The sequence below is a fragment of the Hesperophylax consimilis genome, chromosome 16, assembly GCF_061612785.1.
Source record: "Hesperophylax consimilis isolate HC1 chromosome 16, BYU_Hcon_1.0, whole genome shotgun sequence".
Taxonomy (NCBI): Eukaryota; Metazoa; Arthropoda; class Insecta; order Trichoptera; family Limnephilidae; genus Hesperophylax; species Hesperophylax consimilis.
Window position 1 is genome coordinate 34,110,207 of NC_142851.1, and position 105,605 is coordinate 34,215,811.

Here is a 105,605-nt window from a genome sequence, read left to right on the forward strand (position 1 = left end):
TTACCAACACACTTGCCATACGTAACACAAAATGGTTTGCTACGTTTGATGACGAGCACAAGTGCCCGGATTCATGGGGGTAGGTTTTTCTAGGTCTTGGCGGCGGATACATTTGCCCGCCTACTGCGTAGCGTGCCAGATCGGGAGAGACGGACTCTCTCGAAGGATGACATATATTATTATTTTTTGTATTCTGTTCAGGCAGATAATAAACAGGACTGTGCTTAACTGGGAGGTCATTTGAGATTAATACTATTTATAGTTTATTAGAGAAATTCAGATACATTTTGCACACAGTGAACATACTTGGAATATGTGTAAAAGTCATTAATAATTCCGGCATTTATTTTAATAATATATTTTTATGCTCCTTAATGAGTGTGTTTAGGAGATGAAAAGTAAATTCTATGTTGGACGGTACAACAGTAGATACAAGGATTTGATTAGACTTTATCTACCTAAATATGTTTTCTATGTGTTAAAATAGAATAAACAAAAACACTTGAAATAGACCACAGGGGTACGATTTTTGAACAAAAATTCCGAAAATTATTTAAATTTGTACACAGCAGAACAGATGTTCTAGAATAGCGTAGCATGCCAAGAGGAATGGTGCTATTGAATAAACTTTTTTCTAAATTACTAGGTATATTTAATTGCTCTTTAAGTAACCTGAAAACTTTTTTTATATAGGTACCTACTATGTTAATGTTATATCTCTGCCTTTACTTGCAGATTTAGTGTGTTGGGAACTCTTGATTAAGTAAAAGGTTCTTTACAAAAATATCGTGTATTTACGTTACAATAAATATAAGTCTGGATTTTACTATACTGTTCATTACCCGAGGGTTGGTAATTCTCTGTTTCTGCAAGCTTGAAGTCTGACAAGGATACCCCACAGGCAATTGCTACACTCTAGCGACATCTGTCGGACTCTGGAGTAAGCTTTCTGACTGGTGCCATCTATCGCTTGAATACCAAACTTTTTACCATACATCACAGTTAAGAATATTAAAATAAGAAATATTGTGTCCATAGACTTTAAATAGTTTAACGCCCATTTATTTATAGGTGGCCAGTAATGCGGCTCAATTAGCAGCCTGGCAGAAATATAAAATGAGGAAGGTTTTCCAGTTGCAAAGGCAACACTACTTCCGTCGAACGAGCAATATAGAAGACAAATATAGCGAACTACTAGTTACGTAAATTTGTGATTGAATTATCAATAAACAGTTATATACAGACTATTGTTTGACATTTTCCTGCATAATAAGATACCAAGTGTTACAATCAATAATTATTTTGTGGCAAGAAAAAAATTATAAAAAAACTACTGCAAAATTAACAAAAAATATTTATGGCGTTTATTTTTTTAAAGGGAAATACGATAGAGTGAGATAAACTCGAGGCAGACCCAGAAAGATGACAAGAACAAGAAAATCATTCATAAAATTAAGTTTTCAATTCTTGACAATTATATCATTTCCACCTTTTTATGTGAATACCACTCAAAAGTCCCAACTGCTCACAACCGTTTGGAGCAAGTGAGTAAATGCTGTTGCCCCCAATTGGGATATGTTGTGAGGCTGAAGCTAGTGGGAAAAGGAAGGAGATGGTAAAGAGGAAAGTGCGGAAGTACTTACCTATTCGGATCTGGTCACCAAATACGATAATAATTCACAACCTCAACTACAAACCATTCATACACGCATGGAGAAAAATCAGTATTACTGATTTATTAAAATCCGGTTAATAACGGGATTGCTAATGTATCGGAACACGTCTTCACGCAACTGTATTTATTTGCTCTGATAATATGATAAAATATAATGATTTTAATGAACACGTGTTCCAACATCGTGATAATACATTCGTGTTATACTTAAAGGTTATCAGGAAACTTACCAATTCATTCGTTAAGGGGCTGCAATCTCGTTTTTAACTGGATTAATAATAATTCGAAGAGATTATTAATAAATTAGCAATATTTAATATTAGTATTTTTTCTCCGTATCACCCAGGGAACACTTCAGCTAGTATATAATACGTGATAAAAAAAACCTCTCTTGGTACTCGTGCGAGGTCTAAAGGTGCAAAAAGCAGGACGCACATTTTTATTTATTCCTGGGAACATTACGTCATAGGCGTATTTTATATGCTGGCTCGAGTTCCCCTTCATTACCTGTTCATTATTTTATACTTCCGTGCAGAATTTAATGCGCCCGACCCGAGCCGAGTGAGGAAGTACTTGCCAAGGCATTTTTGCATCCCCTATTTGAATGACGATGAGAATAATTATCATATTTAAAGCAGTCGTCAGTTTTACCCGATTTTTTTTACTTTTCGTGCTGGTTCGGCAAGGGACATTTTAAAAGAAGGAAGATTGACACAAATTTCGTTTATTTATCATTCAAATTGTCAAAAAATGGAGTAATTGTAACATTGTACTGCAAAACTACAATAATATGTGACAAAAGTATTTATTTATTATCGCTCGTTTTAGGGGCTTTTACATACGAATAGTCACAATTATACAGTATTTTACAATTGAGGCGGGTTTTGGAACAGTCACCTCGGGAACCATTTATTGGATCTCTGCCATATGTCAGGTCACCCCAAGTGGTGGTTTACCGGGTGAAGTGTGTTCAGAATGCGCCTACCCACCAGATGCGTGGTGTGCCAGATCGGGAGAGACTGGTTTGGGTCTGGTCTCTCGCTGCGAATCCGGAGGTTGCAGGCTCAAATCTCGGAGTGCCGTATTTGGTAACGGTGATCTGAACAACCAGGTACTTCTCCACCTTCCTTTCCCCTATCTTCTTCTCCTCCCCACTATCTTCAGCCTCACAAAATTCCCCATTGAAGATGACATATTCTCAATGCCTGTAGACTGTTGAGAGCAGTTGGGACTCTTGAACGGTATTAAGGGGAACGGCTGCAATAAAATTTTCTGTTAACTCTACTAATATGATTATATAAAAATAAAGGTGATTTGAAAAAAATCATGGTCCTAAATTAAAATCACAAACGACCGATTTACGTTATAACACAAATTTGTTGGGTATAAATTAAATTTTCCACAAAAAAAAACGCCGTTTTTACGAATTTTTAATTTTAATTTTATTTATCATTATATGAACTCTGTAAATTATTTTGTTAATAATAACAATTAACTCGCAAAAGAATTCCATAAGTTGTCTCTAAAATCACGCTAATTGATTCTTTTAATGGCCTCTATTTCAATATTTAAAATACAAATAAATAAAATAGCACACTAGTAATTTCTCTACTAGAAAATCGTTAAACATTTAGATCAAAAAAATAATTTTTCAGTTTACTTGGGTTATTATGACCTCTAATCCTATTGAGTAAAAAGACCACGCAGCCGTTCCTCAAGCCCCTGCATACCGAATTTCTACCAATTTATAACAAGTTTCTCTTTAAGTTTTTAAGCAAAAAAATATATATATGTTGTTTTTAACATAATATCTATAAATTTGTTATTCCGAAACGTTAATTACATGAAATTAATGCGACAAAAAAAAATCGCAAAATAAGCTGCGAAAATTTTTAAAAACACGTTTTGTTATGTCAAAGGCATGAAAAATTCACAGTGTGTCTTTAAATGCAACTAAAGCATTTGTCGAGAGATTTTTTCTCTATTTCAAACGAGTCGTGTTTTATTAAATATTTTCACCATTTTTGCTTAATTATTATCGTTTTTTTTTAAATTAGCGCACTCCCTTTAACGTTGGTATTTACACATATCTCCCTTTCAAACCATCTTTGGATGCTTACTACGGGGCCTTAAACAACATAAACAAGAAGATAGTGGAGTACAGTTTAGGAATTATAATTTTGATAATTTTTATTTATATATTTATGTCTATTCTTGAATACACATTTTACAAATGATTACAGTGGTTTACAGTTATCATTTGTACAGAAAAAAATACAAGGTACAAAAAAATAAAGGAAATAGGTTGATAAAGGTAAAACTGTGTGTGGGTGATATTGTATGTTACGTGAACACCTCACTAGGAAAACCTGTGCTGAGGTGTTAACGTGTTTGTGATTAAGTGTCAGGTATTTATGTGTTGTGGTAGAAAGTTAATTTTTTTTTCACAGACATAATATATTCGAATATGAAAACACACATTTCTATGTGAGTGTATGTATTTTTGGATAATTCTTGAAAAACGTGTATAATATTTAATTTTACTTATTATGTTTGGTATGTAATTATAATTATCTAATTGTACTATGCAGTTTTATTCTGAGACTGAAAGAAAATTGCACACATAGCCTTAAAAACAAGAAGAAAAAGATTGTCTTGAAGATTTTGAAAACACCACCCCATTCCCTTATCCCACCCCTAAAATCGGTATTTTGATACTTATTGATGAAATTTTACGTACCTGACATTCAAAATAAGAAGAAAATTACTTCTTACATCCGATTTCAAAAAACTCTACACGAAGCACGGGCAACGCCGTAGACTTTAGCTAGTATTAGATAAATAAATTTTATGCAACATTTGAATGTATTACAAAATAAAACTCTTCCATATTTCACACATTAATTTCAATACTACAAAATGATGGCAACATGTTTAGCAATATAATACATATAAAGGGATTACTACAGCTCGTATAAATCAGAGATGGGTAGATCCAAACTTTCCCGGTTGCCAAGGGAACGCCTTTTAGGTAATTCCCCGAATTTAGGGATCAAAATACTTCCCTTTGGCGGGGTGGGTGTTGCCAGGGTAGCCCCCCTCTAGGGCAAAACGGTTTAGCCTCGTCAAACATACCGGGCCCTACCTGACTGCTGGCTGTTTGGTATTTAATTATATAAACTTTATTTGATTGCGACTCGGGTGGGTCTATTTGTAACGGTGCAGTCAAACAAATGCAGCAATCGATGGAACAGAATGTATTAATTGAATGTGATAAACGAATCAATTCTTCTAGACTTAAAAGCCTTTGACAACGTTGATCGTAGAACCCTTTTAAAGATACTTTCCAACGCTTAAATTAAAAGTAAGTCTCACATGCTACTTCAAAACTACATACTAAATCGTCAACAATGCACTAAAATTGGAGAATGCTTGAGTAATTTTGGTCTTGTTAAACATGATGTCCCACAAGGAAGTGTTTTAAGACCTCTACTCTTTCTAGTATATATAAAAATTATTATTAGATGGATATTCCTGGTAAAATATTATCGTTTGCTGACAATTCTGCAATAACAGTTCAGGAAGAACATGGGATGACGCAACCAATAATATTGTCAAAAATCGTTTAGGTAGAAACCTTTATTAACTCCTCAAGTTTTATTAACTCCTTTTTAATTTTTGTTTTTTCTTTATGAAATTTAAAAAAAAAACAGTTTATTACTAAACAAGTTCTGGTGCGTTATTATTATTACGCGTGACAGCAGTTTCGCCCTCCGAAGGCATTATCAAACTGATTGATATTGGTGTAATACACTTCAGATTGAACGCACTTTAATACAATGCTTAATACTTAAACCAAAGAAATGTTATGAAAATCTACTATTAATATACAGGGTGTATCGGCACGTACCCGACAAACTTTAACCAGCTATTCCTTAGCATATTTGGAGTAAAAAATCTTATGTGCACTTTGCTGTCCGGTAACGTTTTTTTTTAATAAAAAATTTATCATTCATATTTTCACCACATGTCACCACTGTTTTATACTTTGTCAAAGTTTGAAAACCCATCTGGCAAATATTTTATTCGAATTCCGTTGAATAATGCACGTGTGTACCTACCTATATTGGCGCACACTTACTATTACAACGAAATGGCACGGCACCATTCGTCTCATTTTTAACTATTATTATTTAGTGTGTGCGAAAGAGCGAAGACGCTTTTTGACATACTTGCTTATAACAGCTGTTGAATACGAAACGCAATGCCAATGACAGTGATGTAGTGTGGAAATTTTATTTTTTTTTGTTTTTAATTGAAAAAAAATGCTACCGGACAGCAAAGTGCCCATAACATTTTTTACTCCAAATGCGCTAAGGAATAGCTGGTTAAAGTTTGTCGGGTTAGTGCCGATACACCCTGTATAATATAACCCACGCACAAGCTTTGCCTTTGTGGGATTTTTTGTATTTTTATTTCATATCAAATAACGCCGTATCAAAATTTTCAGTAAAAATGTTAAAAAATGCTTTTATCAACTTAAACTTAGTTTTCACATTAGCTCCACACAGGAGGCCCTAAAGAGAATTATTTTCCTCGGGGCCTCCTGTGTCGTCTTGAGGAGGGCCTTTTAAGGAAATAAAAGAGAGGAGGTTCTGGGACGAAAAATGAATGAGGGTAGTGTTGGAATATCAGGATACAGGAGTGACGTACGAATACTACAAATCTAACCCTTCGTCTGCGGTGAGAGAGTCCGGTTGGAGAGCTTAAAGGTGACCCTTTAAGCTCTGAGACCCTCAACAGGCCTCTCACGATCCGGCCCACCACGTATCCGCCACCAAGACTTGAATAAAACAACACCGCACAACCCCTGTTACGTCACACTTCGGGAGACCTATGGCAAGGTGAAATAATATATATAGCGCCGTTTTCGGGAGAATATCACCTCAAGGGCATTTAAGTATGTATTATATATACAAAATCATAAATACATATATACTTAAGCGCCCTTGAGGTGATATTCTCATGAAAACGGCGCTATACAAATAATCGAATCATTATTATAGACAAGTTTGAAACAGAGCAAAATCTCTCGACAAATGCCAAGTTGCATTTAAAGTACACTAAAATTTTTTTTTTATACCTCTTTTTAACTCTTGACAGGCCAAGATGCCAAACAAAACGTCTGTAACCAAGTGGGTTTTCCGACGACCCCATGCAATTTTCTGTCTTATGGGCTTTTAAACTATAGAAATCGCAATTATTCAGTCAATTGTTAATGGTAACTTATGTATTTGCCTAGAAATACGTAAAATACTAAAAAGATGTCAAGTATTTAAGCTAATATAAGTAGGATAGTAATTTTGGGTACTGCCTATTCCCCCACTTGGCTGCGGGATAGTTAAATAAAAGAACATTAATTGTTTTCAATAATTTTCGGGCACACTTTGCGATTGTGTTTATATCGAGGTAATTTCATATAATTACAATTTCGGCTCTACAAATTTATAGATATTGTCTTAAAAATATTATTATACATATATTAGAACTTAAAAACATAAAGTGTTCAAGAGAAGTATGTTACAAATCGGTAGAAATTCAGAATGCGGGGACTAAATTCATTGGTTGATAAATGCATGTAATGTAAAAGGTAGTTACTGTTAATTACACAGTTAACTTTAATAGCAAAAATGTGTTCATGTCGTTAGCACGATGACATGAATATAAAATGTGCCACTCTTTCGAAAGCACCCGTTGGAGCAGTGAGAGCTTTCGACTGGAATACTTGAAATATTGTATACATCATTGTCGTAATTGGAAAGGATACATCGTGGAAATATTATATTATATTATAGGATTTGTGTTCAAATGTTTCGCGTGTAAAGGGTGATCCACTCACATTTAATATTAATACCGTCAATCAAGGGAAATATCACCCCATATCATCGCGCTTGACAAAACCATGAAACTCGTAGTTCTGTAAACAGTAGACAGAGCGTCCAAAAACCTTCTTATTTCATAAATTGAAATCATTTTTTTAAGATTTGTATTTCGGTACTTAAATACCTATCTGCTTATGTTATAAATCACATATTTTATGTAAGTTAGTACTTAAATACCTACCTGCTTTATTATAAATCACATATTTTATGTAAGTTGGTACTTAAATACCCACCTGCTTAGTTATAAATCACATATTTCATGTAAATTGGTACTTAAATACCTACCTGCTTAGATATAAATCACATATTTTATGAAACTTTATTATAAATGACATATTTTATGTAACTTAATTATAAATGACATATTTTATGTAACCTGATAATAAATCTCATATTTTATGTACCTAACTTAATTATAAATCACATATTTTAGGTAATCTTTTCGCAAATTAAAAAATTATTCCAAATATAATAATCTGAAGGACAATTATTTTTCATGACTTTTTTTAGTCAGGTATAGATACATAGGTACCATAAAATGTGTTTATATACACGAAAATTTGCTGATGTTGTATCTACATTACATGAAGTTAGTAATAGGTACGCAGATGTGGAGGATTTATTTAACTGCACGGAAGGAACAAGAAGGCTATAATATCATATCTTTTAAATTAATATTAATTTAACCTACGTCTACTTATACTTATATAATATGATATTATGTACTTGCATCTCCTTCTAGAGCTTGTATTAATTTTATACTTTCTGTCGTCATTTTACGTAAACGTATGCGAAAGACAATATTTGAATTAGTATTGAATAAGATAATACTAATAAATCTAAGCGAAACATGAAACAGAACAAGACACAGAAAACTAAAAAGATAACGGTCTCAACTGGGAATCGAACCCAGGATCTCTGTCTTTCCGGGACAACCTCATAACCGATATAAAAAAGTTAAAAGAACAGTTTTTCCAATAAAAAAAAAAGTGGGTGTGTCAAGCCTACGCAAGACAGAAGTGAAACTTCTAGTATTCCTCTCTCTCTATTTTCATTTCATCATCTCTATTTTCTCTCTTAGGTTAGTTTGAAAATTAGAGGTTAAATAATTCAACGACGAAGCATGGATTTGCTTTTTCTAATATTTTCTTATAGATGAATGACGTTCGATTAATGTATAGTTCCAAAAATTTTCAATTTATTCACAAGTATACAATATTACATAAATAACAATATTACAATTAAAAATTACAAAGAAATTACAATGACAATTTACCAATCATGTGCCATTTTCATTGTCAATTTCATGAATATCATTTCCTAATGTCGTGATAATTGGGTTATGGTAACTAAAGTGCGAGATATATACATGAGCACTTAAATCCTTAATGAATCGTGCAAAAACTGCATCGATTGTTGTCCCGTGTCGGGAGAGAACGTTCGTGAGCGGCTCCCCCACCTCAACAAGCGCATATGGTGAGAGAGGGACAGTGAACGGTGAGCGGTGGTGGGGGTACCCGCATTTTCGTGTCGATCCTGACTCGGTTTTACTCCGTCCCCGAAAATTCATTACGCGCCTAAAGAAGTTTCACTTCAAAAAAATCTTTTTAATTGGAGTCGTTTTGCTGCCGATACTCGGAATTGATCCCACAACCTCTCAGATCTAGACTAGATGCTCTCGGCTCTGTCATGGTGGTTGCTTCCTTTTTCTTCTCAACGTTCCACAATGAGGACAGTTGGGAATCTTGTCACATATCAAAAATAAATCGATCCGTATTCCAGGTGAGTAAACCATCTCGTACCAATCTCTGCAAAGAACAACAATATTTCCTTTGATACCATTTGAACCCACAATTTATTTCGGCTTAGTTCCCCCAGACTCCTAATAAAAATGCTTTGCTTAGGCGGGCTGGAGTGACAGCTTAATCCCATCACGTCATCGTGTGTTGCCAGTCAACAAAAAAGATTAATTCCAAACAATAAAGTGGCAACACTACGGTTAGATACCAAAGGGGAGGGATATTCAATAACATGCGATTAGCGGCGCATCGCAAATCGACGGTTTGTTTTTCAAGTGGGGATTAACCTGGCGTTACCACCCTCCCTCATTATTAATACCTTTTCTCTAATAAGTAGGAGAATAGACAATAAGTATTACAGGTAGGTACCTACTTACCGAATGAGTTTAAACGGAGCTTTGCGTTTCACATGGCAACATTCGCCTCCTTCTAATTTAAGTAAATTATCTATGAATGTTTACGCAACGGTGAAAGCATTTTAGTGAAAAGCAAACATGAAAATTTTGGGTTTAAGACCAAAATGCCAAAACAAACTGAATTTGATGGCAAATATCTGGTATGGATGAGAGATAAATGATAATGGCCTATGGTTATAAACAATAGGCCATTAAAGAATCCGGTTTTAATTATTTTGGTGGAATCTTTTTTTTACATTAACCCCACACAAGAGGCTCTGAGGAAAATAATTTCCCTCAGAGCCTATGTCATCTTTTGGGATGCTGCGCGGAGGGTCTTTTTTAAGGAAACGAAGTTCTGGGAAAGAAAAATTATGAGGATTGGGTAGGAGTCTAGGGATCAGTGTATACAGGAGTGGCGGACATATTAATATATCCCTCCCATTGATAGGCTGATACTGTCTGGAGAGGTTAATGGTTTCACCAAACCAGCCTTAGAGTTGTCTTTGAGTTAATATCAATTACCTACTACTACCTTACTATTACTACCCTGCCTACTATAGAAATATGATGAAATCATTATACATTTCAAGGTTATTACTTTTTAGTAAAAGGAAAAGATTTAAAAAATCATTTTGATGGGCTTAAATTTAAATTACAAACAACTGATTTACGATAGAACACAAAACTTCGACAAAAAAACTGATTTTTAACCATGTTGTATTGTTTATTTATGTTAATACTGTAGGATTTTAAACTATGTTGTATTATTTATTTATGTTAATACTGTAGGATTTTTAACTATGTTGTATTATTTATTTTTGTTAATACTGTAGGATTTTAAACTATGTTGTGTTATTTATTTTTGTTAATACTGTAGGATTTTTAACTACGTTGTATTATTTATTTATGTAAATACTGTAGAATTTTAAACTATGTTGTATTATTTATTTTTGTTTATACTGTACGATTTTTAACTGCATTGTTTTATTTATTCACGTTAATACTGTAGGTTTGACGAGATTATTTTTTTTAATAATTCATACAAAACACCCGTAAAAGAATAAGTTTTTTTTTAAAACTTAATCAATAATACATATAGACTTTTAAAAATAACTGGTTTGGTCGAGGATTTAACCTTCTTTCCCAAGGACCGAAGTTAACCGCGTTACCGACTTGGCCTTTTGTAGAACCGACATTTATTTCGTATTAAACTGCGTAAATTTCATCCGATTTTAGAGAAATGCGTAGGTATATGTCCACATGTGTACTTGTGATTGACACCAAAAGTTGATAGAATACATTGTCATCGAGCACGAGTCTACCTGCTGAGTGTCAGCTCGATAAAATAATCACGATAACAAAGTAAGATGTTATATAAGTACCTATGTATAATTTATCTGCAATTTCTTGAAATTTCCTAAATTTAAACTCATAATTATCGGCATTGTGCCTCCTCCGTTCTGTCCTCTGTTCCTCCCCTTTGGCACCCCCTCAACCCCCTCAACCCTCTCAACCCCCGATTCCTCCCTTTCGCAACGAGGGGGAGCTGGTAAAATAATAATTATGGGATTTGGATGGAGCAGACACGCGCATGGCTTAGCCAACGATTGTTCTGACTTTGCCCGTGCGTTGCCGGCGCGGGTTATAGCTTAATCACTATTAATTCCATACACTCCTCCTATCACTAAAGGGGAGATCATTATTTCATATTTGACGAGAGAATTCTTCATATAAAACTAATATCATTTACTTTTTTTCTTTTCAAAATTTTTGGTGAACTTTTCTGTATTTTTTTTATTTTGTTAACTAACTACAGGGTTTTCCAATAAGAGGTGTTATTTTAAATAGCCCGTTATTTAGGTAAATGTTACTTTTGAAGCTGTCATTTTTTAACATTTGACAAGTAAAAACTACACCATTAATAAAAATGGAACGATACACGCTTCAACAACGCATTGAAATTATTAAAATTCACTTGAGTGAATCAAATGCAAATCATCTTGAGTAATTAGGCCCATTTCCACCTAGGTGGCTTCGTCGACAAGCAAAATTGTCGCATCTGGGGCTCGGAAAACCCAAGAGTTTTTGTTGAAAAGCCTCTTTATCTTCAACGTGTGACTGTTTTTTGCGGTTTATGGTCCGGCGGAATCATTGGACCTTACTTTTTCGAAAATGAGGCTGGAGCAACAGTTACAGTGAATGGATTGCGCTATCGAGAGATGATTAATGATTTTTTATGGCCGGAATTGGATGGTATTGATCTGCACAACGTTTACTTTCAACAAGATGGCGCTACGTGCCACACAAGCAACGAAACCATTGATCTTTTACGATTGAATATCAAAATAACACCTCTTATTGGAAAACCCTGTACTAACCAACACATCGTTTCGCGCAGGGATTGGCACAGAGGATGGACCGTCAAACAACTCAGTTTCGGCAGACAATCCTTACTTCATTCCCATATTTATGTCAACTCATACATTTATTAAGACCCTCTTTCAAATTATTGGTAATCTCGTTAAATACGCCATTGCAGGCCCTTAACTAAATAGGTTTCCTGATTTTATTAAACATTAATTTATTATCAAAATGTCGGAACACGTGTTCATACAAATCTACTGTCGCAATTCGTCATAATATATTATCAAGGCGAATTTTCATATTTTTAAAAACTCATTAAAAGTTTATCAGTTGGATATCCTTGATATATTAATGTTTGTACAATTCTGTCATAAATAGATTACACACTATTGATAACTCGTGTGCCATGTTAGGTGATGTTTTTAATTTGCCTCTATTGAAATATAAATTTGTACATTTAAAATTTTTTGCAGTGCTTTAATGAGATCACAGCAAAACAGATTTTTTTTATTTATAAATAACTTTGTACGAATGTGTATTCTTTTTTCTTGTTAACTTACAGATAATCTTTTAACTTATTTCTTTTCATATTGTATTATGACTGTCAATATCTTTCATGTATGTAAATGTTAATTCTAAATAAATAAATTTCAAGAGATTCTTCATTATATTGGTAACACTTATTTTTCTCCGTGTATGAGACGATGTATGATTGTGAATGAGGCAAGGAGTGTGTGCCAAGACCGAGTTGTTTGCTGATCTGCGGAACGGCGTGATGGTCAGATATTGTTGATATAAAATATTAAAATATAAATTAGTCGGATATTGCTTACAGCGATAAGCTTGCGTCACATACGTAGTAATGCAATATCATGTTTTTTTGGTTTGAAAATTTTGTCGCCTAGAAATGTTTCAGATGCTTTAATTAAATACTGCGAGTAGAATACATCTTGGCCTTTAAAATAATCGAGCATTTTTTAGATAAGTCTTATTATAAGCCCAGAAAAAAATAATGTATAAGGCCTATGAAAACTGCTTTAAAGTTCAACATCTCCTACTTATGAACCCATTTTCGGTTATAAATTTATTGTATAATGTGGCAAATTAAGTTATTTATAAAATGATCTAAAAAAATTAAATATTTATGCACGAACATCCACAAAATAAAATAAAAGGCACTTTTTGGCCATGTTTTTTTCTTGCATAAATCAAAACAGGCGGATGGTGTTAAGCGGGAATTTAAACCTTATCGCCATCTACGTAAGGGGTGTTATTGATAGCGGCTCAATTTAAAATATTCCACGACGTAGTGCGTCGCCTTAAACGTGACGTTCGTAATATAGATGGCGGTAATTTAATTTTTTTTATTAAAATACGCTTTTTGCAAGTTATGCTTTACAATATTAGGACGACTTATTTGTTTGCGCATATACATACACAATATGAATACGAATAAATAGTTTTTTTCTATATAAAATGACATTTCTTTCGAGAAAGGCATACAAATACCATATAGGATCAAATCATCGGCGCTAGGTAAATTTTTGCGCCCCTTGTCAAGTAAAACCAGTAGACGCCTAATTAGGTGATCACTGTAATCAATTATGTTTGAATGATTTTTATTTTTATAGGTTTTATCAGCGTCTTAGCGCCTTGGAAATTCGATTACCGCCGTAGATTGCAAAGAACGTCACGTTTAACCTTAATTCCTTCCAATGGCTGCATTTTGACAAGGAATTGGGATCTCATAAAATAAATAAAACATTGAACTAGTCAAAATGAAAACAAGAATTAAGTAATCAACACATGTTTTTATTAATTATCGGTGTGATTCCATCACCCTTTGTACCCCCTCAGGGATCGTTCTATTATGATCATTATAATAATTATAAATCCAAGTTCTTAGAAATATATCGTTATACATTTGTTTGCGAAAATCACCGTAATTAGCAGCTTTAAAAAACACACATTCATGGACTCTATCAATAATCGAAAGATTTAATGTGAAATTTACCGGTACGACATTCATATTATTATTATTATTTATTTGTACATATATAGAAACTAATATTTTCATTTTTCTATAAAGTAGGTACTTGAACTTAGATATTAGGTACCTACCTTAGATATTTATTTTACTAAAATCAAATGCCTTTTTGAACGGTAACACTTAACATTTTATAAAAAAAGGTACCGATGTCATGTTGGCTTAAACGTAACGTTTGTTATAACTTAAACATACATAGATGTCGTTAATTTAATTATATTATTATAAAATATTATGAATACATATTTGTATTCGTATAAAACACAATTCTTTACAGAGAGACATACGAGTACAAATACAATATTGAATTGAATCATCGATACAATATTGTATTTGAATGTCTATCTGGAAAGAATTGAGTTGTTCTACGGATACAACTATATTCATATTGCGTATATATAAAATAATTAAATTAACTCCATCAATGAACGCATAGATTATAACGTACGTTACGTTTACCGTTAACAACTCCAGTAACAAAAAATCAGGTTACAATTGAGTTCTCAGTGGTAAGTTGAATTTATTTTACTCTTTTTGCAAATCTTTTAGAAAACGTTTTATAGAATCCATGATTTTTCTTATATATTCATTCCCAAAAACTATTTAAATTACATTTACTTATGTACAATTTCTACAATTCTGCTTATAAAATAATTAAAAATATTTAAAATCACTGCGGGAACGAGTAAATTTAATACACTGTACGTTACAAACACAACTTATATTAAGATCACCTACAAAATGTATGGTTTTCGATAGATTTTATAAAATTGTCTATTATTCACTAGATTGGATAAATTGGAAACACTGAATTTCTGAAACATTTAAAAAATATATTAAAATAATATAAATATTAATTTTAACGATCGCTGACGACCGCTTTCACAAATAATCACAACTTAGCGAACTCTACAAGGAGAAAACTTACTGATATACATTGCCAATTCATTATAAATCTCTTCAAATTACTCGTAAAACTGTTACAAACGGTACTGCAGGCGCTGAACGAATGAATTGATAGGTTTCATGTTAAAATTTTAGTAAAAAAGGAATTTAATAACGCAACGTCGGAACTCGTGTTCATAAAAATCAGGCAAACACAGGTGCATGAACACGTGTTCCGATATATTCGCAAAGTATTAACATTTTACCAGGAAACGGCCAGCTGTCCCGTTATTAAGAGGTTTTTAATAAAACAGCAATATTCATTTTTCTCCTTGTGACTAACTAACTAACCACCACGCCGGTTCTCCGCGGGGGTAGGCAGAGAGGAAGGACCGCCAAACAACTCGGTCTAAGCACACACTCCTTGCCTCATTCACATTCTTACATCGTCTGATACATACTGTTCTATTATTCTGACTCTCAATATAACCCGACTCAAATATCTGGTTCACTTGTTCGTGTCATGTCTTCCTCGGGCGTCCCCGAGTTCTTTTACCAATCATATTTGCGCCATATATTCTCATTACACTTCTTTCTTCGCTCATTTGCTCTGCGTGCCCAAACCATCTGAGCATCTCTTTCTTAATCTTACACATTACGCTTAAAATCAGCCTTTCATTCTTTACGGATCTCCACATTTCTCACACGATCATACATGGTTTACCTACATATACGCCTCAGGGATCTCATTTCTACAGCATTCAGTTTATTTTCATCCTTCCTCTGCCAGTTCCATGCATCACCGCCCTACATCAAGGTAGGTGCCAGCATTCCATTGTGGACTGCTAGCATTCTCTAAGTAAAAAAATGTCGTTAGCGAAAAACTTAACTAATGATTAGGTAGGTATTCAATTCCATTTCACCAACGTGTTTTATTGTGCGTTTTAATGCAATTTTTTTAACTTGAAAGTGTCGCTACCCGCAAAACTACGTTGACAGTTCTACTCTTAGTGGACGCTTTTAAATTCGAATACATGGATTAAAGTTCACCTCAGTTGCATCGATGTTTTGATGTAGAGTTCGCTCAGTTTGATTGGTGAAAGCGGTCCTAAGTCAAATGCGTTTTTTTGGAAAAATAAAACATTAAATTGAAACAATGTTTTTTTTTTAAATATTGTTTTGATAACATACTGATAATTTTTGACTTCATGGACAACCAACTAACTTACATATATTCTGATAGAGAAGATACATTGCTAATATTAATGTGTTATTATTGCATTTGACATCGTTGAGATATTTTCACACGCATTATTATGTACAGAATTATTAAATTAACGAACTTTGTAAATATTAAATATAACTAACTTACACTAATATTAATATTATCTAAGTACATTTTATACAAAACTCTTAAAAAACATGCCCTACGCGACAAACTTAAGCGATCAAAAATAAATATTGTTTTGAAATAAATTCAAATACCAGAGGAAAATTCTTTTATAAAAATAATCAAATTATTTTCAATACCACTTGAATCAAAATGCTACGAAACAAAATGTATCAATTTTATTTGTCAAAGGACAAAAATATTAACCAATGTGACTTTATTATTTAATAAAAATGAGGTTTGGTTTCATTCGAATACATTATTTAATTTTCATTTAAACTAGGTCCTAAAAATAAATTAATTTTGTACATTTTTCGTTTCACCAAAAATAAAAACATTACAAATAATTATAAAATATTTGTCCTATATAAATGTATTTTACGCAGGTTTCACTAGTTTGTAAAATCAACGAAGAATTCCGTTGAAAAATATTACGGAAATTTATATAAAACAAGAAAGGCGATTTTGAATATTAATGGTTATTCGCACAATTAATAATCTTTCAATTTTTAAAACCCACATATCTAAATGCTGACGTCAAAGATTCCGCAGTCAGTACTGTCGCTAAGTAATCTTCACTGCTTAATATTTTAAAATATTAAACAGTGAAGTTTTTTAGCCTATTATCTACGTATTTAATATGCTTGCGGTAAAATAACACAACAAACAAAACAACATTTGCAATTTGTCGTTGCTCGATGGCACTGACTTGATCACGTGATACTTCAAAATCCGTCGCACGTCAAATCCTGTACTACATTATGTGACGACATCTGATGCAAAATCTTTTGGCGCACTTCAAATTGAACCACTCTTACTTTCTTCATGCTACGTATAAACAGGAAAAAAAACGGCGTGCCGAACCACGAATTATGGGCGTTTCTCTTTGTTTTTTCTCCTGTTTACTCGCTGCCTAAGAGTAAAAAGAACATGTAATTTTTACTGTGAAATCATTAAATGTTGTAAAAAATATAATAATAGTCTGGAATTCCTCATTGATGGGATCTACTCTATAATAAAAATGATAGATTGCTTCGAATAATTAGCATTATATGACACCAACGATACCAAAAAAGATTTATAACAAGTAATTTACAATACTTTGCACTCATTCCAAGATGCAACTGATTAATTATTGTAAACGGTAAATATTTCCTAACAATATGTCTATGCTTATTCTAGTTTATTGATGTTATGGGTCCGTTTGTATTATTTTTCGGCTGCTATGACCATAGACAATGCTTTATTTTGAAATGTTTTTTCGGAAGAATATTACTTTTGCAGGCTTTTAACCTTTGCAGCCCGGCTTCTTTTCCAATCCAATGACAATAATTTAACTGTAGTAATTTTTTACACCAAGCATTATAAAAATGTGATTCAATTTAGTTTTTTTGATAATACCATTGTTGCCTGAAATTAATGCTGTAAATAGCAAGAACTATAAGGAGAAAAGTTACTAATATTGAAAATTGGTTATTTATTAGGAATCTCTAGAAATTATTCGTATTGCGGTGAAAAACGGGATTGCAGGACATTAACTATTGAAATGTTTGTTTCTTAATAAACTTTTAATATAATACGAATCTATTTTCACGATTTCGGAACACGTGTTCATAAAAATCATAATATTTCAGCTACTCCTTATTTTTTTGTGTGAAATTATTCAAGAGTCCCAACCGTCTAGAGCCAGTGAGACTATTGCATCCACAATTGGTCATATTGAGGCTGCAGGTGATGGTGAGGGGAAGGAGATGGAGAAGAGTAAGTTAAGGAAGTATTTGGCTGTTCAGATCTGGTCACCAAACACGGCTAAAGCCATTTAAAGCAACGTTTCAATTCTGAATGTTGATCTTATACCTGGGCGATACTGAGAGTATTTTCCACCCTAGAAATTGTACATTCTCTTATTGTTTATTTTTAGAAATTTTATCAGGAAATAGTCTGCAATCCCGTTTCTAACCGGATTACAAGTTTAAGTTAAATTAAGGAGTAAATTTAATCATTATTATAAGTGTTTTATCATCTTATTTTATTTTGTAACAAATATATATAATGATATCCTCACTGGGATCTCCAATGCTAAGGATTTCATTTAGATAGTATTAAAATTTAGTAGTCATTGTTGAGTTGAGTGGTTTCAGTTTCAGTTCAGTCTGTATTTGGTGTCAGAATATTATCTATTTCTGATCTCCCTATATTGTGTATCCAACTTTTTACTTGAGGTTTAAATGTTAAAATATTGTGTTTTGAATGAGAGTGGGATTTTGTTGTATTTAAACATGAACAGTTAGTTACTGTGAAGTTTAAAAGGATATGTTCAATGTTCCGTATTATTAAATTTTTAATAAGATACATAAATGTTTGAATATAAAAGACCTGCCGATGGAAAACGGATGATGCCAAACTATATAAAATCACAGGGATTCTTCTACACAATAATGGATCCAGTACTTAATTATTATGATCATCATATCGTTTTTTGTCATGTATATTATCGAGTTTTCTGACTCACATAACGTTGTCATTTTTAGTAATATTCTCGTATGCCGCTTTTATGTATATACCGCACGACAGTTCCAACTGCTCACAACCATCTGGAGCCAGTGAGACATTTTGAGGGTATATGAGGCCGATTTATGCCTCATATATTTATGATTTATTTGATTTATGGATGAAAAAAACATCGCCAAAAATCGTGTTGTATTTGATTTTGCGAAGTTCAGGCACAAATATTTAAATCTTGTACGATCATTTTCCTAAGAACTTAGTGTGTCACATTGTACAATAAAACCAAAACAGAAAAGGACTTTGTAATTTTTTTTTCAAATATTAAATAAATAAAATAAAAAAGTAGGCGATTTTTGTTCGAATATATGTCGTTAAAATCATTTGATTATAATGTTATATGTCATGGTTTATCATCTGTATTAAGCATGTCTTAATTTTAATTGCAATTAGCTATCTCTGGCTTTTCATACATGCCTTTTATTCGTTACCAATGAATTTTTAACCGTATAAATTCAGCATCGATGACTCCGAAGCAAAATGAGGTCCCGTTTTCTTCCATTACAATCTGTAGGAATCAAACCCAACCTTTTGTGCGCCGGTCATTCGGAGGAAAATATGTTGATTAGTAACCGGTAACTTATGGTTGTGAGTTTTGACTTATGATTTCCCCCGTCACAACACTACGGGACCACTTAACGAAGATGACTGGCAGATGAAGAGGTGATGCGACTACAATCGTAGATGACACCGTATTCAAATGCTGCTAGAACTGGACACCATTCTCAGAGACTTTGATGGTCATATTCTATATGATGTGGATATTTTAAAGCTAGATGAATGAGAACGGAATGCACAAAATCGTTGTCTTAATTTTGTACAGCATCATTTTTTTACAAAAGTAAGTTTAAGTAGTAAAGTTAAAGGTTAACAGAGATATTTAAAGAAGGGTAAATATAGGGAACTCAAACATTGTCCAAAGAAGCGATGCTAGCGGTCTACAATGGAGTGCTGGAGATAGGAGAAAAATAATAATAACTTATTTATTAAAACCCAGTTAAAATAGGATTGCAGGCCATTTCTTAATAAACTTTTAGTGCTTTTCTAACATATCGGAACACGTGTTCATGCCCTTGCATTTGCCTTAAAGCGATGCACTACGTAGTATTTTAAAATCATGTGTTTTTGGTTTGAAAATTTGGTCACCTAGAAATGTTTTAGATGCTTTAATTAAATACTGCGAGTAGAATATATCTTGGCCTTTGAAATAATCGAGTATTTTTTAGATAAGTCTTTTTATAATAAGCCCAGAAAAAAATAATGTTTAGGACCATGAAAACTGCTTTAAAGTTCAACATTTCCTATTTACGAACCCATTTTCGGTTATGGTTTTATTGTATAATGTGGAAAATTAAGTTTATAAAATGATCGAAAAACATTTAAATATTTGTGCCTGAACATCCACAAAATAAAATAAAAGCCACTTTTTTGCCTTGTTTTTTTCTTGCATAAATAAAAACAGGCGGATGGTGTTCAACGGGAATTTAAGCCTTATCGCCATCTACGTAAGGTGTGTTATTGATAGCGGCTTGATTCAAAATATTACACGACGTAGTGCATCGCCTTAATAATATACAATTACGAAATGCGGAAATATTCGGATTTTACGTATGAATACGTATTCCGGCATCGTATCTTACCAAAAATTAAAATAACACCTATCAATTCATTCGTTAAGGGCATGCAATCCCGTTTTTAACTGGATTACGAGAGATTTCAAGAGATTCTTAATAAATTATGAATATTTTATAACGGTATGTTTTCTCGGTGTACTCTGATGGCAGAAGAAGGATGAAAGTAGACTGAATGCTATAGAAATGAGATCCCTGAGGCATATGTGTGTTAAAATGCTTTGATGAAGATTGAATGAAGCTTTAATGGTTTGGGCATGTAGAGCGAATGAACGAATAGAGTGTAACTATATACTTGAGTATATATGAGACGATGTATGAATGTGAATGAGGCAAGGAGTGTGTGCCAAGACTAAGTTGTTTGGCCGTCAGTCATCTCTGCTTACCCCTGCGGAAACGGCGTGATAGTTAGTCAGTTAATTAGTTAGGTATCTAATTAGTTAGGCTCTCATGGACTGATGCGCGGCATATTTAATACCAATCTTAAATTTGGATTTGGCCAAAATATCAAAACAAAATGAATGATTATTTTTTTTATAAAGATGTGTAGCAAATATCTAATATGGATATGTTCTACTATAGGTATTTATATGTGTATCAAATTATGAAATATAGGAAATTAAAGAACTTCATTTTTCGTGATTTCAGATGCCACTTTGGCAACTATACAGAAGGCCAGAATAGAATAATTTCCCGCAAGGCCTATGTCATTGTTGGGGATGTTGAGTGTAGGTTCTTTTTTAGGAGAGGAGGGAGTGACACGACCTATTCTCATGCAACAAATGCAACCGTGTACAAATGTTGAATGCGCGTTTGGTGTGTATACCGACTATGCACCGGTGCTGAAGGGACCAATGACATTGTAGTTCTTAGTAGCATTTTCCATTGAAATACCGGTATAACAAGGACAGCATTACCATCTAACGCCTATGCTTTAAAGATTGCAATCCATTTATTACGATAGGGAATCTATCCATATAGACTATAGACTCTCGGAACTGAACTCGCTTTAACCTTGTCCGATAACATTAATTTTTACTTAAAATTCTAGCCTCAGTTAATTTAAGATATTTCGCAAATTTAATTATTTAAAATAATACATAGTATATTTGCACGGTCCAGGGTTGAAGATACTCTCAGTATCGCCCCGGTGTAAGACCACCATTCAGGTTAGAAATATTGCTTGAAATGGCTTTAGCCGTGTTTGGAAACTAGATCTGATTAGCCGGGTACTTCGTCAATCTCCTTCCCCTCCCAACTACCTGCAGCCTCAAAATATACCCTACATTGCAATCCCTACATGGCTCCAGACGGTAGGGAGCAGATGGTTCTCTTGTAATAATATTTTTTGCAAATACTGGGTTATCTGACTCACAACCGGAGTGGTGTAATTACATGTTAAAAGCAGCGATTCTTCCGAAAAAACATTTCAACCAGCGACGCAGGGGTACTCAATCGAAGAATACCTCCTCTTTGAACATGGTCTCAGGACATAGCTGGCCGAACTTCTACCAAGCCCTGCCCTGCAGCGGCAGGTAGGCGGAGCATTGTTGCTGGTGCGAGTTGTTGATGAAGTTCCCCTGGTTGCGGTAGGCGGCTGCCATGGCGATGGAGCTGTTGGCCATGAGCGAGTTGTTGCACTGCTGAACCAGCTGCGGGTGCTGCGTGGGGTAGGCGGGCGCGCAGGGCGGCGGCGAGGGCGGCCCGCCCTGGGACCCGGCGCCGCCCCCGCCCCCGCCCGACCCGCCGCCCGAGCACGGCTTGCCGTCCTTCACCAGCACGGGGACTGCCACTCGCCGCGGTGAACTTGAAGACTGGAACAAATATGGCTATTAGATTGTTGGTAGTAATCGACTTACGTGACTGGCAAGCGTATGACTACATACTAAACTTCTCTTACATTGTAAGTTAAATGTTTTTTTTTTATTATATTGAAAATTATCGCATCATATTATGTACGCATTTGAAGATGGTTTCACCACGCTTGTAATCTTCATTACATACAACCCGTTTGCTAAAGACTTAATGACCAGCTCCCGATGATCTTGTATTGTATTTTATCCGATTAAGCGGATTATCTCCCATCCTCACAGCTTCCAGCTGACAGGACCAACACCATCCCGACTGCATTCAAATGAGGGTAGGAAGGTACTTATTTACCAACCGCACATGTATTTAAGGGGTGCGTGGTTTAGTTTGGGGATGATCCCACTTTGATAGATTTTATCTCTTCCCGAACAACTTGCCCCGGGCGTTCATACAAATCGCTTAAAAGGGGATAGCGTCAAATTGAATGCAATTTGATGGGACGCACAAGATTGTATAACCCTCTATGGCAATTTGTCGTCGAGTTTGAAAGGGAAATATTTTATTTATATAATGAGCTTTACAATAAGTTATCTATCTTTTTATATAAAAAAGAATGCCTTTGTCTGTGTCCAATGTAAAAGTGGATGGGTGGACAGTGTAGATTTGATTTTTATACAAATCTACAGTTTTATTTCGAGATTGATGAAATTTTGCACAGTGAGATTGAAGCACACGTGAGATTTCTAAAATCCATCCCCATCCTATTTTCCCATCTCTTAAAGCAACATGTTGATTCTTCTTGATAAAATTTCGCACACTTTATGTTCAAAATAAGTGGAAAATTACTATCTACATATCATTTCCAGAAATTTTGCAAAAAGCCCGGTCATCGTCTAAATATCAATGGGGTTTTGTTGATTTCAATTGTCTCTGTAATTAGGCATGTTCGATGCGTTTTGGGCCTTCTCAGAACTTCAGAAACAAATCCAAAGTATTCGTCCAAAGATCGGAAGAAATTAATGCTATATTTTCTATAATAATTCTTATTACCACATTTTCCTTTTTATTTACGTAATCCTACTTTTGATACAATATTCTTGAATATATATCTATATTTAATGTACCGCATTACCCAATAATATAACACGGTCGTTTATCCTGACAAATTCCCCAGCGATCCCCTTTCACATAATAAAACAAGCTCCCGGTTGTGTAAACATTCCTTTAATATGTTTGTTCCTATATCTCTCGCCTGTCATCTCGTATCCTATACAATAATGCATCGGTGGTAAATCCATAAACGTTCTGTGGGTAGGTACCTACCTACACACTAATATACACGAACCTTATTTTATATTATGTACCTACCGTACTAAACAATCTATAGAGATGATCATTTTATAGAGATTCAAAATTCGAATAAAGAAGTGTTTGAATAGTTAGGTACCCTTCCTTTCTTTTTAAATGCATAGATTTTATATATCTTATGTAATAGTACCTACCTACTTAAAAGCCAATTTTTTTTGTTCAATTCCCGCATATATAATTCTTTGAGAAAGATGGATTATCAATTATAATTAAATACCTAATATTAAGCTTTACCTGATTGTGTTGGTTCTGTTCCGCCATTGCTTTTTCTTTTGCTTGCCTTTTACATTTGTATCTGTGATTCTGGAACCAGATTTTGACCTGAAACAATGAAAATAAATGTTTAAAATTTCAGATTCATAAATGTTTTCAAAATTAATGGTCTTCGCGTAGATTCTTATTCACATTTTATATTGAAATGATTTGTTCTCAATAAAAAAAAATCATAAAATTAAATAATTAAGTTTTTATAGTATTATTGTATATAATTTGTACGTATACAAAGGTGTAACTAAGCATATTTGGAGTAAAAATGTTGCAAAAAAATATCGTCAGACACCTAAATGACATTTCAATTTTTTTGTGTCATAGTAATCGCTTGTTAAAATCTTCAGGTACCTACGTCCTGTTACATGCTGCATATATAATTAAGGATCGGTGTTTTATGATCTACATGGCAAATATGCTTCATTCAAGTTGCTCATTGGCAACAAAACTGTAGACATGTTTTCGACAAATAAAGATGAATGTCTCGGTAAAAAACAAATCGTCTGCCCTATGCCATAGAAACCTTCCCGTCAGTCCGGAGGCGAGCGCGGCAAAACGAAGGACGCTCGAGGAGAGATCCGCATCTATTATTTAAGCATGTTTCTATGGAAAACTCTCATCACGAGTAGTCACCGAGCGAAGGGGGGTCACGCAAAGAAAAACAAACATGGACCGAGGAAATTATTACTCGTCTGCCCGGGAGAGGAGAATGATTGCCTGAGAAGTTGAAACTGCAATTCGTTGGGAATATTTTGGTTGTGATCCCGACTGTCATCGTATTTCAATGAATATGGGGGTAACATTACGAAAAACTAGAAGTTCCTACTCGGCTTCCGCAATAGTTTGAACTCTCTTTTTTCTCATTGAAGGCCAGCTGAAGGCACCGTCGTAGCCCGGACTTTACGCGGAGTTTTTAGAAATCATTAATTCGCCCACCACAGACAATCTTTTTTATAAATAGATAGACTGAAGATTTAAAAAATGTGGAATTATTCATTTTAGCGTTTTGTCTATTTTTTTAAAGACCAGTGGAGTCTCCAAGCTAAAAGATCGGGGAGGAAATGGTATGTGCGATTTGAGAACAAGAGATTTAAAAAATCCAGATGAAAGAGAATAATTGTAAATTGCATAGCGCTAAAGCTTTTTAGAGAGTTTTGCGCTTTCAGTACACGGATTAGTTTAGGAAGCTATTTAAGGCGATGCACTAAGTCATTTAATATTTTGAATCGAGCCGCTATTAATAACACACCTTACGTAGATGGCGATAAGGCTTATATTCCCGCTTAACACCATCCATCTGTTTTGATTTATGCAAGAAAAAAACATGGCCAAAAAGTGCCTTTTATTTTATTTTGTGGATGTTCAGGCACAAATATTAAATTTTTTTTCGATCATTTTATAAATAACTTAATTCGCCACATTATACAATAAAACCATAACCGAAAATGGGTTCGTAAGAAGAGATTTTGAATTTTAAAGCAGTTTTCATAGGCCTTATATATTATTTTTTTCTGGGCTTATAAAAAGACTTATCTTAAAAATACTCGATTATTTCAAAGGCCAAGATGTATTCTACTCGCAGTATTTAATTAAAGCATCTGTAACATTTCTAGGTAACCAAATTTTCAAACCGAAAACACATGATTTTGCATTACTACGTATTGCATCGCTGCTATTTTTAAAATCAACAGAAACAAAACTGAACAAAACGCAGGTACAGTGCGTACACTCTTGAAACCAATTCCTGGAGTACGACACACATCAAGCGACGGAACAATTGGAATATTTTTTTAAATTTCTATATCAGTTTAAAGGTATATAGGTGATCAGTGCATGTAATACACATAATGTTCCCAATGTAAAGCATAAAAGTAGAGTGTAAAATAATCATTTACTGCGTGGTAAAGTTTTGTGAACACCTCACTAGAGAACCTGTGCTGAGGTGTTCGCATGTTTTAGATAAAGTGTTTATTGTATATTAGGTTAGTAGTAGAACTCATTTGCATTACGATAGAGACTACAAAACCACAATCTTGAATAAGAGGGACAACGATATTAATGTTGATTATGTTGTCTAGTTGAAGTTGAATTTTCGCACTTAACATACTTGTTAAGAGCGAAAATTAGGCAATTACCAAATCAATTAAACGTTAATATTGCCAGAGAACGGTACACATATATTAGGTGTGTGCAACTTGAACACGAAGTCCGGGCAATCACACACACTCGTGTTCTCACTTGGTAAATTGAACAAATGAGTGTTTATGTCTTATCCTAGAAGAGCTCGCAGCACGCTAAACGAAGTGCGATTCAAAAAGCCAGCCCGTCAATGGCGCCCTCCACCTCTATGGCAGACTTGTTTAAAACTCTATGGTCTATGGATGACTCTTTGAAAAGGTAAACTTCTATGGCAAACCCTATGGCCGCAGCCGTTTGAAAAAGGAAGGCTCGTTCCGATCCGCGCGGCCAGCGCAAACACATTAAGCCGAGTGGCCGCTGAATCAATGGAGTAATGAGTGCGGGAAGACCACTCCGGTCTCACAAAGCCGCGGAGCCGAGGACACTCTATTAAGAGTCTAACTCCGGCGCGAGGAGGCCCTCCCGGCTTGCTGCGGCGCGCGGGAAACTCGGCCAGGTGACAGCGCGGGAAATGGAACAGTAGTTATGGATCAAATGTTGAACTAGTTTCTACTTAATATTAGTTAGGTACCTAAACATTCACTCCACGAGGTGGTCTCCTACAACGAAATTTCATGTTATTTACAAATGTATCATATTAATTAGACCGTGATGAGTTCGAATCGTGAATTGTACCGCGTGAACCACAGAATATTACACTTCCATTTACCTCAAATTTGTAATTTTCTCCGTAACATCAATATATTGTCACCAATGGTTTATAAGGAATACGAATATTTTATCAACGTTCACTTTGAAAGCCCACAACTTCTTCATTGGAGATATCGAAAAACTAAGTTTACTGTCGTTTGAACTCTTTAATTATAACATAAAATCTTTTTTTAGGAGAGAAAGAGACAACCTCATTGGAATTAACAACAGTAAAGTGCAGCCAGAACTATTGCATGCACATTTTTAGGTTGTACAGACCTTATTGGTAATCTCCAGAAGGTTTCAATTTGGGAGGCGGGTTTGGGTTCCGCCTCCCCGGGAACCTATTATTAGATAACCAACACCTCTATCATATGTCACCCCAAGGGGTTCGCTACGTTTGGTGACTTAGCAGGGGTGCCTGGGTTTGTTTAGATCCTGGCGGCGGATGCGTCTGCTAACCTTCTGCGACCCATCGCGCTGCAGCTATTTTATTTTCTTAAAAAGACCCTCCACACAGCATTCTCAAATATGACATAGGCCCTGAATGAAATTATTTTCCTGTGAAGCTAACGAAAAAAAGGTAATCAAGGTTTTGTAAAAAAAAAACAGTTTTACAGCCCGGTGATGTGGATTAGTACACACCCATTAAAGTAACTACTTACTACAATAAGTACTTGGCAAAAACAATATGGCGTCTTGCATGTTTTGACTGAACTGAATGTGTTATTGCTCGTCATTACATTAATATCCCAGACATAACAAGATGTACTATTTCCTTGATGGATTCTATCGATTTCACTCGTGAGATTGTAAAAATATACTTTATTTAAATTCTATAAAATTAAACCGATTATAATAATTACAATAAGTTTGAAAATCTCCGGGCAACAATAACACCCCATGCCCATCGGGACCGCCCCGCAGCCAGCAAGTTCTGTTAAAATAATATTAGTTCAAGACACCTTTAATCCCAATTCATCGAGGGACGGTTCCCGTGCGCCCCCGTGTTATTCCAACTAAAGCTCCGTCAACACGGTATAAAAGGGCTTTGTCACGCCCGGAGGGATTGACATTTATATTTATGAAAGTTTCTAAATTTCATGTCCGTAGAATCGTTGGGATGATGGACGCTTTTTTAAATGGTTGTTGAAGTTGATCTGCTCAGTTTCAAAAGAGCCTAACGAGGTGCTAAATAAAATCAACAGTTAAATGAAACCTGAAACGTGTCGAACCTTTTTGATTAAACCCTCACATTACGCTATACGCATAACGCATAATTCGGGCGTGGCATATACGTATTATAAGTTGAGGTGTCACACTAGGCAATAATCTTCCTCAGGATAGGGGGACAGATCAACTGGAGAACTGCCGCGGAATATCATTTATTTATATGGGATCCAACACCTTGACAGATGACAGCCGCGTGATAACGGAGTTCCGTAAATTAAGTAAAGTAAGTATAGCGTAATCTGCCACCCCTTTAATAATGGAAAAAAAATAGTTTTGCAAGTTTATTAAGAATCTCTTCAACTCACTGGTAATCCGATTTAAAACGGGATTGCAGGCCTTTAACGAATGAATTACCAGGTTTACTGATAAACTTTTAGTAAATTTCGAAAATATTATCACGATGTCGGAACACGTGCCCCGATTTTGCAATTTTTGAAGAAATAATAAATATCAATCACCGTTTACCAGGAAACCCCGGAACTTTCCATATTCCTTTTCAAATAACTAATTTAACCTTCTCCCGACCTCTTATGCGAATGTGTTGACTATTTTTATTTTTATTTATTTATTTTATTTTTCTTATTTCGTACATTATTTTTTACAATTTATGTTTTCCAGTAATGTAGGCCTCACTGGATGGCTTGCCCGTGCTGAGGCCTTCATTTTATAATATGAAAATATAATCTACATATTATTCAAAGAAAAAATAATACATTTAAAAATAAAATAATACATTTAAAAAGAAAATAATACATTTTAAATTAAAAATACGAAATACATAATAATACATTTAAAAATATAATGAAAATAATCTTGTGTGTTTGTGGGTGATGTGTTTTTATATTGGTTTTGTGTGTTACGTGTAGGTTTTATTTTTATTTTGTGCTATGACATTTTGGTAATATTGTCTTTTTTGTTCTTTAATCCATTTTGTAATTTTGTGTGTGAATTTATTTTTATTTACCTCAATTTTAATTTCAAGTTTTACACTGTTGAAAGCTTTTATAGCATGGTATTGGTAGTGTCTTTGTCCAAAGCTTGAATTTACTGTCGGAGTTTTTATGTTTTCTTTGTACGCTTGTCTAACTGGTCTGTTAGTGTTCTTTTGTGTATGTTGAAATTTATTTTTTTGTCAAAAATGTAGTTAAGTAGTGTTTTAACGTATAATTGGCGTATATCTAGTACGTCACAGCTGTTGAATATTTGGTCTGTATCGGTCAGTCTATGTTTTTTTAGTATTATCTTTAAGATCGTTTTCTGTGCGGTTTCTATGTAATTAATAGCCGAGTTTGTTGCTCCTCCCCAAGCAATAATTCCATATTCTATTATTGATTGACAAAGTGCAAAATATATTGTTTTCAATTGTTTTATTTTATATATGTTTCTTATGTTTAGGAAAATGTGTATTGTTTTGAGAAGTTTATTTATGATTTGTTTGATGTGAGGTATCCATCTAAGGTTATGGTCAATTACGATTCCTAGATACTTTATTTGTTCTGTTTTTTCTAGAGGAGGGCAATCGCAGATGTTGGTGTTTAAACATTCGTGTATTTTTATGGTATTTGTGTTGTTTTTTGGCTGTCCCGTGCTATTTATACTGTATGTTGTGAATTTTGTCTTTGATATGTTAAGTGTAAGTATGTTTGAGTCTAGCCATGTTTTCACTTGCGAGATTCCCAAATTCGCTATGTTATATACATTATTCCAATCCTTAGATTTGAAAAGTAAAACTGTGTCATCAACATAGCTAACTATTTCACCGTCTATTTTCATACTGCAAAGTTCATTTATACAAATAGTAAAAAAAAACGGGCCCTAGTATGCTTCCTTGTGGAACTCCATATGTAATCGGCAGTGGTTTACAAGTATGGTTGTTAATTTTGACTTGTTGAGTTCTGTTAATAATATTTGGCTAATTTATATAGCGCCGTTTTCGTGAGAAATCACCTCAAGGGCGCTGATTTTAATAGTTGAAGTTCCTTGCCTTTGATACCCAAGTTTTCTAATTTTTTAAAAAGTGAATTGTGGCAGATTGAGTCAAAGGCTTTAGCTAAATCTAGATATATCGCTATGCATTTGTACCCTTGATCTAAGTTGCTATGTATATAATCTATTGTACATGCCAAAGCTTTTTTTGTGCTTATTTTGTCTCTAAATCCATATTGGTTATCCGAGATTAATTTGTTTTCTTCTAGGTATTTTATAATTTGGTTTTATAATACTCTTTCGAAAATCTTTGAAAGCGAGTTTAACAGAGTGATTGGTCTATAGTTAGTTATTTCCATTTTGTCTCCCGATTTATAAATGGGGATAACTAGTCCTTTATTAAGAGTACTAGGAAAGCAGGAGTGCGTTATTCTAAGGTTGATTAAGTGTGTTATAGGTTTTAAAATTTCATTTTTTAATATCTTAATGCAATCCGTTGTTATCTCATCTAATCCAGGAGCAATTCGGTTTTTTAATGTGTTTATTATTTTATAAATTTCCTCTTCCGAGGTTGTTTTTATTGTAAATCTGTGTTGTATCGGTTTTTTACTGATATTTGATCTATTTGTTTGTGTTAGTGTGTTTGTGTTATGCAATTTACGGTTCGCTAAAACTTTTCCTATATTTGCGAAGAAGTTAATATAATAATATTATATTAACTATTATAATTAGATATTAAATAATATAATTAATAATATTTAAAATAATTATATTAAATATTCTTAATTATTTTATTACTATAATAATATAACGTATGGAAGCATACGTATATGTATGGTGTCGTGACAAGATTCCGGGCATTTTTAGCGACAACTCCCAGAATTTTTTTTTTATTTAAGAAGTTAAAGATTATACATTTATAAACATTATTTAAGATATGTTTTGACTGCCCAACTAGGAGGATTCCCGTTTTAGGACAGTCAAATTAGGATGAGTATTAACATTTTGATAAGTTGTTTGATAAGTATATTATTAAAATAATAATGAAATAATAGATATATTTGTACTATTAACTGGTGCCTTAGCCTACTAACTTATTTTTTATAAATATGAATAACAAAGAGAAGAAATTGTACGCAATTTTACAGAACTTGTACGAAACCTTGTACTCAAACTTTATTGTGTCATGTTTTTTGTGTTTTTTTTTTATTTATTAAACGCCATAAAAGGCTTTTACAATAATGTGATACATGAGATTATAAGTACACAGTGGTACATAGGCGAATATTAGTATTACATTTAAGAACACAACAATATGTATACAAAACGACATTGAATGTGATACAGCTGAAATTTTCTTAAGGCATAGAATGCTACAATAATACAATTATTATTGTTTATTTAATATACTTATTGTATAATATATATTTTGTCTTACACAGTTATGGGACGGTTGGTTTTTATTTGTAATTTTATTTTTTTATTTTAAAACTATCTCTTGTGAATTGTGTAGGTGCATTATAAATAAAATCTATTATTAAATGTGATAGATATTACGCTTACCTAAAGCAATAAAAATAAATGTTTAAATCGTCTAACACTAACGTATTTATGAATGACTTAGAGTAACCACGTAATCCCCTGTCAAGTTAAACATGCAAAAAATAATTCCCACCGTAAAATTGTAAAATCTGTCACATTGATTTAACAGGTAAAATAACAGTAGACAGGTTGAGATCCGATTAGTGCAAGGATTCCTGTTGACGTCTTGTCACTCTGTTCCTTGGGATGTTTACTTTGTATATCCTTCAGCGCATCCTTGGGGGTCGCCTTTTAAAGTCAAAATGATTTTACCTTAAATTTACTGAGAATACCAATTTTTTCGATGCAGGTGACTTTGTGTTTTTGGGTGGTATTTATTTGGTAATCATATTTTTCGAACTAGGTACACGGAGAAAAATGAGTACCTTATTAAGGGTGGTAATTTTAACAATTCATCAAATTTCAAAGTTGATTTCCAAGTTCTGTGAAGGTTTTATTCATGTTCTATTATTATATCAGTATTGGCCTGTTTCTTCACAAAACTGAAATAATAACGGAACATGGATAGAACTTACACCGAACGTGAAGATCAACTTTGAAATTTGGTGAATTGTTCAAATTCTTTGAAATAACCCGTCCCAAGAATTTTTTTCAAATAATTTTAATCCAGTTAAAAACGTGATTGCAGGCCCTCAATGAAAGAATTAATAGGTGTCCTATTAAAATTTTAGTAAAATATGAATATATTAGGAATTTACAAAAGGTTTATCGGGAAAAGGCCTGCAAACCCGCTTTTAACCGGATTACCAATAATTTGCCTTAAGGCGATGCACTACGTAGTAATTCAAAATCATGTGTTTTTGGTTTGTAAATTTGGTCGCCTAGAAATGTTTCAGATGCTTTAATTAAATACTGCGAGTAGAATACATCTTGGCCTTTGAAATAATCGAGTATTTTTCAGATCTTTTTTTAGGTCTTTTTATATGTCCAGAAAAAAATAATGTTTAGGCCTATGAAAACTGCTTTAAAGTTCAAAATCTCCTACTTACGAATCCATTTTCGGTTATTATTTTATTGTATAATGTGGCAAATTAAGTTATTTATAAAATGATCGAAAAAAAACAAATATTTATGCCTGAACGTCCATAAAATAAAATAAAAGGCACTTTTTGACCATGTTTTTTTCTTGTATAAATCAAAACAGGCCGATGGTGTTAAGCGGGAATTTAAACCTTATCGCCATCTACGTAAGGGTTTTTTATTGATAGCGGCTCAATTTAAAATATTACACGACGTAGTGCATCGCCTTAAATTTTTAATATTGTTATTTTATTTGTCAATGTAATAAAAATTAATGCACGTATAAATACAAAATATTACAGATATTGCTGATCTAGAACACAAAGGAAATGATAAATGGAAAAAAATGTAATGCTCAGATCGAAAAAAATGAGTTTTTATGTTTTCTGTGATTCTGTGATTTACCAGTTTCCCGAGTGTACCTACTACTAGTTTCCAGACACCGTGTATACATAGATGAGAGTTCGTGGGTGGGGTAGCTTTTTTTAATTAAATTCCTCAATTTTATGTCGATATTGATGAAATTTTGCATGTTAATACAAGAGAAAGACAATAACTTCTAAATACCTTTTCACTCCCTTAAAGCAGATTTTTTATACTTCTTTATGAAATTGTAAACACTTAAAATAATTGTCTACATTACTTATTTAGATAAAACTTTGCCAAATGTCCGGGCTACAGCTAACGGCTATCTGTATCAAACACAAATGCAAGGTATTATATTAGTGCGTTACACCTAGAAATGGTTGATAAGAAATACAGCAAGAAAGACACATATGTAGATAGGTCACAATCCAGTTTTGCGTCAATATTTTTTATTACATTTATGTCAATTTTTGCAAGGTTCTTTCTTATAGTCGACACAAACTTCGATAATTTGTCGATTTATATTATTATCATGAACCTGCCAAGCTGGCAATAGTTGCAACAGCCTCTAATATTAATTTAATAACCGAATTATTGCATATTGGTTCAATATTCTCAGCCCCCGCGGAGCACAATCGGCGGAGCGTGTCAGGCCCCGCGGGGCGTCGCCCTAAGGACCGGGCCCCCATCCTGACTGTACTACCTATTGTAGTATTAGCAAGTGGGCCCCAATGAAGCGTGCACGATGCATGGAGGTTGGAAAATGTACTGGTAGTCTGTGAGGCTGCGAGATGTTGATCGCAATCTGTCAACATCTCAGCCACGTAATGAGATTTTATAGGTTATAAGGGTGACTAATGATATTAATGTTCAATTCGAGTTGTTGAATTCATGGCATATTTCATGTTTCCCAACTGCTTCATGAGTCCAAACTGCTTCAAACGAGACTATGGCATCTCCAATTGGGGTAGGTTATGATGCCAAAGGAAGTGGGGAGGGGCAGGAGATGGTGAATATGAAGGTTGTTATTTAGATCTGTTCAAAAAACAAAGCCAAAGCTATTTCAAGCAACGTTTCAATTCGTTTGGTGGTCTTACACCGGAGCGATACTGAAAGTATCTTCCACGCTGTGGTGAAATTAAAACACAAATTAAATTAAATTTACTTGCGCACGCCGGGATTTGACCGGCGACCTCCAGCTTGACTGGGGATTGAACCTTCTTACCCAGAAACTGGAGTCGACAAAGATGGACCTTTAAAACAACAGTAAAATTCAATTTGATATCCTGTGTAATTAAAGTCACCCCCCGATACAAAAGTCGTCCCATGTTACCTGCATAAAATGCATTCGGTAGATCATTCAAATAAATGTTATTTTGACTTGGCTGCCAAACGTCAGAACACAGAACAATCTGTCAAACGACGCGTGACTTTGTGAACTAACCGGGGCCTTAGCGCGGGGGGCTTTTGTGTTCCCCGGGGGCCTTGTCTGGCCCGCAGGCCCTTTGGGGGTCTCGAGTCAGGCCAATGGGGCCCCCCGGCAGGAGCGACACGGGGCCCATTGTTGGCTGCGGTGTCAAACTTCTAGATATTGGCGTGTCTTGCTTTTGGGTGAAAGACGATGCGACACATGACTTGATGAGAAAGTTGAAATTATTGTGTAAGTTTAGTGAAATGAGTAATTTTAGGAATAGGGTGGTTTAATTTAAGGAATCTTGAAATAAATTTAGATTGTAATCAGGAAGAAGAAAATCGTGGGAAAAAATACCGTCACAATAAACATCGATTTTTATCTACTTTCCTTAAATATAATATGCATGTATTATATATACAGAATGCAGCAAAAATACAGTTCAGTTTGGAAGGGCCGGTACATCCCATGTGGTGAGGGGTAGGAACCTGGGAGGGGTCGCATTGTGTCGGGAGTGTCGTGCCGTTTTCAGTCGTTACCATGGTTTGTATACCGCATGAATCGCTCTCAAGAAATTATGAACCGGTTTCATGCGAGGTTAACTTTTTTCAGTAGTGACTTGAGATTTTTGTGGAGCGGTGAATAAACAATATTTACTATTCTCCCGGAAGAAATTTTGTAAATTATGGTGAAAAACCTATCAAAATCCGTTGCGTAGTTTAGAACAACAAAGCGCAAGGATAGCGAATTTATTTTATACTATTTAGAGAGAGTCTATCACGTCCGATATAGCAAATATGGAAGAGATTATTCATATGGGTCCCCATATTTTTTTCTATATGGAGATACGTATGAAAAAGAGCATAATGTAAAACGCCCATTAGATATTTCTTATATGTAACCATGATGATGTTATTCTTCTACGATCTTAGAAACTACGGGTATCTTCTGTTGACATTACATTATGCTAAAAAAAACTACCTGCCGCACAGCATAACAATGCAGCATCCTTTCTTCACATGCCACTCTTCTGCGCACCGAGTTCTGACATGTCCACAGGTGGTACAAATGGCGAACAGTGCCACAATGGCGGCCTTTGAGACTCACCGAATCGCGGTACCTGAATTACCCGATAGAAACGAATGATTATTGGATTTGACCGCCTCATTACGCACGTTGGCTGACCCTCTTGAGAGCAAAGCCGCAGAGATTATTATTATTTCATAATTTTGTTCCCACGGCGGATTACTTACGCTTATGGCGATTTTTCTGAATTGTATTGATTTTGAAAATTTTGACACACCGTGTGTAAGGTAGCCTCCTAATGCGGATGTTGCTGAAAAAATTAAGGTGCATACCTACCAGCCGAATCTGAGCAGTACTTTATTTAAAAAAAAGAATCCACGCTAAATAGTAGCAAGGCTGAGTACCTACCTATCTTTAAAAATAGTACCTACCCGATGAAGAGTAAAGATGAAAATAAAAAGTACCTACCTAGCTTGGGGATGAGAAAAAATACTACTCTTGATAATGGTCAACTACTAATGGTTTCAAAGAAAGCTGTTTCTTGCGAACTTGTATTGCTAAAGAAGATTTTTAGGTCAGAAAGGGACCACTTTGATTAATTTGTGTGATTTCACAGCTAAGTTATTCATTTTAAATAATTTATAGTATATTAGTAAGTTCCAGCGTGGTAGACACTTTCAGTATCGTCTTAGTGAAAGACACCATTCTGAAATAGAAACGTTGCTCGAAATGACTTGAAAGCCGTGTATCATGACCAGATCCGAATAGCCAGGTTCTTCCCACCTTCCTTTTCCCCATTCCTTTCCTCTCCACTCTACGTACAGCTTCTAAACGTACCCCTATTTTGGATGCCATAGTCTCACTGGCTCCAGACAGTCGATTGTGAGGTACTCACATAAAAATAAAAATAAAGTGTCCGCTTCGACGCGACTGTACTATGTAATTCTACCTAATTACCTACGTAATTACTCTAAATAGTGATGAATTTTCTGTTTGCGAAAATGAACTGAACTAGTGTTGAGACGAAGGTAATAACAAATGCTTATTTACATACAATGTAATAACTAATTCCTAAATACATACAGCCAGCAGTAGACAGACAGGATACGGAGAGGAGAGGAGTAAGAGAAGTGGGGAAGTATGATGCTACAGGGAACGGGTGCAGCTGATTTCCAACAGGGAGACTAAAAAATATGATAAAATTACGAATGAACTTCAAATCACATGAAGCAACTGGGTCCCAAAAGGGTCTAATAAATACCATCCTGAAAGCATCCATAATGACGCCATCTAAAGAAATATTCAAGTCTTTTGCATTCCCAAACATTCAACGTATGGTTCAATCCAGCAATTAAAACAAATCAATAACACAGTAGAAAACACTTTCCACAATACAGCAGCTAACCAGAATGACGTTATGAATATACCCATATTTAAAACTGCTTTTGGACAAAGTAACTATTAATACTTGTCCGCTAAGCTCTAAAATTCACTTCCACCGGCAATAAAACGGAAAATGCAAATGATTAACAAAAAAACAAATCAAAACCTGGCTAGAGATAAAAGATGAGGAATTATGCAATATTTTGGGAAAAAAATGTATTATAGTTGCTGAAACAAAAAGTATTTAAATAAAACTTAGTCCGCCTCAACACACGAACCCCCAGTGAGGAGGACTAATAAAAGCATTATACATTATCTTTTTACCTTATAATAATTTCATTATTTTTTAATGTTTTTTATTTGGTACAGTATTTTTTACATTTCAAAGTTTTCCAGTAATGTTGGCCTTACTGGGTGGCTTACCCGTGCTTAAGCCTTCATTTTATAATATGAAAATATAATCTACATAATATATTTAAAGAGAAAATAATACATTTAAAATATTATCTTGTGTGTTTGTGATGTGATGTGTGTTTATATTGATTTTGTGTGTTACGTGTAGGTTTTATTTTTATTTTATGCTTTGAAATTTTGGTAATATTGTCTTTTTTGTTCTTTAATCCATTTTGTAATTTTGAGTGTGAATTTATTTTTATTTTCCTCAATTTTAATTTCAAGTTTTACACTATTGAAAGCTTTTATAGCATGGTATTGGTAGTGTCTTTGTCCAAAGCTTGAATTTACTGTCGGAGTTTTTATGTTTTCTTTGTACGCTTGTCTAACTGGTCTGTTAGTGTTATTTTGTGTATGTTGAAATTTTTTTTGTCAAATATGTAGTTTAGTAGTGTTTTAACGTATAATTGGCGTATATCTAGTACGTCACAGCTGTTGAATATTTGGTCTGTATCAGTCAGTCTATGTTTTTTTAGTATTACCTTTAAGATCGTTTTATGTAAACATAAAATATGTAAATAACAAACTAAAAGTAGAATCAAATGAAATCAGAATACTGTGCATACAATTGTAAAAAAGATAACTATTCCATGTTTGCAGTGTAAAAGCCCCATGAACGTGTGCATAGTAAAACGAAATTAAAATAAAAGGGATATTATTCTAGGGAAAAAATAAAACGCTGGAGCTTTTGATAGTTCTTCGGCAGTATAAACATAAGCATCGTCTAGTGAGGTGAGTTACGAAGGTATATGTTCAATCGGTATATGTATCCAATTGTACCTAATGTCAATGAACGTCCGGGTTGCCAGCAATTAAATTGAACCTTAATTTCTTCAGAAAATGTTGTATTCTTCAGCGCAGAGGATAGTTTGTAAACTTAATGGCATCACCAACATTGTTGATAAATAAAGGGAATAGGAGAGGCCCCAGATTTGATCCCTGTGGATTTATAGAAATATTTTTTTTTGAAAAAGTAAAATTATCAAATCTTTGATCAATGGAGCAATGGATCTTGCAAGATTAATTCAGCCAGTTCAAATCAATTTTAGATACAGAAGAATCAAATTCTTTAAGAAAATGGAAAACATACATGGCTAGGAGAAGACTGTATCATTTTAAGCGATAGTCCAGTGTAATTTAAGATTTTATTACAGTTTGTGGCTAGAGTTCATGCTGTGTTGCCCACCCAGATATGAGTTTTATTAACAGAAGTCTCTAATTTTTTACATTTTGATTTATTTGCTATCACCCAGTTCCCGCATATCAATCTGTGCCCCTTCCTTTCCCTTTTAAATCTTTGCCCGCATCAGACGCATCCTGTGAGACGGCTGCGGCTGGACCAATCATCGCAAGATTGGAGTCCTTCATTACATTCAACGAGATGGGATCATTACGCAAATCATTGCACTAATTGTACCTATAATTTAATGGAGTGGAAAGTGTTTCAATGTTGGACTGCACTTATTTTGACGTTCAAGAACCCGCATATAACAGTGTACCAAAACATTTATCTATATTTTTTACAGTAGCTCCATACAGGAGGACCGAAGAAGGAAAGGAAAGAGGGGAAGTTTAGAGAGGCAAAAAGGTAAGATGGGTGGGTAAATGAGTGTTGCCAATTTATTAAGAATCTTTTCAATTTATTGATAATCCGGTTAAAAACGGGATTGCAGACCGTTTCCTGATGGACTTTTAGTAAAATTTCTACATTTGCCATGATATATAATGACGAAATGCGAAAATATTTGTACTTTTATGAACACGTGTTCGGACATCGTGATAATACATTTGTGTTTTACTAAAAGTTTATCTGGAAACCTATCAATATATTCGTTAAGACCTGCAATCCAATTTTTAACCGTATTACTAATAATTTGAAGAGGTTTTCAATAATTTGGCGACACTTTTTTTCTCTGCGTTTTTTCCACTGCGGTGCTAGGTGATTGTATCGAGAGAGTCCTGCTGGAGTGGTCAAATGGTCTGCCCTAACCAGTCTCTCCCGATCCGGCCCCCACGAAGTAAGTGGACAGACGCATCCGTCGCCAAGACCTAGAAAATCTAACCCAGGCACCCCTACTAAGTCACCAAACGCAGCCAACCACTTAGGGCGTCCTATGGCAGAGGTGGTGTTTATACAATAGTTACATACCCGCCTCAAAAATTGAATTTTGTTGGTCGACTCTTTAATAAACTGTATTTGTTTATTTTGTATACAATTTTATCATACGATAATTTGTTGACAGAGTTTGACGATTAATATTAGCAGTTATATTACCAGAAATTATAAATTCTTCTTTATGATATTTAAGTTTGAGTATTTGTGTCATCATTGTGGTTTTTATACATTTGCAAATCCGATGCAGACGGGGTGTCGACAGTAGATTCAGTTGATAATAATTTTGCCATTAGGTACGTGGAACATTACTAAAATTCGTTCAACACTTTTACACTTTACAGGTAACCTATTTAATTTAAGCGTAGCATATAGATAATGTTTTTTGGAGTGTTTCGATTTAGGAGAGTTTTCTGCACAGCTTCTTGTGAGAAGCTCGATTAAAATTAAGCTCAGCAGAAGTTTTTCTTCTCTTTTCAATTAAGGCGATGAACTATGTCGTGTAACATTTGGAATCGGGTCACTAACAATAACATCCTTATGTAGATGGCGATAAGGTTTAAATTCTGGCTTAAGGCGATGCACTACGTCTTGGAATATTTTAAATTGAGCCGCTATCAATAACAACCCTTACGTAGATGGCGATAAGGTTTAAATTCCCGCTTAACACCATCCGCCTGTTTTGATTTATGCAAGAAAAAAAAAATTGCCAAAAAATGCCTTTTATTTTATTTTGTGGATGTTCAGGCATAAATTTTTTTTGATCATTTTCAAATAACTTAACTTGCTTCATTATACAATAAAATCATAACCGAAAATAGGTTCGTAAGCAGGAGATTTTGAACTTTAAAGCAGTTTTCATAGGCCTTTACATTATTTTTTCTGTGCTTATAAAAAGACTTATCGATTATTTCAAAGGCCAAGATGTATTCTACTCGCATTATTTAATTAAAGCATCTGAAACATTTCTAGGCGACCAAATTTTCAAACCAAAAACACATGATTTTGCATAACTTTTTAATATCGCCACAATGTACTTACATTAATCTTCAATCCGATCAAATAATTATTTATTTGTCACCACATCATTACAATCAGCACCGCACACTCGCGAGGTATTCACCGTGAACACGAACCCACGATTAGATGAACTGCAGCGGACTGTTCACTTAATGGTGTAACAATGCAGTCATCGCACCCCCTGTGGACCAACAAATTGCGCTCCCCGCTTTATACGTCATTACCACCCCACAAAATTCTAGCTATTCGAGAGGGTGAAATAAAAGAACTAATAATGTTATATTTTCTTTTAAATGCTTTTTTGTTTTTTTTTTAAATTTTGTAATTAAAATTATTTATGTAATTTCTTATTCGCTTAGCAAACCGGTCAGAAGTAATGGCTCGCTTTACGAACTTCGAATTAGCAATACGTACCACCGTAAACCGTTTAAAAGGCATTATCTCTAACCGCACGGGTTTTGATGAAATTAAATAATAATCTGAAATTCATTCGAAGAAGTTACTTATTTCAACTGTTCTCTAATTATTACAGTGCTTACCTACTGAAAAAAGAATAATAAGATTTCAATTTTATATATAATATCCCATTCCTGTTTCTAATAAGCGATGCATATATCAGGGGATCTAGCACAGATGATGTCAACACGATATTGATGAAATCCTTTATCTATGGTCAGTTAGCGATATTTGCGAACACGGTCAGAATTTGATTCCGACAGTCAGTAGAGAGCCGAGGTGTCAGATAAGCTGTAAATACGAACAATTTTTTAAATAGTGTCGTCTGTTATGAAAATAACTGGCTTATTAATGAATGGAGGTGAACTAACTAAGCTCTTAGATTTAAATCAATCGTATACAGACTTAATTCATTGAAAACCTCATTTTTTGCCAGCGTATGTTGACATCTAATTTATTGCATTATCAATATCGGCGTGGCTAACAACAGCGCGATCGTGCTCGGGAAATTGGTATAATAATTACGCCTATCGATTCGATATTGTAAAGTTACCGATTTCACTGTGCTAGACCGCAAGAAAGAAAATACTCATCGACTTTTTTTTTTGATTTTCTAGATTCTTATATTCCGTGAAGTAGTGAATCATTTAAATTTACTGAATTTAAAGTTAATGTTCTTTATGCAAATAGAACGGTGTCATATGCGCCTCACAATTTTTACCTCATATGGGTTTCTTTAAATATTACCTGCCTTTTATAGACTTAGAGGCCTTGTATTTTCTCGGTAGGGAAAAAATTTGTTACCTAAAAACCCTACTTCATGGCCGCTCTATACGACAATACAACTAGCTGCGTTCGATAACACAAGTCCCAATTTAAGTATTCTCTCAAACATGGACAATAGAGTGCGCCTAAGTAGGCTAAGTAGGTACCTACCTAATGACTGTACAGTTTCTTCGCGTTTCCGCTTAGAGTCGATCGCCCTGCACCACAAAAGGCCAACAGTGGGCGACATAATCCTGGATTAAACGCTAAATCCCATTGTTTATCAACACCAGTCACAATAAACGGTCACGCGTCCGTTATGTTTAGCCTAGTACCTACCCAACTACTGCTTGGCGTGAGACGAAGGGCGACTCCGAGGGGTCAGGCGCTATAATTTGTAATTCAACTCTGATAATTTTTTTCAATTGATTACTACTGGCAACCCAGGCGTATGTATTTTTTTCTTGTGGTAATAGGTAACCTGCTTATTTTTTAAGCATAATTTTTTTTCACAAAGCAGTATTTACGTCAGAAAATGCCTATTTATGTATTTTTTAAATGCATGCTCATAGCTTTCATTTTATTATCGTGACAATAACCTCAATGTGTTATTAGAATACATTAATATCCACGTATGTATATATAAAATATAAACCAGCAGTGGTAAATGTACATAAATCCTAAATTCCCATATATTTCACGCGGCCATGTTGGCACTGACATGTCACACTTCCCGCCCTTTTCACTTAGGAAATCCCGCCTAAATCCGAGCGTGGCTTCTGTCACGGCCATTACAATATTGCAAACGCTTCTCATAATATCGCAGTGCGCATGACAGCCAAATAAATTATTCCGCCGTGATAATTATTTATTATTATTGTCGTTATAAATTCCCTGTGTGGGTTTTGTTTGCGCGCGTTTTCCCGGTTATTATCCCGACGTTGTTTGATTGTTCCCTGGCGGCGGACACGCGCACTCTTTCAAATTTCAAAATTGGAACACCGATTGGGGATGCCAGATGTCAAAATGTCATGGCGCTACGGTCTTAGGTAAATATTTTTGAAAAGGGATCAAAATCAGATAGAGTATGAAAGAAAAACCAACGACAAATTAAAAATGGGAAATATTGTCCTGCTACTGAGAGCTCTTATGAGACCTTTTTTCGATTACGTACGTGCGTCATTTATGAGAAAACTGGAGAGGTTTGTATCAAATTGTGTGTGAAGTTCCGTACTTCGAGAAAGAATCGTAAGGTTTTGGTAGTAGATTCCCTTTACCTAGGCGTTGAATTTATTTTTTCGGACAAGATTGAACATAGGTATTTTAAGATTATTCAAAAACATTCTACAACATGTAACAACATTCAAAATACATTCAACAACGTGAAACAGCATTCAACATTGGACAATATTAAATATAGGTATTTCAACAATATTTGAAAACATTTAACATGGCACTTGTTTATGGCGTTAAATGCATAACTTGTTAAATGGCACTTGTGCCTTAAATTCTAAATTCTAACATGCGACAACGTGAAACAGTATTCAACATTGGGCATCATTGAACATAGATATTTCAAAAATGTAAAATATGATAAATATTTGTGTCGGGACTTAAGAACCCAATTGAATTCAGCATTCAAGATCGGACGACATTGAATGTAGGTATATCAACAATATTAAAATTTTAACAACATGCAACGATATTCAAGAACCTTCAACAACGTGAAAAAGCATCCAACGACCTGGCAACATGCAACACCATTCAACAACCTCAACAACGTGCAACAGTATCCAACAGCATCCAACAACCGTCAACTACGTAAAACAGCATCCAACAACCTTCATAACGTAAAACAGCATCCAACAACATTCAACAACGTGCAACAGCAACCAACAACATTCAACACCGTGCAACTAAATTCAAGAATATTCAACAATATTTAACAACATTAAATTACATTCACTAATATTCACCAACATTCAAAGTATTAAATATATATAGTCAGATAGGCAGCAAGTTATGTAGATAGGATTAAGCTCTCAATCAATTCAATTTAACAGTCCCAAATGTTAAGTTTCAAGTTACATAACGTTTGATGTAACACAAATACCATTTCGTCATCTCGATGGAAACTGGAAACTATTTTGAAGGCGCTAAACACAGCCAAGTGTGTTTGCCGACAAGTGAAGGAGGTGTCACCCAAGTGCCTTAAGTGTCTACCTAACTACCTACTTATTAAATATTCAAATAATAAGTTAATAAGGAAAAATATTTGTACCCTACTTGGCAAATACGCAAGTAGGTGGCAACATTTATTTGATGGCCATTTTCTTATGATGGTAAAATGCATGTTTTTTTGTTAACAATATTATTTTTGGAAAAACAGGTGATAGTAAAATATGTACATAGTTACCCAATCACGTATAACTTGAATGTTTTTTCGAGGGCAATGTAATTTTTCGGTGTCAAACGTTTTCACGGAAAATGTTGTTTGGCTGTCAATTGTAGTTTTAATGATCATCCAGAATGGTAGGTACTTCCAACCATCCCCTTCTCCTTCTTTTGTATTAGCTTACAATTATTTATGTGTCAACTTTGGGGATGGAAGGTCTTTTAGGGGAAAGGATAAAGATAAAGAAATATCCCCTTCAAACCGTCTTAAGTTATCTTCTTCTTCTTTTTGAACGCTTATAATGGATCCTTAATAGAAATCCCGTGTTCAAATTGAGAGCTACCTACAACCCATCTAGGCGTCCTTTTTTGATCTTGTTCATTACAAGTTGCATTTACATTGGCAAGAGGCAAGTGGGCACCTAGCATTTCCTAAATATATGAATAAAGAAATGAGCTTCATGATCCAAAAGTCATTACATATGATGACATTCAAATAGGATTGAGATATTACGATGTCAGCCAAGTGTAAGAAAGACATTATTTATTCGATATACGAAAGACAGAAGACAAAAGCCTCCGTTGCGCGCGCATCCAGCAAGTCTATCTGCGGCCGTCTCGGGAGACGAGATCCCTTCCATTTAACTAATATGAAGTCTCGGCTCCATCTCGGCCGGAGTGCTCGGCAAACAAACGCCACGTTTCCATTACATATTTTTGTTACAACTTAATACAGTTCCTCCCTTCTCTTTATTACGGGCAAATGTTTGCAGCCCTCTCAGAGAGAGTTCCCGCCGAAACGGGCGACAGTCATTCGCGAGCCGAATGTAGATTGTAGATGTTATTGTAGATATTAGGGTATATTTGCACTTTTACCATAGTCAGCAATCATTTTAGATGTGTAATGGCGGCTTTACTCCTTCTTTGTTGTTCTAAGGACTAATATTTATCGAATAAATATGAAATGTACAAGTAGCGTGCGCTCAACCGGCATGTTTGTGTAGCGACTCAACGGGGATGTTTCATGGAAGCAAAATAGAGAAATGTGTTTGTTATATACGGTTATACGCTGTAGTCAAAATAGATAAATCATTTGTTACATTGCAATATTTTTAATCATTGTTACTTTGATTTCATAGATTATTTGTTTTTTCTTTTCTTTATTATACACTTCTTACATTCTTATACTGTATACTTTCCATATCTCTATTAATTTTTCTTTTAAATTCTACTATATTTTGTATCTAATATTTGAGATACTCTTTTAATGTTCTTTATATACAGAGTTTTCCAAAAAGAGGTGACCATCACAACACGGGCAGGTACCTAGCTTGGTGGTCGAAAAATTCTCAATTACTGTAATAAACTAAAAAAATACCATATAGTTAACGTTTCGGCAAAACCAATGTATATAATCTTCAAAAATAACATTTATTGTTTTTGGAACTTCAAGACTTAAGGAGTTAGCGAGAAACTAGTTATAAATCGGTAGAAATTGAGTATGCATGGTCTTAAAGCAATTACGAAATAAATCTCGGTCCTACTCGATCGGCATTTGGCGAGGTTAGTAAAATTTTCAATTCCAGTTCCTGGGTAGAAAGGTTCAATTCTCAGATAAACAATTTTTTTTTAGGTTAGTACCTAAGTCTTTTTTAAATAGATACATTATAGTTTTAAAAGGGTTTGTTTTTAGGGGGGTGGGTTTTTGGCTAAGATGAATTAATTTACGTTTTACTGAAACAACGCGCGTTCACTAAATAGGTCCAGTGGACACACTCTTTAGCGACACGTTCATATAAATATTCTTTAAATGGCTATCATTTTCATAAGCAGTGCTACAATATTTGTTCAATTAGAAAGAATATAACGTGTCTTATATTTTTATAATTTCATTGATTTTTAATGGGTATTTGACTAGAAATGTCCTAACCATGCGACATGATATTTCCAATTATTGGGTTAGTAAGATAGTTAGAATATTATAATCAAGTAAGGGTAAGGTTATAACATAGTATTCAGTCATGGTTACATGGCTAAAGCCATTTCAAAAGTCTCGATTCTGAATAGTTGTGTTTCACCAGGGAGATACTAAGGGCTGATAGTTTCACAGAATTTGAAGACTTCATCAAAGTTAATATTCAAGTTCTGTTAAATTTCTATTCAAGTTCTGTTAAATTTCTATTCAAGTTCTGTTATTGTTTCAGTCCTGTGAAGCAACAAGCACATAGTAGAACTTGAAAAGAAGTTCCACATAATTAAAAATGTATTTTTAAATTTTGATGAATTGTTCAAGTTCTGTGAAATAACTGGCTTTAAGGACGGATTTGAACAATTCTTCATATTTCACAGTTAATTCTGTGAAAGATTTTTCAAGTTATGTTATTATTACAGTTCTGTCAAGCAACTAGCCTATAAAGATATGTTGAAATTTGATGAATTGTTCAAATTCTGCGAAACAACCATCCTAAGAGTAAGTATACGTCATGTAAAAAATACGTGTACTTTACTTGAGGAAAATTTTATCATTTTAAAGTAAAGTTTTTTTACAGTGTTTTCTAGAGTTTAAAACAAACAAGGCCGAGCGTAGACCTCTAGAATATTGACTTATTATTTGGTTTTATTATTTGAAAATACTTCGTTGAAAATGTCATAGTTTTCAAATGAATGTCAACAGGATCGTGTCCCAATATATATTTAGAACTTTTTCTAAGTGACTTCCTAGCACCTGATGACACGTCTCCTTTAAAATGCAAATTGCAGACATTCGAATATCACCTCGAATCCGCGCTGACAAACACAGCGTGCGTGATGCAATTGCCACAAACACAGCAGAAGATAATATTCAATTTCAGTAATTTCGCCATTCAAATCAAATGTCAACGAGTTGACGCTTCAAGTAGCGAGCAATTCCAAAAGCTATAATATGTAGGTACTGTGATGTAGGCTGTCGAGTGCGAGGCAGAAATGGCCATGTATATGTAGAATGTGGAAGTCGAGACTCGGCGCGCTTCTAGCCTCTCGTTCCTAGGGCCCTCAAAGTAACAGTAAAAAGAGTGGCAAAAGTGTTACATTACACTCGGAGTTTTCATTATTGAATGGAAATGCAGCAGAGAACTCGGCGTGTGCAATTAACAACGTGTTCTCTCGATGTGCGTATTTGATTTCGTCTTCGGTGTGACAAGTACCTACACAACATAGTTTGTTTCGAAACCGAGAGCAAATAAACCGTTTGAATTGACGTATTTGCACAGATCTCGTCATTCAACTAAAATATCGGAAATTATTATTGTGAGATCGACGACCATATACCTAAATCATTTCAATGGGTGTAGGTAAATATTTTCAATTTGCATAGGTGTGCCGTGATTTTGCTGATTGTATCTATCTTCCATCTATCTATATAAATAAAAATTTACCTAAGCTCACATTTTAACACAACCTCAAATAACACATCTGCCCTGATGATGGACACTGCAATGCTGTCCGAAACGTTGGCTAAAGAAGGAGTTAGCGCAACACGGCATGACACCCCAAAAACAAATAACAAAAAAAAAATTTACCTGTTCGTTTTTTCAAAAATCTTTCCATTCCACACTTATTCGTCAGCGGAAGAATGGACTAATGTACCGAACTAAACGGATCTTTATGAAGCATTATTAAAAATAATGAACATGGGCCAGTTGCTTCACAGGACTGAAATAATAATAGAGCTTGAATAGAACTTTCACAGTCCTTGAAAATGAACTGTGAAATTTGATGAATTGTTCAAATTCTCTGAAACAACCCGTCCTTATACTGTTGATGAAGATTCAATTAATTTCAGAATTTAACCGCAGAAGAAAAACTCGATGCGAAGGTTGGTATTCTGAACATTTTTAAACAGATAAGATTAGCCAGGCATGTCCAGACTACTTCTCAATCATCATATTGCAACATACAGCAATCTTTGTCCTCTTTTCTTGTATATCATCGAGGGACTAACATCTTTGTCCTCTTTTCTTGTTTATCATCAAGGGATTAAAATCTATGTTCTCTTTTCTTGTTTATCATCGAGGGACTAACATCTAAAAATCTATGTCATCTTTTCTTGTATACCATCGAAAGACTAACATCTATGTCCTCTTTTCTTGTTTATCATCGAGGGACTAACATATTTGTCCTCTTTTCTTATATATCATCGAGGGACTAACATCTATGTCCTCTTTTCTTGTATATCATAAAGGGATTAAAATCTATGTCCTCTTTTCTTGTATATCATCGAGGGACTAACATCTATGTCCTCTTTTCTTGTATATCATTAAGGGATTAAAATCTATGTCCTCTTTTCTTGTATATCATCGAGGGACTAACATCTATGTCCTCTTTTCTTGTATATCATAAAGGGATTAAAAACTATGTCCTCTTTTCTTGTATATCATCGAGGGACTAACATCTATGTCCTCTTTTCTTGTATATCATAAAGGGATTAAAATCTATGTCCTCTTTTCTTGTATATCATCGAGGGACTAACATCTATGTCCTCTTTTCTTGTATATCATAAAGGGATTAAAATCTATGTCCTCTTTTCTTGTTTATCATCGAGGGACTAACATCTTTGTCCACTTTTCTTGTATATCATCGAGGAACTAACATCTAATTAGTGGCCTAAAAAACATCATAACAGAGCTACACAACAAGGTTAGTGATCAATCGAACCTTATTGTTGCACAAAATACTACCGTCGCCAAACTGTCGGCGAAGATAGTTGCACTGGAAGCCGCCAGCACCTACGGCACGAGGGAGCACGCAACCAGTGGGCCGTCTACCTCGGGTAATTCTACGGAAGGATCAATCCCGATCAAGTCTTCATCTAGCGGGCCATCGGCCTTGGACGAATCGGCAGAAGGTACAAACTCATCAGCATCTCCGACAAATGAGGAATATCTCGGGAAATCTAACCCGGACGAAAAAATAAAGAAAAGGAAACCAAGAAAAAATAAAGCTAAGCCACTGAATGAACCAATCAATTCTAAACACGTTGATTATCAGAGTGAGTGGCAGGTGCAAGCACGAAAGCCGCGACATCGTACATCCCTCATAATAACGGGCACTAAAAAAGAAACGGCGTTGCGAGCAATAGAGCGAAAGCATTATATCCACGCTTGGCGCTTTAGCCTAGATACCGATAGCACACACGTGCACGCATTTCTCAAAACCATTGAACCGGACTCCGAATTTGATATTGTCTCATTGAAGGCAAAAGGGAACTACACCTCCTTCAAAATAGGTGTCCCGGAAGAAAAGAAAGATACATTCCTAGATGCCGCCAACTGGCCGGCAGGTATCGCTGTGTCTAAATTTAAATTCTTATCACCATCAAATAAAAAAGGTGGCACACAATCAGGTAAATCTTTACCTACCTAAAAATGGCAAAACTAGCGTTGAAATACCAAAATGTGCGTGGTCTAAATACGAAAATAGGTGAATTTTCGAACAACGTTATTTCACAAAATTCTGAAGTTATTGCTCTAACTGAAACATGGTTGCAAACCTCTGTATTCGACGCAGAACTGTTGTCCACCAGCCAGTACACAGTACATCGCCGGGACCGAGAGGGGCAACGAGGGGGAGGGGTACTGCTCGCAGTACGTAAACCGTTAAATTCAATAAGACACCTCTGGGTAAAAGTCTGTAAAGATAACTTCACTGTGTTTATATGTGTAGTGTACTTCTACTGCACAGATGACAGCGAAAATAGACGTATTTTCTATGAACATTTAGACAATAAAGCCAATATATTATTAAATAAGAACATAATAATTTTGGGTGATTTTAACTTAAATAATAAACCCGAAGACGTCTTAACTGATTTTTCGTATTTCACAAACTCGAATGGACTGACGCAGTACAATAAAGTGAAGAACAGTAGCGATAACATTCTCGATCTTATCCTTAGTAATATAAATGTGTGTGACGTGATGAGAAGCGAGGAACCACTGGTGAATGAAGACCAGCATCACCCGACGCTGGACATTTCCGCGCGCCTATCAAGAGCGGTTCGGTGCAGACGAAGACCCCGCCAAAACGATCGCCGCGCCCCCCGCGGGCCCCCGCCTTCGCTCCACAATTATAATTTCCACCAATTTAATTATAAGCGAGCAAACATAGAACTGTGCAATAATATTCTTTCGCATTTTGATTGGACATTTTTGTACACCATAAAATCTGTAGACGAAGCAGTGAAATATTTAAACAATGTACTGTTTAGTATTTTTGAATTATGTATACCAAATAACAAACCCAACATCACAAACGATGTATATCCGATATGGTTCAATAAGAGCATTATAGATAAACTGAAAAGAAAGGAATCGCTCAGAAAAAGATATCTATTGCACAAAAAGCAATCCGATTATCTGATATTTTCAGCGAGTAGATCCGAGCTAAAATCTGAAATAAAATTTGCTAAAAAACAATACATGGAAAATGTTCAGAATGGGATCAAAGACGACATAAAATTTTTCTGGAACTATATTAGGTCACAAAAAGTTAACCCAACCTCACCAACATGCTTGATTGAGGAAGGCGTAACTTTTACTAACCCTAACACAATTGTAAATAAGTTTGCTGACTATTTTCATTCCGTCTATAGTCAAGTAACCCCTAAACTTGAAACCAATTTCCCAACAGCATCACCCTGGAACGTTGGAGATATCTCACTCGGATTGACCAACATCCAGGAAATAGAAACTTGTATCCGGAATCTCCGACCTGATAAGGCTACTGGTCCGGACGGTATTCCTCCTTCAATAATTATAAAAATCTCTCCAAATATCTGTGTTCCCCTTGCGTACATATTTAATCTCTGCATCATGTCTTCCACATTTCCACAGTGTTGGAAACTAACGAGGGTCAGCCCCATTCACAAAGCTGATGAAAAGACTGACGTCAGAAATTATAGACCAGTTGCAGTACTGTCAACAATTCCAAAAATTTTTGAAATGATTATCTGTGATAAAATCAGTCCACAAATCACGCCTTTCTTAAGAGGTAATCAACATGGCTTCTTACCGAAGAAATCAACGGTAACCAACTTACTTTCTTTCTCTCGACGGGTAGCACAAAGCCTAGACTGTAGGCATCAGACGGACGTAATTTACACGGACTTCGCAAAGGCATTTGACCGAGTAGATCACGATATTCTAATAAAAAAGATGCATAAAATAGGTTTTAATCAACCCTTACTGACATTTTTTGCGTCATATTTAAAAGATAGAAGTCAGTATGTAAATATAAATGGATACGACTCCCATAAGTTCGCAGCTCTGTCAGGAATTCCTCAAGGATCGAATCTCGGTCCCATGTTATTCCTCATTCTGATTGATGACATTCAGGATTGCATACGTCACAGCTCATGTCTACTATTCGCAGATGACATGAAACTGATGAAGGAAATCGAATCAGATTATGATTATTCGAAACTGCAGGCCGACCTCGATTCAATCATGATATGGTCGGTAGAAAATAAACTTAACTTCAATATTAAAAAATGCGTTGTTATGACTTATAGTCGTTCACAAAATCCGGTATTCTGCCAGTATAGAATGAATGGTGAAGTACTTACACGCGTAAACATCATCAAGGACCTTGGGGTGATCTTTGATCCTAAGCTGACATTTTCAAACCACATAGTCCAGCTTACCTCGGCTTGCTCCAAAACTCTTGGTTTTGTAATTAGAACTTGCAAACAATTCAATAACAAAGAAGCAATGACCTCCATGTTCAACGGAGTGGTCAGAAGCAAGCTGGAGTACGCCAGTACTGTCTGGATACCTTATCAACTTAAATACATAAATATGATTGAACAAATTAAAAAAAAATTCCTAAGGTATGTTTACATGCGATCATACGGAATATATCCGAAATTCATGCATCACGTGGAACTGCTAAAGGAGACAAATTACCATAGCCTGGAGACTAGGCGTAATGCCGGACTCATGGTATTTGAATTAAAGTTACTAAAAAACCTTATCGATTGCCCATATCTCCTGTCATGCTGTGGATTATTCGTTCCTGATAAATACTGTCGAAATCGTAGCCACGACCTATTCTGTATACCGCAGGGTCGGACAGATGTCATTGCCCGACATAGCATGACAAGAGGTATGACCTTACTAAATGCCCTACCAGCGGATATAGATGTGTTTAATATCACTATACCATGTTTTAAAAAATATATGTACATGTATTGTTAGTTTTTATAAAATTGTACCATAATTGGACTTACCTGTCTGTCGTACAATAATAAAAAAAAAAAAAAAAAAAAAAAAAAAAAAAAAAAAAAAAAAAAAAAAATCTATGAATATTATTCTGATTCGCTATTGCAGGTCCAATTAATTTGACGAGTTCATTGAAAGTGGTTGTGCTCATTCAATAAAAAGGTTAAAAATTATATATATTTTCGGATAATCTAGTAATTTGGATTGCAGTGGATGGGTTGCACCCAATACTCTCGGTTTGTCTTCTTGACCCTCCTCCATTGTATGGAAGCAATAATAACATTTCAAGACAATATTGAACTAACTTTCATTATGCGACCACTCTCTTCAAAAGCTGCTCACCAACTATAAAATCGTTGGAGAGCAGTCTGTCTGGTTTGCGCACTCACCACCAACCACCAACCCGACTTTTTAGTTGGTCCAGTGTGTACGCTAGCAGCCAACCCGACAAAAAAATCGGCCGATTAAAAAGTCTATAGTTGAATATCCCGTGTGTTCATACTAGATATTTGTTATACCTTTAGAATTAAAAGTTAATAATTTAGTTTTGTTAGGTATTTTTGCCAGTCAGTTTTAATCAGTCCAACTTGACCAAAAAATCGGCCGATTAAAAAGTCTGTAGCGTGAATCCGTATTAGATATTTATTGTATCTTTGGAATTAAAAGACAATTATTTAGTTTGTTTGACAATTGTTTGTTATTTTGACTACAAATCCAAATTTAAGTTATGAATGAAAAAGGCAAAGCAGACGTTCCTCTTAATTCACAAAATGAACACAATGAGATAGAAATGCACCTTGAAGGGTATAAATCAGAGATCCAAGATCTGATCCCCGGTTATTAAGGTTGTGTTTCTGACTAGTAATGGATGGTGGACTGACCTGTGTGGGGGTGAGGTGGATGAGGGAGGCGAGGTGTTCCCTCTCGGGAGCGGACAGGTACTTTTGTTGCTTAAACCGCCTTTCCAATTCGTAGACCTGGAATTTAGAAATAGTGTCATTATAACAACATTAATAGTGATTACCTAAAACATATTGTTGTGGAGTGTAATGCTCGTTTTACACGAGTATGTTTTCATACCGATCACCATATGGAGATTTTGCCGGGACTCGTACGAAAGATAGTTGTCCTGGTAAAAAAAATCACCAATCACACAAAAGCGTAATCTCTCATTTTCTTTGCCATAATACAAGCGAAATTCACAATTCAGATTTTCACAATTCGCGTTCAAAATCGTAATAAACATATATTATTATATTTTCATCAATATTTACATTCGAAACCAAAATAAACATGCAACATTTTCACATAATATGTATACATACAGGATTTTCCAATAAGAGGTGTTATTTTGATATTGATATTAATATGATCAATGGTTTCGTTGCTTGTGTGGCACGTAGCATCGTCTTGTTGAAAGTAAACGTTGTCCAGATCAATACCATCCAATTCCGGCCATGAAAAATCATTAATCATCTCTCGATAGCGCAATCCATTCACCGTAACTGTTGCTCCAGCTTCATTTTCGAAAAAGTAAGGTCCAATGACTCCGCCGGACCATAAACCGCACCAAACAGTCACACGTTGAGGATAGAGAGGCTTTTCAACAATAACTGTTGGATTTTCCGAGCTCAGATGCGACAATTTTGCCTGTTGACGAAGCCACCGAGGTGGAAATGGGCCTCATCACTCAAGATGATTTGCATTTGATTCACTCAAGTGAATTTTAATAATTTCAATGCGTTGTTGAAGCGTGTATCGTTCCATTTTTATTAATGGCGTAGTTTCTACTTGTCAAATGTCAAAAAAACAGCTTCAAAAGTAACATCTACCGAAATAGCGGGCTAATCAAAATAACACTTCTTATTGGAAAACCCTGTAGTTACTTAAAGTAATACAGACTATATGTGTCAGATAATGTCCGCCATTGTACGAAAATTGGTATCAAAATAGATTACGTCATTTTTTAAATTCCTAATCCATACGTAAAGACGAGCCGTTTGGAAACTATACGAAAAAAGCATCGTTTAAAACGCCCATAATGTTAGCCTGTGGATGAAATTGCGGTAAACGTGATTACGTATTCGTGAACATTTCACAAAGACTACATTTAACAAGGTGTTTAATTGACTAGGTATGTGTGCAATTTTGACATAGAGAGGAAAACGTTAATACTGTAAACACGTAATTAAATAACACTCAAATAATAGGTGAGTAAAAACCTAAAATGTGCGCAAAATCTTTAAATTGTTCACTTGTACATAATTTTCACGATACAGGGAATGTTGAAATTGAACATGCACCTGTGCAACACTCCCCATAGTTTTTGACCTGCAATTGACTGACCAGGGCAGTATATCCTGGGGCTTCCTAGTTGTCGAAATACACCACTCGAAGACCGAAGGTGATTTTAAATTATAAGGATGAAGAAATTCGTTTTAAAAATAGTATAATATAGGGGAAATGTTATTTGGAAGTAGACTAGATAGGCCGAAAATGAAGATAAAAGATAAGGAAGTACTACGCTAAATTTAAAGAGGTCTGATAGCCTCTCCACGGGACGATAATACAAACAAAAATCATGTTTATAAAAAAATAGTAAAATACGAATGTATATAAAAAAATAATAAAATATTCATCGGAGTTCAAAAAAATTATAATATTTTCGCATTTCGTTATTGTATACTGTATATTTTTTCATTTAAATTTTACACGTTTTCCGATATATAAGGAACTGACTCAAAGTTTATCAGGAAACTGCCTGCAATTCCATTTTTAGCCGGAATAACAAATAATTTGAAGAAATTTTTCATAAATTAGCAATACTATTTTTTCTCCGTGTTTGAGCAAATCGCATTTCTAAAAGCAATGGGCACTCGGAGGTAGGTCGGTGCTTAAAATGCAAATTAAAACTTGTTTAATAATAATAAGTGGTTGGGGAAGTATTAGAATGTAGAAGAGTGGGTATGTATAGTATTTGTTCGTACAAACAAACAGAAGAGCTAACGTAATGGCGGGAGCATGTCACAGCAAACTCTGTTTGTATTGGCGCTGGAACTCATTTGCTCTATGGACTGTGGGCTGCAAGGAGTACAGTGCAGTACCTACGCAGTACAGAGCCTACCTTGACAACTACGGGGAAATGAAAGTTCATTTTAAACCTATTTTTGAATGATTATAAAGAATTGGTTTAGAACCTAGACAGTGTCTCGGACAAACGTATATGAACTTTGTTTAAATGGGATACCTATTGACTTTTTATAAAAGTCTAAATGAATATTCCATTTTTATTGGAACAACTTTTCTTTGAATAACCTTTGAAGGTTAAACCCACCAATGTAATCTATCATTGAAGAAGACATTATCTTGGTTTTAAAAAAATATTTAGAACTTTTAAATCAATAAAAAAATAGCTGCCAAAATATGGGAAAAATTAGTTGCACACGGAGAAAAATGAGTATTGCTAATTTATTTAAGAACCTCTTCAAATTATTGATTGCAGGCTTTTAGTAAATTCGTATATAATTCCTAATGTTAGTTTTCTTTAAATGTTATACAAATATAAACTATCAAACTAACTAACCATCACGCCGTTTCCCCCGCAGGGGTAAGCAAAATCCTTGCCTCATTCATATTCATACATCGTCTCATACATACTCTTCTATTATTCTGACTCTTGACTAACAAGTACTTGATTCACTTGATCGTTCCATGTCTTCCTTCCCTTGCACTCTTTGCGGATGTCCACATTTCTCACACGATCATACACGGTTTTACCACACATACGCCTCCGGGATCTCATTTCAAAAAATACTGTTTATAATTAAGTAGGTAGGTATTTAAGTACCTACTTTCAAATCTTACGATTTCCCGTGAAATTTTGATTTTGTTTTATTAACAGAAACAGGTTTTTTTGAACGAGAGCTTTACTGTTCACAGAACTAATCTACACAGTTTATGATTATTTCTAAATATATCTACCTGCCACATGTATATTTATAAGGTATCTAAGCACTTGTTGTTTAGATAAACACTAACCCCACAAAGGCATTCATATCTCCCGGACAAACAGCGTGTAATTATAATTTAATTTCCATGCTATTTAATCAGGGGAGAACTTCCATTAACAGTGCTTACACAGACATACACACAACACAGACAGCAAGCACCACTGGTTGGTAGCTACCAGCTACTGGCTTCGAACAGAAAACTAGGGCAGAGGTGGGCACACCAAATCAAAATCAATCTGATATTATAACCCCCTTATAAACGTGTTATAAATTGTACACAATTGATAAATAATCATTTACCCCACATTTTTTTTCCATTGGCTTCCATTTAATTTAATAAACTGTTTTTATGGATGCCAAAAAAACTAAATATATGCTCTAAAAGTTGTCAGAATAGGGAAATATATATGAAAGTCATACGTACGACTGTTAGCATTTAAAAAAACAATCTTTGAAATGTAAATACCAAAAAATGGAAATAGTGTACCAATATATATTTTTTATTAACTCTTGAAATGCAAAGATGCCAAACAAAACGTCTGTAACCAAGTGGGTTTTCCGACGAACCCATGCATTTTTTGTCTAATGGGCTTTTAAATTATAGAAATCCCAATTATTCAGTCAATTATTAATGGTAACTTATGTATTTGTGTAGAAATACGTAAAATACTAAAATGATATGTCAAGTATTTAAGTTAATATGAGGAGGATAGTAATTTTGAGTACCTACTACCTACTCCCCCACTTGGCTGCGGGATAGTTAACAGAGTAATAACAAATAATACATATTTATAGAAGTAAGTAAGAACACAGTAAGTGTACAGCAGACAGAGGGTAAACATTAAGAAAATTAAAAAGTAATAACAAAGTGTATATATCAACCATTCAATGACTGTGTACAACAGTATGTTATATATGTTCCAAGCTGTTAATTAATATGTCCCTAATTGAAAATAATTCATGTTTAGGAAAATATACATACATTGGTTATTACTTATTAACTGGTCAAACCACATTGAAAATATATGTAGGTAATAGAATAAGATCCATATTAGGGGAATTTCAACACCTTAAAAATCTTGTTAGTAAAAAAACATTATCTGTATATATAACGCATTAGCGGAATCAATTATAAGGTCAGGTTTAAATAGTTATGGATTAACGTACAATTTTTTTTTAAATAATATAGAGCAAATGCAACTCCGTTTCTTAAAATTTAAATTAGGCAACTAAAATCGATTATGTGAAGACTATTATAAAAAAATGTTTTTATAATGTAATGTGCTTCCTTTGGGGATATGTATGAAAGTAGGGTAGATTTCCAATTACGCTGGATGAATTCTGAAAAAAAAACAGTGAAACAAAACTACACTATTAGGCATAGAGAAGCACTGATGTTTGTCTCTAAATAGTATAAAACGATGTCGCTCTCCGCGTCTGTCTGTTTGTGAGCTTAGTTCTTTCAAAGTACGCAACGGATTTTGGTATGTTTTTCACCATTTTATAGAGAGTTTCTTCTGGAAGGTTTATATAGTATATTATATTTATATAAAGTAGAAAAAAATCGAGCGTAGTTATTAATAAATCGCAAAATGTGAACGGAGAAAGAACAAAGAGGCATAAAATTCCTTATGTTTAACGCATTACCTGAAGACATTAAAAAGAAGATCTCTATTTGGTAAATCAACGAAATATAGGAAATGAAGTTCTGGAAAGGAAACAGGAATTAGAAGTATGTAGGAATTTGGGGGTTAGTTTGTCCAGGAGTAACGGGTATGATTTTTTAATCTCCAAGTTTAATTTCATCCATCCATAATTCCATGAGCGTGTAATTTTGCTTTGTTTCGCGTACCATAGTTTACAAACCTCTGCCTTAAATACAATATAGGTAGAAACAAGGTGCTAGGTAGGTTAGGAGGTACCAACCCACGTATATACTATGGGGAGAGTATTATTTGACTTACTGGCAGCACTTAGCCTCTCACCGTATCATGGCGGGGATTGTATTCCAAAATTAAACTGACTTGACGTTTAGGAGTTAGTTCCCGCGCAAACATCAGTGGGCCATGAATACATTAGCGGAGGGGATTATTTCAAGGAAGGAGATAACTCCCGCTGGAGGAAGGTTTCTTCCCGCCCATAAGGAAAAAATAAGATGGAGAGTTGTACAATGTACATATCATAAAAATACTAATTTCGATTGTGTCTGTAACTCCGGTTCAATGAATTCTTTAGATTATCAAAATGTATTGGAACAACTGTATGTTCGAACAAATTCAGAAAAACGATAATACATTTTGATAAGAAAATATTCGTTTTTAAATACGTATATTTGAAGTCCATATATAAGGAAGAATGTATTAATGAATGCCAATCTTGGAAGTGGTAATTAACGCATCCGATCGAGCTGAAACTCGGCAGAAGACTCGTTGTCGATGACAATGCATTAACTATCGGTGGCAATCACGTACGCACACGGATTACCATCCGATGTTACATCAGGAAGCCGTTAAAATACGAAATAAATGTCAGTACTACCCGATCGGCATTTAGCCAGGTTGGTAGAGTTCACTGATGTTCCTGGGCAGGAAGGTATACTCAGTCAAACCAAAAAAAAATATATATTGTAGTCCATACAATTTTGTGTTTCAATTCCGTAGAAAAGCCTGTTCTCACGGATCACTTATCTATGTCATAGATTCAATGAGATGGATCAAAGAATAGATCAGGTGAGGTCTCGGCTTTAGTAAACTTGAAAAATCACATAATCTGTCAATAATTTAAACAAATGAAATACAAATTTTAAAATATGATTATAGATTTGACACTTAAATTCATATCAAATTTGAGTTCATTGAATGTGAATAATTTTAATGATTTCCGTCTGCATAAAAAATATTTCAAACGTATTATGACATTTTTACGTACTGATACAATATTTGATCCCCCTTTGCATAAACAAATAAGGTCGACATTTTTAGTCCTTTCCGCAGTGTGTGTGTGTGTGTGTGTGTGTGTGTGTGTTTGTGTGCAAATCCAGCGGACTCTGCAATCCGCACAGCGGTGGGGCGCTGCAGCAAACAGGGAGGGTGCTCCGCTTGTTTGCGCTGCTCTTCAGGCGCAGTCACCACCCCCCGACCACCCCACTTCACCCCACACTCCCTTCCACATTGTAGATCCATGACAAGTTATAATTTTAATGAAAATTGAAATATTTTTAAAACTAGCTGAAGTCGCAATCCAATCAAATCCACTCCTCCCGCTCCCAAAATAACAATAAAAAAACAGCTGACATGTATCCGGCTCCATGTATCGACTTTTCTTTCCTTTCTATAAATATAATATGCATGTATTATATATATAAAACTTCCGGAAGAAATTCTCTAAATGATAGTGAAAACCCCATCAAAATCCTTTGCGTAGATTAAACGAAGTGAGCGCACGAACAGACAGGCGCGGAGATCGACTATATTTTATACTAGTTAATTAATCAAAGATTAAAGATATACATAGATAGATAAATAGAATATTTTCACAATAAGATAAATAGAATATTTTTAATTCTCAAATAAATTATGATAGCGAATGCATTTTCTATAACGATTTAAAATGTGCCATTTTTGGTCGGCATTGTAAAATTATTTTTTCTACCATAATCTGATTGCCATATTAAGCAATGAAACCATTTCAAAAATGGGTTTGTAAGTAGGAGAATTCGCACTTGACAGCAATTTTTACAGGGCTGATATATATTTTTTCTAGGCTTATAAAAAATGATGTTATTAAAGACCTAGATCTCCGTGGTCGAGAAGTAAGGCTTTCGACTAGCATTCTGAAGGTCGCGGGTTCAAATCCCGGAGCGCGAAAGTAAATTTAAAATTAGTACCTATACCTACATGCGCAGTGCGCACATTCCAGAGTGGAATATATTGTCAATATCGCCCTGGTGTAAGACCACCATTCAGAATTTAAACAAAATTGATTTTATTCGTGTTTCGTGACCAGATCTGAATATCCAGGTACTCCTCACCTTCCTCTTCCCCCACCCCACTACATTCAACCTCACAACAAACCCCAAATGGAGATCACATAGTCTTCAGACGGTTCAGAAGAGTTGGGACTTCAAATCGAATACGCATGACTGCGTGATTTTGCATTGCTTCGCATAGCATAGCCTTACTGCCGGTCGTTATTACGCTTAAATAAACATATATGCAAAGTAACTAGGTTAATGATGATTTAGCCACAGCATAGATAAAAATCATTCAATCAAATAAATAAACAAATTTGATGCACGTCAGTAGATTCCTTTCCATTAATAAAACGAATCGTCAAAATAATTGGCCTCTCATGTACTTTGTTTCGACAGTCGAAACTGACTTACTACTAAACTAATCTGGCCCCAGTTGTCGACCTTCACGCCAGTTAGTCGCCTTTTCACCGGACTAATGATCAAAAAGCTAATAAAGTTATTTATTTTCCTTTCAGCTGTCTGCACGCTGCCTGCAGAGATTGAAATGGGATTTCACTTCATTATGGGGCTTAGATTCCGGCCATTATAATAATATACGTATTATATTGATCGTTGGCTGTCCATGCTTGTGGTTTATATTCCAGGACCAGACTGGCATACTGGAATAATTGTGTATTTTACATTTATATAAAACTAGCTGACGTGTTCCCGGCCTTGCTCGGGGACTTATAAATGGTTTGGGTAAAGAGTTGAGGATGTGAGGTCTTTTTTAGGTGTATAATTCCGTGATTATTTAGATTAAAGTTTACCCACTTCTTTACTACTTGTTTACAAAGCATCGACTTTTCTCTAATTTTTTAAAATATAATATGCATGTAATGAAAGGTTTAGTAAAAACCCCACCAAAATTCGTTGCCTAGTTTAAAAGAACTAAGCGCACAAACAGACTAACGCTAATAGCGACTTTTTTTTATACTATTGCTCCGACATCTAAATTCAATTAGTTTTTCTTTAATGTTGTTATTGCATTTTTTCGAAATTTTTATTTTAATAATCACCTTGTCTCCATTTATGAACCAATTTAACGATACCACAAAATTTTAATAAGGATCAAGATAATCTAAAAAAATATATTATAAATACCCCTGATTACTGAGCGTAATAACCGCATCAGGAGTCATTTAGATACTTGCTTGTACTGAGCCTAATAACCATATCAGGAGTCATTAAGATACTTGCTTATACTAAGCCTAATAACCATATCAGGAGTCATTTAGGTACTTGCTTGTACTAAGCCTGATAACCATATCAGGAGTCATTAAGACACTTGCTTGTACTGAGCCTAATAACCATATCAGGAGTCATTAAGATACTTGCTTGTACTGAGCCTAATAACCATGTCAAGAGCCATTAAGATACTTGCTTATACTGAGCCTAATATCCATATGAGGAGTCATTAAGACACTTGCTTGTACTGAGCCTAATAACTACACAGGAGTCATTTAGATACTCGCTTGTACTGAGCCTAATAACCATATCAGAAGTTATTTAGATACTCGCTTGTATTGTTGGCAAAACTTTCGCAGAAATTGTAGATGTGTTCAACTTAACGGAATACAGTTACAAGAAGGCTATAAGAACATACCTCAAAATAATAATAATACTATTTTTCTGCATGGGTTCTATATAATTTGAATGTGCGATATTACTTAATAATTGCTGATTATGACTGTTCCACTAATTTATTATGTATATATCACATGTTTTTAAAATAGGGTGTGGACGCATAATAAAAATAAATAGAGGCGTTTTAATATTAGGAAGTTATGTAAAAAAAAAATACGTTTATTAACACTTTGCTAACCGGACTCCGAAATCATTTTCAGAACTGGTTATTGTGTGATAAAAAATTGTTAAAATTTGGACAATTTAAATCAAAATACAGAGAAGAGTTATTTTGACTGCCAGTATGCCACTGTAAACGAGATTTATTGTTGAATGGATCAAATTATTTCAACAGTTTTTATTATTATTATTATTTGCTAGTAGGTGTACGTAGAGAGCGTAAAAATATCGAAGGTTTGTTATTGTGAACGGCTTAGGTTTTATAATTAACGAGTGTGTTAAAATGGTCAGGTTTTTAGGCATCTTGTGAAAACATGACAACGTATAATAATAATAAATGGCGATGATGGACAACTCTATTATTAAGGAGTGTGAGAATGCGAGGTATATCTCGGGACACGGTTTTATTTAAATAATGATTATGGTATTTAGCATTTTTTGCTATTCCGGATATCCGGACACTGTCGAATTATTTAATGAGCAGGCAAAAATATGCTATTTTTGGATCGTAATATAAGTTTGTCGCATATAAAACGAATATTGTAATTGTAGGATTTGCGAAGCTGAAAGATTATGCAAAGCTAAAGAACAACAACAATTACGACTGGTTGTTTCATAAAAATTGAACAATTAATCATATTTCAAAGTTCTGTGAACATCCTATTTTTTTAAATTTTATTTTATATTATAGAAACAAACAGTACATGATTTACAGAGATGAAACAATATACAAGAATAAGATACTTCATGTTGGGTACCTATGATATGTTTCCTTGTAATGTCTGCTAAGTGATATGTTTATTCCTTAATTACAAGGTGACTTGTGTAGTTTATAGGTGTGTGTGTGTAATGTATGTAATATATGTGTGAGTGTTTGTGTGTGTGTGTCAGTATGTATGCGCATTGAATACTTTAAATTATTGACATGATGCCACGTTTTAATTTGGGCAGTGAATCCGAAAAAATGTCAATGTTAGAGTTAAGACAAATATTATTTAGAGTATGAAGAGCTCGGTTAATTTTCGAATTAGATGCTGCATTTGTTTTATAATTTAGCGTGTGGAATAGCACTGTATGTCGTGTACGTCTCAAAGGTATGTTAAAGTTAATAAGGGACAGAAGTTCAGTACAGTCAATTTCATTGTTTAAAATTCTGTGTATAAATATTGAGTCAGCTACTGCTCGTCTTCGCTGCAAAATTTCAAATGTACACTCAAAATTATTGTTAAATCTGTAGGTAATATATTTTATAAATTTGTTTTGGATACGTTCTATACTATCTATGTAAAGTTTCAAACTATATTATAATTTCTAGTACTTGGATAGTAACAGAACTTGAAAAAGACCTTCACACAACTTGAATATAAACTTTTAAATTCGATGAATTGTTAAAATTCTGTGAAACATCCCGCCCTTAATGCTGCAGAGAAAAATATTTGTAGCAACTCTTTAAAAACAACATTTTTCGTGAATATTTTTTTTTGATTATGTAAATTATAAAATTATGTCTGATTCTTGATACATCAGTTCCAATTTTAAAAATGACAGTGAACATAATTTTCTGTTATAGTATTATATTATTTGTAGGTACTCATCGCTAAATTATTGAATTCAGTTCAGAAGTAAATCCGAGTTCATTGAACCTGAGTTACAATCACATACGGACCCACAACAAAAATTAGTATTTTGATGATGATAATGATTTTATATGAGTTAGTACCTATAAGTAAAAAAAAAACATGTTAATTAATCAACATCATTACATAAATTATTTAAAGGGACAAACATGAGTTAGTTTGGCATAAAGATATTTTTAAATACCTACCTGTTAAATTTTTGATTGACTGAAAGGTGACTTTAAGGTGACTGAAATGTGACTGAAAGGTAACTGACGGTCGACTGAAAGGTTACTGAACACTGATTAACTAAATATATGTCAATTATGAATAAATAAAAATAAAAATGTTCATAACTTTCCAATATTCTGTAATACCTACATAATATGTTTTGTCTTGAAATGAGAATATGCTTGGTTCTTACCGGAAAGTCATTTATCCAGTCTCCTCTCTTATTTTACAAGCAATAATTATTCGCCTGAAACACTCATCCACATTGAAAATCTCCTGATAAAAGATACATGACGCCAACGGGACGAATCGAAGAATCGAAGGGACACGGGTTCGTGTCCCTTTGGCGTCATGTATCTTTTATCAGGAGATTTTTCACTGTGGATGAGTGTTTCAGGCGAATAATTATTGCTTGTAAAATAACTTTGTGCTATGCATAAAAAATCTTGTCCTAAACATTAGTTTACCAAAAAAAAATAATAGTCTCCTCTCTGTTAATATCACCTCACTGGATAACTATTTGAACTATGGAATAAGACAATTGAAAATAAATATTGTAAATTCGAGTGCTTTTGAAAACAGAAGAAGGAATGAGACTACTTTGGAAAAGGGTTGTAGGTGTTTTAGGGTATGTAATATTGTTAAAAAGTAAAAAAAGGAAGTTGACTATATTGAAAGTGCATAATATCGTATACTCATTCGTTGTTGTGGCGATGGAACTCACTATATTGTGATTGTGTTACGTGCTCCTTTGCAAAGATATAGTGGTAAGTGATCGTTCATCCCGTTTTCCTTCCTCCCATACCTTGTTCATTCCTACCAATTCCAGCAAAAACCAATTCATTTCGTTTCGTTTAAATTTATGTATAATCCATTTTATATCATATTAAATGCAACAGAAGCTATAATTCGTAAGCAGTTTCGGCTACAACATGAAAAAAATCAATCGAAATTTTGGGAAATGAAAAAAGCGCAATGTGCCTTTGGGGAAAATGCCCAGATATGACCATTGACCATACATCGGAAGGGGTGATATGCTTAGTTAGGAAATGGAGGAAGGGGTGATATGCTTAGTTAGGAAAACTTATGGCAATGATTCGCTACGACTTCTTTAGCATTATAATACAAGTCTTGTCTGAAACTAAATCAAGGCATAATCGTACAAATGAAGCACTCGGCTACCGTCTTCTGAATCCATGTTACAGTGTACATCCAACCGTCTCATCTGTTGACATTCCTCGATGGAAAACTGGTCGCTCTATTTGCTTCTCGTGGCAAAACAAATGGAATAAGTTCACTGTTCGGTAGTTAAGTCATCCAGTGGCGGTGCGGACCCCATTCCCCACTGCTGTTGAGAGGAAGGGAAGGGTATGGAGAAGGGAACGACATGCCTCTGCACTCTGGCGGTAGCATCGGCAAACAGGTTTGTACTGTACGTGAATGCCGGTAAAAGCGGTATCTCTAATACGCTGTTTACCGACTGAATTGTTTTAATGTTTATGTATATTTAGCAAGAACATTCGGTACATAAGCACTTTGTGTGTTAGATAATTAAAAATATAATTTATGTGTATTCCGCACAGTTGGATGAACTGCTCCCAACCGCCTGGAGCCAGTGAGACTATGGCATCCTTAATTGAGGTATGTTGTGAGGTTGAAGGTAGTAAGGAGGTGAAGGAGATAGGGAAGTGAAAGATGGGAAGTGCCTGGTTATTCAGGTCGTGTCACCAAACACGGGTAAAGCCTTTTTAAGCAATATTTCAATTCTGAATGAGTATCTTCTACTCTGGAACGTGCGACAAATATACCATAGGTATATATTGTTTACAATGAATTATCTGTGAAACAACACAAATAAATCAAATAAATTAATGTTTTTTTTTTTCAAATATAGCTCATTATGGAAATTTCGTTGCCGTCTGAAAATAGTTGCATAGAATTTCAGTGTTCGAGATTTTAGTTTATTCATACAGAGAGATTGTATGAAGTAGCATTTAAAAAAATATATCAACTCCACATAGGAAATAATTTCCCTCAGAGTTTATTTCATCTTTGGAGATGCTTTTATTATACTGTATTACCTATTGAATCTCTTTTGCATTTACATTATAATATTTTCTTTCATTATAGCTTTATTACTTGTTAGATTAGTTCTATATTATTCTTAGCAGTTTGACACACTTCGTACTTTGAGGATTATACCTAACCTGACTATATTTTGTACATTATAACCAACGGATTCATCATTAATAGTAATTCTGGGTTCACTGCTGTGAATGAAGCCCACGCTTATAGCTTAAATTAACTTAAGAACCGGACTTTACACAAAGTTTTTTTTAAAAATCAAATGTTAACATCTGTTACTGTTAACAATAATTTACCTCTTATGAACATCACAGATGAAAAATGTCATCAAGAAGTATTAAAATTCTGCTAGGGGTGGGAAAAGTGTATGAAGAAATAATCTTCCTCCTGTTTTGAAATTCAAGCGTGGAAAATTTCAACAATCTCGAAATAAAACTGTAGATTTTAATAATAAAAAATAAAGCCACGCCGCCGAAGACAATCACATTAATAGAAAATTACATATAGAAGATGGAAGATAGAAGATAGAAGATAGAAGATAGAAGATAGAAGATAGACGATAGAAGATAGAAGATAGAAGATAGAAGATAGAAGATAGAAGATAGAAGATAGAAGATAGAAGATAGAAGATAGAAGATAGAAGATAGAAGATAGAAGATAGAAGATAGAAGATAGAAGATAGAAGATAGAAGATAGAAGATAGAAGATAGAAGATAGAAGATAGAAGATAGAAGATAGAAGATAGAAGATAGAAGATAGAAGATAGAAGATAGAAGATAGAAGATAGAAGATAGAAGATAGAAGATAGAAGATAGAAGATAGAAGATAGACGATGTTGTTGGGTTAGATTTTCGGCGATATTTTAAAACACTGCTGTAACTTCATAAAATTTTATCAATGAATATACCTTTTTAGAATGGGTTTTATTATTTGCGATGGCTACGGACTTCTGGCATTTCCAAACATGGTAAAAGCATTTTTTCGATATTTACTTATGTTAATAGCTGACGCAAGCATCCACAATTTTTCCTCTTTCACCGAAGACGAAAAACATTAGAGCTCGAATGAGCAATTATGTAGTTGAACTGGACTCGCAAATATTATTTACGAATCAATTTGTGGTTTTATTAATAACGTGGACTGTAATCAATATTTGACACTACTATTGTGGTAGCTGAGGTTAACTCTTAGAATTGGAAAGGAATTCTGACTTACCCTTGGTCATGGCCTCGAGGGACATGGTGGGTGGTAATCGTTGCACAATCTTCCGAAATAGACTGTAATTAAACGCACTGAGGGAGCACTTAGGATGTTCACTGCATAGACTGTTTAAAAGACTGGTTTGTACAATTTATTGTTGTAATGCCACTGACGTAGGTATATACTCAACACTGTCAGACAGGGACAGGTAATTGGATGGAGGAATGCAGGAACATATGTTGAAGGGAGATGAATATACAGGATTTTCCAATAAGAGGTGTTATTTTGATATTCAATCGTAAAAGATCAATGGTTTCGTTGCTTGTGTGGCACGTAGTGCCGTCTTGTTGAAAGTAAACGTTGTCCAAATCAATACCATTCAATTCCGGCCTTAAAAAATCATTAATCATCTCTCGATAGCGCAATCCATTCACCGTAACTGTTGCTCCAGCCTCATTTTCGAAAAAGTAAGGTCCAATGACTCCGCCGGACCATAAACCGCACCAAACAGTCACACGTTGAGGATAAAGAGGCTTTTCAACAATAACTCTTGGGTTTTCTGAGCCCCAAATGCGACAATTTTGCTTGTTGACGAAGCCACCGAAGTGGAAATGGGCCTCATCACTCAAGATGATTTGCATTTGATTCAATCAAGTGAATTTTAATAATTTAAATGCGTTGTTGAAGCGTGTATCGTTCCATTTTTATCAATGGCGTAGTTTCTACTTGTCAAATGTCAAATAATGACAGCTTTAAAAGTAACATCTACCGAAATAGCGTGCTATTCAAAATAACACCTCTTATTGGAAAACCCTGTATTTACGTCAACACTAACCTTTAAAAATCTTTAAGCTCATGGTTAGTCCCTTTGTAATATGAAGTTGATTAATCAGTCCATTTTAACCTGATGCTAACTTATATCCTTATATCATATCATTATCATCATTAAAACTACTAATTTCGGCTGTGGGTCTGTTATGGGTGATTGTATTATTTGTTATGAATTTGAGCGTCATTTTCAAAATTGGAACTAATTGTCTCAAGAATTCAGACAGTACCTCGGATATAGAACCTACCTTAATATAACATTTGAACAGAACATTATTTAAATTCTATATTTGAAATGTGTATTTCATTGGTTAATCTTTTCAAGCAAAGTCAGATTTGATAATTTTTGAAGGGTCAACAATTTTTCCGTCTTCAAAAATGTGTTATTTACGAACTAACCAGATTTACTTGGTCCAGAAAAATATTTTATAATTTTTTTCAGCTTCACAAATCCTATAATTATAATATCCCTTTAGGCCTGCGCTTGTTTATTACAAATATCTCTTAAACAATACTACCACTAGATTTTTTTACACTACTCCACACAGGAGGCTAGAGGAAAATAATTTCCCTCGTTGCCTGTCATATTTGAGGATGCTGTATCCAGGGTCTTTTTAAGAAATAAAGGAGAAGAATTTCTGGGAAGGAAACAGGTATAAGGGTTGGGTGGGAATTTAGAGGTCAGTGTGTCCAGGTGTAACAGACGCATCTCCCATCTCCATCTCTTGCGGTGCAAGGAGTTGTGTAGGTAGATTCCTGCTGGAGAGATCGAAGGGTATCCCACAAGTAGTGTCTTCCGATCCACGCAGCTGGTGGACTGAAGCACCCGTCACCAAGACCTGGACGAACCTCACCGGGCACCCTTGCTAAGCCACCAAACATATCCAAACACTTGGGCGGACCTATGGGAGAGTTGTTGGTTATTCAGTAAACGGTTCCCGGAGTTTAAAAACTAAAACAAATTATTTATAATCAATTTGGGTTGCGGGTATGGATACCGACGCCCCGAGAACCATATATTGGATAACCTCTGTCCTATGCCACCCCAAGCTTTATGACAAGCTAAATTTGGCGATTTCATAGGGATGCCCTTAATTTAACAGGGATTTCTTCATGGGGTGAGGTTTGTCTTGGCCGTGAATTCGTCTGCCCATCTACTGCGTAGTGGGCAGGATTAGGAGACACTGGTTGAGGGAAACCTTTTGACCTTTCCAACAGGATTTATCAACCCATAGCTCTGCACCGAAGTGGGAAAAAAAGATTCATAAGTCCGTCACTCCTGGACTCACTGCCCCCAGACTTCCACTCACGCCTCATATCTGTTTCCTTCCCAGAACTTCCTCTCCTTTGTATCATTAGAAAGATTATCTACCCAGCATCCCTAAAGAAGACAATGGCCATTATTTTTCTCAGGGCCTCCTTTGTGGAGCTAATATAAAAAAGGTATTAGGTACATAGCAGTTAAACCCAACATCGCCCAATTACTATGAAAATTACAGTTTAAAAATCTTTAAAATTTTCGATATCAAATACGAGTACCTCTTTCAAATATCTTTTTGGCCAAACACCTCTTAAATCTCACTTACCGACTTGATATTAAAACATTAAATAATTTTGATATCCAAATAAAATATCTGCACGTAGTTTCAAGTTATGTCAAAAAATACGTGCCAGCGGCCACCAAACCCGTCCAAGTGTCGATAGCATCTTAAACCAATAAGTTTATTAATGGACCGGTACTGTTTACTTTCTTCAAAGAAATCCGAAACCAATAAGACTTTGTGTTTTGAAGGTACGATGTTTATCTACCGTTTAGTTTACCTTTAGTGCAGAATAATATTATCGGTAATGGTAATTAGTCGGTAATGTAATTGGGTTGTGAATGAGCCAGTCTCTATTAAAGTTTTATAGGACTAAATAATTGGCAGGGCTGGCTCCTAGCCAACGCGGCGCTTGGTGCCCCCGCATTTTGACGCCTCTTGTCAAAACCAGTAGACGCTTAGATCCTTGGTAGTACGTAGATGATCACTGTAATCAATAGACGCCTAGGTCCTAGAAAGTAGGTAGATGAACACTGTAATCAATAGACGCCTAGGTCCTAGAAAGTAGGTAGATTAACACTCTAATCAATAGACGCCTAAGTCCTAGAAAGTAGGTAGATGAACACTGTAATCAATAATATTAGGATATTATTTGAGATTATTTTGTTAAAAATATTTTACTGCAAAACATGGCTTGAAGAAAATAAGTAAAATTATTCGTTGTTTATCGAAATAACTACAGTATTTTAGATTTCCGGAAACTGAAATACTTGCTTCTAATTTTTATTTAACTCATACTAAGTGTTTTTCAAATAAAATGTGCCTACGTGTGTCCCTATTTTCTATACATATACCAAAAAGCTTTTTTCAAAATCTACAATTTTGTTCGAGTTTGTCAGGGTAGAAAGTATACGAACTATAATAAATAAGTATTACAATTTGAATCTATACATCTATAAAAGCGTCCAGCGGAATTTTACCATAATTTCACATATTTTAACCAACAAAATTAGTCTCTTTCTTCTGGGACTTTATATTTAAAAAAAATCGCTACTGGACGCCTAGCAGATATGAAGCATTGAAATTGATTTTTATTTAAGGAAGTGTAAACAAATATTTATTATTATTTATATATGCACAGTGAAACATATTAAATTATAATTTTATGATCATTTCAAATAACGCACAGAGTTTTGGCGGCCGGGCGCAAAGAACCTACGAGTCACGATGCTGGCGTTGTCCCGTCTTGCCATTACACAAGAATAGGTTTTTCCAAAAAGTCAGAACTTTAACAGACCTTGTAACCTTACACACCACTTAAAAATATTTAGCAATCGGCCATGCACTTTGCTATTTCAAATTGAATTTACTATATTTAAAGTATATTTCTTGGAACACTTTAAATTATGCAAATGAATTACCGTCCAATAGTAATGATCTAATCCTCAAACGTGAATAATAATATTCGTATTACGTAACACGTATCCAAGTCAAATGTAAAGTCCACAAACCACAATCTATCTACAAACGGAAGCCATATTCCATGCGCTCTTAGAAAAACAAATACCAAATTATCCGTCATTTTTTATTTTTCCAACCTCACGAGGTATTATTTATTTATTTATATTATTTTCAAGATGGCGTACCACACATTCACCTGTCAAGACCTGGCACTCACCACGAGTAGCTACTTACCGAGTGTGTTTACCTTACGGACATTTAATATTCGTGCTTTTTATATTTTTGTGACGATCGATCAATGCCTAGATCCTATTTGCCAGCGTTTAAATCACCATAAATTATATTTGTAGAAATCGTATGACCTATGACGATGACACAATGATACCTAAATTGAACTTATGTATCTTAATTTATAATGGAAACTGCAAAATATCATAGTTTAGAACTTAAAAAAAAAAATTAGTATACGACAGATTAATCAATACAAGATTTCTTTTTTTAGCATTTGAAAAGATACTTAAGTATACAAACAAGTTTTAAGGGTATCAAGATTAATTAAATATATCCCTTTTGTCATGCTATGCTGTGCTATAACAACTGTTGTGCCATGTAATGGGGACGACTACGGCTGAAGTTTTTAGACACATAGCATTCCAAGGGTAATGGGCTATCAACAGAGTTATGCACTGTTTAAAAACTAAGGAGGGTTATTTCGCAGAATGTGAACAAATTTCAATGACAATGTTCAAGTTCTGTGGGAGTCCTATTCAAGTTCTGTTTTTGTCCAAGTACCTTTCTGTGATACAACGGGCCCACGATGAAATAATAATAGAACTTGAATTATAACTTTGAAACAGCACGAAGTTAGCAGTCCACAATGGAGTGCTGGTACCTACCCTGATGTATGGAAGTGAGGCATGGAACTGGCAAAGAAAGGATGAAAGTAGATTGAATGCTGTTGAAATGAGATCCCTGAGGCGTATGTGTGTTAAAACCATGTATGATCGTGTGAGAAATGTGGATATCCGCAAAGAGTGCGAGGCTGATGTAAGCGTAATGAGTAAGATCAAGAAAGGGACGCTTAGATGGTTTGGGCATGTAGAGCGAATGAGCGAAGAAAGGAGTGTAAGGAGAATATACGATGCAAATGTGAATGGTAGCAGAAGTCGGGGACGCCCGAGGAAGACATGGCACGACCAAGTGAATCAGATACTTGAGTCGGGCCATGTCAAGAGTCAGAACAATAGAAGAGTATGTATGAGACGATGTATGAATGTGAATGAGGCAAGGAGTGTGTGCCAAGACCGAGTTGTTTGGCGGTCCGTCCTCTCTGCCTACCCCTGCGGGGAAACGGCGTGATGGTTAGTTAGTTAGTTATGAATTGTTTAAATTCTTTGAAAAAACCCGTTCTGAGTATTGCCAAATTTTCATAACGTCTGGTTTCTAGGCTAAATCTATTCGTTGCCTGTCCATAATAACCCCGCGTCGTTACACCGCGAGTTCCGTGTGAATCCTATGTAAAAAATATTCTCGGAATAAATTTATCGTTAGTAAATTCGAGAGTTTTAATCAACATCTCCACCGCAACAACTGAACACCGATTTACAAATTAGGAAGTTTTGTAAATCGCAAGGTTATATTCCAACCTATCTGATGACAATAAAGCTTTCTACATAGTAGCACACTTATGTATTTAATTTAGTGCCAAGTCCACACTCCATCTTGTTTCTTAAAATGCCGTCGAAGTGGCCATCATCGCATCTGAGTCATTAAACTGTTTAGATGTCCTGATGATAAACCCCAGAAGTTTGTAGCGTAGTGAGCCGTGATACGTGGTTCGAAAAGGTTTACTTTGGAGATCTTTAACATAGGTATGTGTGTCACTCACCTGAGCTTGAGTAAAAAGCACTCTCCGTTTCCGGCGCTGCGCAAGTGGGAACTGCATAGGTTTGGAGTCGGCCACAGAACAGGCGGCCAAGCCGGGCATGTTGTTCATGGCGTGGTTCATGCTTGCTGTCGCCGACGAACCCATCAGCCGCGAAACTGCAAAACCAATAGCACGGCTATTCATCCAGTACAAGCAAGAAACATTATATTATATTAATTACTATATTAGACGAGTTAGATCTCCGACTTCTAGATCCAAAGCCAAACGCTAACCGTTCTGCCACAGGACAACATCCATATAATACTGTCATCTTGACTAATATAATACATGCGAATTTGTGTTTGTTTGTTTGTTCTTGTTTTACGTCGCATTGAAGCTACCGATCGAGATGATTTTTTTCGTAGGGATGGTTGGAGGACTGAAAAGTAACATTTCAATAAAAAAAATCTTTTTACCATACTTTCTCCCTAAACCGCGGGTAAAAGCTAATCCTCTATATAGTTCCCGGAAAATCTTTGTAAAGCTGGGATCCCACTTAATCTTTTCCATGATCTAACTAACTATAGATTATATGGAAAAATTCTTTCTATGTGATAGAATTCCAAAGTTGAAACGACTTCAACGATTTTCATAGAATAGACGAGAACCCAGCATTATAAAAATTGAATCCCCGAAAACTGTTATTGATTTTTTTTTTAAATTTAGGTACCTACCTGTCTGCTAACTACATACATTTCTTAATAATGTAGATGTAGGTATAGGTAATAATTAAAAATGTACGTATAGGCTATAAGGCGAAGCTTAATGCTAAATCATTATTTTCGAGTAGAATACAAATATTTTTTTTAATTACTTAATAAAAAATATAAATGTAAATTACTATAAATTTACTTTTTTCAATAGATGAACACATAAAATAAACAAATTTAAAAAAATACAATATTATGGCTAAGATTATCTGTGACAGTTTCCCTTATTTAACTTTATGCTCTCTTAAAAAATTGTTTACAAAATAAATAAAAACAAATTTGGTTAATAGCTTACTCTTAACTTCATAAAATACAAAAAATCTACTTTATCTGTTTATTACGTATGTTCCTATAAAGCAAAGACACAGCAAAGAGTTGGTGTTGAACATTTGATCAGTTAATGTAAACTCCTGTCTTTACTCCTCGCCTTGAGAATTATTAGTTCGGAAAGCATAGAGTATTCATATGACATAAACCACAGAGTGCACTCTATTTATTTATTCCTAAACCATAGATACAATAGATATATGTAGTAGGTATGTCGTGTGGAAGATGTGGTGCGTGTCCGGCCCGGCTACCGTAGTGTCAATATTTGCACAGCAAAATGCATTCTGAGACGTCTTCATTGTGCGCCGATAAATGCAAGCCGTGGCTTACAGTGAGTTGTGTGGGTTATTGTTGGACCCAACCACCCGTAATACTTATGCATCTATCCAAATGGTTTCGTGCCACTATTTGCATTATAAATATTTCTTGTACCAAGGGATAGTGTTACATTCTTCTGCAATACATACACAACCGACTATCAGACACACTCACTAATCAATAGGATTTATGATCTGGGCAACAAGTTTACTATTGATATATTTACTGACTCCGTTTATAGAATAAAGCGTAGGTAATCTATGACGGCACTTTGTTGAATCGTACAAATTAAAGTAATGTAACATTCTTCTGCAATACATACACAACCAACTATCAGACACACTCACTAACCAATAGGATGTACAATCTGGGCAACACGTTTACTATTAATATATTTACTGACTCCATGTATAGAATTAAGCATAGCTAATCTATGCCAGCACTTTTTTGAATCGCACAAATTATAGTAGCATTGGTAATGAAGTTTAAGTGATTTGTCTTATATGTTGTATTGTTCTAGTTTCTATTTTAATTTTGTTACTGTTACATGTTTGTATCACCGGTCAGTAGCTGAGTTGGCATCGCATTTGGATCCCACCCAGGCGTTGTATGTTTAATTCCTCGACTGGCTAAGTCCTCCATCACAACACAAGCAACATTTTCCGCTTAATGTGGTGGTAGTAGGAGATTTTCAGATATTGTCAGGTTATTAGTAACCCTGGAATGTTTGTCTTTTTGGTTGTCTGTGCGTTAGTCCTGCGTGAAATCTAGTTAATTTAACTCAAATTTACTTTGATTGACATTTCAAAATTGTAACTGATTATGTGAAGAATTCTGGCGATCAATAAAGTGGGTAGGTACCTACCCATTCTTCTCTGGCTATTCCGTCTAGGTACCTACATACAAATCTTATGATTTCAGAGAACATTTTGGTTTTGGTTTATTAAACGAGAGAAAATAAGATATATACTTTTTTGGACACATTATCTACTGCACGGAGAAAAACGATTATTGCTTATTTCATAAGAAACTCTTCAAATTATTGGTAATCCGGTTAAACACGGGATTGCAGGTAGTATACTAGTAAACTCTTAGTAAATTCCTAATACATCTAAACAATGCACCTGCTTTTTAAACTAGAGAAAATAAGAAATATACTTTTTAGGACACCTTGTCTACTGTATGGAAAAAAATGATTATTGCTTATTTCTTAAGAAACTCTTCAAATTATTGGTAATCCGGTAGAAAATGGGATTGCAGTCGTTTCCTGATAAAATTTTAGTAAACTCTTAATACATCGGAACAATGCATCTGCTTTTGCCTTGATTATATATAATTACTTTTTAATTTTTATGAACACGTATAAGTAATATTCGTATAATTTTATCAAGAACCCTATTAATTCATTCGTTATTTCGGATATTCTTAATAAATTTGCAATACAAACGCATTTTCTCCATGTGTGATTACAGAGAACAATTTTGTTTTGATTTATTAAACAAGATAAAATAAGAATCACATTTTTTAACGCGTCGTCAACTGTTAACAGAACTACTAGTATATTTTCAATGTAGAATGAATGCATGTTCACAGAACTACTAGTATATTTTCAATGTAGAATGTATGTATGTTCACAGTACAACTAGTATATTTTAAATGTAGAATGTATGTATGTTTACACATTTTTTGCAAATCTATAAATACAATTGATATTGAGAAGTATGAATAATTATTTAAGCCGTTCCACCCCCGGATCCAGGGGTCGGTACGGAGAGGTTTTATAGGAAGAAATGCTGATGTTTTTAGAAGGGTGGCTCGGCGCACTTACACCTACCCTACCTAGACTTAGTATTAGTAGCTACCCGTCAGTCATACAGCATTTGAGGGAGTATTTACCCTTCAATATTTACTTTTCATTCGATATAAGGTGGATTTTATTATGTTTGAGAAATGTCTGTACATAATATTTATTACTTTGCAAAAGGAAGATGAAAATAGCGATTTTCTTCATTACAGATTCCGTCCAAATGACGCGACAACCGCGCAACGCACTGGGCCGCTCCCAAATAGCAAGTACACGGAGAGATGTCTATTTCGGCGTCGCGATAAAATAACAGGCCTTATTTACAATATACTAAAAGTTTATCAGGAAACTTGTTAATTCATTCATAATGCCTGCAATCCTGTTTTTAACCAGAATTACGAATAATTCGAAGAGATTCTTAATAAATTAGCAATGGTCATTTTTCTCCGAGAAAGTTAATACATACTTGAAAATTGATGAAAAAGGGACTGAACACTTCCCTCCTTCCTTTACTACTTACTCCACACAGCATCCCCAAAGATGACATAGGCCATGAGGGAAAATATTTCCCTTAGGGTCTCTTGTGTGAGTTAATATTAAAACAAAATATTCGTACACTTTATTTTGCCGTCTTTTTACTGCCTTATTATTTATTTGCTAGTTGGGAGCGGCTCGGTGCGTTGTACGGGCGTCTTGTGGACAGAACCGTATATTTTATTTAGTTAATACAATCTAATGATCTTCTTTTAAATTGAAAGTAAACAGGTAAGTTACAAGAATTACTAGACGGCTTCGCCCTGTGATAAGAATTGACATTTGGGACCAAGAAAAAGGTAGAATGAATTTTTTTACGGTTAATTGGTTATGTTATTGTAAAGCTCCATAGCCAGTGATAAAAATGACGATTCGAACTATAAGTTGGTCTAAAAATTATAATTATAAAAATTATAAAAATTATAATCTATGAAAGTTTGTTTAGTGATACTTTTAATTTGAAAATTAAATGTTAACACGGAGAAAACTTCCTGACATAAAATACTGTTAATTTATTAAAAATCTGGTCAAATTTTTCTTTTCCTGTTAAAACCGGGACTGCAGTTCAATAATAAGTATAATATTACGAACGTATTATAAATAAATCTTTTAAAAATGCATTTAAAGTCTCTTGACGCCAATTGTATTGCAGTAAATTCAAATCTGCCGGTGGAAAATGGACTTCAAGCCACGTCACAACTTTTCAACCAATCACCGCTCTACCGCCTCGATGAGCGAACCTTTGTTACATTTAAAATGTGGAACCATAAAGGGTACCTACTTTCCCAGTTATTAATTTGTCTTTGATGTTTTTATGCACTTATATAACATGTTAGCATATTATAATATTTTCTACCATTACCTACCTACCAACCTAGAGAGTAGACAATATAAAAGTAGGTTTGTTTCGATTCGTCTGTAAGTAAGAACTGATAAATACGAAGCGCGCCCCTCTTGTCGGACGGCAGACAAAATATTTTATTGAATTCTTTCTTTCTCAAGTGCTCGGTCAACAGTTGAGGAGTAGTATGAAATGTCTCTGTCATTCCATTTCAATCGGTGGCCATTAAATAAATACCTTACTTCGTGGGAACAGTGTGAATATAAATTATATTTAAATGTTTTAAAAGATTGTGGAACAATGTATTATTGAAGAAATTGGGGTAGGTACTTTCTAAACAGTTTTCTTAGGTACATTATTCAAATGTAGGTTTGTGGAGAAAAATTAGCATTGCTAATTTTTTAGGAATCTCTTCAAATTATTGGTAATCCGAATGAAAACGGTATTGCAGGGCGTTTCCTGATAAACTTTTATTGAATTCCTAATAAATCGGAACACGTCTTCATGCACTAACTAATCAAAACACCAGAGGAACGCCAAATAACTATTTCTTGGATAATCTTTGCCTGATTCACATTCATACATCATACTATTATTCTCGTGTTCATACACCTGCCTTGATAATATACAATGAAGAAATGCGGAAACATAAGGATTTTTATGAACACGTGTACGTGCACTACCTACATCGTGCACGGAGAAAAATAATCGTGTTAAAAAAGTGACAGCTTGCCAACTTTCTGATAAAATATTAATCATTCAGAATATATTAACAACACCTGTTCTTTTCCTACTTTATATCATGACGGAATGCTACAATATAAGTATATCAATAAAAATATCAGTGTTCCGCGGTCCTCATAAAACATTTGCTTTTGACTGATACTTTGTTGGGAACTCTTTCAATTAATTTATTATAGGCCTGCAGTCCCATTTTTAACAGGAAAATGAATAATTTGACAAGATTTTTAATACATTAACAATATTTCATAACAGTATCTTTTCTCCGTGTGATAATACTCGTATTTACTAAAGGTTTATTAGGAAACCTATCAATTCAGCTGTACGTTTAGATATGACGAATAATTTGAAGAGATTATTAATAAATAAGCAATGTTCAATATTTGTTATTTTTCTCCGTGTAGGTATTTGAATATGTTCCATTTTTAACGTATGAAAAAAACCAGGGGAATCTATTTTGACAGATGGATTTATGGAAGGAAAACATATTTTGTAAGGAAATTCGTAAGGAACGGGTAGATATATTTTGAAGTTATTACATAGATTTTATTTTAAATTAAATCTCGTTGGTAAAATATTAATATTAATCCTGTAAGCAGAAGTTTACAAACCTAGAATGATGTAGAGCCTAGATAAATGGGTTTATAGTTTTAAAATTTGTTGATTGTGAACGTTAAATTTGATGTGATTAATTTGTGTTATTTAAGCCAGTAGTTATAAAACTTAGTTGTAAGTCCCTAGCTATTAATATTAGTTATAAGTTATAAGCGAATAGTAATAATTTATAAGTCTATGTGATAGGAATAGATTAAAGTGTCCTTGAGTTGATTTTCTGGCGCTATACAAATGCTGCAATCATTATTATTATTTTTTTTTTTAAATAACTAAAATAAATACATATTTTTAAATAACATTACACATAAATATATATTTCTAAATACACCTGTACTTTTTTCATCTTTAATGCTGTCTTGAAGGCAGTTATATATGTTAATAATAATAATAATAATTGGATGACTTGTATAACGCCTTTTTTGTGCAAAATCACCTCAAAGGCGCTGTACAAACTTATAATACATTTCTTCAGTGATCTATGTTATTACTTAACTATTTATGGATAAAATATACAGTACAATACTAACCTGGTAGGTCACTTGAGATTAACACTTAATTAACATTATCTAACTGTTTATTAGCGAAATTTAGATACATGATTTAGGACATAATTGGAAAATTGAATATAACTAGACTTTCTCTTAGGAATGGTATATTTAATTTAACGGTACAACAGCTTAAAAAGGTAAAGTTGCCATGTAAAGTGTGTGTACTAAAGACGTTCTATTGAATTCTGTATTTGTATGTGTGAGTTTATTATTTATTTTGTATATAAGGAGACATATATTATATTCATATAGTTTTCTAAATATAAACAGTTTTGTTTCCATTATTATTATACCCCAATTACCAGATTGACCGGTCGGTGGCCGAGTTGACATCGCGTTCGGGTCCCACCCAGGCGTAGTGTGTTCAATTCCTAGGCTGGCTAAGTCCTCCATCACAACACAAGCAACATTTTCAGCTTACTGTGGTGGTAGTGGGAGATTTTCAAAGATTGTCAGGTTATTCGTAATCCGGGAATTGTATATAAGGAGACATGTATTACATTCATATAGTTTCCTTAATATAAACAGTTTTTTTCATTATTATTATACCCTAATTGGGAATGCCATAATCTCACTGGGTCCAGACGGTTGCGAGCAGATAGGACTCTTGTGCGGTATTGGATACAATATAACCACTTTAAATAGAACCTTCTTCCTTCGAATTCTACAATTTTTCGTTCCGAAGTGATGAAAATCAATAGTTTTCTTTATTTATATACGTATATACATATTAGAATATTTTTTATTTCGGTGATGTTATGTATATTGCCTAGTTAAAGGAGCCGTGATTTTCTTAGTACTGTACATCTTTCAACTGAGTTTTCATAATGGGATTATTTTCACAAAATCTGTGAAATACGATTGATCTCTGAACTCGGATTAGCTTTGAATTGAAGTGTCATCATTTTTGTGGGACAATAAAGTCAGATGCTTGACCCTGTTAGTGTAGAGCGAGACAGATGTATTATAGTTGTATAAAAGCACATGTTTTAGTTTGATCTCCCTCTCACATTCCAGCTAGCAACTAGTCATCATGTAACCATAATCTTTGTACTGGGTTATCAATCTCGGGGTATCATTAAATGAATAATCCCGAACCTTATACTAATAGAGGTACAGCCTACAACCATAATATTACAGTACGACATTGGCGCAGCCGGTAGGATTTGTTAGAAGTGCAATAAAATACTAATAAATCAAAACGAAACGTGAAACAGAACAAGACACAGAAAAATAAAATGATAACATTATCAACTGGGAATCGAACCCAGGATCTTTGTCTTACTGGGACAACGTCTTAGACCACTCGACCATCGGGACTTAATTAGTATACGTTCAGATTCATTTTTGTCAATTTTAAATTCGGAATTAACAATACCATCTTGACAATTTTTCCCTTTTTTACACAACAAAAATTAAAATATTTGAATTGTTTTTCAAAATACCACTAAGTTCATAACTGTATTTGCTTTGAATTCAAAATTGAAATTGATTTTCCTAATCAAAACGAGCGATAAATAATGTGCTTACATACCTTTAAAATAATATTTGAACAGAAAATTATTTTAATTATCCATTTCAAAATTGGAACTGATTTGTCAAGAATTCAAACTATCCCGTGATTTTCACGGACTGCGCTAGTAAATAAATATATTTTTTAAATTGATATATTATGTTTCCAGAACACCCTGTAGGTGTATTATCGACTGGACATTCTTGTAGTGAAATGGTGTCTTTATTTGTCCAACGGCAGAGCAGGGAACTGGGGAGGTCGGGCTCCTTACAAATATTATAATCGTTCCATTCTTTTTTCAAATAGACCTGTCAGTTGCTTATATCCAACAATATGGACGTCGAACGTTCCCTGTAATTATTGAATAAGAATCGAATAAGTTGGGTGGCTGTATGTTAATCAATTATTTCTCTAACATTTAATTATTAAACTGTAATATATATGTATACACTGGTTGACATGTATGTACCCGTTGTTGCTCGGGATTGTGAATGGTTTGGAGTAAGATTTTGAGGTTATGATTTCTAGTGTACCTATAATACCCTAAAATAAATCCAGAATCTTAACGACGTAAGTGAAGCAGCTGTGCACAAAAATATGCGACGCGCTGTCCTGGTGTATTGAACAGATCTGCAGTTGAATTTGCCTTATCGAATATTTAAGATAAAGTGGGAAGTCGTGTAAAAACAATATACGGCGCATGGCCCGGCGTATTGGACGGACCTACGGTTGAATTTACGGTAGCAGGCCTAGAAAATAGATATTTCCGTGGGAGTTGTTTTAATTATTTGTGATGAGCGTATTACTAAAATTTCAAATATTTCTAGAGGGATTCCTCGAAAAATCACTAATTAATCATGTAGAAAAATAAAACCTTATGCTCGCAGCTGATTTTATAGTTAAAAAACGTTTAACATAACATATTTTAACGATAAGGTCCTGTTTTTATTAATCTGAAATATAAATAACTTACATCCATAGGGATCCAATCTTTTATTTTTACATCTTTATTTTCTCCACATTTAACCACACATAAGTATTTGATTGATTTCAACATGTCATACCATCTTGGGGCGTTCCTGACTTTTTTCACCATCCAAACACCACTCTCTAAACATTCGTGACACTAAAAAGAACAAACAAAATTTAACGAAAAAGAAAAATCGGCACAGTAGTTTTATAGGAGTCTATTGAGGACAAATAAATAAACATTTATTTATTTATTGCATTTTACTATAAATAAATCACATTTTTTCTAATAAAAGTTAACCTCACTAGGACTACGCCTGTATCGAGGTTAACAATTTACATAGAGTAATCACAAACATAAAATAATATTACAAACAAACACAAAACATTTCAAAAAGAAAGTATTTGAAAAAATATGTATTTGAAGAGTTATTAGAATAGATGGGTAATTTGACAGTATATTGTAGCAATATTTGAACCATAACTAATTATCAATCATTATTACCAAGAAGAAACAAGTAGATAATAAAGACAGATAGGGTGAATTTCAGTTTTTAGCAAATGAGACTTATATAAAAAATTATTATTAAAATTATCATTTAAGAAAAGACAAGAATGAAAAAATATTAAGAGAATTGCTTGTAAATACAAATATCTTAATTAACTTTTTAAATTTAAATAAAGAATTGGCAGACTGAATATGATTTGGAAGAATATTAAGTGGTGCCTACACTGATACATTAATGTTCATGTTTATTAAAAAGATCTAGAATTTATATATACATACTTATATAGATAGATCTAAAAGTTCCATTTCGACCTCATATTTCGACAGTGTGACTCTTAAAGGAACATAGCTAAAACAAAATTTATTTAAAATTATGTAGCACTTTTATTCTGTGATATGAACAATATTCCGTGTAGTTATAGCGAGCGTTATTTTAGCTCAATTCACAAAAGATCCATCTCAATTCCTTTTACAAACAGTCTCGTCCAGCCTTGTTTACCCAGCGAGATCGCCTTGAGACCAGACTGCCTTGTAAAAATATTGTTCCGAGCTGTCAAACCCTTGTTCGCGGGACAATACGTGCATTAGTCCTAGAGAAATGGGGATAACCGGGCAAGATGAGCCTGTGGGGTAATATGAACTAGTGGGGCTGTATATGACTGGGAGGTAGCACCGCGCGAGTTGGCGGCCAGTTAAATAAACAAACAATGAAAAATACGCATACGATCTACTGGCTAGGAAAATATGAAAATTATTACCATGGAAAAACTTTGGATACAATAAAAATAACACAGTCGATGGCCTGTAATATGAGAATGTGCGAATTCAATCTGCCAGTTCCATGCCTCACTGTAATGCATCAAAGTAGGTACCAGCAATCTATTGTGGACTGCTAGTATTGCTTCTTTGGACAGTTTTTTGTTAGCGCCAACCACGTTCAGTCTTCCACACGGAGAAAAATTAGTTCGACTGTTTTTATCAAGACGCTGTTAAAAAAATGACATCTGAACACGTGTTCGCGCAGTTGCTCTTGTCCGAATAAATATAATGGACGAGATGCGAAAATACTATTATTTTGAAAAACACGTTTTCTGATTTCCTCATAACATATTCGTGCTTTACAGATACTATACATTATGAAATTTGTCGAATCTTTCGTTAAGTCCCGTTTTTAACAGGAAAACGAATAATTTGATCAGATTTTAAATAAATTAACAATATTTCATAACAGAAAGTTTTCTCCGTGCATTAAATGGAGGTAATTACACTAACCCTCTTTTCAATACATCTCGTAAATATACTTCCCAAATACACCAACTCAACAACCTGCTGCAAGTATTCATCATTCACAACTATAATGCACACTGTTTTCGAACTCTCTCTCTTAAACACCATGATTTAGACTTTCTTACATTCTTTATTAATCATTCTTCGTACATACTTTGTTCATCTTAGACACGAAAGACTGTAGATCTACTGTCCAAGTAGAAGTCTGTAGAAATCAGTATACAACAAGCAACATACTGTCAGAATACTCAATTTCGCGCCCAATCCCACATTTTAAATACTTCCATTCAATTATCCATGTACAGATTGAAAAACCATGGTCACATTACGCAGTCAAAAATATAAAGTATAATTACATAAATATCGAATTATTAAGTTATTGCCGCAGATGGGATTCAAATACCAAAATTTTCCGCTAATCTCTCGAAAAACGAGTTATTGCGTAACCTTCAGACTAACTGATCTTAGTTACAAAGGGAAAGGAAATTCTACTACCTTTTGTATATTAAATCGTTGAAGGCAATATTTGCGACCCTTAAACAAAAATTTGAAACAGAAAAATGAGAAAAAGATTCGTTCGCATCTAGGAATTGAACCCAGGACCTCAACTTAGCTGGGGCGCCTTTCTAGCATTCACCTAATCGAACTTATCTCCTAAAGTGTAGCGAATTTCTCTTTTCCTAAAGATAAACAACGTCCATAAGCATACATAAATGTCTACTTGTTAATGCAATCAGTAATCAGTATCTACCCACAATATAATTATTTTATTTCAATACTAGCAGTACCCCGACATGCGTTACTGTGGTTCAATCTGTCTGTGCAGATAGAAAAAAATAATAAGATTTTGAACAAACGAACATTTACGATTTTATTTATATAGATATATAGATAGAAGATGAACCTGTTGACTAACTGTCGTAGGTAGCAGGTTTAATTTTAAATATGGTGATCAAAAACACCGCAGAATGTCGGAAAAACCTCCCTATTGTAGCCACCAACATTTTTTGTAAGACCCATTTGTCTAGTAATTGTATCATTCCTCCCGCGTGTTTCAACTCGCCCCGAGATACGCCCCCGGCAGGGAAACAACCGTTGACAGTTGACACAATCACACCACAAATTATCCGCAATTGCCTTCCCGCCCGGGGGAGGCAGCGAGGCAAGCAGTGCCAGTGTTGCCATGTCGCAAGCAACCCCGACACCATCCACCATCCACCCTCACCCCCCATTAGATATTAGACCGATACGGTTACACAAGGGCGGGAGCCCCTAATCTGGTTTCAAATGATTTTACTCAAACGCCCCGGGCTGGACAGTTTATTAATGATTAGCATCATCACGAACTCACTGATAAAGCATGTGGTTTCTGGTAATGCGGCCAATAAAACCACATTCAGAAGAGGGTTAAATATCAACTCGAAGTAAAATAAGCATTGCTTAAATATTAAAAATCTCTTAAAATTATTGGTAATCCGATTGCAACCAGGATTGCAGACCGTAGACCGAAATAATTGCAGGATTGAAGGGTGGAGTTTAAAATTTTTAAGGTAGATATACTGTGTCGTTTTAACTGGTATTTCAACGGGGTGTGCTAACCGAAAATTTTAATTTATTAAGAATCAATAATTACAATACCGTATTATCCAAGGTTGATATTTTCAGTTGCGAACTTACCAAATATAAGAGGTCCATAAAATAATATTTCTCTGATGGTTTGTGAATAATGTTTATGTCTCTATTGTTTATATCTCTATTATGATTTGATTTATATCTACAACCTCTCTCCATGGATATAAATGTATTTTTTTTGTAAATTTTTCGTTTTATATAATCTTTTGTATTGTATAAATTTGTTAATTCATATTCCTTTCTCACAAATTTAATTTGCTTATTCCATATTATGCTGTCTCAGTAGAGGTAAAGTCACAATGAGGAAATCCATAATTGGTTTTATTTTAGCTATACAATACTTATGTACAAACTGATTAAATGTAAACTGTCGATTTCCCGAAAATTAATAAATAAAAATAAAAGAAAATCTTCACAATATTAAGGGCCTGAAATCTCGTTTTCAACCGAATTACCAATAATTATAAGAGTTTCTTAATAAATTAGCAATAGTATTTTTTCTTCGTGCATTATAATAATTACCAATGTATAGTTTCAAACAGAAAGTAAAACAAATCCGGAAGGTACTTTCTTCTTTGTTTCTCTTTTTTTGTTACTTACGAAAGAAATATATGAGAATGAAGTGTTATAAACCCAAAATAAAGTAAAAAAAGTACGTAGGTACTTTAACTGTCCCTTCTAATGCGAGATTGTGAAACCTCCAACCTTTGAACCTATATTTATAGTCTCGCCCGCTACAGTAGCCGGGGGGCCTCCGTGTCTAATGCCTCCATAATGGCAGCCGTCACCACCAGGTGACCGCCGTTTATCTCTGGTTATACTTTATTACGCTGTCTATGGTGGCTATACTCGGTGCCTACTTGTTTATGGTGCGCTGGCTACTGTGGCCGGTATCTATGGTCGGCACGGGTGACTTTATGGCCAGCGGGCGGCAAAAAGCGCAAGTAATTACGGCGAAAGAAAAATTGTGGGAAATGATAAAATGGCGGGGAAAACTGTCCCGCGCATACTTAAAACAGGCAAAGGGTTCCATGTAAGATTAATTTATAAATTTTTTTTCAAATGGCAAAAGTAGAAGTCTATAGTACATGGTTTTCCAATAAGAGGTGTTATTTTGAACTGCCCGCTATTTCGGTAGATGTTACTTTTGAAGCTGTCATTTTTCGACATTTGACAAGTAAAAACTACGCCATTAATGAAAATGGAACGATATACGCTTCAATAACGCATTAAAATTCACTTGAGTTAATCAAATGCACATCATCTTGAGGGATGAGGCCCATTTCCACCTCGGTGACTTCGTACACAAGCAAAATTGTCGCATCTGGGGCTCGGAAAACCCAAGAGTTATTGTTGAAAAGCCTCTTTATCCTCAAAGTGTAACTGTTTCTTGCGGTTTATGGTCCGGCGGAGTCATTGGAACTTACTTTTTTGAAAATGAGGCTGGAGCAACAGTTACGGTGAATGGATTGCGCTATCGAGAGATGATTAATAATTTTTTATGGCCGGAATTGGATGGTATTGATCTGGACAGCGTTTACTTTCAACAAGACGGCGCTTAGTGCCACACAAGCAACGAAACCATTGATATTTTACGATTGAATATCAAAATAACACCTCTTATTGGAAAACCCTGTAGTAGAGAGAAGTTGTTTGTATGTCATCGAAGATCATCATCTTCCTTCTCCATTCGTATATTACATTTAGATGAGACATGAAGCGAAAAAATAGGTTCCACTTTTTTTATCTTTGATTGACCTCCAATGCTGCTAACGCTCTAATTAAAACTACCGAATCCGATCTACGCGCACCGCTTATCGCGTTCTAATAGTAGAGAACGTTTCAACGAGATATGTCTTGTATGAAAATGAAAGAAGATACTAGAACGATGACTTCTCTCTGGGACTAATTTATGGACGTAACATACTATATTATAACCTATTTATTTGAATTTGTTTCAAGAACCACATATTGTGATTTTCATTACTATTACTCGGAAGATTCACTACGTTGGTGCGATGTTTTTGAAATTTCACCTACAAATATTATAATCGATATCTACTTCGAATTCGGAAGACATAATATCAAACAAAAAATATCCAAGTTTATTCAAATAAACAAATTAATATAATGGAGGTTTACAAAATAAACACAAAAACAATATGATCTAATAGGGTGCTTCAAAAAGAACAATAATTAAGACCATGCAATAGTCAACAATAAAAAGTAACATGAACTGACAGCCATTATATCACGTATATATTCCGGCGGTATTAATACCTACTGTAGGCAGTGCCTTTCTAACCAAGCGCCCCTCCGCTAATTTGTCAAGGTATCTAATTTCAAAAGCCCAGTTCCCTCTTTCTGTTAGTTGTTTCTAGTATATATAAATGCACAAGATACCATCAAATAAATAAAACAAACAATGCCCGACTACCCGTATCACGTTGCGGGAAAACAAATCAAACGTCGCCATTGCAAGTACATCATAATTATTCTGCTCTGCAGGTGAAATAATAAACTTTCTTTGTTTCTAGAGCTGTTCTTTAAGTGTTTAAACTTTTTGCAGGCGGTAATTGCTGCACTGGTTTCGCATACAATTTTCCGCTTTCCACTTTCTTTGTTCCAAAGAACAAGTCGCACGATTTATTTGTATAGAAACGGATTGTTATGATTTATGATTTTCAAACGATTTATGGTTTTGCTTCTGCTATATTATTTGTGCATTATTTAGGTAGGTTGATTGAAAGTTATATCAAGAAAAAAATTGATTAGCGACTTCATAATCTGTTTTTAAATAGGTACCAATTTTAATATGTGGGTTAGCCTGTGTAACAAGCCAACATTAAATTCTAGACGATTTTTTTCCATCAACATGTCTCAAGGCCTATGTCTTCTTTAGAGATGCTGTATGGAGGGTCTTTTTGAGGAGAGGAAGGAGTGAATCTTGAAGAGACCAGAGTTGTAGGAGGGAGGATACACAGAGGCCGTCAAATCATTCCATAGCCGAACTTTTCATTTATGCAAGAAAAAAACATGGCTAAAAAGTGCCTTTTATTTTATTTTGTGGATGTTCAGGCACAAACATTTAAATGTTTTTCGATTACTTTATAAATAACTTGATTCGCCACATTATACAATAAAACCATAACCGAAAATGGGTTGATAAGTAGGAGATTTTGAAGTTTAAAGCAGTTTTCATAGGCCTTATACATTATTTTTTTCTGGACTTATAAAAAGACTACTCTCAGTATTTAATTAAAGCATCTGAAACATTTCTGGGCGAGGAAATGTTCAAACCGAAAACACATGATTTTGCATTACTACTTAGTGCATCGCCTTAAGCGAAAATGGTGAAAATATTTAATAAAACACGACTAGTGTAAAAATCTCTCGAAAAATGCTTTAGTTACATTTAAAGATACACATGAGAGGTTAAAAGATGTCGTATTCGCAAATTATTATTGCACGTCAATAGTAACAGAAGGTATTTACCGAAACCTAATATTCTAGTAACGATATACCTAGAGCTGTATTGAAATTACATCCACGTGTCGGTACATAACATTAAGTAGGTCCACATTCTATATCTCCATTTCTCCCTGTAGTAGTACCCTACCTATCTGCTATCCACCTTTTGAAATCTGATAGTTTCAAAGTGTATCTATTGATTTAGCTCCTCCATGGTGTTAGGGAGAATTCATGTGGATAAGTGCTTCGTTTCACTATCCCTAACTGATAGAACTGGTAGCTAGCTTTGCTGGTACGAGTAGGTATATCTATCTACATAGCTGATGGAACTAATAGATCGGGAGGGAAGGACAAATAATCCTGTTTACCGAGGATTTTGCGCTGCAAGAAGAGATGTATCTGTTGCAGGATTTCACAATCGATTTCAGGGTGTAATGTTTTTTTTTGTTTTGTGAGGCACGTATGTATGTGCTTTTGAATAATGTAAATATGTTTTTTTTAATTCCTTAAAAATGAAGGTATGAAGATTCCTTTTTACTTCAAATGCTTTCTCCATATTGCTAATTTATTAAAAATCTTTCAAAATTATTCGTATTCCTTTTGAAAACAGGACTGCAGAATTGGCAGATTTCTTGATAAAATAAAGTGAATGTGCTGATATATTATGAAATTACTAATAATTTATCACGAAATGGCATACTGTTACGTTTTAACAGGATTTTAATAAATCAGCAATACCCATTTTTCTCCGTGTAATTTTATAAATACTGTAGATATCCCTGTGATGGACGGGCCTAATTTTTACTCATCGTAGATAGGTACCTATATATATAATAATAGTAAAATGTCATGAACTCACTGGCAAACCTGGGGTCGTTGGCCGACGCGCCCGTGTACCACGGGGCGGCGTTGCGCACGTCGTAGTGCGACAGGTCCGAGGGCGGCGCGCAGTAGCCGCCCTGCGCCGGCCCGCCGTGGTACAGCCCGCCCATGCCGTAGGGCGCGCTCATCTGCCCGCCGCCGCCCACCGGCGAGTTCACGCTGCTGCCGGAGGAGGTGGATCTGTAACACACAGACAGACACACACTTACTATTTGTACAAAACATTAGGTATATAGCCACAGTCACACTCAATTGAAGACCTACATATTGACTGCATTTAGAAACTCGCTTATACCTAGATTGCATGCAGTTGGCAATACTTTTGCAGAAATTGTAGATGTTTTCAACTGAACGGAATATAGTTACAAAAAGGCTATATAACATACCTCCGTAATATTAACAATTAAGGTTAGCACAATACCATTCTTTTTCATGGGTTCTATATAATTTTAAATGCATGTTTTACTTTTGATTACTGTTCCACTAATTTTTATAAATATAATATATAATAGGTAGGTATATCAATTTAGTTTTGTTTTCGTTCAGTTTCAACTTACTTATTTTCAGCCATTTAAAGCAAATAGCCACTTAGCAAATATATATTTATATCTTATTTATTTATATATTTGCTATATATATAGTATATATTTGCCATATATATAAAATATAGCAAAATGGCTGAAAATAAGTAAGTTGAAACTGAACGAAAACAAAACTAAATTAAATTAAAGGTAACCGTAATAATCATTTATTATGCGTAACCTATTTACGTTTTATTTTATATCTTACCACTTACACCACAGTGAGAAATCATAACAATCTATATTTATAAACTTAAATATGTATGTTATTCGTAAATCCCTAGTTTAAGCCGTAGCCACTCGGTCATAAAAATATGCATAGTTTTAAGTTATCAGTCAGTTGTAAATCACTCGACATTAATCTTAATTATAAGCCACTAGTTATAAGTCTCTAGCTATGAGTATTAAGTTATAAGTCTAAGTGATAGGAATAAATTAAACGCATAAATTAAGTTATTAAGCGCCTTTGAGGAGAGTTTCCCTCGTAAACTACGCTATACAAATAATCCAATCATTATTATTATTATTAAATACATTGGGAATTAGACAATAAAACTTTGACAAAATTTGACAATTAATGATGAAAAAATAATTAAAATACGTAGGTCTAATATTGGTTACAAAACTAACTTTCACGAAATATTTTGAATATGTGCTAAGGAAAGTATAAAAAAAGTAAATTTTCTTCGAAGAGTAAGAAATCGTTAATTAAAAATTTATCAAAACATTCCCGGGTTACGAATAACCTTACAATATTTGCAAATCTCCTACCACCACCACAGTAAGCGGAAAATTGTGCTTGTTTTGTGATGGAGGACTTAGCCAGCCGATGAATTGAACACACTACGCCTGGGTGGAAACCAAAACTCAGCCACCAACCGGTCAATCATTTTTAAAAACCATAGTTACTCCACATTTAGATTACTGCTCCACGCTATTATATTTGGCCAATGAAGGAAACCTAAACAAACTAGAAAATATTCATAACAGAGCTATTAGATGTATACCAAGATAAAGCCAATACGCAAAGGTTAATCAAATTAGAGAAAAGCTAAATAGGATTCCAACAAAAAGGAGACTGCTATATAATATGTTCATTTTTATACATGAATAACATACTAAAATAGTTTTTAGTAGAAATTTGCAAAATTACGATACCAGATATGTAAATAGAATTAGATTGCCACGTATGAGAAAAACAGAGTCATAGAATGAAGGACTAAAAATATATTTTATAAAAGTTGTTATGCTCACTGCAAAAACATAATTTTATAAATAACGAAATGTAACCAATTACATATTAGTTCAAATGCGTAAAACAATTTATAAACTAACTCAATAAACTTTTTTTTAAATAAACGTCTTCAATAATTGTGCAATTATTTTTTGGCACCATTTTTAAAATGTAAATAATTAACACTTATTTTTATTATACCATCACTTTTTATATTTTTTTAAACACTTGCTAAACTGTCAAAACAGTTTGTCGGCAGGTCAATTTCACGATATTAATAATAGCACTAAAACACACATATAGAATAACATTTCATGTTCTTGGTTAAATGAATCGGATACAAACAAAGACATGAAACACATAGTCTGATAGATATAACACAGTCAACATACTCATAGGCACAAAACACACTTAAACACACTCATACAGATATTTATACAATTACATACATTCAATCAATGGATACACGGAGAGAAATGAGTGTGGCTGATTTATTGAAAGCCAGTTAAAAACGTGATTGGAATCCATTCTGATATAATATCAGTCCATTCAGAATATACCAGAACACGTGTTCAAGCAGGAGCCCTTTTCCTGATAAATATAATGACGAAATGCTACAATATTAGAATTTTTACAATCACGTTTTCTTCCGTCCTCAGCACACTCGCGTTTTTATTAGGAAATCTGTCAATTCATTCGTTACAGGCCTGGAGTCCCGTTTTTAACAGGAATACGAATAATTTTACCAGATTTTTAATAAATTAGCAATATTTGGTATCAGTATATTTTCTCCATAAACTTTTAGCAAGTTACGATATATTTTCATGATGTCGGAACACATGTTCATAATAATATTAATAATCCGAATATTTTTGATATACAACGAAATATTTATTATATCTTCATGGTCAATTGTCAAGGCAAATCGATTTTTATCCCTTGCAAGCTTCAAAAACAAAACGAATACTGTACACGAAGGTATTAAACCCTCTGACATTTTGCAATGTACCTACGTCTCATGTGCGAACATTCGGAATGCAGATTGTACAAAGTATTTTTATATTACATTCGATTTCAATTAAATTCGCTGTTTTTCAACGTACCTATTTCAAAATAAAATACTATCTTTGAAAGCAGATGAATGACTCCTTTAGATTTTAGTATCACAAATAAACATGTGCAATTAAAATATTAACATTTGAAACACAAACAAAGACGAAGATTTAAAGTTGCATGTCGATGTCTTTTTATCGTGTAATCTGTGATTACTACTTTGCACCAAACTAAGAGACAAATTTAATGAACATTACTTTTCGTTTAATATAAAAATATATTTTTTTAAATTTGCAAACCTTAAAAAATATTTTTCAGATATTAAATGTTGCTTCATTGAATTTTTTCTGGTAAACTTTTGTCAGCGAACTAAAAACATGCTGTTGTTTCCTTCTAACACTGTTCAAATCATGTATCTCACAGTTATACAACCGTGTCAAGCTGGTAGATATTTCTCCCAAAAATGCTATAAGGGTTAACACAATGACATGGTCAAAAAATAAAAACCAATATTTTGGGTAAAGAAATTAATCCAGAATATTCTAAGCTAGAAGAAATTGTTGGAAAATGTTGGAATTTCAAAAAAAAAAAAATCGTTTGTCAAAAATGTGATGATATATTGGATAAGTAGTTTCAAAGAATTTGAACAATTCCACAAATTTAAACGTTCTTTTTCGGGTTCTGTGAAAGTCCTATTCAAGTTCTGTTATGATATCATTATAGGTTAGTTACTCGACAGAACTGAAATGATTTTGAACATTTTATCATATTTCTAAGTTAATATTGAAGTTAAGTTATTATATCAGTTCTGTGATGCAACTGGCCCATGATGAAATGAAAATTGAACTATCACAGAACTTGAAAATAAATAATGCAACTGGCCCATGATGAAATGAAAATTGAACTATCACAGAACTTGAAAATAAATAATGCAACTGGCCCATGATGAAATGAAAATTGAACTATCACAGAACTTGAAAATAAATAATGCAACTAGCCCATGATGAAATGAAAATTGAACTTTCACAGAACTTGAAAATAAACTTTGAAATTTTATGAATTGTTCAAATTCTGTTAAATAACTAGCTCTTACTAACGATAGGCTTAAATTCCATGATTGAGGCTAGGAGGAGTTAAAAATTAAAAAAAGATTTAACATAAAAAGTTAAATTATTGAACACTTAGAAACTAGACTGGCTTGATTAGAACAGTCAAACATTAATGTCTATGTTGAAATAACATAAATTGCGGAAAAGATGAACATCCCAAAATAAATGCTGTAAAACTAATTGAAAATGTTAATCTAATTATAGTACCTCAGCAATGAGGACATTAAAAATACGGTCATCAAAAAAATCTCCTCATAATTAAAAAACCATAAACAAGATCAAAATTATTATTAAACAAGAAGGCAATTTCAAATAAATCTCTATACTTTAACTTTGAATAACTATTTCTATACTTTGGATCTAATTGGAAAGGTCAAAAAAGGGAAAAAAATGTCTGTACCTAAGTACATATAAATAGATTATTACTATCTCTCCTTATTTATCGTTCTAATAATAAATTTGTGTATTTTAATACCTCGGGAACAACATATGCCGTTAAAATTAGTATAAAATATGAAATTGTAAAAAAGTTTTAAATAATAAATATATCTTTATGGGTAGGTACCATTGATGTATTATAATAATAGTATGTCTAATTTAATCTATGGAAGGTACCTACCTTTTATATCTACTTACTTTTTATAACTATCTCTGTAAAAATGTAATTAATAAGATGGTATTAATTATTAATAATATTATGTTAGATTAATAAACTTTTCAAACCCATAAACAACCTAAAGATTATATCAAGTTACAGTAGGACCACAGAGTAAGGAATGGAGTATGAGTATATTACCTAGCTATATATTGTCAGACCGCTCGGTGGCCGAGTTGACATCGCGTTTGGGTCCCACCCAGGCGAGTGTGTTCAATTCCTCGGCTGGCTAAGTCTTACATTACAACACAAGCAACATTTTCAGCTTACTGTGGTGGTAGTAGGAGATTTTCAAATATTGTCAGGTTATTCGTAACCCGGGAATTGTCTTTCTTTTAAAAATAAAAAAAATAATAAATAACCAGTTATTTTTAAATGGTTCAAAGTGTCACCACGTCATATTCTCAAGAAATGAAAAAAAATTATACTTCAATATTTTCTGTTAAATTAAAACAAAATTGTAATCAACTCCGATATGCGCGATCTTGCTGTGATTCTTGATAGTAAATTACGATACAAATGTGATATTAATCAAGCCATAAACAAAGCAGCTAAAATTCTTGGATTCAACAACTCGATAGATTGGTTGTATAGGTATACCTATAATATATATTTTTTTAATGATAAACTAATGAATATGAGACAAGGTTTTTTATGCATAGCACTAAGGCAAAAAAATATTAAAAGCAATATTTTTTTTACTAGCAGTAATTGTTGATTGAAGTACTAGTAGGTACATATTGAGTTATTTGGCGTGTTGGAAATAAGCTGACGTAGCTCAGTGATCCAGAGCACCTGACCGGACATCAGAAGGTGCGGGTTCAATTTCCGTCGGCGGCATTTATTTTTACTCGGGAAATATTTTCAATTTGTATTGATATTAAGACTTCGCCGTTTATCCCTTTGTGTTTAGGTTCTATAAAAATTGGCACAATATGGTTTTGCAAGCTTGGCATAGTATGCCAAAAATCGCTCCAGTAGATTACAAGAAAAACATAACATTGTCATTAACAGCTTAGGTATAATAAGATTTAATGAAAATAATGCAGAGTCATCCGACATGTTTACTAAAGATTTGAAATTGGTCACATTTTGTGACAATTTAGTTTTTATGAACGTTTTCCAACGAATAATCTTTTTTCACTCTGTTCGTACACGTTAATCTCCGAAACCACCCAACCGATTTCAATGAAATTTTGTAAATTGCATGGTTGGTTCCAGCTTAAAATATAGGATAGTTTTGGACCCAAATTTTTTAGATCAAAAAACATTTTTAACGATTTTTCTTTTCTTTCAGATTTTTCATCAAAAAATACATACAAACACATTTTTTTTACTTAATATAGAAACAAATCAGCCTGCTTATGTTATGAAAAGTAGTTGACCAATATCGTTGAAAATTTCAAAGTTTAAAAATGTTTAGATATGTTTAAATGGTAGAAGAAATGGGGGACGCCCGAGGAAGGAATACTTAACGCAACATCTCTGAGCCGTAATGAAATACGGAATCGAATTAAAATCGATGTAATGTAGTTTTTAACAGTAACATTTTGGTACCTATACAGTAGTGAATGGTGGAACAAGTCGGAGGCGCCCGAGAAAGACATTAGCAATAGCGAAGCATTGCGGGGAATCCACTAGTGTTATATAATTCATAAATTTAATGTTCTCATAATTTAATAAACTCGTCTGTGTTTGATTAGCCACAATAACTTTAGATTATTTGATAATGTGGGCCTCATTGGGTGCTAATGTTTATTCTAACAACTAGTACTCTCTTCTGTGTTTGTGTATTTACTGTCTTATAATATACTTACTGATTAATAATTACATCGGAGAGTCCTTCCCAAATTTCATCTGTGTTTGTACCGAAAAAAACTGAAACTCTGAATATACCGATATTTATCACTATTTTACAATGTAAATTAAATTTATTTTAGTATATAAATATTTTAACCGAAAAATACATAAATGAAGCAAAAATGAAGCTAAGAAAAAAATAGAGCGTATAAAATGAATGTTGAGATTCAATTAAAATCCCGAAACATGGAAAAGAAGTGCTGTTCATAGGTAGGTTTAGATATTTTGTGCACATTTTGATTTAAAATATGTAATATTATGTATATTCAGTTTGGTTGGATTTTTTGGCCTCATATCCAAAGTTCATTTTTATAAAAAACGTGTTTAAGGCGATGCCATACGTAGTAATGCAAAATCATGTGTTTTTGGTTAGAAAATTTGGTCGTCTAGAAATGTTTCAGATGCTTTAATTAAATACTGCGAGTAGAATACATCTTGGCCTTTGAAATAATCGAGTATTTTTTGGATTAGTCTTTTTATAAGCCCAGAAAAAAATAATGTATGAAGCCTATGAAAACTGCTTTAATGTTCAAAATCTCCTACTTACAAACCCATTTTCGTTAATGTTTTTATTGTATAATGTGGCAAATTAAGTTATATATAAAATGATCGAAAAAAAATTAAATTATTATGCCTGAACATCCACAAAATAAAATAAAAGGCACTTTTTGGCCATGTTTTTTTCTCGCATAAATCAAAACAGGCGGATGGTGTTAAGCGGGAATTTAAACCTTATCGCCATATTCGTAAGGGTTGTTATTGATAACGGCTCAATTTAAAATATTACTCGACGTAGTGCATCGCCTTAATATTTTCGTATGAAAAAATGTTCCGCAGTGCGACCATCGTCCAACTTTCGCATCTCTTGGCCACTTTAGCGCGCAACTTCTCGTGAAGGTAGATAGGTACAGCAAGCGTGTTGCCAGTTCGTTAGTTAGGTACCTGTCTCACTTCGAAAAGTTCCTACTCCACCAGAGTGGGAACCTTTTCAACGGGGAAAAGTAAGGCGACGACTCCACGCGACGCTTTTCATTTCCAACTTTAGGTATTGAAATTTGGGGTAACACATGTGAAGGACACTCGAATGTAATTATAAATCTCTTTAGGTTACATTTATAAACTTTTATAAGACAATGCCTAATTTAAAGAGTGTGTGTCGTTATTAGAAAACCGTATGAGGCTAGCATCTTGATTATAAATCGAATTTTCCATATATTCTGATGGCAGCATGGTTTTCTTTCATACATGTCGACGGATTATTTGTGAAATATATTCTGTATTTTACGTTAGTAAATTGTAGATATATAAATGGAATAAAATTTAATTAGGTTACCTGCTTTTTTACTGATTTTACACGTAGAACCAACTTATTGGGACATTTTTATTTTTTTATCAATATTGATCAAAATACAAATTTTATACGCAAAAAACCACCACCAAGTACTAAATAAATTCAATTTCCCGTCATTGAAAGACATGTTAACTTCAATATGCTACACTGGCGCCTCTAGTGGCCAGTGTTGTTCATACTGTGAATATTTTACTGTAGTTATAAGATATTTGACAAAACACAGGTAATGTTTCCAATTTCAAAATCTTCAAAAGACGTGAAAGCTTGCAACAAAGCCAGGATTAAAATTTATAAAATTCCTGTTCCCACAAACTTGATTTACTTCGACTTTCCACACATGAAACTTTACATAGGATTATTGTGCTTTTAATAATTAGTAATTGAAAATCAGAGAAGATTGGTTTGAAAACATTTCCTCGAGAAAAGAGGTCCACCTTTATGCAACCATACCAACCACTTACCTAGACCTAAACATTTTTTTAAAAATCCAAAACTTTTTGTGGTAAGTTGTTTTTTTTTATTTTTTTTATAGTGAATACCTCACAAGAGTCCCAACTGCTCCTGTCTGGAGCCAGTGAGACTATGGCATCCCCAATTGGGGGATGTTGTGAGGCTGAAGGTAAGTGGGGAAGGGAAAGAGGAAGGTGGGGAAGTACCTGGCTATTCAGATCTAGTCACTAAACACGGCTAAAGCCATTTGGAGCAACGTTTCAATTCTGAATGGTGGTCTTACACCAGGGCGATACTGGTAGTATCTTCCACTCTGGAACGTGCCGCAAATATACTATATATAGGTACTATATATTATTTTAATTAATTAATTGTGAAATAACACAAATTAATCAAATAAAATTTATTTGCGCACGCCGGGTTCGAACCCGCGACCTTCGGAATGGCAGTCCAATGCGTTACCACGGGACTATGCCGGCCGTCAAACGGCCGTCGACTAGTCGGCCGTGGTACCTAGTAGCAACTTTTTCTCAACTTGGAATTTGAAAACAAAAAAAAAGTTAAAAATCGATACACCCTAACCTACATGCATATTTAGTACATGGTATCTTCTCCTTTTTTTAAAATCATTTCATGTTCCTAATAGAGAGTCACGCGAATTAAAAAAAACTTTCACTGCAACAATAATGTCAACACCATTAGGTTTATACACCCTATTATGCCACGCAACGCATACTCAAAGCATAGATAACAAATATGCAAAAGTACCTATTAGATATTGGCACCGAAGGGGCTTATAAAAAAGCAAATCACATAATATATTTAAAAAAAAAAACAGATATTAGTTCTTATTTTGTTTTCCACAGCCTCCTTGTTAATTTTAGTTATTTTGGATCATCTTAGCAAGGTTTTATTTTATAATATTATTTGGTAAATCAGATTTATTTTGTGTATCTATATATAGGTAGGTACTTGTAGGTACCGTTAACAAATAATTATTTTACATGAGAAATTGACAATTTTCTCTTGTTAAATGAAATTTACACGTTCATTTTCAAGTTCTGTTATTATATCATTATAGGCTAGTTGCTAGACAGAACTGAAATAGTAACAGAATTTGAGAAAAACTTTCACAGAACTTGAAAATTAACTTTGAAATTTGAAGAATTGTTCAAATTCTCCGAAACAACTCGTCCTAAGATGACACCTACACTAATTTTATACAGAAAACGAACAGTTGATAGAAATTAATCTTTATACCGAATTGGTGTACATTATGAATATCAAAAAATATGCTTTAGATAAATTGAAGGTTTTCCTGTCGTTTCGCTTGAGTAGAATACAAATAAAATAACTCAATAAAAAATATAAATGTAAACTACTAAAAAAAATATTTTTCAATAGAAATGTATGAATGCGTAAAGGAAACAACTTTTAAAAAACACAGTATTATAGCTAAGATTATCTGTGACAGTTTCACTTGATTAACTTTTTTGCTTTCTTATAAAATTATTTACAAAATAAATCAAAACCAATTTTGTGCTTGAAATCGAACGTTTCTAGACTCCGTTTGTCAAGCGATTTTAATGCCTATTACCTACAATGTAAGGTATACCAAGAAAATCACATTTTTGGCTTGTAGCTTCCTCTTAAAGTGTCATCATTAAAATTCGTTACGTCTCATGCCAGGACGCTGTGCAATAGACGGAGGGTTTTGAGTAAATAGATATCTATGAATGTTCAATCGAATTATTAAATCTTGTAGGTATGTGCCTAGTTTGTACTTCATTTTATCACAAAACTTTAAAAAATTTCATTTTCATAACTTAAATAGGTAGGTATCTGCACATTTCGGTACTCGTTTTAAAGCGGGCATAATGATAGTGGGACACGTAGGTATTTAATTGATATTGAGGAGGACTGAAACAATACTCTACCCAAAATAAATCGTGGGTATATAGATGACTATCCAGTTAATAATAATGTCATTTCTAACAATTTAAAAATAACGATAATAATGTCTAAGGGTACTTAAACGAGTACATTTGCGAACCGTACCATAAATTACGGGAAAGGAACGAATTAACTACAAGCGGTTGCGGTTGCTTCGTTTTTTCCCCATAAGTTGAGATTCAGTTCGGCAGTTCAGCTCGCGGATGTATACTACGTAGCATAATAAATCCATGAAACAAATAAATATGCCCTTGGCGATAGGTACTGAGAAAATGTAAATAGGAAATAAAAATAGCTTTTTCTTTAAATTTAAGGTTTTTTTGAAAATGTTATCCCATTTTTCACGAAATAAAAATTAAAACGTAGGTGAGCAGTGTTTTTGCTACGCAAATATAAACATAATTAGGGTATATATGCCTAGCTACCCATCTGCGAGAATTAGTCCGGCCGCTCACGGGGCAACTGAAAAAAAAACAGTTGGCAACCCAAAACAAGTTGTAATCTGTGTAGTATTTCAATGGCGGTCCGCACTGGGCGCATCCAGTTTTCAACAGCGAAGCAACCAATCACTCGCAAATTGTCAGTTTTCAAGAAATTTGCGATTTGTCCATACTTCATGAGCTGTCAGATTACGATATGTCTGAGCAGGAAAACATTAAATTTATTCAGACGGTTGAGGCTGAACCCAAAATCATCTTTTTAGAGGATTCCGCCTTCGCTGATTGTAATAATGGAGACTTCATCATCACTTGATTCTGCAGACATTTTAAACGCAATATGATAATGACAGGTAGCGGAAAGCTGAAGCCATAAGTAAACCACTAACTATATTGATATCTTCTGGTTTAAGTATGAAACAAATTCCTAACAAACCATAGATATTTCAATATATAGACAATAAATTCTCATTCGGAGCCTACTTATTATACTATACACCAACGAAAAACATAGACTTTCAGAGTTTTTCATTGGTTGATATAATAAGGCAATCATAATTATGACGTCTCAGTATTTCGGTTCCAATTTTCGATCTGAGTTATTATTATTTAAAAATGGTTGATTGTATACCTACAATAATGTTTGTCATTAACTCTCGTAGCTAGGTACCTGCTTTTTAATTATTGTTTCCCTTCCTAAAGTTTTTAACTGTACTAAATAATGTGGAGGTAGTATTCATAAATTATGGTAATTTAAAAAATGTCGATCTTCGTAAACGAAGCTACAGGATTCTCTGTTTTTTACTGTTGGCAGATTAACCAGCAATATCCGCTCTAGGTAAACCTACCCATTATTTATTTTTATTCCGACCTCTGAAAGAGGTTATGTTATTCGACCAAGGTCATTTTTACAAACCATTGTTATTATTATTAAAAATAAATGATATTTCTATTCAAAAAAGGTTACATCGTGTACAAAAAATATCTATGTCATCAAGTATTCCAGTAAAAATAATGTTGTCACCTTGGTTTGACTAGGTTCTAACTGTTTTTTTAACCAATTCTATGACCAAAATAATGTTCCGTTGTCTGTTTTGTATTTTCGCATGGTACTTGTATGACGAAGTATTAAAACTTCAATTTATTTCACAAGGTTCTAACATTACTTTTAACATGTTTCAATTGCCATTTTGTTGGTATCTGATAGTTGATCATTGTCACGATCAACAGTGTAGTTCATCATTTTAGTTGGATGGGGTTCTAACAACGTTCTGAGGTAGGTATCATAGATTGCAAAGACCTTTTCTCATAATTTAGGTATTTACCAATTTCTTATTTTGAGGTTGAAATTTGTGATTTTTTTTTTAGTTTTTTAGGAAAATATCTATTGGAATGACATTGGAGGGATGTTGTTAGAATCATATACGATGAATTATTATGCCCTAACTGGTTGCATATGGTTCTATCTGCACGTTTATGTATGTTCTAAAATAGTAAATTTACGTCATATTTAAATATTTAGTTAGTCTGAGTTCTTGTCAAATCAGTTCCAACTTTGAAAATGACATTAAAAATATATTTTTGTTAAAAGGGAGGTATGTACTTTATCGCTTTTTCTAAATTCTTCAAACAATCATTTCTAATTTTGAAAATTACACTTAAATTCAAGGTAAATCTGAGTTAATGTCTTATGCAGACACACAACCAGAATTTATAAGTTTGTTTTAAAGTGAAGTTAAAAAAACGTTATTCACATTTTTGATTTTTTCTGGCAATAAATTAAAAAAAATATTTTGAGATATCGCTACCCAAAGACACAGTGCGATATATCCGAAAAAATATTCTGAGATATCGCTACCCAAAGACACAGTGCGATATATCCGAAAAAATATTCTGAGATATCGCTACCCAAAGACACAGTGCGATATATCCGAAAAAATATTCTGAGATATCGCTACCCAAAGACACAGTGCGATATCTCCGAAAAAATATTCTGAGATATCGCTACCCAAAGACACAGTGCGATATCTCCGAAAAAATATTCTGAGATATCGCTACCCAAAGACACAGTGCGATATCTCCGAAAAAATATTCTGAGATATCGCTACCCCACAACAAAAAACGCATTTGATTATACTATATTCGATGTAAAATCATGAGCTTCTACATGGTGCATTACTGGGATAATGCGTAAAAAATATGAATGTATTACAATTAAAATTTCAACATTGAATTTTCCAGTTACTCAGAGCAAAACTGTGATTTTGCTGTTGACCAAATATTAACTAAGAAAAGTATTTTACTTTCGTTTTGTGGGAGCGATATTTGTAATTGAATGGCGTAGTTGTATTTGTATTGCTTTGGAATTGGGTAAAATTATGTTTGTTTAAGATTTGTATTATTTTTAAATGGTGCTGTTTTATTTAGAATTTTATCTTGTACAATTATAATGTTATATGATAGATTTCTACAACTCATAATGCTTTTAGTTTTCTGACTTATTATTTAAATAGAAGCTCTCGTGAATATCCATGTATATTCCTAATTCCTACATATGTAATTTATTTTGAATTGTGTTTATTATTAAGTTTTGTGCCATGTAAAGTTATTTTGTGTGTTTTTTATAAATTTCACCCCATCCTATGATGCCATAATATGTTATTCCAAGTAATAATGTTGTAACAAAGAGATAATCACTGTTAAAAAAGAACGATACCAAATGGGACACGTCATAAATTGATGGAAATTTGTTTTTATCAATGCATTTGTGAAAGAGAGATTAAATTGACCAAAGTGGATCTACGGAATTTTAGTTTTTATTCTTCTTTTCTTGGGGCAAACACAACAGCATACATTTAGGTACATTACAACATCTATAAACTGCAAGCCCTAAGTTATATCATCATTGAAAGGAGGGTTAAATCTCAGCACTGGGAGGAATGGGAGAGGGCACCCGAAATTTAGATCAGATCCTAGATGAACCAGACAAGTACTCCATATGGACAGTGCACTCACTGAGGAAACGGGTAGGACTAATAACGGGACACTGCCATCTCAAGACACACACATGCAACTGTCGGAAGAGGAAAATACCAATCAAAGTGTGGTGCTAATGTCCCGCCATGATGGGAACAAGGCTCGGATGCTTGGGAAGACACATTTGTGGAACTAGGAGACGGTCAAATATGCAATGACAACCCTGGTGAACTGTTACAGGAGTGATGTAAAATGGTAGATAGCACAATGAGGGTAATCCGTAAATTAAATTAAATAGTTATGGCATCAATAAAAGCACTATTGAGATGGTAGGTTGCACTGAAAGACTATTCCATAAACAGTGGGTATATTCTGAGTGTAGGTAAGTTAGATGTGAACCTGTAGGGAGATGGAGGGTTTGCGGCCAGCTCCAGCTTGCGGTAGCTCTCCTCGATGGGGCTCAGGATGTCCGTGACGCTGAAGGGAGTGGAGTGCGCGTGTCCCAGGTGCTGCAGGTGGTGCAGCTGGTGGGGCAACAGCTTGGGGCACGGCGACAGGCTCATGGCCAGCTCGGCGCCCGACAGCTCGGGCAGCAGCTCCCCGCCGCCGGACAGGTAGGCCCCCTCTCCAGACATGCGCTGTCTGCTGACGAGGCTACTGCATGCTACACGTCAGTCTCTAATTGCTGATAGCTGGCCTGGTTGGCCGATGCACCATCACCGAGAACACACTTTTTCAATATGTCTTTTGAATCTTTCACTTTTAGTCCAATTGCCCCCAGAGACTTTTCTGTTCGTGTGGTTGACCCGTTAAAATATCAAGTTTTTCAATAACTGTACTTGGAAGGTTTTCTTATCCAGTTTCTACTGTGTATACACCAGTAATTCCTCTGTGGTAACTTTTCGATCTTTCACTGCTAATCCAATTGCTCCGAAAGATATTTCTGTTCACCACTTCAAAGATCTAGTATTTTTCTCACTGTGTTCCTTTATTGTGTCAAAATAGAATGTTTAGCGGGTAGAATTCAGTATTTAGAGAGGCACCTTAAAAGGTTTTTCAATAACTATATGCAATAAGCAGTTTTCAGAGCCAAATTCTACTATTTTTAAATCAGTAACTATTCATCTGTGGCGTCTTTTGATTCTTTTAATTTCAGTCCAATTACTCCGAGAGACTTTTCTGTCTTTGCATGCGGTTCACCAGTTAAAAGATCGGGACTATTTCAATTCAGTAGGTACCTACTCTGATAGGTTTTTCAATAACTACACTACACAGGCTTTCGATCCAATTTCAAATCTCTTATTTTATATAATACCTCGATTAGGTACTTTTAATTTTTCTTGGAAATATGATGTTGTTTGAACAATTTTCTTTTTCAAAAAATTATTTGTAGTTAGGCAAGAATTTCAATCTGCAATTGATTTTAATGAACTAATAATTAATTGTTTATAATAATTCACTTTTCATTGAACTTGTCTTCACTTTTATTTCTAATATTAGACAGTCAATCAATTCGTAGTTACACTTTAAATCGTTAATTTATTTATTTCTTCACCACTGTCACTTTAATTTTTGTACACTTTCGAAACAATGTAGTGAATTTCACGGTTAGTATTGCTTTCAATGGCGATTTAATAACATTGGCCAATCAATTTTTAAATCATGAAATTGGAAATCTAAACTGGAAATAATAATAATTTATAATTTTAAACGCGAAACGCGAACGAGCAAAAGGTGCTTAATACAATGAATCTGAATGAACTCGACACAAGAAACTTTTTTAATCAAAAGCTAAACCGTAATTATTTTTCGAAAAATTAACCGTACAGTAAATTTAATAAATACGTTTTGTTCATGCAGTTAAGTAGGTAATTTAAACAGGACAACATTAAATAGAGTAAGTAATTAAGAGTTAAGAGGTAACAAGCAACAAGCTACTGATATATAAGGAGAGTGACCTACCTAAGGAAAAGCTCGTAAAGTCTACTGCCGAAAATAAAGTCCTGCTGTCACTCGAGATTCAAAGTTCTGTCTTCAAAACCGAAACTGATATTATCGTTATTATTTACGTGACTCATTTTGATGTTAGATTAAAAAAAAAACACTAAACTCTTGTAGGAGCGATATTAAAAAA

At 34.2% G+C, this 105,605-nt stretch overlaps 1 protein-coding gene across 1 annotated transcript; it reads right to left on the reverse strand.

The window, feature by feature from the left end:
- Positions 1-22,204: 22,204 nt before the first annotated feature.
- On the reverse strand, positions 22,205-104,106 carry LOC149417100 (thyroid transcription factor 1-like). The gene is made up of 6 exons (XM_089641378.1): positions 103,871-104,106; positions 89,790-89,992; positions 73,074-73,228; positions 53,277-53,372; positions 24,108-24,194; positions 22,205-22,510 (listed from the first exon to the last, which is right to left on the reverse strand). The coding sequence occupies exons 1-6, from the start codon at positions 104,104-104,106 to the stop codon at positions 22,205-22,207; spliced, it is 1,083 nt and encodes a 360-aa protein (XP_089497504.1).
- Positions 104,107-105,605: the final 1,499 nt, after the last annotated feature.

Coding starts and splice junctions, on each gene's coding strand:
- LOC149417100 (XM_089641378.1), bottom strand. CDS start 104,106: ATGTCTGGAGAGGGGGCCTACCTGTCCGGCGGCGGGGAGCTGCTGCCC. Junction 89,993..103,870: donor AACCCTCCATCTCCCTACAG/GTTCACATCTAA, acceptor TGTGTGTTACAG/ATCCACCTCCTCCGGCAGCA. Junction 73,229..89,789: donor CAACGACCCCAGGTTTGCCA/GTGAGTTCATGA, acceptor TTGGTTTTGCAG/TTTCGCGGCTGATGGGTTCG.